The sequence below is a fragment of the Chelonia mydas genome, chromosome 27 (assembly GCF_015237465.2).
Source record: "Chelonia mydas isolate rCheMyd1 chromosome 27, rCheMyd1.pri.v2, whole genome shotgun sequence".
Classification (NCBI taxonomy): domain Eukaryota; kingdom Metazoa; phylum Chordata; order Testudines; family Cheloniidae; genus Chelonia; species Chelonia mydas.
The window spans coordinates 5,444,290-5,587,833 of NC_057860.1; the positions used below are offsets into that span (position 1 = coordinate 5,444,290).

The 143,544-nt window shown below is 49.9% G+C and overlaps 1 protein-coding gene and 1 long non-coding RNA gene across 2 annotated transcripts in view; one reads left to right on the forward strand and one right to left on the reverse strand.

Moving 5' to 3' along the window:
* Positions 1-1,931: 1,931 nt before the first annotated feature.
* LOC102947829 (corticotropin-releasing factor receptor 1) lies at positions 1,932-120,026 on the forward strand. The gene is made up of 13 exons (XM_037886932.2): positions 1,932-2,279; positions 28,134-28,218; positions 68,288-68,407; positions 77,465-77,550; positions 85,079-85,185; positions 87,595-87,715; positions 91,330-91,483; positions 93,066-93,126; positions 94,277-94,349; positions 102,112-102,197; positions 106,617-106,752; positions 107,382-107,423; positions 113,685-120,026. Exons 1-13 carry the CDS (start codon positions 2,244-2,246, stop codon positions 113,823-113,825), a joined length of 1,248 nt encoding a protein of 415 aa, XP_037742860.1. The 5' UTR covers positions 1,932-2,243; the 3' UTR covers positions 113,826-120,026.
* Positions 120,027-135,681: 15,655 nt separating this feature from the next.
* The window catches only part of LOC122463919, a 13,833-nt gene continuing 5,970 nt past the window's right edge, over positions 135,682-143,544 (reverse strand). Inside the window, exons 2-3 of the long non-coding RNA XR_006287675.1 lie at positions 136,774-136,908; positions 135,682-136,040 (exon numbers count right to left, since the gene is read on the reverse strand). This is a non-coding gene — a long non-coding RNA (uncharacterized LOC122463919). The remainder of the gene's footprint in view (positions 136,041-136,773; positions 136,909-143,544) is intronic.

The following is a 143,544-nucleotide window of genomic DNA, read 5'->3' on the forward strand; positions in this document are numbered from 1 at the left end:
AAGACAGCAATCCTTCTACAAACCTGCACCATACTCTATCGCCATTGCCCTGCCAAAGCCTGCAGGAGCAGTTCTGGAAGCAGTGGTGTGGAAGGTCCTTATTGCAGAATGCTGGGGTGCACTTTACACCAGGAAGGATAACCCCAGGTCCCATTAGCGGAGATTTACCCATAGGAAAAAGGCTACAGTGTAACAGCCCCGAACACTTCAGTAAGCTACAGGGTCTAGGACCATTAGGGAATATTACATCAGTCCAGGTAGCCCGAGTATTATGGCCCCCAGAATTGCAGCAATGTTATTTTATTGCAGTGCTTTGAACAACTGCTTTACCTTATTTTATAAAAGCAACCCCTTCCTCTGCCAGCTTCCCCTGGAAATGACTCCGTCCAGGCACACTAGGCAGCCAGGAGTAAAATCCTCTACAAGATCGACAATGAGGAATCTGGTGGCACCGTAAAGACTAACAGATTTATTTGGGCATAAGCTTTCGCGGGTAAAAAACCCACTTCAGGTGGATGGAGTGAAAATTACAGATACAGGCATAAATATATATTGGCAAATGAAGAGAAGGGAGTTACCTTACAAGATCTACCCAGATCTATTCCTCCTGTCCTGGAAACAAACTGAAAATTGTACCCTGGGTCCAGGAATGCCAGGAAACAAAACAAGAAGCAGCACCTATTTTGTCCTGACTCTATCCCCTAGTGATCCCAGGGAAAATGACAGTGGGGGCTGTCACCCCTGGGGGCTTTCCCTCCGTGCCAGGGTGAGACAGCACTTCCCAAGCTCCCCTGGAGTGGCAGTGAGAGCAGGGGAGGTTAAGAGCCAAGACTCCTGGATTCTAGTCCTGGTTTTGCCACCGACTTGCTGTGTCCCCTTGGGCAACGTCACGTCACCTGTCTGTGCCTCAGTTTCCCCTGCTGTAAAATGGGGATCAATTACACTGATTTCAATGCGGGTTCAAAGTTCTTGGAGTCTGAGTTCACAGGACTTGATCTGAAGCGCTCACGTTTCCGGAGTCAGACAGGGACTGGGGGGTGGGAGATGGGCCATGTCCCTGGAAAGACACCTGTGCATTCAATCTGGGGATGCCAGATTAGCTCAAAGCTGTCACAGAAGGAGACAGAAGAGCGGGGACGTGGGGAGAGATAATCGTCCTAGGAGTTGGGGGGGGGGGGGAAGAGTCCGACAGCGTAGGGCTGCTGGGACTGTCCTAAAATCCCCTGCCCAGCTTCACCTTCCTCAGCAGCGCCGGAGGAGGGGGGGGGGGGGGGGAAGGCGCCGGGCCGCAGTACCGTCCCAGAAACACCAGAGGCGGCTGCGGGCACAGGCGTGGATCCCACCCCCGCTGGCTGGTGGCAGGCGGCAGAGAGCCACCCCCACCCGGGGACAGCTCCACCCCCCCCCCCAGCCTTTGTCCCGCTCGCTGCAGCGCCCCCCCCCCCCCCCCCCCCCCCCCCAGCAGCCTGCTGCCCCCCTGCTCCGGCGTGCGCCCTGCGCCCCAGCCTGCCTGGTGCGCTCCAGCCGGGCTCCTCTCCCCGGCGCGCACGGTCCATGCCTTGGAGAGCGGCCCATTGCCATGTCCGGCCGCGCCGGGCGTCCCCCAGGCTCCGCGCCTGCAAAGCTGCAGGAGTGAGTTAAAAATACCCAGGATCCTGCCTCCTCCCCCGGCCTCAGGCTCCCCCCTGCAGCCGATGCGCCGGGCTCAAGCCTCTGCAGCGCCAGCCTCGCCGCTGGCATCCGCCGGCTGAACTGCTGCGGCAGGAGCCGGGACTGGAGAGGGATTAGGGAGCCGCTGTCTCGGGCGGGCTCCCAGGCAGCCGGCTGCAGAGAATCGGGTCCTCCCCTTGGCTGGGCAGGTTGGAAGTAACTGTTGCAAAGGGCGGGGGAGTGGAAAGGCGAGGGGGAGGGCTGTGGGGGAGGAGGAGGAGAGAAGCTGGTGGGAGGATGGCGAGGAGAGAGCTGTAACCCAGCCCCATCCGAACAGGGGAGCTGGAAGGTGGCAATCCAGGAGCCGGAGCGGAGCAAGATTATAAAAGGAGGACACAGGCTAGAGCAGAGGGACAGCGCCTGCTCCCAGAGACCTTGCTCCCCAGGCTGGGAAACCTTGGCTTCCTCCCAACTCCTTCTCCTTGACAAGAGCATCTGAAAACAGCCCAGCGCCTTGCTCCCAGCCAGCAGAAGGGCTCCCCCTCAAAGCATGCCTGGGGCAGCTGGGCCAGGTAGGAATTAAAAGCCCCAGGATGGTGCTGTGGACATGTCCTCATATCCTCCTTCAGGTAAGAGCCACTCCAGTTCTCCTGCTGGGTTTGTCAGCCCTGTCCCCTGCCCCAGAGATAAGGCCCCCTTGGGATGTCTTATCCCTTGATTGTGGAGTGAAGGGAAAAGTGAAAATCTGTGCTGGGAATCCTTCTGCGGGGTGACACTGTGGTTGGGGAGAGTGGCTATATTTCTGTTTATAAATAGAAGCACCATGAAAAGAGAAATCGGTGCACAAAGCAGATGAACTTCCAGCCTGGAAGCAGAGAGAAGTGGAGGAGCTACATGGAGGTAGTTTCTGCCTGGCTTTCCTTTCACGCAGATTAGAAAACCCAATCTCAGTAGTGCTAGCTGGGCACCCGCAAGGAAATGGGCTTAAAGGACACACTCTGGTGTCATAGAGAGTGAGCCGGCAATGAGAGAGTGTCAGCCCATCTTTCCTCCAAGCAAATCCTCTGGCATGATGCTCCACACCTCTCTTGCTTCATTTCCTAGTAAAACCATCTGCTCACCGGTTTCCTTAAACTGCAGGAGAGGAAAGTCCCCCTCTGCCTTGGCTGGGGTGAAGCAGGCATGGCAAATACATGTCATGCCCTCCCAACCTGAGTTTTGAAATAAACATTCTTTTCAAAGAAATATACTTTTTTCCAAAAAAAATTGCTCTGAATAAAGCGGTAGCCGCCTTTCGTTTTTCAGAGGCGAAGAAAATGCAAAATTCAGCTGCTCAGGAAATGACATTTCTTTTTCTCCCATGAAAATGTTCCGGGTTTCATTGAGAAACCAAAGACTTACAAACTGAACGTTCTTCCGTTGCCAAATGGGAAGGGGGGGAATTGTTTTTCGATGAGCATCTGAACGTTTTTCACAAAACCGGACATGTGGGTTGAAAAATGCCAGCTTTTTCTTGACAAAAAATGTATTGACAGAAATGTGTTTGACCAGCTCTATGCAAAACGCTGCATTAACGGCAGTAAAGTCCGCATCCTTCAAATGACAGTCAGCAAATGCAGAGGTTCAAGTTCGATCATCCCTTTTAGCACAGTGGTCGTTTGCCTGCTGTGGGTCTGCGTGTTAGGTTATACTGCACCTTGGACAACAGGAACAGTGAGAAGTCTTTAGATACTCATTTTAAGCCGAAAAACTAGGAGTCAAAAGTGCCAACAGTTGCTAATAATTGTTCATAAGTATTAATAAGCTGTTGGAAGCTTCTGTCTTGAATGACCTGAGTTTCTGTTGTTTTAACTGTGCAACCATACTACGGCATGAACAGAGCGTTCTGTAGTGAAATTCTGTGGTGGTCTTTCTTATGAAAATAACGGGAAATATTGCCTGTTTCGAGTTAGCATTTAAATGGTGCTCTGTACTTTCACTGTCTTTGATCACAAAAATAGCTGAACCTTTCCGCCATCATTCGTTCCAAGCACAACTCACCCTTGGGCAGAGATCAGTTCTGGAGAATTCCAGCCCAAATGATTTTAGAAATTATGATCAGTTCACGAAGCGGGGTAGAGGGATGAGAACGGAAGTAATTGAGCAGCCTTAGCGACTGCGGGTTCGAGCTTTCCTAGTGTATAATGCGTGTGTAAAATAATCAGTAATATACCAGACTCACCGTAATAAATGTACATGTCAACGCACCTCATAGGGTCATGGAACTGCAGGGTTGGAAGGGACCTCAAGAAGTCATCAGGTCCAGCCCCTGTGCTGAGGCAGGACCAAGAAAACCTCGCCCATCCCTAGACCATCAGACACTTTGCTTCCTTCCCCAGACCTGAAGAAGAGCTCTGCGTAGCTCGGAAGCAAGTCCCTTCCACCAACAGAAGTTGGTCCAACCTCTCCCACCTTTTCTCTGTCATATCCTGGGACCAACATGGCTACAACAACACTGCAAATTAGAGCATCCTTGCCAGGTGTTTGTCCAAGCAGTTCTTCAAAACCTCCCTTGGAAGCCAATTCCACAGCTTAACTATCCATATAGTTAGAAAGTTTTTCCTAATATCTGACCTAAATCTCCCGCACTAGGGCCCTGGTTTAGATGGTTATCTGAACTAACATACAGTGTGCTCACCTCTGATGGATCACACCATGCCCCATAGCTCCCTTCCCACACCAATACTTTCCTCTCCACACCGCCCATCAGTTCCTCCCAAGTGGGGCCTCTCTGGGGAAAGGCTGGTGGCTTCCTACCATCCTCTGTCTATGTAGAATAGATGAACTGTTCTCCAGTGTCTTCAGACCTCTTTGTTGCTCAAGTTCTGGGCAGTCTTTGCAGGGCTTGGGAGAACTCAGAGTCCCTCCTACGTGGCAACAGAGTGGAACAGAGATGCTCCGAGTGGCTCAGAAGTCAATCAGGGCCCCTAAGCCAACGAGCCAGTATGGCTTCTGCTAACTCTGGTGACCACCCAAGTGAGTTCAACCAATCAGGGAACCAGAACCAATGTCAAGTGATTTACGCGACCAATCACAACCATGCAACCCAGCCTGAAAGAAGTCAACCTAAAAAGAAATACAGTCAATTAAACTTTAAAAAAAAAAATAGAAAATTAAACCCCTCCTCCAAGCGGAGTTTTTGCTCCAAAAAGAGAGAACTGCCAGAGATGCCATGAAGTCCACTAGGGACTTCGCTATTGGTATCAATTTTGCGCAGATCCTATGGTGATAGATGGCAGTAAAAAATCCAGAGAGAGATGTGAAAATTTGCTGCAAAAAGTTCACCCTTATCCTACAAGTGATTAAAAAACCCAAAAATGTTCATGTGACATTTTGTCAGGAAATGTTGACATTTCATACAATTACTGCAATTTCCAAATTGTTTTACCAGCCACAAAATTGACATGTTTTGATGGGAAGGGAGGGGGGGAAAGAAACCTTTTGCTGCAAATCTTTTGCCCAGCTCTAATAATAGTAATAATGAAATACAAAACTCAGACACCTCTGCTCAAAAGCCCAAGGGAACTGTGCATGTGTGTGTTTGAACTAATCACCTGGATCATTTCATGTCTCCAGCGAACGAGATAATAGTGCAACGAGTGCTGAAAGTAATTTTTCCATTGTTATCAGATGGGTGTGCAGAAACACAATCTGAGAAGCCAATGGGAAAATCGGAAACCCTGCGTAGAATCCCTGCGTATGTTACGCAGATCCACTGGAAGGTTTGCGCCCTAAAAGCCTCCCCTGAGCAGCTCGTCTTGAGTGAAGAGATAGGGCAGTTATGCATCACCAGCATTTTTTTCAGCGAGTCTAGGGAAAGACTGAATCTAGCAGACAAAGGAATAATGAGATCCAGTGGTTGGAAGCTGACACTAGGCAAATCCAGACTCAAAGCAAGGCCCAAATTCCAAACAGTGAGCACAATTAACCGTTGAGACACCTTAACTAAGGACAAGGTGGATTCTCCATCACGTGAAGTCATTACATCAAAGCTGGATGTCCGCCTAAAACATACGCTCTAGTTCACCTGGAAGTTACGGACCGCATGTAGGAATCACTGTGAGTGGTTCTCTGGCCCCTGTGATGCAGAAGGTCAGGCTGGGTGATCACAGCTGTCCCTTCTGGCCTTAAAAACCTATGAATTCATGCCCTCCCAATCCCTGCGGGGTCAGCCTCAGGCACTTTGTACAGAGCACATCCGCTCTGAGCATCTATCCCACTTTGAGTCTCTCTCTTTGCCCTGGTCTACACTAGGACTTTAGGTCGAATTTAGCAGCGTTAAATCGATGTAAACCTGCACCTGTCCACACGATGAAGCCCTTTATTTCGACTTAAAGGGCTCTTAAAATCGATTTCCGTACTCCACCCCTGACAAGTGGATTAGCGCTTAAATCGGCCTTGCCGGGTCGAATTTGGGGTACTGTGGACACAATTCGACGGTATTGGCCTCCGGGAGCTATCCCAGAGTGCTCCATTGTGACCGCTCTGGACAGCACTCTCAACTCAGATGCACAATTGTTTGCCATTGCTCTGACGCAGGGAGGGGCGACTGAGGACACGGCTTACAGGGTTGGCTTCAGGGAGCTAAAATCAACAAAGGGGGTGGCTTTATATCAAGGAGAATTTCAGGCAGGACTTCACGGAGGGTTCCAATAAGAAATGGTGCACCTAAGTTATTGTTCTTATCGGAACAAGGAGGTTAGTCTGGCCTCTGATTGATACATGGCTAGATTTACCTTGCTGCACCTTCTCTGTGAGTGACTGCAGTGTGACCTAGAGGAATGAGTCCCCTAGACAGGGGAGGGGGGGAAGCAAATGAGTACAAAACAAATCTGGTCTATTTCTTGTTTTGATCCACTCCATCTATCTTTTACATCTTTGGCTGGCAGCAGACGGTGCAGAAGGACTGCATGCCATCCACATCTCATGGCTGCTTGGCAGAAGATGGTGCAATACGACTGCTAGCCATCCTCATCTCTTGCCTGCCCGGCAGAAGATGGTACAGTACGACTGCTAGCAATCCGTATCGCCTGCCTGCTCACCATAAGACGGTTCAATAGGACGGACTGCAGGACTAAAGGGAATGACCTGGTCAAGTCACTCCAAATTTAGTCCATGCTCCCATGTCTGCCCAGGCGCTCCTGGCCGACGTGGCCAGGAGCACCTCGGACATGACGATGACGGCTACCAGTCATATTGCACCGTCTGCTGCCAGAAGGCAATGGGTTGATGCTGCTGTGTAGCAATGCAGTACCCCGTCTGCCAGCACCTAGGAGACATACAGTGACGATTACCTGAGCGGGCTCCGTGCTTGCCGTGGTATGGCGTCTGCACAGGTAACTCAAGAAAAAAGGCACAGAACAATTGTCTGCCCTTGCTTTCACGGAGGGAGGGAGGGAACGGGGGCCTGACGATATGTACCCAGAACCACCCGCGACAGTGTTTTAGCCCCATCAGGCATTGGGATCTCAACCCAGAATTCCAATGGGCAGCGGAGGCTGCGGGAACTGTGGGATAGCTACCCACAGTGCAACGCTCCGGAAGTCGACTCTAGCCTCGGTACTGTGGAAGCACTCCGCCGAGTGAATGCACTTAATGCACTTAGAGCATTTTCTGTGGGGACACACACACTCGAATATATAAAACCGATTTCTAAAAAAACGACTTCTATAAATTCGACCTAATTTCGTAGTGCAGACATACCCTTTGAAACGCTGCAACACCAAAAAGACCTTCGGTAAACTGTGACTGAATCCCCCTTGGAAGCTTATTTCTGTGCAGTGAAAGGTTGCCCTGGATTTGGGGCTGGCTCCTTTCCCTTAGAATCAGAATTCTGCCTTCATTTATGTACTTATTGATTTTTGGACGAGGGAAAAGCCAGTGACAGTGAAAATAACAGAAATTAAGCTACAAACAGGCTGGGAAGGGGAGTTGCTGTGAGAACCAGAGCAGTTTTCAGTTAATCGACAGGTTCATTGGAGTGACGGCGACTGGAGAGGAGACTGAGTGATGAAGAAATTCACTCAGAAGGGCCATTTTTCTTATGCTGCAATATTAGACGCCTCCCTAGACAGTGATGTTCTGAGGAACTCACCTGAAAAGTAGCTGAAGCACATAAAGTTGCAGCACTATTCATTTTTGGCTTGTGTCTTTTTCCTAGTCACTCTCCCTAAATCTGGGCTCTCCATGATGTCCCCCTCTCTCTCTCATGAGCACAGACAGAGAACAGCTCCCTTGGTACAGTGCCTACTCCTAGGGGGCAGGTCTGTCTTTCTTTTTCACCGACAGTCCTTCCCCAGTCTGCTTGCGCTCCTAGCTAATGCTTTGGGTGAAATCTTGGCTTCATTGAAGTCAACGGTAAAACTCCCATTGACTTCAATGAGGCAAGAAGTTCATCGATTCTCTGGCAGAAAGGACCAATGTGATCATCTCATCTGCGCTCCTGCAAAACACCTGGCAGAGAAACTCACCCGGATATTCTGGCACAGCTTCTCCCTTTACAATGTAGAGCTCAAAGTGCTAAATTAAGGAGGAGTATCTTTATCCATTTCGATGGATGGGTAAACAGAGGTGCCCTCAACCACTGAGTGAGACGGTAGCAGAATTCAGGTCTTGTCCCAGGCAAGAACCACGGTGGTCCCAGTTGCAAACTCTCAGCTAACTAATCATATTTGCACATCCTGTGTCTGTTCGGTGACTAAAGCTGCAGGGTTGAGCTGAAAAGTTCACCTTGAGGGGCTTTGTTACGAACAGAGCTGTTCAGAAAATGGAATTCCCATCCCATGGGAGCCCTGGATTTCAACGTTCGTTTTTGTCCTGAAACGGGACCAAACAATGTTGACATTGTGTTGCCGTGCAAAAAGCCCGGAACAATTCCAGATCTGCAAAGTCTGAGCGTATAATTTTTGACATCATCATCCGAAGCGAAACATTTCACTTCCAAAGCATTGGTGGTTTGGCCATTTTCCAAACAGCGACATTTCAAAACGTCAATATGAAATGAAATGTTTCCATTTCGAATTTCCCCATGGGAGAAATTTGTTGAAATTGACATTTGCCCACGAAAAGGGTGGTTTGCCGCGCTATGTTGGGAGAACGCTTTGGTCAAAAAAACGTTGCCTGGCTCTAGCCAAGAAAGACATTCATAGCACAAGAAGCTTACAGAATACTGTCCCCAGGTCTGTATTATTATAATCAGCTGTGTTACTTTTTATTGGTCGTATCATAGAGCCTAGGAGTTCTAGTCAGGCTCCCATTGTGCTAGGTGCAGTACAAACAGAACAAAAGGACATCCAGTGCCCCCAAAGAATTTACAATCTAAAGAGACAAGACTGACCCCGGGTGGGGGAGGGAAGAGATAAAACACAAGCAGAGTGAACAATGTGTAACACTGTATAATCTGTAACAGGGCAGCCTGCCCCTTTAGGCACCAGGAGGCCTGGGACCAGTCAGCCCTGTTCATTTAGCCCGGCCCTGATACACATGTCCTGGGTGGTGCATTGCAGAGGAAAGTCCAGCAACTGAAGGCTGGCTGGGGAGGAGAATAAGGACTGGGGAGACTATTCTGATGTGAGACAAGAACCTGGACCCAGGCTTAGAACCGGCTGAGGCCTGCCAGGGGACACTGGGAGGAGGATGCCCCTGACCAGGATGGTTGGGATGACTGGAGCCCAGGGCTCCGGCTTCAGACGGTGAGATGGGCTATTGCTGTTGGGAACCCTCCTGTAAAGGAAGAGGGCTGAAGGCTGAGCCCTGTGGGGCTGAAGACTCTTTTATTTTGTTGTTGTTGGGGACTCGGAGTAAAGGATTCTGTTCTCCTGTAAGGGGTTGAATGCTTGCAATTGGCTTGGCCGGAAGGATAAGTCACCTCTATGGTGGGAAGAGGGTGAAGAACGGTGAGGGGAAACTGAGGCAGAAGGTGATGCAGCACTGGGTCTCACCACGAGGGGGTGCTATGGAACAGTTCTTAAACCCCACCACTCCTGCAGGAAGTTCCAGTGTTTTTACAGGAACTCGCTGTTATTCAGTGGAATTTGCCCGTCAGGTTGGCTGGGATATTAAGGATCCAGGAGCTTTTCTTGGCATCAGGCTGTTTAGACGTCACCTCCATGCTTCCCTGTTGAATTTGCTGCTTGTCCAGGGGGTGCCTCTCCCGAGCACCAGGGTTCCCCAGATTTCGTCACTCTCTGATATTCAGACATTACAGATCTACAGATGAGATGCTTTTTGCACTGCCAAACAGTACTTTTTTCCTTCCCTTCCAATCCTCTGAAGTGAGCTCCTAAGAGCCCAGAACAGAAGAGTTTGACCCCTTGGAAGTGTCTGGGGCAAGTTCAGCTCCCCCATACCTGAGATCAGGTGCAAATTGATCCAGAAGAGGGCAGAAGCATCAAAGTAGCAAAACTTGCACCAATTTGCTATTCGATGGGTCTGATCCTGATCATAGTTACTGGTACAAATGAGGCATAACTGTACAATCAGTGTATGGGACAGGAGAACCAGGGTCCAATGGGTGTGCAGAATGGGTGTAACTTACCCCCGATCCTGCGCCATTGAAGTCAAGGACCTTTGCCATTAACTTGGTGGGAACAGGAGCAGGACCATGCCCCCACAGAGTTAGGCTCTGTGGGCCAGATCCTCAGCAGGTGAAAATCAGCGCTGTTGCAATTGATGCTGCTTTGTCAATTGCATTCACTGAGGAGCTGGCCCCGGCTGTCTGGTTCTGATCTCATGTTGGTGTCAAACTCGAGTGACTCCACTGAAGTTACATTCATGTAAATCTAGAGCAAGTGAGAGCGGCATGCGGACCAGAGAGAGATGGGACTTGGTTCTCCCCTCTTGGGTCCCCTTTGGAACCTGTGGGTGGGACACACCCCTGCCGGCATGACCCAGGTGATCTGATGTTTTGCCCTCCCTTTGCATAGGTGTAAATGAAGAGAGTGGGGAGCCAGGGGGACGCAAATATCTGCACCCATGGGAGCAGGGGAGCTGAATGTGACCAGGCAACTCAACTGTGGGCATAGGAGTCACCTCTTTTACAAGGAGGAGCCCACAGAGGGAGATGCACCATGGCGTGCATAGGAAAAGGCGGGGCAGCTGAACCCCGGTGCCTTGGAGAGCTCAATGGGGCTTCACAGCAAGGACTGCAGACCTAGGTAGGGGCCAGGAGAGAGATCATAAACCAGTCACCACTATTCTAGTCTAGTCTAGTCTAATCTACCTACTGTCCTTCGTCTAGATAGCTCCATAGTATTCAGGGCCAGAGGTATCAGTGAAGTCAGATGGCAAGAAGCTTTCATCTAGAGTACACACCTGGGATGGGGGGGAGGGGCGGATACAACTAATAAGATTAATGATGTGCATAAAATGTTCACCAGGCTTCTTTCTGCCCCACCCACCAAGCGCCCCAGGGGCCAGGTCTAGCCTCATAGAGACCCACAGGCTTTCAGGCCCAGGTTCTCAAAGGTATCAGTGGAAGTTATGAGCTGTGCCCTGCCTTCCACCTCCCCCTACCAGCCTCGCTCGGTATGGGTTATTGCATAGTCTCAGGCTTTGTCTACACTACGAAATTAGGTCGAATTTATAGAAGTCGGTTTTGTAGAAAGCGTTTTTATACAGTCGATTGTGTGTGTCCCCACACAAATGCTCTAAGTGCATGTAGTCGGCGGAGTGTGTCCACAGCACCGAGGCAACCATCGATTTCCAGAGCGTTGCACTGTGGGTAGCTATCCCACAGTTCCCGCAGTCTCCGCCGCCCATTGGAATTCTGGATAGAAATCCCAGTGCCTGATGGGGCTAAAACATTGTCGCGGGTGGTTCTGGGTACATATCGTCAGGCCCCCCTTCCCTCCCTCCTTCCGTGAAAGCAACGGCAGACAATCGTTCTGCGCCTTTTTTCCCGAGTTACCTGTGCAGACGCCATACCACGGCAAGCATGGAGGCCGCTCAGCTCACCGTCACCGTACGTCTCCTGGGTGCTGGCAGACGCGGTACTGCATTGCTACACAGCAGCAGTTAATTGCCTTTTGGCAGCAGACAGTGCAGTGTGACTGGTAGCCGTCGTCGACGTAGTCCTGGGTGCTCTTTTAACCAACCTCGATGAGGTCAGGGGCGCCTAGGCAAACATGGGAGTGACTCAGCCAGGTCATTTCCCTTTTAAGTTTCGTCTCATGGCTATTGAGTCCTACCGGCAGTGCACTGTCTTTTAATCAGCAGCCAGCAGAAGATGATGGCCAGCCGTCATACGGCACCGTCTTCTGCCGAGCACCCAGGAGATGACGATGGCTAGCGGTCGTGCTGCACAGTCTGCTGCCAGCAAGACGTATAAAGATAGATGAAGTGGCTCAAAACAAGAAATAGACCAGATTCGTGTTGTATTCATTTTCTCCTCCCTCTGTGAAATCAACGGCCTGCTAAACCCGGTTTTGAGTTCTGTCCTTGAGGTTTTGAGTTCTATCCTTGAGGGGGCCATTCTGTTTCTCGCAAAGCCACCCCCTTTGTTGATTTTAATTCCCTTTAAGCCAACCCTGAAAGCCATGTTGTCAGTCGCCCCTCCCTCCACCAGAGCAACGGCAGACAATCGTTTCGCGCCCTATTCTTTGGATTGCCCTAGCAGGAGCAGATGCCGTAGCACAGCAAGCATGGAGCCCGTTCAGCTCACCCCAGCAGTTATGACCATTGTAAACACCTCGCGCATTATTGTGCAGTGTATGCAGAGCCAGCACCTGAAAAACCAGGCGAGGAGGTGACGGCAGTGCAGTGATGAGGACATGAACACATTTTTCTTTAAAACCGCGTTCCCCTGCAATTTGGAGATCATGGTGTTAATGGGGCAGGTTCATGCGGTGGAACGCTGATTCTGGGCCCGGGAAACAAGCACAGAATGATGGGACCACATAGTGTTGCAGGTCTGGGACGATTCCCAGTGGCTCCGAAACTTTCGCATGTGTAAGGGCACTTTCATGGAACTTTGTGACTTGCTTTCCCCTGCCCTGAAGCGCAAGAATACCAAAAGATGAGAGCAGCCCTCACAGTTCACAAGAGAGTGGCAATAGCCCTGTGGAAGCTTGCAACGCCAGACAGCTACCGGTCAGTCGGGAATCAATTTGGAGTGGGCAAATCTACTGTGGGGGCTGCTGTGATACAAGTAGCCAACGCAGTCATTGAGCTTCTGCTATCAAAGGTAGTGACTCTGGGAAATGTGCAGGTCATTGTGGATGGCTTTGCTGCAATGGGATTCCCTAACTGTGGTGGGGCTATAGACGGAACCCATATCCCTATCTTGGCACCGGAGCACCAAGCCGGCGAGTACATAAACCGCAAGGGGTACTTTTCAATAGTGCTGCAAGCTCTGGTGGATCACAAGGAACGTTTCACCAACATCAACGTGGGATGGCCAGGAAAGGTTCATGATGCTCGCGTCTTCAGGAGCTCTGGTAAACGTAAGGGGGAGACGTTTATGGCGGGGTGGGTGGTTGATGCAAATCGCCTGGCTGCTGAATACGCGCAGCCAGACACCAGGGCAGTTAGAAGAGCACAGCAGGAAGCACTGCGCATCAGAGAAGCTTTGAAAACCAGTTTCATGACTGGCCAGGGTACCGTGTGACACTTCTGTTTGTTTCTCCTTGATGAAGACCCGCCCCCTTGGTTGACTCTAATTCCCTGTAAGCCACCCGCCCTCCCGCCTTTGATCACAGCTTGCTTGCAAAGGAAATAAAGTCACAATCATTTAAAAAACATGTATTCTTTATTAATTGATTATAAAAATAGGGAGATAACTCACAAGGTAGCCCGGGTGGGGTGTGGGAGGAGGGTAGGAGGCAAGGAAAAGGCCACTTTAAAACTTGTTGAATGCCAGCCTTCTATTGCTTGGGCTGTCCACTGGGGTGGCGTGGTTGGGTGCCCGGAGCCTCCCACTGCGCGTTCTTGGGCGTCTGGGTGAGGAGGCGATGGAACCTGGGGAGGAGGGAGACAGTTAAACAGGGGCTGCAGCGGCAGTCTGTGATCCTGCTGCCGTTCATGAACCTCCACCAGACCCCGGAGCGTGTCCGTTTGATCCCGCAGTAGCTCCAGCGTTTCCTCATGCCTCCTCTGATCTTCCTGACTCCACCTCTTCTCATGTTCATCGCCCCCCATCCTGTACTCTGCTATTGTGTCCCTCCACACAGCTCTGTCAATGCCAGACGACTGCATGAGCTCAGAGACCATTTCATGGCGGGTGCGTTTTTTTCGCCGCCTTATCTGAGATAGCCTTGGGGACGGAGGAGGGAGGCTTGAAACATTTGCAGCTGCTGGAGGAAAAAAAGGGAGTGAAGTATTTTAAAAGATACATTTTACAGAACAATGGCTATACTCTTACATGGTGAACAACACTATTCACATTACATAGCACATGTGATTTTTGGTACAAGGTCGCATTTTGCATCTTATATTGAGTGCCTGCGGCTTTGGTGTTAGAGATCACACATGCAGGGCCGGGCAACAGAATTCGGCTTGCAGGCAGCCATGGTAAGCCATAGTCTTTCGGCTTCTGCAACCTTCATAACAGCAGCCCCCTCCTTTCCCGTACCAAGCAAAGCCCATTGAGTTGGCCATTTAGTGCTGCAGTTTTCCTGTTAACGTGCAGCAGCAGAAACCAAACTAACCCCCTCCCCCATCCAATTATCTGGGATGATCGCTTTACCCCTCCCCCCACCGCATGGCTGGTATCAGGGAAGATCCCTGTTAGCCAAATGCGAACAGCTCAGCGTCAATGGCCCCCCCTCCCACTGCGTAGCTAACTGCGGGGAGGATTTCTTTTCAGCCACAGGCAAACAGCCCAGTAGGAACGGGCACCTCTGAATGTCCCCTTAATCAAATTCCCCTATTTCAACCACGTTACCATGAACGATATCACTCTCCTGAGGATAACACAGAGAGATAAAGAACGGATGTTGCTTGAATGCCAGCAAACACCGGGACCATACGCTGCCAGGCTTTGTCATGCAATGATATCAGATTACTTGCTACTGGCCTGGCGTGGTAAAGTGTCCTACCATGGAGGACGGAATAAGGCTGCTCTCCCCAGAAACCTTCTGCAAAGGCTTTTAGAGTACCTCCAGGAGAGCTGCATGGAGATGTCCCTGGAGGATTTCCGCTCCATCCCCAGACACGTTAACAGACTTTTCCAGTAGCTGTACTGGCCATGAATGCATCCCAAGTCCTCAGGGCTACTTAATCATTAAAAAACGCTTGCTTTTATAACATGTATTATATTTAAAAAGGTACACTCACCAGAGGTCCCTTCTCTGATGTCGTTGGGTTGGGAGCGTATTTCAGTCAGGGTGATAAAAAGATCCTGGCTGTCGGGGAGAACGGTGTGCTGTGTGTGCTCTCCTCAAGCTCGTCCTCCTCCTCCTCGTCTTCCCTGTCCACAAAATCCTCAGCCATGGCAGAGAGTACCCCATCATCAGAGTCCATGGACAGGGGTGGGGTACTGGTGGCGGCCCCCCCTAGAATTGCATGCAGCTCAGCGTAGAAGCGGCATGTCTGGGGCTCTGTCCCAGAGCGTCCGTTTGATTCTTTGGTTTTCCGGTATGCTTGTCTGAGCCCCTTAAGTTTCACGCGGCACTGTGTAGCCTCTGTCCCTAGTGGCCTCAGAGATTTTTTGAAATGTTTTGGCATTTCGTCTTTCGGAACGTAGTTCTGATAGCACGGATTCCTCTCCCCATACAGCGATCAGATCCAGTATCTCCCGTGGGGTCCATGCTGGAGCTCTTTTGCGATTCTGGGACTGCATGGTCACCTGTGCTGATGAGCTCGCCAAACAGGAAATGAGATTCAAAAGTTCCCAGGGCTTTTCCTGTACACCTGGCCAGTGCATTCGAGTTCAGAGTGCTGTCCAGAGCGGTCACAATGGTGCACTGTGGGATAGCTCCTGGAGGCCAATACCTTTGAATTGTGTCCACACTAACCCTAATTCGAAACAGTGATGTCGATTTCAGCGCTAATCCCCTCGTTGGGGAGGAGTACAGAAATCGGTTTTAAGAGCCCTTTATGTCGAAAACATGGCTTCGTTGTGTGGACGGGTGCAGGGTTAATTCAGATTTAACGCTGCTAAATCCGACATAAACTCGTAGTGTAGACCAGGCCTCAGCACATGAAGGGCCATGCATTAAGCTACAGGTTTAACCAGAAACACAGGACTGGATCTATGCACTGATCTGGACCTCAGGACCCTATTAGCCAGGCCCCTGGCAGCCATTAACCCTACGTATGGTCTGGTTCGGAAAGGCACAGCTAACACCATGCCGTAACCACAGGACTGTGGCTAAGGCTGCTGGAGTTTGTGGGCCCAGCTTAGATACAGCTGATTTAAAAATGGGTAAAATATTGCTGAAATGGCAGTGCGTGAGATCAAACCGCGTGGGGTGACGTCAGGTTGGAGGGAGGGAGGGGGACGGGAAATCACGGAACAAGCTTGAGCCCTGGTGTGTGCAAAAATAAGTGACAAGGACCGGAAACGTTTACTGTCCTGTTTTATTTAGGGGCACTGTATCTTGGGAACCCCTTGGCCAAATGGCCTCAAATTTGTGTCACTAAAACTACCCTGGCCCCTGATGAAGCACGGGAACTTTTGGGACAAGCTGAGCATGCCTGTGGACTTTAGGGCACTTGGTGAGTAAACAGCAAGCTCCTGAGCAGGAGTGGAGCCACTGCCCCACTCTGCTCACTTAACCCTATATATATATCACTCCTGGGCATTCCTTCCTCCCTTGAAAATGCCGGGGAATGAGCGACTGAAATGTAATACAGCAGCAGCCCCGGCAGGCCTTTCGCTCTGCTTGTTCTCGGGGGCTCTCTCAGCCAGGGCCCCTGCTGACTTGCAAAGCCCAGGGCAGCTGTTGTGCATCTGGGGCCATGAAAGGAAGTCGCCCGGCCTTCAGCTTGGCAGCCCCGCCTAGGCAGCTGGGAGTCACCCTGGCATGCACCGCCGGTCAGGTCCGTCTGCCTTCGATTGGCTGGTGAAAATCCTTGCTGTGCAAAGGCAGCGCGGTGGATCCCTGGGATCTAGATGGAACTGAGAGCAAGTGAGATGGTGCTGTCGTGTCTGTGTCACTCCTCCCCCCCCGATTTTGGTCTGTTATCGTCTGAGGGGTTTGCAACAGGCTCCTTAAACGGCGCTGTACCTGCCAGGCTAAAGTCTGAGTCCTCTCCCGTAGCATTGCAGCTCACTGGGTCGAGAGGCAGGACATGGACTGTACGAGGCAAAGCCCTTGGGCCTCAGCCTCGCTTTATGGCGTCACTGACTTGGTTAACTTTTCACACGGCTGTTGCAAAGGGATAAGTGAAGACACCAGGCATGAGGGAGTGGGAATCCGCCCTGCTAGCAAGGACTGAGGGATGCCCTGCAATCAGGAATTGCAGAGCTGTGTGATCCTAGACAGTGCAAGGGGGAAGGGGAGTTAACCAAGGAGGTTCGATCGCAAGGTAGGAAATGACTTTGATTCTCCAGCCAGGAACAGTCTCTGGTTTAGGGCTGGGTTTTGATTGGTTTGATTCATTCCACAGGCTGCATTAGCCTGGCTGGGAGCTAGAAAGCACCCCTGAGTCTGTCCGTGTCCAGCCAGCCTCAATACAGGATCCCTTTGGTGGTTATTACTGCAAAGCCAGATGCTACACGCTGTTTGTGAACCATTCACTGCAAGTGTTTGCCCTTCACTCTAAGCTGTGTGGCCCATCCCTTGATAATAACTGCCAGCTGTTCTACGGCAGTTTTCATGAGTAGATTTCAAATGGGGAAACTGAGGCACAGGAATGGGTGGTGTCTCGCTCCAGGTCACCTACCAAACCAGTGTTAGGGCTGGGAATGGAACCCCAGCCTCCCAATGCCCGAGGCAGATGCATCATTTCTTTCTCTGTTTTGACGAACAATCCTTTATGGGTGACTTCTGCTTCCCCCTAAAAACAAATTGTGTTGACTCCTGAATGCTACATCGTGATTAAAAGTGCCTAGGCCATCGTAGGCTGGGCACCTGCACGCGAGAAGTGAGCCGATGTTGGGGAGGCATGGGTGTGGTCAGAGCCACGTCTGACAGCGAAGGGACCAAACTCTTTGCAGGAAACTTCCCGCTCGCCCTTCCAGCAGTGAAAAGACCTCACTTGGAGTATTGCGTCCAGTTTTGGTCCCCTCACTACAGAAAGATGTGGACAAATTAGAGAGAGTCCAGCGGAGGGAACAAAAATTATCAGGGGCTGGGGCACATGACTTATGAGGAGAGGCTGAGGGAACTGGAGTTATTTAGTCTGCAGAAGAGAAGAGAAGAGAAGGGGGATTTGATAGCAGCCTTCAACTACCTGAAGGGGGGTTCCAAAGAGGATGGAGCTCGGCTGTTCTCAGTGGTGGCAGATGACAGAACAAGGAGTAATGGTCTCAAGTTGCAGTGGGGGAGGTCTAGGTTGGATATTAGGAAACACTATTTCACTAGGAGGGTGGAGAAGCACTGGAATGGGTTACCTATGGAGGTGGTGGAATCTCCATTCTTAGAGATTTTTAAGGCCTGGCTTGACAAAGCCCTGGCTGGGATGATTTAGTTGGGGATTGGTCCTGCTTTGAGCAGGGGGTTGGACTAGATGACCTCCAGAGGTCTCTTCCAACCCTAATCTTCTATGATTCTATTAAACTGCCCTCTGTCTCCCAGTGCTTGTCACTGACACCCCACAAGGCGCTGCCGAGAACACAGACACTAACGCAGCTGCCCGGCATGTCTTTGTTCTGAAACGCATGGAATAGTTTGCTTAATAAAGCTTAGCGGCTCGCTCTCCAATTTCAGCCCCGTTGAGAGGGGGAAACCCGAGCTCCATCTCCCATTGCTAATTAGGCAGCTGCCCGTCCATCTTTCTGCTCCGAAGCTGTCGCAGGCCTTCCTGTCGTACCGCTCAGATCTTGTCGGAGCTGGAAAATGCCTGCACATTTGCAGCCCTGGGAGCTGGTGTTGGACGTGGACATTAATTAATTAGTTAATGGCTCTGGAGCACTTTGGAGATGGAGCAATGCTCAGTGTTAATCATGATGAATGAGGATTTCACAGTTAGGTCACTGGCGGGTCAGGGGTGGGCTGACACACCCCATGTCTCCACGCCCACCGCTCACACACCTCTTAGCAGCAGTCACCGCCAGGGCTCTCCTCCGAGCTGCTTCGTGCTAACAAGTGCTGACAGTTTATCTCTCAACCCGCCTTTCTCCAGCAGGGAGAGACCGGCCCACAAAGCATGTGGTCAAGGCCAGATTCTTCTCTGAGTCTTGGGAGGAACTGGAAAAATGACACAAAATCGGAGATGCACGCCAACCTTGACCAGGCTGGGATGTGTCCTACCCAGGAATGGTCTGCCCAGAGTGAAGAGGCTGGGTTTAGTGTGCATGGGTTCAGGGTGGGGCTGGTGGACCTGTGATATCCCGGGGATCAGACCAGATGATCTGTGCTCCCTTCCAGCCATAAACTCCATGAGGGGGACAGTGCCAGAGAGTGTGTTGCACAGAGGACTTTATAAAACCCAACGGCGGTCACCATGGAAGCCCTGACTTCTAGCTGGCAGAAGGGCCTGATCCTGATGTCTCATCGGAGGGCGTAAAAGAGGAGTAAGTAACTCCGCTGCAGCCAGTGGATTTACACTGCGGGGAGGTGGTGGCATGAGACCAGATAGCGCACCTCAGGTGGGGTTGTTTAGGGTTTTATTTAGTTCTGAAGTCCGTGTGGGTCTGTCTACAATGCAGTTAAACTCCTGCTGCTGGCCTGCGCCAGCTGACTTGGGCTCGGGTTAAGGGGATGTTTAATATGCCGTGTAGCCCAAGCTCTGGGACCCTCCCCCTTGCAGGTCCTAGAGCCCAGGCTCCAGCAGGAGCCCAGAAGTCTACACTGCAGTGAAACAGCTCCTTAGCCCAAGCCCTGCAAGCCCAAGTCACTGGGCACGGGCCAACCGCAGGTCTTCCATTGCAGTGTAGACAGACTCTGTGACTCATGCATCCGCAGTGCAGCTCTCTGTCCCCCTCTAGTGGCCACATGGAGCATTACGTTTCTACTGCCGCCTCTGCGCTAACCAGAGTGGGCCCTTTTAAGGGCTGTAGGACTGATCCAGGGTTCAGTCCTTGCTCTGGACGGTGGCCCAGGGGTGCCGCATTACATAAACATTCCCCTTCTCCAGCAAGGAAGAGCTGATGTCCAGTGAATGGAGAGGCTTTGAAATTCACAGGCCCCTCTTGTACAGCAGAGCCCAGAGTCCTGGCTGGAGGCTCTCGGTGTCAAGAAGAAAGCTCAAAGGCTGGCGTGTTATCCAGCTGGCCAGGCGGTGCAAATTCTAGAAATTGGGCGCCCACTTCAGATCCATTTTACACAGGAAGTTTGTATCGGATTAAAGATGAACGCAAATAGCCCAGGGGTGTGTAGCGGAATTGGGGCGTATACTTTTAAACGGTGCGTGACTCCTCTTGTGCTGCTGGAGGTGCTGTCAGTCCCCAGGTAAAAGTGAGGTCCTGGCCGGTTATATTCATTGAAGAGCCCCTGGCACTTTTTATAAGAGACAAGGTGTTAGCCCTGGTGTCTTGACTAAAATGCACTTCCCTAAAATCTCCCTTTATACTTTCAATTGGATTTGCCCCTCTTCTTCTTCACTTCCAGTCCTACTCTGTTCTGTAGTGCTGTTAAACAGCAGCCACATTCCACCCCAGAGATGGCTGCATTCCAGCTTGACTCAAGGAGACAGAAATGGCTGTAAATCCTTGACATTTAGATAACTTCCCTGTGGACCAGGGACTTTGGCTCCCTTGTGAGGAGGATGTTTTATCCCAGGGCTCTGCCTCTCTGTCTTAAGCTGGATCCCTCGAGGCGGGATAGATGAGATATTCATTTATAGGTGCCCCCGCTTTGAAACCATGACACATCTAGCTGGTGGATTGACCCAGCCTAGATATTACATTCCTCCCATTTGTAACCCTCCAGCTAGCTAGCTAGACAGGCCAGGGCTGTCCCTTTGAAAAATGGAGTGGGTTGTCTCCTACCTCCCACTTCCGAAGTGCCATCACTTATTTTTAGACAGGAGACAATGAGCTTTTCCGATTAAATCCGGGCAGCGGCAGCAGCCATCAGATAGCATCCAGGTGGATTCAGCCTACACAGTCAATATTAATATCAACCCTGTTCTCAGAGCCAATGATCAGGTTATTATGTCCGGCACTTTGGGGGCAGGGAGGTAGTGGTATGTCCTTCTTGAGTGTCAAGCAGCTGTGGCTTTAATGGGAGTCCCAGGCTCCACTCCCCCCAAACCCACTGGCTTGGAAAGGTATCCTGGAGACAAACGGAGAAAAATAAAAAGGAAATCAATTGCTAGGGCAAATCAGCTCAGCTCACACAGGGAAATCTCCCAGCCTCTGGCCAAAATGCCAGACCCACCTTTCCGGAAAGTCTGCTACCCCATTATTCGGAGGCACTTTCCCTTTTTGCTGGGGACCTGAACTTGCCACTCCAGGCCGTGCTGGAGGAAGCCACCGTGTTGCAAAAGAAGCTGCCGTGCAGAATTGGCAAACGCACTTCCGTAAGTGGTGACGTCTCCATGGTGGGCAGACCGATCCCTTTACGTGCTGCTTTTGGATAGGAAGACTGAGACTTTGGATAAAAGTGCCAGAAATGCTGAAGTGCCTGTAAAAACAATGATGAGTCCTTGTGGACTCTTAGAGACTAACAAATTTATTTTTATTATTTATTTCCCTCTGTTAATATTCATCCCTTCTTGTCATCTGTTGAGAATAGGCCACTTCCACCTTAATTGAATAGGCCTCATTAGCACTGACCCCACCCCCCCGCCCTTGGTAAGGCAGGAGGAACATCTGAGCCCCAGCTTGGGGAAACCAGGGCTGGACCCAGGGCTAGAGGGGGCCCTGCTGGCTGCTAGCTCCGGTAAGGGCTGCTGAGTAAACGCCATTCTAACCCTCTGCTCCCGACTCCCAGTCTGCAATTGCCCGTGGCTGGGCCTACATTTTCCAAAGTTACTAGTGAGTCTGGGGGTTTCTATTCTGTTCTGTCCAGATTCTTGTCCCACGCTCATCACCGCGGTATCTGAGCACCTCCCAGGAGACGGGCCTGACCTCTGTCATGCGTTTGTTCTTATCCTAAAAGTGCGTGCAGGGGAGGGTCTCATTGTGATAGGAGGTTTTTAATTATTTTTAGGGGGTGGAAAGTTTTCAGCGTACAGGGGCCCAACAGGAGACTCCTCGAAGGGGGCCAGACTTTAAGAGAGGGCAAAACATGTAGCACCCTGAAAATCAGACCCCTTTTAAAGGAGCCCCCAACCTGAAGCCCCCAGGATCACTAGCCACTTTGGATAGCATGGGCCTCAGTCTCTGCCCAGCAGTGAAGCGGATCTGCCGTCCTGGAGCATGAGAAGAGAAAGGACACTTGGCCCTCTGAGAAATATTCTTGCCATTTATTCGCCATCGCCAAAGCCAAAGCAGTGAAGGGCTGAATACTGCAATTGAAGGAAACAAGCCCTCAGGACGGAGCCTGGCACAGCCTTCCCCCGGAGGAAACTGGCTTTGATTTGACTGAGCGAGGAATGTTTGGCTCGGAATGGGATCCCAGAGGCTGAAGGTTATGGCAGGCCTGGTGTGCCACACAGGAGCTAAGTCTGATGCAAAGAGAGGCAGGGGTCCAGTGGGATGGACTGAAGATGGTGGCAGTAGTGGGATCATTGGGAGAGGACAGCGAGTGTTCTGAGCCGTGCTGGGAGAAGGAGGTTGCATGCACTGGGGCAGCGGGGACTTTTTCAGTTGTGCCAAAAGCTGTACGAATTTTAAAAAAATAGCTGGGTCAGGAGACAGGGACTGAGATGGCCAGAGCTACCCTTCTCTGCCAGCAACTCACAGACTGGTAGCATGGTTCCCTAGCTGACAAAATAACTCCCAGTGCTGGAGGTATGGTGTGAGTGACCAGGCTCGGGCCAAATACTGGCAGCATTCCCTAGCCCCTCTGTAGTGGGAGCGATTCAGAGACTCAGACATTCCAAGGCCAGAAGGGAGCACTGTGATCATCTAGTCTGACCTCCTGCGTAACACAGGCCAAAGACCTGCCCCGAAATAATTCTGAGAGCAGGACTGCTAGAGAAACAGCCCATCTTGCTTTAAAAAAGTGTCAGTCATGGAGAATCCCCCACAACCCTTGTTAATTGTTCCAATGGTTAATTACTCTCACCGTTAACAAATTACACCTTATTTCCAGTCTGAATTATACTCGCTTCAGCTTCCAGCATTGAATGGGGTGATACTTTTCTCTGCTAGATTGAATAGCCCATTATTAAATACTTGTTCCCCCATACAATACTTACGGGCTGTGATCACGTCACCCCTCCCTTGGCCTTCTCTTTGTTAATTGCGTTCTTTGAGTCTATCACTATAAAGCAGGTTTTCTAATGCTCTGAATCATTCTTGTGGCTCTTCTCTGAACCCTCACCAATTTATCCTTTTGAACTGGGGGCACCTAAACTGGACACAGGATTCCAGCATCAGCTGCACCAGGGCCAAATATACAAGATTGCCCCATTTATGGCTCCAAGGGTCCATTAGCTCCTTTGGCCACAGAGTCACACTGGGAGCTCACGTCCGGCTGATCATCCACCACAACCCCCAAATCTTTTTCAGTCAGTTCTTCCCAAAATAGAGTTCCCCCATCCTGAACATTCTTTGTTCCTAGCTACAAACATTTGTTTATTTGCCCCCAGTTTACCAGGCAATCCAGATCGCTCTGATTCTGTGTCCTGTCTTCTTCGATATTTACCGCTCTCCCAATTTTTGTGTCATCTGCAAACTTTATCAGTGATGATTTTATGGTTTCTTCCAGGTCATTGATAAAAATGTTAAATAACCTAGGCCCAGGAACTGATCCCTGTGAGACCCCCCTAGAAACAGATCCACTTGATGTTGATTCTCCATTGACGGTTTCATTCTGAGTCCTCTCAGTTAGCCAGTTTTTAATCCTTTTAACGTGTGCCAGGTTAATTTTATATTGTTCTAGTTTCTTAATCAAAGTATCGAGTGGTACCAAATCCAACACCTTACAGAAGTCTGTGTGTATTACGCCAACACTGTTACCTCTATCAATCAAACTGATAATCTCATCAAAAAAAGATATCAAGTTAGTTTGAGAGGATCTATTTTCCATAAACCCATGCTGATTTGCATTAATTGCATTATCCTCCTTTAATTCTTTATTAACCGAGTCCCCAATCAACTGCAGCATTATCTTGCCCTGGATTGATGTCAGGCTGACGGGCCTATAATTACCCAGGACAGACTTGATGGAAAGGAGAGTCAGCCAGAGCATCGGGATTGTAATAAAAGTTTGGAGCCTTTCCCATCGGTGGCCTGGTAGAACAGCCAGTAACAGTAGTCTTGTACATGCCGCGGGCACTTTTCATCCTGAAGGGACCCTGAGCATTTAGAGTGACACACAAACCAGAGCTGGGGAGTGCCTCATCTGCCTCTGGGGTGGAACATCTGGCAGCATCACAACCCGGAACCAGAATTTAGGGCAAGAAGCAAATAGACAGATCCTTGGTGCTTATCGTACACAGCGTTTCGTTAGAGCGCTTTATAGGCATTAATTACCTATCCTAATTAACAACCTTCTGAGGGAGACAAATAATTATCACCCTGGTTATACAGCTGGGTAAACTGAGGCACAGATAGTCAAATTCTGTCCTGGTTAGTGCAGCTGCACCTGGGATGAATTTGACCCAGTGACTTCCCTAAGGTCACACAGTGAGCCAATGACCTTACTAGGAATAAAACCCAGGAGTCCCTTCTCTATCCACTAAACTCCCGTGCCCGATCTATGAACAGAACCCAGGAGTTCTGACTCTGGTTCCCTGCTTTAACCACTAGTCCCTTCTCCCATCCCAGACCTAAGAACAGAACCTAGGAGTCCTGAGTCCCCTGCTCTAAGCACTAAACCCTTCCACTCCCTCATTTTAACACTAGGCAAACCCACGCTGCGGGCTCCCAAAGCAACATGACTTAAGAACACATGTCCTTGGACAACCCCCTTCATCGCAAGTGACTGAGGACTGAGCCCATTCTGGCTTGCAATTAGCAGAGCCCGCCGCTGAATGTCCTGCAGTGCGCGGCGAGGGAGGGATTGCTAAATGAGCTTCCCGGGCCATTTCTGCCCAATTATTTCTTTTCATCAGAGGGAGGCGGTTTTATTCCAGGGACCTGGAGCTCAAATCTCATCATAACAAACCACACGACAATAAATCAGGATGTAACACTGCACCTGAAGAAATCAGGGGCGCTGCCTCTCTCCACCAGTGGCTGCAGTCGAAGTAAAGCGCTTGCCTGGCATCTTGCTTTAACACATACCTGGTGACTAAGGCCAGAATTTTCCCAGGTGCCCATAAATAAGGCTAGGGAGGACAGATGAGTCAGTGGCAGAAGGGGCTAGCCTGTGTGTTAGGAGACCTGGGTTTCACTCCCGCTGTGCTACATACTCTCTGTCTGACTGTGGGCGGGTGATTTTTATTCCAGAATAATTACTCCATTTTGGAAGCACACTAATCATTTCAGAATAAAAGTGACTTTTACTCCAGATTAGAGCATCCACACAGGTAAACTGTGCCAGAATAGCTCATGCTACGAGAGCAATTCTGGTTGATTTCCCCATCAGACAAGTCCTTGGCCTGTGCTTTGTACATCCATCAACTTTAACCAGGTTTGGGACTGTCTATAGATCAAAGACCTACTTGATGGAAGCCATTAACATCTTCCAGCATAACAATGTAGTAAAAGTCTGTGAGTTTATTAGCAAGAGTATTTATTATTTGTCTTCCATAAGGTAACAGGGTTTGAACGTGAAGACAGGTTTGCACGCTTTCTCTCTCGGCTCCGCAGTACCTGCAACGGCTAAGGCTGAAAAGGAAGATGATAATTGTGGTGCCTTTGCTAAATAGGGTCAGAGTAGGTTGCAATGTGTTTCCTGGGGCTGTGGTGGGTCAGAGAAGGTTGCAATGTGTTTCCTGGGGCTGTGGTGGGTCAGAGAAGGTTGCAGTGTGTTTCCTGGGGCTGTGGTGGGTCAGAGAAGGTTGCAATGTGATTCCTGGGGCTGTGGTGGGTCAGAGAAGGTTGCAATGTGATTCCTGGGGCTGTGGTGGGTCAGAGAAGGTTGCAATGTGATTCCTGGGGCTGTGGTGGGTCAGAGAAGGTTGCAATGTGTTTCCTTGGGCTGTGGTGGGTCAGAGAAGGTTGCAATGTGATTACTGGGGCTGTGGTGGGTCAGAGAAAGTTGCAATGTGATTACTGGGGCTGTGGTGGGTCAGAGAAGGTTGCAATGTGTTTCCTGGGGCTGTGGTGGGTCAGAGAAGGTTGCGATGTGTTTCCTGGGGCTGTGGTGGGTCAGAGAAGATTGCAGTGTGATTCCTGGGGCTGTGGTGGGTCAGAGAAGGTTGCAGTGTGTTTCCTGGGGCTGTGGTGGGTCAGAGAAGGTTGCAGTGTGATTCCTGGGGCTGTGGTGGGTCAGAGAAGGTTGCAATGTGATTACTGGGGCTGTGGTGGGTCAGAGAAGGTTGCAATGTGATTACTGGGGCTGTGGTGGGTCAGAGAAGGTTGCAATGTGATTACTGGGGCTGTGGTGGGTCAGAGAAGGTTGCAATGTGTTTCCTGGGGCTGTGGTGGGTCAGAGAAGGTTGCAGTGTGTTTCCTGGGGCTGTGGTGGGTCAGAGAAGGTTGCAGTGTGTTTCCTGGGGCTGTGGTGGGTCAGAGAAGGTTGCAGTGTGTTTCCTGGGGCTGTGGTGGGTCAGAGAAGGTTGCGATGTGTTTCCTGGGGCTGTGGTGTCTTCACTGAGCGTGAGTTGGGAGTGATGGCGTTGGAGAGGGTGTTGTGCGTTGCTGTTATAGAAAGTCATGATGGCTGTGGGCTAACTCTTGCGCACTGCTCTTGTGTTGGGTTGGAATGGCCCCTTACTTTGGGTTTTCCTTGCTTTCAGGGTCTGTCTACACTTCACTCAGGGGGGGTGATTGCAGCTCGTGTAGATTTACCTGACCTAGCTGGGATCTCGCTAGCTTGGGTGCCAACAGCAGTGAAGTTGCAGCAGCGTGGGTTTCAGCACAGGCTGTACAAGCCCACCCGGGCTCCTGGCTGTTTTCTTGGACGGCTGGCTTGAACTGAAGGCCACGCAGCCACAGCTTCGCTGCTGTTGATACCTGGGCTCGCTAGACCAAAGCTAGCTTAGGTATGGCAATATCATAGAATCATAGAAGGTTAATGTTGGAAGGGACCTCAGGAGGTATCTAGTCCAACCCCTGCTCGAAGCAGGACCAATCCCCAGTTTTTGCCCCAGATCCCTAAATGGCCCCCTCAAGGATTGAACTCACAACCCGGGGTTTAGCAGGCCAATGCTCAAACCACTGAGCTATCCCTCCCCCAATATGGTGAAATCACAGCTCCAGCTGCAGTGTGGACAGACCCTTAGCGTCTGCATTTTGAGCAAATACCCCTGAGCAACCTTAGTTTTCATTCTGATGCCTAGGAAAGTTGTGCACAAAGTTTTTTTGCGGGAGGAGGGGCAGAATAAATATGATGCATTTAAAAAACCTCCAGCCTCATTTTCATTTACATTAAGGCCACTTTATATGGTTCTGGGTGTGGAGAGGGCTCTTAAAGTGAGCGTGAATGTAATGTATGTTCACTGAAGGCTCCTTCGGCAAATCTGTTTCCTGGCTCTGTGCCTCAGTTTCCCCACCTGTAAAATGGGGATAATCATACTGACCTCCTTTGTAAAGGGCTCTGAGAGCTACCGATGAAAAATGCTATAAAAATGCCAGCTATTAATTAATTATCAGTGTAGATGAGAATCAGCCCCTTAGTGGAGCAAAGGGAGTTTATTGTACGTTCTCACGCAGAATAATAAATAATAAATAACAATAATAATACTCATAGATAGCTCTGGGCCTGGGTCTCCGAGAGTCAGGCCTCTCTAACAACCGGAGCAGAATTTGTAGGAAGAAGAATTTGCATGAGCTTCACAACCCTCATTGTGACCTGAATGTGGGAATGGCTCTGTGTTGAAGCAGGCAGGGGGGTTAGGAATTAGATGTACTGGACCAAATTCATACCAGGAGCAATTCCTCTGGCTCCAGGGGCATTACACTGGGGATGGATTTGGCTCTGAGCAGCTCATTGGGCCAGGATCGGGTGCCTTTGTGCACAGTTCTCACCCAGGGAGAGCTAACACAAGGGAAGGTCCCTGAGGCCCCATCAGGAAGCTGGGACAATGTGACCAAAGCAAACCTGAGTTCTTCCTAGGGAATACCGTGGTCTCTTCCAAGCCTAATATTCTATAATTCTATGTACGTGAGATCAGAATCGCCCGCTGTGATGGCCACCCGCAGCCCTAACAGTGTTTGCTTCCTCCACTTCTGTCTGCAGGTATTTATCCTCTGGATTAGCCCCATCTCGGCTTCCATCCAGGATCAATACTGTGAGAATTTACCTCCGATCAGTAACACCACTGGTAAGCACGCTACCCACCTTCCCCTGCACCAACCTCCCCGTCCCACCTAGCTTGTTTCTGGAGTTGCTGAATGGACATTAGCGACCTGGTTCTCCACAGGGGTAAGGGCTAGTCAGGCTGAAGGGCTCTGGGGTTCCACTGGGGTTAAATCGCCCATACTGCAAACTTCAGGGAGTTTGTCTCCTGGGTATTAAAACCTGACTCCCAGCTCTGGCTCAGACCTCACCCCAATAGTTACAAGGACACCCCGAGACAGATTCTGTGCGGTGTCTCTAAGTGGTGGAGCACAGAACGCCCAGCCTGCAGTTCTGGGGGGGACGGGGGCTTGGAGACTTTAATTCACCTTTATGCCCTCCTAGCCCTGGGATGCTCTGTGGGCCGGAGAGTGTACCCTCAGCCAGCCCCATGGCTGCAGCACTACCTGGTCTCTACCCGCACGTGAGCCTCCTCACAACACAGCCTTATGTCTGCCCCCCGTAGTGCTGCTTGCACCAAAGGAAACCTTCCCCAGCCGCGTGGGGGGCTTTTAAGCTCCTTTCGGCTGCTCTGGTCCTTGTACGCCGGGGACCACCTGCCAGCTGAGAACTGGCAGAGTGCACACATGTTCCATCTCGCTTCCTCCTGGCCCCTGTGTCTGCTGAGAGCTCCCTACAATGTTAGAGACACATTATGTCACTCATATTTCGGGTGGTCGTCCTGCACTATTGCTCATCAGCCTCATTGTCAGTAGAAAACTCTAGGCACAATGAGGAGGTGATCAGCAGGTGAGAGCTGTTTGAGAGCAGGAGACACAGGGTGTGTCCACACTGCACACTAAGCCTGGGCTGTGACTTAGGTTCAAGGCCAAGCTCCCCCTTCCATCCACGCACCCGTCACTCTGACTGGCACTGAGAACCCGGCTCCTAGGATCCTGCTCAGGGCGTGGATCAGAGCCCAAGTCCCGCTGTGACTCAGGTCCAAGCCCTGTCATTTGGCAGTGTGGACGCAGGCAAAGCCACAGACACGAGTCAGAAGGTCCACGTAGTGCAGCGCGGATGCATGAGCACGGCTGTGAGACCCAGATCCTGCCATTGTAAACCCAGATTTACCATGCAGCAGGGACATCCAAGTGTGAGCTTGGAAACGCCGAGTCCCACAGACCCGGGCTTGGGGTGCAGTGTAGACGTACCCGCAGAAACCCAGAGAGTCAGCCCCGAGAGGATTCAGAGACAGAAGCAGCAAGCAGAGCTGGCAGGAGCTGAGTTTGAAGGGAGAGCAGTAATTGAGCCGGGAGCTTGGAAGAAAGCTGTTGGTGAGAACGGAGCAAAGCTGGGGACCCCCAGGGAGCAGAAATCTCTGGCAGTGGCCCCTCGGAAAGGGGAGGCTCCAGCTGGGTCAGCAGAAGCCAAGCCCAGAAGTCAGAGGGTTCTTGTGGGAGAGTGGATCCTGCTGAGCAGGGGTACAGGCATGAAGGAGCCAGACACTGCAGGAGCGGGGTCTGCCTGGGTGAAGGTACTGGACAATGGGGCCCTGAATCAGGTCAAAAGGAACTGGGAACAAAGTGCCGCTATTGACCTCGGGTGTGTGACTTGGACTTGACGTCCCCGTAGAGGGGAATGGAAAAAAACCCTGCAGTATCTTTCTTTATTGTGGGAATTGGAGAATGGTTTTTATTACAAGGTTGGGGCGGGGGGCGGGGAGTTACTGCACTGTATGTGAATAAATTATGCCCAGAGGCAGGTTTTGTTTTGGACACAGAGAGATTATGTTCCTTTCTTAGGCAAACAAAAGGGGAAACTAAGCCAGGCACACTTGTTGTGCTATGGCCTGATGCTGGAGAGTGCCTCAGGTGAGGGCTCGCTCTATTGCAAGTTGGAAATGTACTTCTATAAAAAATAAAAACCGAGATTATCACTTAATCCAATGACTCCAAGAGCTGGGGCTTTACAAAAAAACCACTAAACATCATGAGAGTTGTGATAACATTGGGAATGCTGGCGACATTGAGTTTGGGCCAGATCCTCAGCCAGCATAACTCAGCATAGCTTGGGTGAAGTCAATGGAGCGACACTGTTTTACACCAGAGAAGGGTCTCCTGTCTCTCTCTCCCGCTTCAGTCACTGAGAAATCCTCTCCAGGGGACACAGCTAACCTTTGGTTAGGTGAGAGTGCCAGCTAACTGGGCCTGCTGTATAGCCATATGATTCTCCTCTCTATAGCCTGCAATCAATTTTGAAAGCAGAGCTGTTGAAATCACAATTTTTCCATTCACTGGCCATTAAAAAAAACAATTATTTGGGGGTCAGTCTGAAAATGAAATGTTCCACAAGCGTTGGCAAATCAAAAAGTTAAAACACAGGTCAAATGAAACGTTCCATTTTGATTCTGACCATTCTAAACTTGTTTAAAAAAATACAATATAGAATCAGAGAAGATTAGGGTTGGAAGAGACCTCAGGAGGTCAACTAGTCCAACACCCTGCTCAAAGCAGGACCAATCCCCAACTAAATCATCCCAGCCAGGGCTTTGTAAAGCCGGGCCTTAAAAACCTCTAAGGATGGAGAGGCCACCACCTCCCAGGTAACCCATTCCAGTGCTTCACCACCCTCCTAGTGAAATAGTTTTTCCTAATATCCAACCTAGACCTCCCCCACTGCAACTTGAGACCATTGCTCCTTGTTCTGTCATCTGCCACCACTGAGAACAGCTGAGCTCCATCCTCTTTGGAATCCCCCTTCAGGTAATTGAAGGCTGCTATCAAATCCCCCCTCACGCTTCTCTTCTGCAGACTAAATAAGCCCAGTTCCCTCAGCCTCTCCTCGTAAATCATGTGCCCCAGCTCCCTGATCATTTTCATTGCCCTCCACTGGACTCTCTCCAATTTGTCCACATCCCTTCTGTAGTGAGGGGCCCAAAACTGGATGCAATACTCCAAGTGTGGCCTCACCATTGCCAAATAGAGGGGAATAATCATTTCCCTCGATCTGCTGGCAATGCTCCTACTAATGCAGCCTAATATGCTGTTAGCCTTCTTGGCAACAAGGGCACACTGTTGACTCATATCCAGCTTCTAGTCCAGTGTAATCCCCAGGTCCTTTTCTGCAGAACTGCCGCTTAGCCAGTCGGCCCCCAGCCTGTAGCAGTGCATGGGATTCTTCTGTCTAAGTGCAGGACTCTGCACTTGTCCTTGTTGAACCTCGTCAGATTTCTTTTGGCCCAATCCTCCAATTTGTCTAGGTCACTCTGGACCCTATCCCTACCCTCCTGTACATCTATCTCTCCCCCCAACTTAGTGTCATCCGTGAACTTGTTGAAGGTGCAATCCATTCCATCATCCAGATCTTAATGAAGGTGTTGAACAAAACCGGCCCCAGGACCGACCCTTGGGGCACTCCGCTTGATACTGGCTGCCAACTAGACATCAAGCCGTTGATCACTACCCATTGAGCCCAGCGATCTAACCAGCCTTCTATCCACCTTATAGTCCATTCATCCAATCCAAACTTCTTTAACTTGCTGGCAAGAATACTCTGGGGAGACCATATCAAAAGCTTTGCTAACGTCAAGTTATATCACGTCCACCGCTTTCCCCACATCCATGTTGACTGTTCCTAATCACCTTCCTCTCCTCCAAGTGCTTCAGAATGGATTCCTTGAGGATCAGCTCCATGATTTTTCCAGGGACTGAGGTGAGGCTGACCAGTCTGTAGTTCCCCGGATCCTCCTTCTTCCCTTTTTTAAAGATGGGCACTACATTAGCCTTTTTCCAGTCGTCCGGGACCTCCCCCAATCGCCATGAGTTTTCAAAGATAATGGCCAATGGCTCTGCAATCACATCAGCCAATTCCCTCAGCACCCTCGGATGCAGCGCATCCGGCCCCATGGGCTTGTGCACGTCCAGTTTTTCTAAATAGTCCTTAACCTGTTCTTTCACCATAGAGGGCTGGTCACCTCCTCCCCATGCTGTGCTGCCCAGTGCAGTAGTCTGGGAGCTGACCTTGTCTGTGAAGACGGAGTAAAAAGAAGCATTGAGTACTTCAGCTTTTTCCACATCCTCTGTCACTAGGTTGCCTCCCCCATTCAGTAAGGCTCCCACACTTTCCCTCACCTTCTTCTTGTTGCTAACATTCCTGTAGAAACTCTTCTTGTTACCCTTCACATCCCTTGCTAGCTGCAACTCCAGTTGTGCCTTGGCCTTCCAAATGAAAGGACATTTCTGGGCAGGGGATTGGACTAGATGGCCTCCACAGGTCCCTTCCAACTCTGTTATTCTATGATTCTATGATTCTAAACAAAGTAATTTCAGACTGAAAAATCACTTGAAAACAGATTAAATGAGCTGTTTTGCCTTTTTCTAGGGTGTTGTTTTTTGCGGGGGCGGGTTCCAACACAAACAAGTCAATGAAACTGACACAAATTGACGGAAGTTTGTCAAATCTGCATTGTTTGTGGGCGGGAGGGGGGGGAGTTTGGGCTAAAAAACTTTACCCTACTCTATTCAAAAGTCCCCAGATAGAAATCATTTAGGCTTCACCCTCTGTGTTTCCCACTCTAGCACTTCAGTGTAGACACTCACCGCAGTGACATTAGGGGTTCTCCCATCGCTGTTCATCCACCTTCCTGAGAGGCCTTAGCTCGGTTCTTCCATTGACCTAGTGCTGTCTACACTGGGGGTGAGGTCTGCTTAAAGATGTCTCTCGGCGTGTGGATTTTCCACACTCCTGAGCGACATCGCTATGTCAATGTAGCCTTTCATTGTAGACCAGCCTTTAGATGCTGGTCTCTGTTTCTCTGTGAGAGACCATGACACTCACTGCCAGCCAGTAGAGGGCAGTCACAGACACACAGTCATTCGCCCGCCCCAGGAGAGCGCAGTCTGCTTATTAGTATTATACCTCCAGGACAAAGCATACATAAGCTAAGCAAAGGCCATGAGGAACACTGTGTCTATTTGACAAATATTTCTGAGTGCTGCATTTAATAATCAGTATTTATTTCTGTGAATTAAATACTCACGAGTAGTCCAGGCATGGGCTTTACCGACAGAGTTTCTCCTGCACTACTTCCTCTTGCATTAGATTTGTGTAGGAATCAAAACACTGCCTGTAATTTGTGAGCTGAGTCATAGTCAGCTCCAGCACCTGGGTAGATCCTGAGCTCTGCCATTGGAACAAGGTGGCAAGTTTGCATCCGCTTCAAGCGCAGGAGAGTCATTGCCATTAGATGGACCTTTGGTCTCCCAGGTGAAATGAGTTTGGCAGGTCTCAATCCGGCCCCACCATCACAACTGGACACTAATTGACCTTCTTGTTGGATATCTGCACAGAGAAGCCAGAGGTGAAATAGGTCACGGAGAATGAAACCCCTTCCCAATGGGGTTAGGGGTCACAGTCTCCATGCTGTGCCTATTCAGTGCCCTGCAGGCCTGTCTGGCACCTCTTGCCACGCTGGGTTCCCATCCAAAATCAAGGTCTTTTTTTTTTATTTTCCCTACCAGCAATTAAAAATTGCCAATATTTCCCGTGAGAACAATAGCATCCCTGTGTCACGTAGCCAGCAGGACTCGGGGAGGATGCAAAGGAAAGCAAGATCCTCACTGGTCTCTTGCATGAAAATGCTGGAAAGGTTTATTTTCCAATTTGCATGAAAGAAACAGTGCCCTCTGAGAAATCGCCTGGCCTGACCCCGCCCCCTGTAATCGGCGACCTGTCAGGGTGAGTGATGGACTCAGAGGATCCATGCTGATGGATAATCCCTGCCACACAGCTCCAGTTAGCACACCTCGCAGACTTCTTTCTGAAATTAAATATTGGCACCGGCGCAGGGTGACTCCCTCCCTCTCCGGCAGGCGGCTGCTGGAGAGTAGCGAGCCTCCAGCCGGCAAAGCAAACGCTCTGCACGCCTCACACAGCGGGGGGGGGCGAGGGAACCCCGCAACAGTGCCAGGTTGGGGAGAGAGCTGGCCGCAGAGCGAGCCGTAAGGCTGCACCCTGGGATCGCGGCTTGCAGCCCAGCCGTTGGGGAAGGGTCAGTGGCACAGCAGCAAACACAGAGTGTGGATTTCACTAGGTGTACTGCTGTGTCAGCAGCTGGCCCCTTCCTTTGTGAGCCCGAGTTCAGGCTGTGCACGTCCGGAGTGGGATGGGAGCTGGGAGAAACACAGAGGGGACATCTACACTTGGAGCTCCAGGAGACATACCCACGCTAGCCCTGATCAGGAGAATGCACTAAAAATAGTATAGCCACAGCACTGCAAGCAGCGGGAGGGGCTAGGCACCCCGCGTGGGGACCTGTCCGAGACCCCAGGCATGTCTTCAGGGTGGCCAGCCCCTCCTGCCACTCGCTGTGCCACGGCTACCCGAGACAGCATGGGTGGCTCCTGGGAAGAAGGTGCCAGCGGTTTGCATTGCTCTGCAGGGCATGGAGTGGTGTCAACAGAATGAATATCCTGAGAAACCAAGAGGATCCACTGCCCCCTTCAGCTTCCCCTAGGGCACAGCACCCTCCCCTGAGGTTCTCCCCTCACATCTAAGGTTTTGTCCCACACCCCCCTCGAGGGACCCAGCTCCCATGAGCCCCTTCTCCTTCTGAGCCCCACACCAGGACTCAGCTCCCATGAGCCCCTGCACCATCTGAGCCCAATATCAGGACTCAGCTCCCATGGGCCCCTGCTCCCTCTGAGCCCCACACCAGGACTCAGCTCCCCTGGGCCCCTGCTCCCTCTGAGCCCCACTCCAGGACTCAGATCCCCTGGGCCCTTGCTCCCTCTGAGCCCCATGCCAGGACTCAGCTCCCCTGGGCCCCTGCTTCCTCTGAGCCCAATATCAGGACTCAGATCCCCTGGGCCCCTGCTCCCTCTGAGCCCCATGCCAGGACTCAGCTCCCCTGGGCCCCTGCTCCATCTGAGCCCAATACCAGGACTCAGATCCCCTGGGCCCCTGCTCCCTCTGAGCCCCACACCAGGACTCAGCTCCCCTGGGCCCCTGCTCCCTCTGAGCCCCACTCCAGGACTCAGATCCCCTGGGCCCTTGCTCCCTCTGAGCCCCATGCCAGGACTCAGCTCCCCTGGGCCCCTGCTCCCTCTGAGCCCAATATCAGGACTCAGATCCCATGGGCCCCTGCTCCCTCTGAGCCCCACGCCAGGACTCAGCTCCCCTGGGCCCCTGCTCCCTCTGAGCCCCACACCAGGACCAACTCCCATGAGGCCCGGGGCTCTGGCTGCAGTAGCAGCAGCTGGGAGCCCCAGGCCCTTTAAAGCACCACCAGAGCCCCGGGGCTCCCGGCCACCACCACCACTACCCCAGGGCTCCAGCAGCGGGGGTCTGGTGGCGATTTGAAGGGTCCGGGATTCCAGCCACTGCTGGGAGCCCCGGGCCCTTTAAATCGCGAGCCTCAGGAAGCTGCCCCCTGCCGGTACGGTCGGCTGTGTACCTGCTGTTGCCGGTACGCCACACCGGACTGGACCGGCTTATTTTCACCTCTGCTTATACCAACTACCACAAAATATTCAGGTTCCTTCCAGCCCCAAGAGACCAGTCACTTTCCTCAGGTCAGTTTGTACCTTAGATCTCACAGCAAAGACAGCACTTGTAGTGAATCCTGTACTAAACTAACCAAGGATTTATGAACTAGGAAAAAGAAATGAGAGAGTTATTTACCGTTAAAGCAAGCAACGTGTCTTACAAAGGAGTTATGGTTCCAAAATGTGACTGAGTTGTAGCAATCTGTCAGCACTGAATGTGCTTTAGGGCTAACCCAGGTTGACCTGGGGGATCTTTGCTTTTGTTTCTCAGCCTCGTGAGAGTCCAAACAGCAAAGAGATGAACAATTTTCATGTCAGCTATTTTTATTTTGCTCTTCTGAAATCCAAACAGATGAGACGAGCCCCTCTGCACGTAGCCTAGGTAGGGGCAATTAGCAAAGTTTTTCTAATGTGATGTGCCACAATGACGCATTTAGTTTGGATAATCCTCCCTAATGGTCAGGGCAGCCACTCCTCCTGCCTGAGTTCACAGGTTCAGAGTAGGCATTTGTACAGTTATAGAGTAAAATGTACCTATTACCTTAGAGCATGAGATACAGACATTACAAGTCAGATTAACCCTTGCAGCAATTTATAAGCGTTCTATAGAGTCTAACCACTAAACACATTGTTACAAGTCCAACACCTATCTTGAACAATATTCACATATTGGTTGGTCTGGTTTCCAGCAATGAGTTTGTCAGTGCTCAGCTGAGAGCTACAGCCTTGGGAGGAGCTGGCACCTGGTCTACCAGCATCACAGTCAGAGACAGGATACTGGTTAGAGGGCCCAGCGTTCTGACCCAGTCTGGCAAGTCTTATGTTCCTAATGAAAACAGACAGTCCTTGCCCCAGAGAGCTCCCAGTTCAGGATTATGACAAGGTGAAACAGACAAAAGAGGATGGAGAAATAGGACAAGGTCTGAGTAAAGTGAGGTGTAAATGAGGGCTCTTGATAGTCACAGGTTGAGTGGGGCCAAATTTTTCACACACAGCTTTTTTTGGCAAAAAGTGAAGGTTCAGGGACATCAAAAGGTGTATCGAATGAATACATGTCGATTTCACCTAATTTTTCATCTAGAAAAAAAAACCTAAAAAGTTCCCCCCAAAATCTATTGTTGATGTCTTCGAAACAAAACATTTTGATTTTTCTGTTTGAAACAACTTTTCATTTCAAGTTTCTTTAATTTTATTTTTATTTATATTCAAAAATGTTTAAAAATGGTCAAAATTGAAACAAAATAATTTGTTTGACCTGAAACCTTTTTTTTTTTTCAAATTTTCAATTCGCTGAAAAGTTTTCGCAGCCTAACCCAAACTGAATTTTTCCCCGACTTTTTCAAATGGCCCGTGAACCCCAGAAAGCTGTTTTTCGCCCAGCTCCAGTTGCAGGGGTCGCCAGCCTGGCTGAAAGCAGAGGGTAGTCCATTGTTAGCATCACCATCGGAAGTTCTCCATCATTATTGTTACGTTATTTGTATTGTGGGAGGGTCTAGCAGCCCCAGTCACAGACCAGGAACCTGTGATGCTCGGCATTGTACAAACTCAGAATAAAAGACTGTCTCTTCCCCAGAAAGCTTCCAATCTAAGGGCACGTCTACACTTAAAATGCTGCATCGGTGGTGCTGTAGCGTGTTAGTGAAGAGCTCTCCTGTCGGTGTAGTTAATCCACCTCCGCCAGAGTTAATCCACATCCGTCTACACCAGCTCTTTGGTCGGTAGAACTATGTTTTCACACCCCTGAGCCACGTACTTATATCAAAGTAATTCTGTAGTGTGGACCTGGCCTAGGCCTTTGGGATGGAGATTCCTTGTGAACCAGGTTCCCCCTCACACACACGCTCCAGCAAAGCGATGTGAAGTTATGAAGCCCAGGGTGAAAACAAGGTGTGTAATGGAAATGCTAGACGCAGGGCAAGCAGGAGTCAGGGTCATAATTCATTTGTTTTCCTCCCTAAAGGGTTTCATTACCTTGCTAGTGCAGGTGTCATTTGTCCTTGGGAGTGTTAGGCGGTGATAAATAGCATTTGTTTTTCTCTTATTCATCTTCCCTGATCTGCAGTGTGCCTGGCTTTGTGGGTTCTTGATCTATTTCATTCCCGATAGTCTACTGATAAGGGGCTATTTGTCTGCCTTCTGCTGCATAGCTGCCTAGATTGATAGACACACGTAAAGACAGACTGATGGATAGAGGCTGGGACAGAGGGCTGGCTGGCTGTCACAGGGAGAGGGGAAAACAGTAACCCTTTCAGCGCTAAGAGAAAAGTGCTGGAAATGGCCCACCTTGATTTTCATGCACATTGTAAGGAGAGTGGTCACTTTGGATAGGCTATTACCAGCAGGAGAGTGAGTTTGTGTGTGTGGTTTTTGGAGGGGGCTGAGGGGGTGAGAGAACCTGGATTTCTGCAGGAAATGGCCCACCTTGATTATCATACACATTGTGAAGAGAGTGGTCACTTTGGATGGGCTATTACCAGCAGGAGAGTGAGTTTGGGGGGGGGGGGGGGGGGCAGAGGGTGAGAAAACCTGGATTTGTGCTGGAAATGGCCCAACTTGATGATCACTTTAGATAAGCTATTACCAGCAGGAGAATGGGGTGGGAGGAGGTATTGTTTCATGGTGTCTGTGTATATAATAATGATATTCTGCAATTTCCACAGTATGCATCCGATGAAGTGAGCTGTAGCTCACGAAAGCTGATGCTCAAATAAATTGGTTAGTCTCTAAGGTGCCACAAGTCCTCCTTTTCTTTTTGTGAATACAAACTAACACGGCTGTTACTCTGAAACCTTTCAGCGCTGTGCACCACCCAATGAAATGCAATGTGCGGGCATCCCTGACCAATTCAGCAAGTCAGCCGGCACATTACTCTACCCTAATATACCTGCTGCATTCAGCACTACGGCCTGCCTGGTATATTCAGCAGCACAGCAGGGGCATTCTGCTCGGCTGTATCTGGAACCCTGGACATGCTCTTGCTTCCCCTTCCCATCTGAGCAGCCAGGCTATCAAAGGTGGAGCGAGAAACCGATTCCTTTTGCTCTCTAAAACCAGACTCTTTCGGGCAGCAGGAAGCCTCATTCACTTACTCTGTCATCTCACCAGAGAGCTGCTGCTAAAATCAGGTCAGATTTGAAGATGGGGCTGGTGGGGGGGAACACAGTTGTTGAGAAAAGTGTGACTCTAACATCCAGGAGCGTGGGGGCTCCCAGGAAATGTTGCCACCGTGAAGAAGTGGACACTCCTCCTCCAGGGTTTGGATTTTGGTCATGTAGAGTTTTACTGGGAGTGTCCTTAGTAAAGCCCTGATCCTGGAAAAGTGCCCATTTCATCTGGAGGAAGGCAGCCCATCTGAGCACAGGTCTGGGAGATGGGAGCTCCTGAATTCTAGACTTGCCTGTTCCTCCAGCTAGCTGCGTGACCTCCCTGCTTTGCAGCCCGTGTGCAAGCTGGAGTTGATACTTATCTACCCCTTTAGAGGGGGGTGGGAGGAAGGATCCATCCTTACTGTGCTTCCCAATCCTTGGAGGATGAGAGATGCTAGGGGAGAGTTACATTGTTGCTTTTGTCGTTAATCATTAATCGGAGCACACAGAGAGCCAGTTGCACTCCATCTCTTTGATTTGTTCTGATATTGTCTCAGGTTAATCCACTATTGCTCACCACCAGGCTTTCTGCACCATTTTTGGAAGCATCTGGTTCTGGCTTCAATCGTCAGAGACACAATCCTGGTCTAATCCAGTCCAGCAATTCCTATGCTCCAATGAGAGCAGGGAGGGGTCTTATAGTGGAATTACAGTTTGATGTCAGCATAAACCACCGCTTCATAGGGAAAGGTGTAAGCTTAGAATAGGAATTGTTTGATACTTTTCCACAAACAACAAATTTCCCCTTCTGCCTTCCCAGGGCAGTGGGAATTTCTCCCCTCAGCTGCGCCAGGAACGACTGCAAATGCCGTGTTCCTCTCTCATGCCTGCTGCGTGGAGGTGTGTCCCAAGTCGTTCTACTTGTGTTGCTTTCCTCTGACAATGTCCCCCCCAAATCCTTTGGCTGATGAGGAGCTGAGAGTTTGGGGAAACAAATACTGGAACGAACTGGCTGGGACGTATGAGAGTCAATGCCCTCCGCTGAGTGAAAGTGGGACTGTTCAACTGTGTGTCATGGGCCTCATACTGCTAACAGCTAACGGAGATTCTCCTTTAGCTCTAGTGGCAGGGGCCTAGGCTTGTGGAGCAGGAGGATTTGAGTTCTCTCTCTGTTGCCTCCCTGAAGTCCTGAGTGGCCGTGGGGGCAGCATAGTGACAGCAAAGTCCACGATGTGTTACAGGGTAATAAGAACAATCTATTGTCTTTTTCATCCAAGGCTTTTTAAGCCCCACTGGCTTTTTATAAATCAAATGTACGGTCCCTCGATGGGCGGCAGCTGTGATGTGTGCATTATAAACAGCGGGGGCTCTCTTCTGGCCTCAGTTCCACGGATGCAATTCCTGCTGGGGTCAACACTTGTCTGAGAGCTTGTCTACATGACGCTGCAGTCCGGACTACAGGGGTGTGAACGGCAGAGCACTCGAACGTGTTGCACTCTAACTGCCCCATCTAGACCCTGTGGGAATGAACTAATGTGTGCATTAACAGAGCCCTGTTTAAATGGGACAACATCAGCATGAACTCGATACCTTTTAGTTCACGCCAGCGGGGCCTACACAGGACAGTCAGAGCATAACACGGTAGAGCGCTCCACAGTTCACACCCCCCATAGGCCACTCTGTGTAGACAAGCCCTAAAACACAGCAGAATCACCTCCCCTGTAGTGCCATTCCCAACTCCCTTGATTTCAGGATTTCTACTGCTAGAACCAGGAGCGGAATCCAGCCTCTGGGTAGATTAGATCAGGATAACTGGATTAATCCACTCTCACCTCTAACTAGATAAGTAGATTTCAGCTGCAGCCCCTTTTCTCAGCGTGCAGGGGAATTTATGAAACCTTTGTTCGGGGTAATTTTAAATTAGAAGTTTTATAATGAAGCTAACGAGAGCCCCAGTAGGGCCGTGAAACGTAATTAGCTAATGTCTGTGCAACACTTGGGAACTGGCATGTGCTAATAACATGAGGATGATTAGCATCGAGAGCCACATGCCGTTGAGCACCGTGTCTGCTGAATACAGAGGAAGGCCTTCCTGGCATTTTGCAGTTAAATCACTTTTCTCATCAAAAAATATTTTGGAGATGGAATTTATTTCTCTTAGGTTCTTATCTGGCCCCCTTTCTGATAGTAGAATAACAGAATCATAGAAGATTAGGGTTGGAAGAGACCTCAGGATGTCATCTAGTCCAACCCCCTGCTCATCTAGTCCAACCCCCTTACTGAGAAAGAGGGGCGATCAGCGGGTTATCTCAAGTGCCTATATACAAATGCACAAAGCCTGGGAAACAAGCAGGGAGAACTGGAAGTCCTGGCACAGTCAAGGAATTATGATGTGATTGGAATGACAGAGACTTGGTGGGATAACTCACATGACTGGAGTACTGTCATGGATGGATATAAGCTGTTCAGGAAGGACAGGCAGGGCAGAAAAGGTGGGGGAGTTGCACTGTATGTAAGGGAGCAGTATGACTGCTCAGAGCTCTGGTATGAAACTGCAGAAAAACCTGAGTGTCTCTGGATTAAGTTTAGAAGTGTGAGCAACAAGGGTGATGTCGTGGTGGGAGTCTACTATAGATCACCGGACCAGGGGGATGAGGTGGACGAGGCTTTCTTCTGAAAACTCACAGAAGTTATTAGATCGCAGGCCCTGGTTCTCATGGGAGACTTCAATCACCCTGATATCTGCTGGGAGAGCAATACAGCGGTGCACAGGCAATCCAGGAAGTTTTTGGAAAATGTAGGGGACAATTTCCTGGTGCAAGGGCTGAAGGAACCAACTAGGGGCAGAGCTCTTCTTGACCTGCTGCTCACAAACCGGGAAGAATTAGTAGGGGAAGCAAAAGTGGGTGGGAACCTGGGAGGCAGTGACCATGAGATGGTCAAGTTCAGGATCCTGACACAAGGAAGAAAGAAAAGCAGCAGAATATGGACCCTGGACTTCAGAAAAGCAGACTTTGACTCCCTCAGGGAACTGATAGGCAAGATCCCCTGGGAGAATAACATGAGGGGGAAAGGAGCCCAGGAGAGCTGGCTGTATTTTAAAGAATCCTTATTGAGGTAACAGGGACAAACCATCCCGATGTGTAGAAAGAACAGTAAATATGGCAGGCGACCAGCTTGGCTTAACAGTGAAATCCTTGCTGATCTTAAATACAAAAAAGAAGCTTACAAGAAGTGGAATATTGGACAAATGACCAGCGATGAGTATAAAAATATTGCTCGGGCATGCAGGAGTGAAATCAGGAAGGCCAAATCACACCTGGAGTTGCAGCGAGCAAGAGATGTTAAGAGTAAGAAGAAGGGTTTCTTCAGGTATGTTAGCAACAAGAAGAAAGTCAAGAATAGTGTGGGCCCCTTCCTGAATGAGGGAGGCAACCTAGTGACAGAGGATGTGGAAAAAGCTAATGTACTTTTTTTTGCCTTTTTTTGCCTCTGTCTTCACGAACAAGGTCAGCTCCCAGACTGCTGCACTGGGCAGCACAGCATGGGGAGGAGGTGACTAGCCCTCTGTGCAGAAAGAAGTGGTTCGGGACTATTTAGAAAAGCTGGACATGCACAAGTCCATGGGTCCGGATGCGTTGCATTCGAGCGTGCTAAAGGAGTTGGCGGATGTGATTGCAGAGCCATTGGCCATTATCTTTGAAAACTCATGGCGATCGGGGGAAGTCCCGGACTACTGGAAAAAGGCTAATGTAGTGCCCATCTTTAAAAAAGGGAAGGAGGAGGATCCTGGGAACTACAGGCCAGTCAGCCTCACCTCAGTCCCTGGAAAAATCGTGGAGCAGGTCCTGAAGGAATCAATTCTGAAGCACTTAGAGGAGAGGAAAGTGATCAGGAACAGTCAGCATGGAGTCACCAAGGGCAAGTCATGCCTGACTAATCTAATTGCCTTCTATGATGAGATAACTGGCTCTGTGGATGAGGGGAAAGCAGTGGACATGTTGTTCCTTGACTTTAGCAAAGCTTTTGGCACGGTCTCCCTCAGTATTCTTGCCGGCAAGTTAAAGTATGGGCTGGATGAATGGACTATAAGGTGGATAGAAAGCTGGCTAGATTGTCGGGCTCAACGGGTAGTGATCAATGGCTCCATGTCTAGTCGGCAGCCGGTATCAAGCAGAGTGCCCCAAGGTCGGTCCTTGGGCCGGTTTTGTTCATTTTCTTCATAAATGATCTGGAGGATGGTGTGGATTGCACCCTCAGCAAATTTGCAGATGACACTAAACTGGGAGGAGAGGTAGATACACTGGAGGGTAGGGATAGGATACAGAGGGCCCTAGATAAATTAGAGGATTGGGCCAAAAGAAATCTGATGAGGTTCAACAAGGACAAGTGCAGAGTCCTGCACTTAGGACAGAAGAATCCAATGCACCGCTACAGACTAGGGACCGAATGGCTCGGCAGCAGTTCTGCAGAAAAGGACCTAGGGGTTACAGTGGACGAGAAACTGGATATGAGTCAACAGTGTGCCCTTGTAGCCAAGAAGGCCAATGGCATTTTGGGATGTATAAGTAGGGGCATTGTCAGCAGATCGAGGGACGTGATCGTTCCCCTCTATTCGACATTGGTGAGGCCTCATCTGGAGAACTGTGTCCAGTTTTGGGCCCCACACTACACTACAAAAGGATGTGGAAAAATTGGAAAGAGTCCAGCAGAGGGCAACAAAAATGATTAGGGGACTGGAACACATGACTTATGAGGAGAGGCTGAGGGAACTGGGGATGTTTAGTCTACGGAAGAGAAGAATGAGGGGGGATTTGATAGCTGCTTTCAACTATCTGAAAGGGGGTTCCAAAGAGGATGGCTCTAGACTGTTCTCAGTGGTAGTAGATGACAGAACAAGGAGTAATGGTCTCAAGTTGCAGTGGGGGAGATTTAGTTTGGATATTAGGAAAAACTTTTTCACTAGGAGGGTGGTGAAACACTGGAATGCGTTACCTAGGGAGGTGGTGGAATCTCCTTCCTTAGACGTTTTTAAGGTCAGGCTTGACAAAGCCCTGGCTGGGATGATTTAATTGGGGATCGGTCCTGCTTTGAGCAGGGGGTTGGACTAGATGACCTCCTGAGGTCCCTTCCAACTCTGATATTCTGTGATTCAAAGCAGGACCAACACCAACTAAAGCATCCCAGCCAGGGCTTTGTCAAGCCAGGCCTTAAAAACCTCTAAGGATGGAGATTCCACCACCTCCATAGGTAACCCATTCCAGGGCTTCACCACCCTCCTAGTGAAATAGTTTTTCCTAATATCCAACCTAGACCTCCCCCACTGCAACTTGAGACCATTACTCCTTGTTCTGTCATCTGCCACCACTGAGAACAGCTGAGCTCCATCCTCTTTGGAACCCCCCTTTAGGTAGTTGAAGGCTGCTATCAAATCCCTCCTCTCTCTTCTCTTCTGCGGACTAAATAACTCCAGTTCCCTCAGCTGCTCCTTGTAAGTCATGTGCCCCAGCCCCCTAATAATTTTCGTTGCCCTCCACTGGACTCTCTCCAATTTGTCCACATACCTTCTGTACTGTGGGGCCCAAAACTGGACACAATACTCCAGGTGTGGCCTCACCAGTGCCGAATAGAGGGGAATAATCACTTCCCTCAATCTGCTGGCGATGCTCCTCCTAATACAGCCCAATATGCCATTGGCCTTCTTGGCAACAAGGGTGCATTTGAGCCCCTCCCAATCTTCAATGCTTTATTCCCCTAATCCCACTGTGAGGCAGGGTAGGGCTATTCTCCATGTTTTTGAGTATGTCAACACTTGGAGCTGGGGTGTGATTCCCAGCTGGAGGAGACATACCCATGCTAGCTCTGATCAAGCGATCACTCTAAAAATAGAGCGTAGCCAAGCATGTGCCTGTCCAAGGCACTAAGTACGTACCTGCAGCAGTGGGGGTGGCTAGCTGTACCATGTATATAACTAATATCTCAGATGGGTACCTAGTTGGCTGGAGTAATGTGTTGGCATCCTTTCATCTGCGAGAGACAGTGGGAATTACAGCCTATGATGTAGATGGTTTGTAATGTCTCATGTGATTGAATACTCCAATCAGAGATTTGCATGATCTCTGGCAGTTATTGCAAATGCCTGTATCTTGGTTGGGAGCTGCTTGCTTCCTCGGGCTTTTTTCTCTTCAAGCCGCAGGAGCCAGCTCCTGTCTTGGACTTTGATACCCTGATGGAGGCAATGACGCCGCTTGTTATGATCACTTGCCAAGACTTCCCATTGGTTAGGATCAATTCCAAATTCCTTCATATCTCACTTGCACGTGTCTTTATAGTGAAGCTTGGGACGTCCTGTTTTTCTTGTTCTCTTTGATAGCTCGCCATATAGCATGTCCTTGGATATGCGTCCGTCTTCCAACCTACTCAGATGGTCCAGCCAGCGCAGGCATCTTCGCTTGAGCAGGGTTATCACACTTTGTAAACTTGCCCTTTGAAGAACCTCTGCATTAGTGACTTTATCCTGCCATTTGGTGTTGAGTATGTGGCGTAAACAACATTGGTGGAAACTGTTCAACCTTTTCTCCTGATGAGCATAAGTTGTCCACATTTCCCCACCATACATGAGAGTGCCGAGGACGCAGGCATGGTTCACTAGCATTTTGGTCTTGATAGTCAGCTTTGAGATGTTCCATGGTCTTTTAGCTAATCTGCTAAAGGTAGTGGCTGCCTTTCAAATGAGAACATTTAGTATATAACTAACATCTCACAGGGCTACCTACTTAGCTACACTATTTTTAGCACATTAGATTGACCAGACCTAGGATGGGTATGTCTTCTCCAGCTGGGATTACATCCCCAGCGCAAAGTGCAGCGGTATCATTAGAGGTGAGACACACAGAAGCTAAGTGACTTGCCCAAGGTCATGGAAGAAGTCTGTGGCAGAGCTGGGCCTTGACACCCCCCCACACCATTCCCAAGCCTACTCATGATATAACCTCATGCTCATGATATAACCATTGGATCATCCCACCTCTGAAAGTAACATTTCAGCAAAGCAATAGCAATGAGGAATTTTCTTCTGTAGACATAGTATTACCAACCCTAAGTGTTTAAAACTCAGGCCTCCAAAATCCCAAGATTGTCTTAAAATCATGAGATTTTTGCAAACCATAAATGTGGGGTTTGTTTTATTTGTTTTCTGGGTTTTTAGCCTTTTGGGATCATGTTTTCATGTTTTCCTCCACTAGGAATAGCTAGAGTTAATGAAAGCTGAGAGTTTCACCTAATCCTCTGACTTTCGGAGCTGGGGCTTTAAGTAAAACCCCAAATAGCACAAGATTTGCAACAAATCAGTGTGAGATGGCAACACTAAAGGTGGAGGAAAGCAGGCTGAGTATCTGGAGGGATCAATCAGTGTTAAGTCCCTGGGGGTGGTTTTGTAAAGGTGGCAAACCTTCCAGGAAGGGTTTGGGACATTTGTTCCTCCCCACACATTGTTAATGCCCCTAGATACATCTGCAGTGCCAGGCCCCCTGTGATTCCAGCTCCTCCCTTCGAGGGGATGAAAATGATTGTGTTTAAGGCAAACGCACAAACAAGCCGCCTCTGGTTATCCCCGGATCCCGCTCGGCACAGAGATAAGAGTCCCAATTCCAGAGCAGTTGAACTCTGAGCCCTCACTGATCCCCGGTGCTTCCCAGCATGCACTGCAATCATCTAAGCCTGTTGGGTGGCTCTGATAGGTCAGGCCCCTGGAACGTCTTATCAGGGGGATGCATTCCCAAGAGCTAAGCCATGAGGTGCTCCAGTTCTGTCTTGTATATGTGATAAGCACAAGAAAGCCAGGCGTTAAGATGTCAGCTTGGCTTCGGGTTATCAGGCAGCCCCGTCTCGCTCTTGCTGGGAGTGGTTCAAAGAGAATGACAGAACGATCTAGTGACACAGCTGTTGCTGTCCGTGAGAGATGGACCCAAACCAGAGCCCCGCACCCAGACAACCCGAAGCTTCGGGCAAGTCCTGAGGTTCGGGGGCATTTTAATGTTTGTTCTACAAGGGTGCTGGATGGGAAGGTACATTTCCTCCAGAGAAGCATACAAGGTGAAAGCAGGAAGCACTGCTGGTGATGCCGTAACTGGCACACTTCCCTTGGCGTTAGGGCCAACGGGGTCCGTGTTTGTGGTGGTGCCATCTTTCAGATGAGGCCTAAAACCTCCATTAAAGATCCCATAAGGGTTAAGGCTGGTGTCCTAGCCGAATTCCAACTGGGGCAATTCCACTGTGCTTCCCTAACTCCCCCGCCAGCTTTGGTTAGATTTGGGGTTCTTCTTCACTTTGCTCATTTATCCCGGAAGTAATCAGGAGTGGCTCAATTAGCATTAGTGCAGTTTCACCAGGATAAAACCAGCTACCTACGAGATTTGCCCTTCACTCATTGTGTAGCATTGCTGTGTGCCGTTAAACAGCTGCCACATTTCACTACAGCGAGTTTGTGAGAGCCACACCTGTAGATCTTCTCATCCAGGGGAAGTGGGTACGGTGACCCTACAGTTCCATTATCTACTCTACAGGAGTGCTGTAATTAATGCTAATTAATTAATTAGGAGTGCTTATTAATGTTTATAATGCCATGTGGAAATATATTGTGATGATGTAATTAAAGGCATACACACAAGGGGATGAATTAAGGTTGCACGGCCAATCTATATTATAATTAATTATATTATATTATTAGGGCTGTCGATTAATCGCAGTTAACTCATGCGATTAACTAAAAAAATTAATCACGATTTTAAAAATGAATCGCCATTAATAGCAGTTTTAATAGCACTGTTAAACAATCGAATACCAATTGAAATTTATTAAATATTTTGGATGTTTGTCTACATTTTCAAATATATTGATTTCAATTACAACACAAAATACAAAGTGTACAGAGCTCACTTTATATTATTATTTTTATTACAAATATTTGCACTACTAAAAAGAAACAAAAGAAATCATATTTTTCAATTCACCTCATACAAGTACTGGAGTGCAATCTCTTTATCATGAAAGTGCAATTTACAAATGTAGATTTTTTTTGTTACATAACTGCACTCAAAAACAAAACAATGTAAAACTTTAGAGCCTACAAGTCCACTCAGTCCTACTTCTTGTTCAGCCAATCACTAAGACAAGCAAGTTTGTTTACATTTACAGGAGATAATGCTGCTCGCTTCTTATTTACAATGTCACCTGAAAGTGAGAACAGGCGTTCGCAGGGCACTTTTGTAGCCGGCGTTGTGATATATTTACGTGCCAGATATGCTAAACATTCGTGTGCCCCCTTCATTCTTTGGCCACCATTCCAGAGAACATGCTTCCCTGCTGATGACGCTCCTTAAAAAGATAATCTGTTAATTAAATTTGTGACTCAACTCCTTGGGGGAGAATTATATGTCTCCTACTCTGTGTTTTTCCCACATTTCACCATGTATTTCGTGTTATAGCAGTCTCGGATGAGACCCAGCACATGTTGTTTGTTTTAAGAATGCTTTCATTGCAGATTTGACAAAACGCAAAGAAGGTACCAATGTGAGATTTCTAAAGATAGCTACAGCACTCGACCCAAGGTTTAAGAATCTGAAATGCCTTCCAAAATCTGAGAGGGATGAAGTGTGGAACATGCTTTCAGAAGTCTTAAAAGAGCAACACTCCAATGTGGAAACTACAGAACCCGAACCACCAAAAATGAAAATCAACCTTCTGCTGGTGGCATCTGACTCAGATGATGAAAATGAACATGTGTTGGTCCGCACTGCTTTGGATGGTTATCGAGCAGAGCCCGTCATCAACATGGACACATGTCCTCTGGAATGGTGGTTGAAGCATGAAGGGACATATGAATCTTTAGCGCAGCTGGCACATAAATATCTTGCAACACCGGCTACAAAAGTGCCATGAGAACGCCTGTTTTCACTTTCAGGTGACATTGGAAACAAGAAGTGAGCAGCATTATCTCCTCCAAATGTAAACAAGCTTGTTTATCTGAGCGATTAGCTGACCAAGAAGTAGGACTGAGTGAACTTGTAGGCTGTAAAGTTTTACATTGTTTTATTTTTGAATGCAGTTATTTTTTTGTACATAATTCTACATTTGTAAGTGCAACTTTCATGGTAAAGAGATTGCACTACAGTACTTATATTAGGTGAATTGAAAAATACTATTATTTCTTTTGTTTTTCACAGTGCAAATATTTGTAATAAAAAATAAATACAAAGTGAGCACTGTACACTTTGTGTTCTGTGTTGTAATTGAAATGAATATCTTTGAAAATGTAGAGAGCATCCAAAAATATTTAAATCAATGGTATTCTATTATTGTTTAACAGCACGATTAATCACAATATTTTAATCACTTGACAGCCCTAAATATATTATATTATAAAGTCAAAATGTTGGGGTTTATGATATGTCTCCCAATTTCCACCTCTGTAGTTGCTGGTTCTGCATTCAGAGAGAATCTGCCACAATTTTGAAAATGGCACTGTGCTAAGGTGTTGATTTTCATCCCTTCTTCCATGGTGCTTCTTACACACTCAGCTCCATATCTCTGGGTCCGACAGCCACCTCACCATCCTCATTTGATTCCCCCCTTTATATCACACTCCTGCCACCAGACCCTTTCAGTAACGCTGCTCAGAAAATGGGCAAGATGGGTTCCCCATGCAAAATTTCTACTTTTCATAGAAAACCTGAAAACAAACCAAAAATGGGCCTGCAACCCCAAACACACCCTTTACCCACCAGTTATCTGACAAAAATCAAACATCTGTGGTCAAAAACTGGCCAAAAAAATCAGTTTTTGTCAACATATTTCAGTTTCCAGTGAAAAATCAAACATCTTGAACGAAAGCAGACATTTTCTGGTAGCTAGGTTTTTCATTTCACGGAAAACCCCATTTTTGGATGGAAAATTTTTGACCAGCCTTACATTTCAGTGACGATCTCTCTGGGATATTTGTCTAGTCTGGGAACATAAGTTGTGCCCGAAAAGCCATTAATGAATGTGCTTTAAATAACGTGGTCTTAAAGACAACTTTGTACCTGATCTAGGCAGGGCAAGTCACATTTAATAACATGTTACGTGAGCATGGCCAGTCTAGGAGGAAGCCTAGGGTTGACTCTGCCTAGCTAATGTGTCTTATTTTGTATTTAAACATGTCTTATATCCCCATGGTGTGTGAGATCTGCCCTACTGGGTGTATATAATCCTCTGTGTTATCCATACCTGAACTGCTTTGTGTATCTTAGATTGTAAGCGCCACAGGGCTGGGTCCATATCTCCTTCTATGTGAGTTCAGGCACGAGGAACACTGTAGGTGCTCAATAAATAATAATAAAATAATCCCAGTTTTCTGGCCTCACCAGCTGTAAAAGAGACAAGAATCCTCTGCAAAGAGCTCTGCAGACCAGGCACTCAGACTGGGATTTTGAGTGTCAGTGGGAAGTAAGTGCCTAACTCCCCTAGGCTCATTTGAGAATTCAAACCTCGTGTGCCAAGTTTCCACTTTAAGTAGCATGTTCTGAGTCCCGTGGAAAATCACAGAGCCCAGAGGGTTGTGAGATAAGTAGTTATCCATGCCCATCTTTCACCCCTGGGCAGAGGGCCAGCACAAAGCTTATGCTCCTTGATCTTAAGTGCGATTTTTCTTGTGCTGGCTCTGAACAGGGGTGAATTGGACCCTAAACGCTGAATATTACCCCAAAAGGATATTTTTAAAAATGTTAGCTGTCCCTTTGTCAGCGTGTGCAGTTTTGTCACGGCCCATCACCACGACCTCTGGGCATCTGATGTAAAGAGTGCAATAATTTCGGGTAAAATACCTTTTGGAATGTTATAATTATCCAAATATCGAGCATTAGAAACCTGGGAAATTGCTAGTTAAGGTTAAATTTAAAAGAAATCCAACAGGGATCAGGGCCCCATTGTGTACGGCGCTGTACAAACACAGAGGAGAGATGATCTCTGCCCCAGTGGCTTTACAGTGGAAACCAGTGTTTCTCCACTCGTGGGTTACAACCCCAGGAGGTCTGGGGGGGTTGTGACAACAGGCATTAGACATTGTATTACAATCGGAAGCAAAGAAAAACACCCTTTCCCATTGCCTGTGCACCCTTCCCCTGCAAGGTTAACTGTTCTGTGCCGGCCTCTTGAATCGCACACCCGGCTTAGCGTCCTTAGCATAAACAAAAGATCAAATACAATGTCAGAGGTTTGCAAAAATGTCTGACTTAGAATGAAGGGTTGCCAACCTGGAAAGCTTGAGTAATGCTGGTCTAAAGAAAGTACAGTGGGAGTGGGGCTTTATGCCTTATTATTAGGATTTATTCTCCCCCCGGGGAAGCACCAGGCAGCTGGTTTTTTACAGTTGCTCTTACGGGAGAGCTATTTGCAATGAGACGGGTCAGGCATTTTGCTCAAAACAGAGCCTTCGTTCTAATGCCTGGTGCAAACCACAGATCTGAATGTTGCCAGTGGGACCTCTTCAGCCCTGACCCTTTATTAGGGAAAAATCACTGCCGTTTTAAAAGCCGCTTTCCAATTAAGGGGGCAATGCTTTTCCAAGCTGCTCAGCAGCAGCCACTCAAGTGGAATTGTGTGTAGAGCTCTCCATGGCTTATTGTGGCAATTGCACCAAGGGTGTTAATTTGAATTGACCCTCTTTGCATGCAGGAAGCCACTTAAGCCTTGATCCTGAGCACTGCAGAGATTCTAAAGGCAGGTCTGCCCTCTGAGAAGCCACAGAGCACAGGTGTCATTTGCTTATGGGCCTAGGGGTGCAGCTGCGGGCCCCAAACCTTTGTTCCCCCACCCAGACTTTGCAGGATATAATATAATTGCCTATCATAATTGTTCTCTATGCTGATCCAACTGTGCACCTGTCCCGGTTTTTCTGAAATGATGCCCCTGCCACGGAGTCACCTTTAACACATCGGCAACTGGTCAGCATGGGGCAAAGAGGGTTGGCAGAACAAATAAGGCACCAAAGAGGGTGCTAACCCATGCTACGGGAGGGTGGGAAGGCGAAAATGGGAGACAAGGGAGAACAGAGACTGGACTTCCAGGCTTAGGATCAAAACATAGGCAGGTGGGAGAATATCTATGGTCCTTACCTGGCCCCAGTCATGGTAGTATGTGAGTGCCTCACAATCTTCAGTGTCTGTGTCCTTGCCAAAAAATATCATTTGTATAGTTTACTGCAGAAAATATCATTTTTGGCAGGAAACTTTCTCCGTGCAAAATCTGGGACTCGCTCTAACAAAATGGTGTTGAGCTCTCCTTAAAGTGGAAGCTCTTTGGGGAGGGGCCGCCTCTTTGTTCTATGTTTGAACAGCACCCAGCGCAACACGGTCCTGGCCCGTGACTGGGGCTCTGAGGTGCTACGTCTGTAGAACGGAAAGGGTTTGAAAAGGCGGGTCAGCAATATTTTCTGTCAGGGGATGGACATGGAGACCTTACAAGGCTTTTCCTACCAAGGGCTGCTCTGCCCAGACAAATTAGATTGACCCACCTGCATTTTTCGGGGGTGTGAAAATTCCATACCCTGGAGCGACATAGTTAGGCCGACCTAAGGGCCTGTGTAGGCTGCTGCAGCGTTGTAATGCGCCAGGAGGGGTCTCCCATCGGCAAAGGTAACCCGCCTCCCCAAGAGGCTGTAGCTAGGATGATGGAAGAATTGCCACCAGCTAATTAAACATGTGCACAAACCTCTTAAGACACAAAAACCTAATTCTGTTCTTAAAAAAGGTAAATTTTATTTTAAAAAAAAGGAAAGAAAATACATCCAGGAACTCAGCTATTGCTAGAGTTTAAAAGAGCAATTACAAGGATTAAGCACCAAGAATAGCTTTCTTGAGGTCCAGCTTAAAGGTTGCAAGCAAAGCAAAAGCCCCAGGGATTAGCACAGAGGAATCCACAAGCCATAAAGAAATAAAAGGGATAAACTCTTCCTAGACATTTCCTAATCTACTTACATATCTGAGGTTTCAAATGAGTAGTTTCCAGGTATGATACTGATAATTTTTTCATACCTGGCCCAAGCTTTTCACAACATAGCTCTGCCCTGTCCACCTCTCCCCAGGAGAACAACCACAGACAGACAAAAGGGGAGTCATTTTTCAATTTTAAAAAGTTCTAACCTTCCCATTGGCTCTTTTGGCCAGGTGCCCACTCACTTCCTTTTACCTATGCATAGCAATGAGACTTTTTTAACCCTTTACAGGTAGAGCAATTAGAGAACAGTTACTGGCTGGCTGGGTGTCCATAAAAGGGAGCTACTCCCTCCCCGCTTCATTTATCACAGCCCGAGTAAGAAGTTGAGATGACTGTGAGGACAGACCCTAAGACTCACTTATTACCCAGATCCATGACATAAATAGAGTAGACCTTAACATTATGGTGATCCAGGCATTATTAGGGTGGGTGTCATGGGAGGAGAAGGGGCTGTGTTTGCCTTGTCCTCTGGCAAATACTGGAGTTTGTCAGGGGATCTGGGAGTTGCCTGCTAATTGATTCCTCCTCTGGTTCTACCAGCTGAAGCAGTTGGTGGAATATAAGCAGTTAGTGGCCTCCCCAGCTAGTCCTGCTGGCCAAAGGTTCGGGGAGATCAGACCCTCAATTGTTCTGGTCCTGCTGCTGCTGGGCCAGCTACACATGTGCTGCCTGAGTCTGCAGACAGCCTGAAACAGTGGGTCAGAGAGGTGTGAACCACCCTGATCATCAGGTTGTTAACACTGAAGCTGAATGGCTACAATGTAAATTTCAGCAACTTTGGTAGCTATTCCATTGCTGATCCAAACACAAAAGGAGGTAGAGGGACGATCGTTTCATGGAGATCGGCACCGTGCACTGCGAGCGAGCTGCCTCCTTTTGGCATCTTGTGTTAGTTTCTCGATTGGGCAGACTGGGGGGAGCTCAGGGGAGCAGCACCACAAGGACTGATCCAAAAACTTTGCATAAATTGGATTTTTGACCTTGTGACGTTATTGACTTGAACTGGGACCATATAGATCATTGTTGCAACCAAGGTCCTGTTGTCCAACTAAGGCACCAAATCTTATATAAAGGGCGTCAAATGAGGTGTCTAAGACAAGGTTATGGTTTGCTGGTTATGATTATGCTATCTGTATGTGTGTATCATTTTTATAGTTGAAGTTACGAATATTGGCTCTATATTGTCTGTATTTCAAACTTATGTTATGCTTCTGGGTGACTCCCCAGACAAGTTGCTGTCAGCTCTGCCTAGCCTGCTTGATGGCCCATTAAGGACCATCAGCCATGCAACTGACCCATTGGGAGAAGGCAGACACACCTAGGGACTCAGCAAGGCATGCAGAAACATGCCTATGGACAGAACTCTGAGGTTTTTCCAGGCCAGGTGATGGACAGCTTGTCTTTGGAACAAAGAAAGAAAGACCACATGGCAAGAGACTATAAAGAACAGCTGCAGCTCCTCCATCTGGTCTTCAATCCTGCTTCATACCTCTGGAGGGACTGGGCTACACTGAAGCTTTGAACCAAGGACTGAAAGACCCATCCCAGCTGGGGATGTTCTCCAGAGACTTGATTTGAACCTGCAGTTTATTCTATCTCTGCTGCAAGCCTGAATCAAGAACTTGGCCATCACTGTATGTCATTGATTCCATTTAACCAATTCTAACACTCATCTATATTTCTTTCGTTTTATGAATAAACCTTTAGATTTTAGATTCTAAAGGATGGGCAAGAGCGTGATTTGTGGGTAAGATCTGATTTGTATATTTACCTGTGTCTGGGGCTTGGTCCTTTGGGATCGAGAGAACCTTTTTTCTTTTACTGGGGTATTGGTTTTCATAACCATTTGTCCCCATAACGAGTGGCCCTGGTGGTCATACTGGGAAACTGGAGTGTCTAAGGGAATTGCTTGTGTGACTTGTGGTTAGCCAGTGGGGTAAAACCAAAGTCTTCTCTGTCTGGCTGGTTTGGTTTCCTTGGTGTGCACAGAAACCCCAGCCTTGGGCTGTAACTGCCCTGCTTGAAGCAATTTGTCCTGAATTGGCACTCTCAGTTGGGTCCCGCCAGAACCAGCCTCGTTACAGACCTATCAAAATTTTTCACAGACTGTGTCCTTTTTCCTTGAAATCTTCCGGTGTTTTGTCAGAAAATCAAACCTCTGCAACCTAAAATTTTTTACAGTTTTCAGATGAACATTTTGTGGTTTCTGGTATTTTTCCCACACACATCCACAAAATTTTAAGGTTATTTTTCATTTTCATGGAAAGTTCCAGTGGAAACCCCACTAATTTTCTGATTGGCGATATGCACAATTCATTCGTAGTTTGCTCTCTGGGGCTGGGAGAAGCAATTGAAGGAGAACACAGTGTTTAAAGCTCTTTGGGCCCTTGGCCTCTAGGGACCACATTTTCAGAATTGCTCAATGTGAGATTTCCAAGGTCCCAGCGCCATGACGGGGGCTAGATTTCCCAAAGATTTCCCCACTTTCATGCCAGGGAGTGCCAGATTTTCAGAGAAACTCAGCAAATGGATTTTTTCTAAACAAAAGCCTGTTTTGATTTGAATCCAATAGAAATCAAAACAAACGTGTGATTTTTTTTATCTAGGTTTTGAGCTTGTTTTTAAAATGTGTCATCAAAAAAAACCAAAAACCAACAAAATGTTGGTTTTAAATCCAAACAAAATTTGTGTTTTGTCAAACAATTGGCACTGTTGAGATAAGATGGATATTTTTACAAATACTTTGATATTATTTGAAATGCATTTCATTAAAAAAAAACACATTTTGGTCAAAAATGTTGGCCCAGCCCGAGCTTAGATCCCTGAGAATGTTACCTTGAGGCAATCTCTTTCGGTGCACTTGCTTTCTCAGTCATACACGATTCCCTTGGGGTGCTGCTGGAATTTCAATCCATAAAGGTCAAATTAACAACATCAGCATTTCTTTCCCCTTCAGTCTCGCACATCTTTCACACAGATATAGACATACCAAGCCGAGGAACTAAATTGGGATTTCAGAGACGTGTGATGTAAAATGATCAGAAGTCTGGAAAAAAATTCGATCCAAACATAGAGTGAGCATATTGGAACCATTTAGTGTAGAGAGCAGATGAATAAGAACTTGTCCAGACACAAAAATTTGACCTCTTTAACTAGACTGGTATATTTAATGCAGCACAACCTCCTAAGGTGGACCCAGTTATACTGGAGTAAAGAGCTTGTTCTGGTATCGCTTTTTCCCTATAAGGGAACAACATGCTATGCCAGTACAAGGCACCTTTATACCAGTGTAAATGCGTCCACATTAGGGGCTGCACTTCTCTAACTATACATCACACTTGTGGCTTACAGAGGTATATAAAAGCTGGGTGTACACCAGACCTAAGAAAGGACATCCTGGAGATACGCAGAATAATGACTGGGCTAGAGAAGGTCAATCAGACGCCTTCCATTCGCCCTGTCCCAATAAGAGCATCACCAACAAGCTCTTCTATAGCACTTTTCAGCAGTAGACCTCAAGGCACTCCAGCATTTTTAATGTAATTAGCCTTACAAGCCCCCTGGGAGTCAGAGCAGCATTGTTCTCCCCATTGTATAGATGGGGAACTGAGGCCCAGAGAGGCTAAGTGTCATGCCCAGGGTTACACAGAAGTTAGGTGGAGCAGGGATTAGAACCCAGGTCTCCTAAATCTTAGGATAGTCCCTGAATTATGATACTCTATAAACTGCTTTTCCAGACCCAAACAGAGGGGCACTGAGGGAAGTAATGGAGAGGGACTAGGATGTGAAACAGGTGAAAAGGGGTGAATTAGCATCTCTAAGGAGCAGGATGTGCAGCTTTCCGGACAGCTGTTGTGTGTTCCTATCATCCAAGGACTGCTTTGGGTGTGAGCTGGGACATGGGGTGGTCGAAAAGAAAACAGAACAATTGAGTGGCCACCTTTGGGTCTGCATATGGTGATAAGCTAAGCGTATCCAAAGACCTGGGGCTTGAGAAGCAGGTGCCAGGAGACTGGGAGCAAGATAAAGGTAAACTGAGTGGCCTTCTCTTTCTTCCCCCCTGTCCCATAACATGATACCAAGGGTGACTCTGTGAAAAAGCAAACAATTTTAGGGAAAATGGAAGAAAATACTTCCTCACGCAGAATGTAACCAGCCTGTGGGACTCCATGTCTCAGCAGGTCACTGAGTCAAACACTGCAACTGAAACTGGGTAGTTTCATGACCGATAATAACATATGGGGTTTGGCATCTTCAGTGTCACAATTTGGTGCATGTGCTGATTACTGCAGAGGAGTGGGAGGAATCATAAAAGATTAGGGTTGCAAGAGACCTCAGGAGGTCATCTAGTCCAACCCCCTGCTCAAAGCAGGACCAACCCAACTAAATCATCCCAGCCAGGGCTTTGTCAAGCCAGGCCTTAAAAACCGCTAAGGATGGAGATTCTACCACTTCCCTAGGTAACCCATTCCAGTGCTTCACCACCTTCCTAGTGAAATAGTGTTTCCTAATATCCAACCTAGACCTCCCCCACTGCAACTTGAGACCATTACTCCTTGTTCTGTCATCTCCCACCACTTAGAACAGCCGAGCTCCGTCCCCTTTGGAACCCCACTTCAGGTAGTTGAAGGCTGCTATCAAATCCCCTCCTCATTCTTCTCTTCTGCGGACTAAATTAGCCCAGTTCCCTCAGCCTCTCCTCGTAAGTCATGTACCTCAGACCCTAATTATTTTTGTTGCCCTCCGCTGGACTCTCTCCAATTTGTCCACATCCTTTATGTAGTGCAGGGACCAAAACTGGACGCAATACTCCAGGTGTGGCCTCACCAGTGCCGAACAGAGGGGAATAATCACTTCCCTCGATCTGCTGGCAATGCTCCTACTAATGCAGCCCAATATGCCATTAGCCTTCTTGGCAACAAGGGCACACTGTTGACTCATATCCAGTTTCTCGTCCACTGTAAACCCTAGGTCCCTTTCTGCAGAACTGCTGCTTAGCCAGTCGGTCCCCAGCCTGTAGCGATGCATGGGATTCTTCCATCCTAAGTGCAGGACTCTGCACTTGTCCTTGTTGAACCTCATCAGATTTCTTTTAGCTCAGTCCTACAATTTGTCTATAACAATTCACTTTAGGGAGAGTTTAGCTGGGTAAGAACTGAGGAACAGTTCAGAGTTTGGGCTCACAAGACATCATCAGTGTTTAGCTGGCTGAGAGTGAGAGGCTGTGAAATGCCAGAACGGTGTGTATCATATTTACGTCGTACAGACACCATGTAGTCACGTCAAAGTCACATTTCTGCCCCGGGGTTGCAAAAAGGAAGAAGAAAGAGACGTATATGGTGTTGCCACCTTAGGTAAAGGTGTGTTGCTAGCCACGTGCATATGATTTCTCACCGATGTGCTCCTCGCACAGCCCTTCATCAGAATGTAATACCAGATCTGTGAGCAACTCGAGATACAGAAGGGAGCAGCAAACATGGATCCGAGAGCTGGAACCAATTTTAAACCGACCTACCGGCATGTGGAGAAATAACCCCTAAACTGCTATATATTCTTGGGGGTCTTTCTCCAGTCCAGTTTGAAATAACTCAAGTGCTGGTGTTTCCACTGCCGCCATAGGGAGTTGATCAGGAATCTTATTTCTTGATGGCAAGCCCACATTTCCCTGTGTTCCTTGCCAGCCCGCCACTCGGGTTGGGGGAGAATTGTATCTGGTTTTGGACCTTTCATCCATCCCAGAGACAGGACCATGCTCTCCAGCTCAGGGCCGGGACTTGCACCAGCTTAAGCAAAGGGGTGACTGTAAACTGCGTTGCCAAAGGCAGCGTGGACGCTCCTACTTTGGTTTAAATCCAACTTATTTTTGGTTTATCTTAAGTCAGTTAGGAACAGGTTTAAATTAATTAATAGGGCTTGTCAACATGGGGAGATTTACCAGCGTATCTATAACAGTCTCATTATCCTGCTGTGGTTATGCCTGTGTAACTCCTTGTGTGGGTTCCCTTATTCGGTGATAACAGTGCTTTTTTCCAATCAAGTTTGTGCTGCTTTCAAAGCGACATACGCTAAATGCAGAGAAAGGCATTCTACACCCGAACACAGGGGGGTGCACCAGTGTAACTCACCAGTGTGCGCACATGTGTGCAGAGACCCCCTCGGACTCTTCTTGTTGTCACGCTGCTAAGAACATAAACAATGTCCCTGTTATAAACAATTCTGCCGAGGCCAGAGCAGATGTTTGCAGAAAGCAGCTTGCAAAATAATTCCCTCTAAAATATGGATGGACTGGAAAAGAAAACATGAATGCATTTAGAATCTGATCAATGTAATTTCCATGCTAAGCAGTGGTCTAAACTCTGGTAGCCGGGTACAGCCAATGAGCAGCTACAATGGTGGCTAGTAATGAGGGACAAATGGGACGGAACCTCTGCTCTATTTAAGGTTTAGATTGTAAAATCTGCACAGTTAATCTGATTTCCTTGAAATCTGGTGTGCCTCATGGGGACACTCGCTTGGGTTAGAGATCCAAATTTGGGGTAATTTCACTCACGGGTTTCTGGGATACAGCCATCCCTCCAAAAAGATTCCTTAAATGCGTGGCAGGTGATTTTCTTTCCTCTGTTCAGCACAATGCCGAGGGGAGAACTGGTAAATTCTAGCCCCATCAGTGCAACACTGTAAAGCACTGTAAAGCCCTTGGCACATGCCTCGAGAAAGTTGTATCACTCTACACACTGTAAGCGTGAACAGAAACAGTCCACAACAGAAGTCAAGTATGTATCCAGGCAAAACCACTGGGGGAATTTATGCAATCTCTCCTGAACGTTGGGTATCAACCCTACTAGTAAAAAGAGCCATGAGACTATTATTCAGCCAAGATGCACCCTATCCCTTTCATCCCTGCTCTGTTTGTAACCCATTCCCCAGACCCAGCTCCATCGTCACACGCCTGCCTCGGGTGCAGGATCACAGCAGTCAGGACTAGAACTGGCCAGGATGTGGAATTTCAGTGCCATGAAAAAATGTAGTTTCCAGAAAACTTTTCCTCCCAAATCAAGACGAACCCTCCACCCCAAACTCAAATTTGGTCCCGGTATTGAATTTCCACAATAGTTCATTCGAGAAACGCGGAAACGTTCCCACAGAGAGAGCCTTTCAGTTTTCCGAAAGAAAATATGCAAGAGACCCAACCCTGGACTGCCAGGGAGCCGTAGAACTCAACAGCTTCTGAGGAGATTGAAGCTGGCCAGCCGGAGAACCAGCCACCCAGGGTGCTGGCCAACCTGGGATCCCTGGACTCTGGGCTGTCTGTCTGGGAGCCTGACACCCCAGCCAGCCTGCTTCCCTGCCTGGTTTCCATCGGAAGTTTCGACAGAATCGAGACTTCCCGCTGCGTCACAGCTTTCCCCGGAGAACGCTGCTCCATTAGAAAATTTTCAGCCAGCTCTAATCAGGGCGTTTGTTTCCATGTCTCCCTAACGAAGGAGGCTTGCCCATAGCTGGGGCGCTGGCAGAGCCATGATTTGGAAGGAAGGAAGGACGGACACCTCCTGCTGTTGCAGCCCAACAACTTCCTGCAGCATGCTGGGCTGCCATGGAAGTCTCCTGTTCCCATGACTGGGATGCAGACACTCCCAGAGGATTTTCACACTTGGGGAACTTGCCTCTCTCACACGTTGGCATCCAGGGCTGGGTTTTCCCAGCTTATCCTTTTCCCTATGTCTTACGCGTCTCTTGCAGCTGCTGCCCAGTGCTGGAAGTAGAGCTGGGGCATTTTTTTGTTCTTCAGCCCAGGACTCACCCCAGCCTTCCAAGCCCCATTTCTTTGGCCATAGAGGGTAGCCTGGGACACCCCCCCTCAAGCTCCATCAGTGACCCGCCCACGTTGGTTATTAGGGTTACACAGAAAGACGTGCAGCATTTGTCCCAGACATGCATGCCGCAGAAAGCTCCGGCACCTCACCCCCATGCATGGCTGACCCCTGGCTCTTCAGAATCCCAGCCCCATTAACGCTGGAGCAGAAAGAGACCGAAAGCCCACAGCCCCAGAGGTGTTTAGGAACCTAACAGCAGCCACGAGAGGGTGAGATGCACAAAGCCAAACCCATCACTCCCTGTCTCCCAGCCCCATTCCCACCCCACAGCAAGAGACCAGGGGCTGGGGATCAGAGGGAATCACTAACCATTGCTGCCCTGGCGCTCCCTGGGTGATAAATGCCCTCCAGGTGGCTCTAGGTTAGATTCATATTCCATTCTGCTCCGGCTAACCGGGAGTGGGTCTGGGCCCCCCAGTCCCTGATGTCAGCCCCCTCCCCACATGCCCTGCTCCAGGGTCCTGTTCACATTCAGCGGGAGTTGCCTGGTGACCAGTTTCAGCCTTCGGCCACCTCCTGACAAGGGGGGTAAGGCCCAGCTCCTCACAGCTATTGAGGCCCCAAACTCCCAGGATCTGGGCCTAGGTGTTGTCAGACAGGATCCAGCCTCCCAGTCACACCCATTACACTTACAGGAGCCAAGGACAGGGAGGGCCCAGCCCACGTTTAGGGCCTGGACAGATTCTTTCTTCCCACGCCACCTGCTGCCTCCTCCCCCACCCCCCGATTGCTGAGCGGGCTCATTTTGTGCGTCACACACACACAAAGCTGAATTTAGCGCACGTGAAGGGTGCCAGACGGATGTCCCTGTGGGTGACGCCATCTTGGCAGAGAATGGGCACTGCCTGGGCAGGTCAAGCATCCCAGGCGAACCCTGCCCCAGGGATATCCGGCCGTTCCAGCCAGGGCGCCAGCCTATCACTGAAGCAGGGTCGAGGGGCCACAATCCCTACTTTGGGCAGATCCCCTTCAGCCCTTTGGGCAACACGGAGGGGGCAGACATCACCTGCGAGTCCCCTGCTGGAGGAGGGCCCTGTGGGCATTCAGCCGGCATAACCAGTTCGCCCCCCTCCCTGCAGCCCCTGGCAGAGTCTGGGCTTGGGAGGGGGAGTAGCAGCCGCGCCCTGAACTCCAGCTATCCAGAGATGGTGCATGGTCCCTGTGGGACCGCTGCCAGCAGGTGGAAGTTAGAACAACCCCTAGAGCTAGGGCAGCGAATCAGGGGCCACAACCGGCTGTCGGGGTCCATATTTTCCATATTTTCCTCCTTTCCCGGCTCCTGGGCTGCCCAGGGGGGCTGTTTGAAGGAGAGGGGCCGTCCTGCGTTAGCCCCCCGGGTTCAGTGCTCCTTCCCTGCTTTCACTGGACTCCTGCAGTCCAGCTGGGAAGTAGCCAATGGAGCAGCCACAGTGGCCCTCCTCCCTTTCTTGCAATGCGGCAGGTGGCCACTGGCTGAGCTGCTGAGGAGCTGCTGCAGAGCCGGGAGCTCTAGGCTGGGAGATGGGATGGTCCCAGCTCGCTTTAGAGCTCCCCCAGAGCTGCTCAGGATGGGGGCCTAGAGGCAAAAGGCTTCATAGTTCCTTCCAAATCCCCCCTGAGCCGTCTGTCCCCACCACTGTCTGAGCTTGGACATTAACTGATCGGCCACTGGCCACAGCACTGGCTTAGCTGCTCCACCTCAGGCCAGCTGCTGGGACGTCCCATCCCCACCTGGCCGTTGCCAGCCGCCCGGACGTGCAGTTTATAGAGAAGCAGTCCCAGAAAGGCAGCTGCTCTCAGCTCTCTGTACACCAGCCGCGGTGATGGGGCCAGAAGGGCAGCTCCGGCAGCGGGATTGATTTATGGGGTTTGTTTATTGCCTGACACCATAAATCTTTAATCTGCGGAGACACGGGACCCGGATGACCACTCTGTTTCAGGGTCAAGATTGGGGAGCTGACTGCTTGGCAGAACGGGGAGCTGAACCACTGGACAAATGCCCATTGCACGCTGGGCCCGGGGCAGGGCTGGAGACGAAGCAGGGGCCTATTTCATCCTGAATCGCTGTGGTTGCATTAGAGGACCCTGAGAGGAAGGATGGGCCAATAGGTAGATCACTCGCCTTGGGCTTAGCAGCCTCTGGGTCAAGTTGCTGCTGTGCCACAGATTCCCTGTGTGACCTTGGGTAAGTCCCTTTGTCTCTCTGCCTTGATTCCCCATCTGTACAGTGCCCTCCCTCCCAGAGGCGTTGGGATGCTTAAATACAATGAAGAGTCGAAGGTGTTCAGGTACTACCCAGGGGACATATAAATATGGGGAGATATTAAATGGTAGAAAAGTGAGGGGAAGTTTACACAGTCCCCTCTTCCAGTAGAAACCGCAGGCTCCAGAGTGCGTGTATCGGTCTGGCAGAGCACCCTGGATCTCCTGCTAGTTGATAATTCTCTATTGAGATCTGTCAGTTGTTAACTCATTTCTTTTGGGCCCACATTCATTTTGTGTAGTGCTAATTCTTTCATCAGAAAGTCGTGAGGTACGATGTCAAATGCCTTCTGGAAATGTAAGTATATTATATCAAGACAGCTGCCTTTATCAACCACACTTGGAACCGACTCACGTCTGTCTGACAAGATCTAAATTCCATGAAAACTATGTTGGCTGGTATTAATTATATTTCCGTCCTCCTTTCACTTTTTATTGATAGCACACCATATCAGCCATTCCATTATTATGCCTGGGGTCAATGTCAAGCTACGTAAACCTTTAGTTATTCAGGTCATTCTGTTTACCCTTTATAAATATTCTGCTTCATTCAGTAGCCAATGACTTCTCATTTTTCAGTGCTGCATCACTTTGCAAACTTCATACCTCCTGGCTCACCTGTGATGTCGGTGGGTGATAAGCCCCATTTTACAAATGGGAAAACTGAGGCACGTGTAGTTAAATGGGATCTGCCCAAGATCACACAGCAAGTCAGAATTACCACCATGATTATTTCCCAAGGAATGGGCAATTTAAGGTTGCTACAGCAACATAAACATTAGCAAAAATAGAGTTACAATTAAAAACACCTTGCCACAAAAAATATGGAATTGTTCCCAAAACTCTGAAGACTTTCACAATTCATATGTAGAACTATTGGGAAATGATTTTTTTCCTGCAATAAATTTTTTGAGGAAAACAACATTTTTTCAGCACATTGTTTTTAAAGGACTCATCAAACGGTCCTCTGTGAAAACAGAATCTTTTCCCACCAATATTTGCATTTTATCAAAACTCCAATTTTTGGCCAATTTTTTTTGGCCAGCTTTATTCATACGCAATGAAGGAGAAATGTAGACATATAAACAGATTTCAGAGTAACAGCCGTGTTAGTCTGTATTTGCAAAAAGAAAAGGAGTACTTGTGGCACCTTAGAGACTAACCAATTTATTTGAGCATAAGCTTTCGTGAGCTACAGCTCACTTCATCGGATGCATACTGTGGAAAGTACAGAAGACGTTTTTATACACACAAACCATGAAAAAATGGGTGATTATCACTACAAAAGGTTTTCTCTCCCCCCACCCCACTCTCCTGTTGGAAATAGCTTATCTAAAGTGATGACTCTCCTTACAATGTGTATGATAATCAAGGTGGGCCATTTCCAGCACAAATCCAGGGTTTAACAAGAACATCTGAGGAAGGGGGTGAGTATTCGCTTCAGGTTGGGGGGCTGTCTGTAGGCAAGGACTGGCCTGTCTCCCAAGATTTGTGAGAGTGTTGGGTCATCCTTCAGGATAGGTTATAGATCCTTGATAATGCGTTGGAGGGTTTTAGTTGGGGGCTGAAGGTGATGACTAGTGGCGTTCAGTTATTTTCTTTGTTAGGCCTGTCCTGTAGTAGGTGACTTCTGGGAACTCTTCTGGCTCTATCAATCTGTTTCTTCACTTCTGCAGGTGGGTATTGTAGTTGTAAGAATGCTTGATAGAGATCTTGTAGGTGTTTGTCTCTGTCTGAGGGGTTGGAGCAAATGTAGGGCAGTCCTTGCCTACAGACAGCCTCCCAACCTGAAGCGAATACTCACCAGCAACCACATACCACACAACAGAACCACTAACTCAGGAACCTATCCTTGCAACAAAGCCTGTTGCCAACTGTGCCCACATATCTATTCAGGGGACACCATCACAGGGCCTAATAACATCAGCCACACTATCAGAGGCTCGTTCACCTGCACATCCACCAATGTGATATATGCCATCATGTGCCAGCAATGCCCCTCTGCCATGTACATTGGTCAAACTGGACAGTCTCTACGTAAAAGAATAAATGGACACAAATCAGATGTCAAGAATTATAACATTCATAAACCAGTCAGAGAACACTTCAATCTCTCTGGTCACGCGATTACAGACATGAAAGTTGCGATATTACAACAGAAAAACTTCAAATCCAGACTCCAGCAAGAGACTGCTGAATTGGAATTCATTTGCAAATTGGATACAATTAACTTAGGCTTGAATAGAGACTGGGAGTGGCGAAGTCATTATGCAAGGTAACCTATTTCCCCTTGTTTTTTCCTACCCCCCCCCCGCAAGACGTTCTTGTTAAACCCTGGATTTGTGCTGGAAATGGCCCACCTTGATTATCATACACATTTTAAGGAGAGTGGTCACTTTAGATAAGCTATTACCAGCAGGAGAGTGGGGTGGGGGAAGAGAAAACCTTTTGTAGTGATAATCACCCATTTTTTCATGGTTTGTGTGTATAAAAAAGTCTTCTGTACTTTCCTCAGTATGCATCCGATGAAGTGAGCTGTAGCTCACGAAAGCTTATGCTCAAATAAATTGGTTAGACATATAAACATGAACATTAAAATGTCCAGTTGCAACCATAGCTCCCCCACAATGCACTGCAGCTACCAAGATAAACTTGGATCTATTCTGCTCTCACATCAGCAAAAGTATGGAGTAACTCCATTCAAATCCTATGTAGAATTGATGTAACTGAGCTCAGATTCAGGCCCACGGTATTTGAGATGCGGAGTTCCTGAAAGCCAGTTAGAAAAGAATGAAACCACTCATTTCAGCCCAGAAAGTGCTGCTGTATCTTCAATAACTATAAGTGCTTTGCACTAAACCACACAAACACCTTTCAAGGTCTGTTGCACACCCCTCTTCAAACTGCAGAATGTTAATTATTGAATTATGTTGACATGACACAGAGAAATCGGTTTTGTATCTAATCCTCAGCTGTAGCAAAGACATATTTTGCTACAGAACATCCTGTACTATGTTAAAAATATATATAAATAACTCTGCAATCTGGCCTCAATAAAGCCTAAATTAACACACTGTGCTTTCATTAGCCGTATTAGCCATGGCCCGGATAGAGCTGATTTCCTGTACAGTATCACAGTTTACTAAGCGCTAAACCCACACCAAGAAAAGGAGGTCAGAGTTAAAGCCACCATTAAAATTTTATGTTGAATTATTCCGCCTGCAATGCACTGAAAATCTTTTCACGCAAAAGGTCTTACACACATAGCACTATAGGTGCAGAGTTATTTTCAGCCCCGAAAGCGACATGCTTAATCCCGGGTACCATGAATAGACTCCAGCCAATGAACATGTGCCCAAAACATTGGGAGCCAAATCCTGCCTCGTTTGCTGCCCCAAAGGCAGCATGAAGCACAAACTCCCTCCAGGTTCTTCTAGAGGACCCAGTGCTTGAAAACTGAATAGGGACCAACCGCAGGACCCCTGGAGGGATGGGGAGGTTGCAAAGGAGTAATGGGGAAGGGAGGCAGGTCCCACAGAAAGAAGAGCTGTTGATTTTTCTCACTAAAAGCTCTGAGCTGGGTTGTGAAACAACTACTGGAATCAAAAGAGTTAATATAACTATGTGTTATACCCTGCTAACCATGAAGCTGCCAATTTCCCCTACTTTAACTTAAACTCTGTGCCACAGGAAACCCCCCAATACCTTGTTATTCTCTCAGGGTATAAATGATTTTTTTGCTGGTTCTATAGACGTGGCGGCTGAAGGCCACAGTGAGTGCATGTCCTTCCACCAGGGCTCAGCCTCAAAAGACCCACTTCAAGCTCCTTGGCCCATTCAGTCCTTTCTTGACCAGCAGATGGGCCATGTTTTCTGAGTGGGTTTTATAACAGGTGCTGCAACTAGGGCTGGTTGAAAAATTTTCATCAAAACTGTTTTTTAATAGCAAATTGGCTTTTCAGCTAAACAAAATTTGTCATGAAAAGTGTCTGCCTTCTTTGAAAATTTTGTGGGTTTTTTTTTTTTGTCAAAAACCCAACATATCTGTATTTAGATAAGTAGTTGTGGTGCCTCATGGGGGCTGTAGTTCAGCTGCCTCGTGTCCTCATTCTCCTTCATGAGCCAGATTCCATGGTCAGACTACATCTCCCATGATGCACCATATCCAGGGACTCCCAAGATACAACTGCCTCTTTCACTCTGGGGGGGATACCATGTTGCATCATGGGAAATGTAGTCTGACCAAGGAACCTGCCTTATAGAGGGGGATGGGAATATGAGGCAAGTGAACTACAACTCCCATGAGGCAATTGCAGCAAATTTCCTAATTGAAATATTTTAGTATTCACGCACACACACATAGACACACCCCATTTTCCAACCAGCTCTAAACATAACTAAACAATTCATTATACATAAGTTGGCAGGAAGCTCTCATTTATTGTCACAACTTTTGGTTCCTTCTCACCCGGGAGAGCTGAACCACCCAACTGAGACTGAAAGTCTCTGCTGCTTCTCTCCGATTGCAAGTCCACCCAGGCCCGCTTATTATAATCCACTTTGCATCGGAGTGTGAAACACAGGTATCCCCAGAAAGACTCAGACCCAGGATAGGGCAAGCATTTTCCCGGTCACACCTATGGTCAAGATAGTCCAGTTCCTGGGCTTGCCTTCACTAGGGAAAGAAGTGTGTTTCTACAATGAGATAAGCACTCGCACGTTAGCTGTCTTGCTGTAAAACCCGAGTGGAAACAAAGCAACCTTGATAGAGGGATAGTTGCATCTCAGTGTAGCTGACTGAGATGGAGAAGGAGGGTTTAAGGCAGGAGTTCCCACACTGTAGTACATGAGCTTAATGTTCCATCCATTTGCTTCACAACAAGTTTTTAAGAAGGTTGTACAGGAACTGGTGCAGTTTCAGAGCCAGTGGTGTGGGGTTTAACCACAACCAGCTACAGCAAGGTAACACTTCCCTCTGCCTCGTCTCCACTAAGAACTTGCAACGCTGTGGCTATTTCAAGTTAGCTATCTCGTAAGAGAGACCCCTTTTTTTCCTAGTGAAGAAACAGGCTCTGAGAGTGGCCAACAATCATGCTTCAGAGGAAGAAAGCTCTCAGTGTGTTAGGGGATAATGGGATGCAGCAAGCAGCTGGGGACGGGAATGGGATACAGTGAGAAGCTCCTGTATCCCACCAGCAACAAATCCCCTGGCCCACCATACCCCCGGCTCTGCAGGGTTCAGTCCCTTTGCTCTGTTGACCAAGGGGTGCTGTGGGTGGGAGCTCCATGCCATTCATTTTGGGATTTCTGTTAACCCTCTCCCCTGTCTCTCCCAGGTCTCCAGTGCAACGCCTCAATAGACCTGATTGGTACATGCTGGCCCCGGAGTGCTGTGGGGCAGCTGGTGGCCCGTCCTTGCCCCGAATACTTCTACGGAGTCCGATACAACACCACAAGTAAGGCACGTGGGTCTGAGGGGGCGGGGGAGGGAATAGGAAGGGGGCAGCAGCACCAGGGTCACTGACCCCCAGGGCTGAGTTTGGCATCAGTTGCACACACACCGAGCTATGACAGGGCAATGGGGCAAAAAGAAAACCCCGTTCCTGGCTACCAAAGAGCTTCTGCTTCATTTGCAGTTGGCATTGGCACCTGCCCAGCACATGAAAGGTGGGGCCACACCCTGTTCTCACTGTGCCGAGCCCAGCGACAGCAGTTCAGTCCGATGTTTCTGGCCATCTGTTGGGTGCTGTAGGTGTGAGGAGGGAACCCGGTCACCCAATATGTGGTACCACATGGGAACATTGCCACTCTGGCTTAGACCCAAGGCCTGCCTCGTCCAGGAACCTGTCTTTGGCAGATGCTTCAGGGGAAGAGGCAAGAAAGACTGCAGTGGGTAGATGTGCCCCCCACATTAGGTTTCATCCTGGTATCTAATAGTCACTGATTGTCTTAAACCTCAGAACATGAGGTTTAACATCTCTTCCCAATCATTGTTAGCATTAAATATGGTAATTCTGGGAAGCTTTGTTACCATGTAAACGCCCAATCCTTTTTGGATTGTGCTAAGATCTTGGCCTCAGAAGCATCATGTAGCAGTGAGTTCCACAGGCTAATCCCCTTACGTGAAAACATATTTCCTTTGACCTGTTTTGAATTTGCCACCTTTCAATCACATTGACTGTTCCCTTGTCCTTGGGTGAGGAGACCGGGAGAACAGAGGCCCCCAGTTCTACGTTTGCTAGCCCATTCATCCCGTTTGTGTAAACAATGGGCCTCCACATTCTGACACTTGGCCAGTGCTAGCCACTGCTGGACACCAGGCAAGAGGCTACGAGTCAGAGAGTTTACAGCCAGAAGGTACCACCAGATCATCTAGTCTGACCTCCTGCATAGCACAGACCACCAGCACCACCCAGCACTGGCACACTAAACCCAACAACCAAAATGAGACCAAAATATTACAGCCCACCAGAATGGTGTGTGGGGGGCAGGAGGGCATGGCAGTGCCAATGCTTCTGATAGTCCTAGCCAACATGGCAACTCCTGTTGCATGGGATGAACATCATCTTCCTTCGCTGCTATACAGCCCTTTTCATCCATTGATCTCAAAGCACTTGACAAAGGAGTTCAGCAGCATTATCCCCATTTTACAGATGGGGAAACTGAGTCCTTCTTCCTAACCCATCCCTTCTGGGGTGCAGTTCACTCTCAGGTGCTTCTGCAGGAATGGCTCCCCAGAAAGGGGATGGGTTAGGAGGAAAGACTTCGTTTCCCCACCTGTAACATGGGGTTAATGCCGCTACACTCCTTTGGGAGGCTGACACTCTGATGCACTACCTTTGGGAGGCTGACACTCTCTGCACTTAGAGAGAGGAAGGATGGTCCTGGAGTTAGAACATGGAGTCCCTGCTCTACTACAGACTTCTCTTGTGGCCTTGGGCAAGTCACTTAGTCTTTCTGTGCCTCAGGTCCCCTTGTGTAAACGAGGGATAGGAGCACTGTCCTACTTCACCGCGGGGTCATGAGGAGTTAAAGACTGTGTGGTGTTCAGATATCATGGTGGTGGGAAATAAGCACTGCAGGTCCATATCAATGTGCTTGAGAGAAAGAGTAGTACGTTATTATCTAAAGTGCCCGGATCAGCCTCAGGAGTAAATATATGGGTAGAAAGCTGGTCTGTCCCCCTGTTTTTATGATTGGTCACGTCCTTCCAAAGAGAAAAGGAAAGTGTAAATGCTCCAAGCTCCCCCGGACATAAGGGTACTGAAGGGAATTGTTTTCTGCTTATTCTTGTTCATGACATTTTAACGAAAATTGCTTGAAAATGGCTGATGACGTTTTGCTGAGTGCCACAGATTGGGAGGTGGGGGGTGGGGGGAACCTCAAGTCTGGTTAATAGCTAAGGCATGGAGAAGGGTATCTTTTTTCCCCATAAAAGTGTTGATAATTGTCAACCAAAAAAAAAACTCCATCAGAAAGATGAATTATCCCCAGCTCTCCCAGGGAACAGGATAGTGGGTTTATATTTTGTTAATGTTCTTAAGCTGCTGATTATCATGATTGTACACACGGCGTTATTTTTAATGATTTAATGATGAGGCCACCTTTGTGGTGTCAGCTAGTTGTCATGGGGACTTTCTGGCAATGCTTCTTTGCAAGGCCACATAGATTTGTTTGTTTGATCTCTGGGGTGACTTCATTGTTGGGAAGGTAGGTTTGCTCAGTGAAATTGAGCAGGTTTGGTTTCCTCCCGCCTGGCTCTGCTTTGATGTCTTCATTGTTTGGTAAAGCATATTACAGTGCTTCGCTGGTGGCTTTGCAACCTGGGCCCTGCTAGCCATCCTCTTCAGTTTATTAGGAGGGGAGATGAGCTCACAGACAAAGGACTGTGCAAAAAGATGTAAGGGATGCTGGTCACATTTTCCTATCACTTTCATGTCCTTTGGGTTCCCATTTCCTTACAATTTCATGAGCTACATTTATAATAAGTGTGGCTTAGCAATAGGGTGAGCCTCGGTCATTTCAGAGCTATCTATTTATCTGAGGTCCCCATTATCTTAGTATCAGAGCCTCTCACAATCTTCATCCTCACAACATCCCTGTGAGGTCGGGCAGTGCTCTTATCCCCATTTTACAGATGGAAAAGAGAGGCCTCAAACGTATTGAGATTCTTCATTAACACTGCTTAAAATGGAAGGCTAAAGTTGGGAACCTGGGTCCACCCAAGTCTGGGGCTGGAGCCTTGACCAGTGCACCAGCCTTCCACATACCCGTCATTTGAAAATTTCTGAGCATCTTGGGTCCACGGAGCAGGGCTGGAAATCTTTCACGAGGTCTGCAACCTCTGCTCAGGTGAGGAGGCCACGGGATCTCCCAGCGCAGCTGCCTCTTCTGTGATGCCTTTGAAAAAGAAGCCAGCCAAGTGAGACATGTGTATTCAAAAAGTGACCTCCTGACTGTTGTGAGTCTGACTAGCATGTTGTGTGTCAGCCTGAGTTAGACCCCGATCCAGCAAACACGAGTCGCCCCTACTTAATCATATGATCCCATGGACATAGATTCTAAGGCAGAAAGGGACCAGTCCGATCAACCAGTCTGACCTCCTGTATAACACAAGCCAGGGAACTGCCCCAAAATAATTCCTAGAGCAGATCTGACATCACTGGCACTTCTTGCCTTGTGCCAGGGCTGCCGGGTCGGGCCCACAAAATGGGACTAGGACTGGTGGGAAATCTTGTAGCTAAACTATTTTTCGATGGCAAGTTGGGTGTTTGGCTAAATGATGCTCTTTCACCACAAGGAAGTGCTTTCCACAGAAAATTTCCAAATCTCATCGCAAACACTTTTGGGCTGAAAATTGTAGTTTTTCAGCACGTGGAACGTTTTCTTATCTTTGATTTTTGGAGGAAAAGTCCACATTTCCCATGGGAGGCAGCGGGAAGAGGCCATTTCTTCACCAGCTCTACATGTGAGTGGTTAGAGAGCGCCTAAATCCCATTTTGAAAATTAAACTTAGGCTCCTAAATCAGTTAGGTCTTGCAATGCTAAGCACAGCAACAGCTAACTACCTTTAAAAATCTGGGGCCCATCTGCACAGTCCACAGCAGCGAGCCTCCCAGCCCAGGCAGACAGACTCGGGCTCGCACTGAAAATAGCTGTGTAGACATTGAGGCTTGGGCTCTGAAGCCTAGGGAGGGGGTGGGCTTCAGAACCTGAATTCAGCATCTATACAGCCATTTTTACAACACTGGCACAACCCCCACCAGGCCCAGTCTGCCAGCCCAGACTGGGAGGCTCGCTGCCGTGAGCTGTGTAGATTTATCCTATGTGACTTGCCCAAGGTGACACAAGAAGTCTGTGGCCCAGGAGGGGACAGAGCCCAACACTCCCAAGTCATAAGCTAGCCGCTTAACCACTGGTCCATCCTTCCTTAAGAGGGAATCACTGTGGTTTTATTCGAACAGAAGCTTCCCCCCAATTCCTTTCTCGCTGCAGCAATCCTGCCCTAGCCTCGGCACTGTGTGCTGGTTGTTTATTATTATCTATTATAGCAGTAGCGGCTAGCAGCTCTCATCATGGACCATGACCCCATTGTGCTAGGTGCTGTACGAACATAGAACAAAAAGACAGTCCCTGCCCCAAAGAGCTTCCAGCGTGAGCGGCCCTTAGTCTTGCCTTGTTGAAGCCGATAGCAGGATCCATGGCCCAGGCATTTTGTAGCTCCTCAATGGGTGCAATCAGCATGAAGAGGAATCCTTTGCAGAGCTGAGGGTGCCAGTTCTGACAGCTGGTGCTTACACCCACGTACTCGCTTCCGCTCTCTCCCACTCAGCAGCCTTCCCACACAATAGCTCCTCCGCCACTTTGTCCTTCACCACATCCCGGCACCTGGCACTCTCGGAATTAATGTGCCCATCTCCCAGTGCTTTGCAATCACAGCTATTGACCTGGTTCGGTTAGTGGGCGTCAGGAGACCTGAGCTCCACGCCCAGCTGTGTGACTTTGGGCAAGTCACTTTGCCTTGAATCCTTTTATGGGCCTGTGAACTGGTTTTGTGTGTGTGTGCTTGTGCATGTGTGTGTGTGTGTGTGTGCATCACTGCAATCTACAGGGTAGAATCAGAGCTACTCAGCTGTGTGTCTTAGGCCCAACGCTGCTACTAGCAAATGAAGATTCTCCTACAGCTCAGTGTCAGGGGACCTGGGCATTGAAAGTGGGACAGGCTGAGTCCCTAGCCCACTCTTACCACTAAGCTCTGAGTAGCCATCTTGTGCAGCGTAGTGACAACCAGGAAGCTCAAGGTGGCTCCAAATTTGCAGTGCTGTTTGAGACCCCCTTTTGAGGCCCCACTTTTTTGTTTGTTTATCTGTTTTGTGGGACTTTTAGAATTCACGATAGTGAAAGTGGTACAGACACCATCCAAGCGTCCCACAAACCTTTACCTCTCCTAGTCTGACCTGCATAGCACAGGTCTGTACATTCCACCCAGTTACCCCTGTATTGAGCGCAATGACTTTGGCTAGACTGAAGCATTTAAGTCCTCATGAGACTAAACGGCTGCGTGCCACAGACAGAGACCATGCCCGAGGCCCCTGCATTGGCATGGAATTGATTAGGTGCCAATCTGTGCCCAGTGGGAAATTCTTTACCAGCCCCGCTCTGGTGATCAGTGTGACCCTGAGCATGTGAACAAGACACACCAGCCAGGCACGTAAGAAAGAGTCCTCTGTACCTCGCGCCAATCTACTTCAGTGTTGGCCATGTCCTGAGTCCAATCCAGTTTCATGGGTTTCTCCAGATTTTGCATCCAGTTTGGATTCCTCACGGAGCCCAGGGCATTAGGAGCTGAGAGGCTGTTTTAGGTGTAGACTAGTCCCAGTCTTGCAAAAGGTAGCATTAATTGTTAACCCAGTGGGCTGCGAAACACACAGTAACATTGCACTGGCTTCTGACAGTTGTATCCGTACAGCACCTCTCATGCACACAGAGAGAGAGAGAGAGAGAGAGAGAGAGAGAGAGATGGCACACACACACACACTGCTGACAAAGTGCCTCACCCCTAGCTTGCAGCATTCCCTGCTATTCCAGTCCTGGGCTCCCCAGGCAATTCTGCCAATACAAATCTGATCCACCGTACCTGGTTATTACAGTCCTAGACCTCTCCTGGACTGTCTTCAACTCCTGTGTTGAATTATGCTGTGAACAAACCCGCTACACCATCGTTCATTAGTGGAGAAATGTTGCCGTTAGGGCTGTCAATTAATTGCAGTTAAATGCATGCGATTAAAGCAAAACAAATTAACTAGATTTTTTAAAAAAACAGTCATGATTAATCACAGTTTTAATGGCACTGCTAAACAATAATAGGATGCCAATTTAAATTTATTATAAATACTTTTGGATGCTTTTCGACATTTTCAAAGATATTGATTTCAATTACAACACAGAATACAAAGTGTACAGTGTTCACTTTATATTATTATTTTAGATTACAAATATTTGCACTGTAAAAAAATAAACAAAAGAAATAGTATTTTTCAAAAGAAAAGGAGGACTTGTGGCACCTTAGAGACTAGCAAATTTATTTGAGCATAAGCTTTTGTGAACTACAGTTCACTTCATCGGCTGCATTCCTTTTTCCACTCCACATGGCTAAATTCAGTGCCTTGCATAATGACAGGTTTCAGGGTAGCAGCCATGTTAGGCTGTATTCACAAAAGAAAAGGAGTACTTGTGGCACCTTAGAGACGAATACATTTATTTGAGCGTAAGCTTTTGTGAGCTACAGCTGACTTCATCGGATGCATTGCACTGGCTTCTGACAGTTGTATCAGTATCCGATGAAGTGAGCTGTAGCTCACGAAAGCTTATGCTCAAATAAATTTGTTAGTCTGTAAGGTGCCATAAGTATTTTTCAGTTCACCGCATACAAGTACCGTAGTGCAGTCTCTTTATCATGAAAGTGTAACTTACAAATGTAGATTTTTTTTGGTTGCATAACTGCACTCAAAAACAAAACAATATAAAACTTGAGAGCCTACACTTGTCCTACTTCTTGTTCAGCCAACCGCTAAGACAAACAAGTTTGTTTACATTTACGAGAGACAATGCTGCCCGCTTCTTATTTACAATGTCACCTGAAAGTGAGAACAGGCATTCGCATGGCACTCTTGTAGCCGGTGTTGCACGGTATTTCCGTGCTAGATGTGCTAAACATTCGTATGCCCCTTCACGCTTCGACATTTGTAAGCTGCACTTCCACTTTCGATATATTTGAAAATGTACAGAAACATCCACAAATACTTATAATAAATGTAAATGAGTATTCTATTAGTGCTAAACAGTGCAATAAAACTGTGATTACGCATGACTCTTTTTGTTTCATCTTGCAATTAACAGCGATTATATTTTTGAATCGTTTGACAGCCCTAGTTGCCATATATTGACCGGAGGGGCAACACGAGTGATGAATGCAATAAATTAACCTCAGGTTTCAGTTTGGGATCAGCACTGCCTGTCGCAGCTCTATGGCATTTAAGGGCATAAATTGATCCGAGGGGAGGTGATGTGCAGGAAGATGCTGTGAAATCATTACACCATTAATAACCCTGGGGGGGAGGGGGGTTGTTTGTTTTATTTAACAAACAATCTAAGGGCTGTCTGTGTCCCCTGTGAATTCTCCATGGCTGGCACTGTAATGTGTGGTCTCTAATTCACATTCACAGATCTCTAATCACTAATCTAGCCCTCCCATTTGATGCTGTGTGTGAAGTGTGCATGAGAAACAAATGGCGCGTGATCACATCTAGCAGCCAGAGGCCTCCAGAGGGGGGTGAAAGGCCAATTTCCCCTGTCTAAGCCATTTAGCTATGGGCACATTGATACCACGCTCATCACTGGGCTATCTGAGTGCCTTACTGCTGAGGCAGGGAGGGTGCCACAGGGTACCAAGGTGTTCTGTGCGCATTCACACCAAATGGCAAAGGGTTTGTGTCTTCATCCCACCGCAAAGCCGGCACTGTGGAAGTGGAGGGTGGCTGGCAGGAGGAAGCTAACCATATCCCGGCGTGGGAAAGGTATCGGCTTCGTGTTTCATTCAAGAGAGGGTGCCCCCACCTGGGGCCAGCCCTGAGGCTGAGGGGAGATCACCCCCTGTTACTCTACCCGCTCCACTGCCCGCAGCACAGCACCCCCTGGCTCCGCAAAACGTGTGGTTTTGTCTGGTATCCCACATGGAGGACGCCATTGCAAGCGTGCGCCACTCCGCCTCCACCTGCGTGACCTTGTGCACACGCGTGTGAGGAGGGTCACGCTGGGCAGCGCGGCGCACTCTTTGAAACAGCGTCCTCCAGGCAGCATGGCCTCACCTGCACCAGGCTCGCAAGGTCATGCCAGCGGGGGCAGGGTCACGCAGGTGGGGGCAAGCCACGCCATTCCTGGACGTACTGGCCCATCCAGTATTCTGGGCTCTGAAACCCAGGCTCCAGCCCAAGCCTGAACGTCTGTCTACACTGCTATTTTTAGCCCTGTAGCCCAAGCCCTGCCAGCCTGAGTCAGTTAACCCAAGCTCTGAGACTGTCGACGAATCCGACTCCATGCGGGGAAGAGCAGGACAAGAGATTGGGCTCCAGTGTGGTTGGGGATGAAGCAGCTGAGTCTGGGGGACAAGGAGAGCTGCTGGCAATGTACTGATGAGAGGAAGCAAGGAGAAGAAGGCATCTCCGGATGGTGAGGAGGAAACTGAAGCCTGGGACTATTTCCTTAGGCTAGTTTGTTGGTTATCGGTGACTAACGTCTGCCGTGAACAAGGGGTTATTGAAGGTAAAGTCTGACTCAGATTGGTTTATATAGCCAAAGGGGAAACTGAGGCACAGCTCAGGGCCTGGGCCTGTGACAGGGCCCTTCTGGCCTTGTAATCTCTGAATCCAATTTCTCTGATAGGGCACAAAGGCCTGTTTGCTAATAATAGACCTGCAATGTCCCCATCGCTCTATCACTCCTCTGGCGCTAATGCTAATAGGATGCTGCTTTGGGCTTGCCACGGGAGCTGTCTTCTCAGCTCGTGGTGCCTAGAGTCATCCCCGTGACAATGAAATTTGCCAATATGCTAAGGAAGTTGTTATTGCAGGAAATAAGGCGCCAACTTCACATTATCACTGAGATAGCGTTAAAACAGACAGTGAATGATCATACGGGCGAACAGCCAGTATGAAGGGAACATTACCACCAGCCCTTTGCTCTAGATTTGCTTTTCTTTCTTTCCTTCTTGGCTCCCGCTTTCATCCTTGTTTGCAAAGAAAGTTTTTGAAAGAACAAACATGGCATTTACTAAGTGGCAACTGGATTTCCATGTTGAAATAATAATAATCAAGTAAATGAGTCAGTATTACAGGAAAAAAATCCAGTTGGCCCAGTGCCATGGCAACCTGAAAATCTCGCCATAGCAACTTCCAAATCTCTTTTTTAATCCTGTGCCATTAACTGTTCGATGTGTTTGTGTCTCTTTCCTCCAGACAACGGGTACAGAGAATGCCTCATGAATGGGAGCTGGGCAGCCCGCGTCAATTATTCCCAGTGCCAGGAGATTCTCGACGAGGAGGTACGTGCCCACAGACCATTTGAACCAGGTCGTGTTTGTTCCATGGGGTTGGAAGGAAGTGGCTGGAAGGGTGGTTAAGCACTGGAATAAATTGCCTAGGGAGGTTGTGGAATCTCCATCACTGGAGATTTTTAAGAGCAGATTGGACAAACACCTGTCAGGGATGGTCTAGATAATTAATCCTGCCATGAGTACAGGGGACTGGATTAGATGACCTCTTGAGGCCCCTTCCAGTCCTATGATTCTGTGTTGCTATCTCTTGCCGGGAAGGGCTTTCTCACCATGTTAATTGATGATTCTCAGGTTGGATGAGTGCCTGACAGTAGGGGAAAGAATGAGTTTAATTAGCATGCATGTCTTCTCCTGAGCCCATACTGCTCTGGCCAAAACCCACCACCACCCTCAAGGGTGGGACGGAAAAGGAGTCACTTGAGATATTGGATGTATCAGATTTCCAGGCACCTTTGCTCAATTCTAATTACACCAGAGACCTCTGGGATTTTCACAGAGGCCTCTCCACCAAGTGGGGCTGCTGGAGGCACGATGTGGTTGTGTCAGCCATTATGTGCCTCTGCCTTCTTGGGCCCAGCACCAGCCCAGCCATGCATGGTGCCTTGCAGGCCGCAGTCCGGCCTGCCGACTCTGTAGAGGGCTCAGCACATCTGTTAGCTAAACACCTTCACAAAAAGGCTGAGAGCCATCAGCATCAATGGCATCAGAAGGGGTCTATTACAATAGGGGACAGGTTAAATTATTAGTTACTGGGATAATTTCACTACAGGCAAAATTTCCAGTGGCAGAACAAACTTTTTGGGTATACGTTTGATTATTTACTAGTGAGGCTACTGAGTGGTCAAGATCTAGAAAAATATTACTTTTCCATTCCCACCCTAAGTTTGTTAAGAAGGAGAGGCTGAGGAATATTAAAAGTTTTATCTTCAGGTAGTTTTGGCTATCTTCCGCAAGCTATTCTTCAAGATTTTGTAGTCTTAATTTACTTAGCTGTCCGGCAATGAGGCAGCAAGGGAGAGGTTACTAGCACAATCACCTTGCTTGGTTGGAGGCTTTATTATGTCCTTAGGTGGAGAGGTTGTTTTCTTCAGGTGGAGAGGTTGTGCCTTTAAAGGCACAGTGGGTCTCTCAGCAGACAAAGGAGAGGTTACTGCCTTTTTACCTTGTCCTTCACTCCTGCTGTTCAGAAGGAACAACAACTCTAGAAGGAAAGATAGATTGATCATCAGTCGGAGAGCCATTACAGTGAGAAACATGGGCAGGTAGTCAATTCTCGGCACTTCACAGTGGTGTTGATAATTAACAGGACTTGATAAGGGTCTTTCAGCATGGCGGCAGGGTGGTTCCCCGCTGATGGACCTCTATGTAGCTCCAGTCTCCTGGTTTCAGCGAGTGACAGGGCTGCTGTATATAAAAAGACCTAACACATTTCGTTAGTGCCTGACAATAATTAAGCACTGTGTTATTTATTAAATGACTGCCCATCTGAGCCAGGATCAGTGGGGCGCAGCCAGTAGTCACATTGGGCGCCCTGTTAGAATTCATGAGGGCTGAGTCCAGTCTTTTGATTGGGAGTGGCTCTCATATTCATTAATGCTAATGGGAGGGCATTTGGCCACTTTAAATTTGTTTTAGCACAGGCCAGTTTTATTTTTCAAAATTCCATTTTGACGTTTTACTGTCCTGGCAGACTGCGGGTGGTGGGGGCAGTGGAGATTGTGTTGGATCTGTAAAGCTGCACATAACTTGTTACAATTTGTCCAACAATATTAGGTCCACTAAAAAGAAAAGGAGTACTTGTGGCACCTTAGAGACTAACCAATTTATCTGAGCATAAGCTTTCGTGAGCTACAGCTCACTTCATTGGATGCATCTAACCTTGACAGCTTTACCAACGCTATGTTGCTGGCAGATTACACATTGTTGGCAGTATTGGTTAAAATATTCCTTTCTTTACAAATACCCTTGCTGATTGCAGGCAAAACTGAGGAATTACTCCCCATATTTTCCTGTATTTGTTTTATAGGCAGGTTAGGTTTTAAGTTTTAGGTTTTTATTATTTAGGTGATTTGCATTAACACAGACATTCTTGGCTTGCTTTTGGATTCAAAGTTATCAGCCACTTAGAGACTTTGTCTCAAAAGGACACAATTAACTTTTAACTTTTAACTTTTGCTTTTAAACACACATTGATTTGAAAAGGAAAACACGACCCGTTTTGGCTCCCCTTTGGCAAAGTGCCTGTTGATTACACGGAGCCACCTTAAGACTTAGTGTGGGGCACCGACTACAGCTTTTATCTGCCATTTGTTACCAAAACAGATTTAAAATCCTTTTCCATTTTCCTGGCTTTGACTGCCCTGCTGCAGCCACAGCTTTGGTCTTTATTTAAAAACATTTTAAATCTTGTAAAGCATTAAGTCACCTTAAGGATTAAATGCTAAATACCAAAATTAAACAACACTCGTTTCTTTTGTTTGGCAAAAGTATTTTTTTGGTTTTACAATTTTAAAACAACACCTATTTATTTTAAACTTATAAAGCAAAGACTGTACTCACCAGGAGTGGTTTTTAGCTAATTTGCCTAACTTGTTTATAGTTAAATGATTTTACTTAAATAACCGTTTGCCTGGATTCTTCCAGAGAAATGCGCCCTTTCTTCAAAGGAATGGCTGCAAAGAAACCAAGAATCTTCTTTTCATAACACCTTCTTTAACATTTGTACAAAGTTTCACTGCTTAATTTCCACCAGTAACTCCAGAGTTAACCTCTCACTTTCTTTTCTTTTAACTTTCTTAAACTGCGGTTGCCTGCGTGTCTGGGCCCTTTTTTGTTGTTGTTGTTGCATTATTTCTTTTCATGGGCACAGGCATTGTTTTACTACCAATTGAGCAAGGAGAGTGGGCTTTTTGACTAACCCCCCTTTTATTTATTTATACACACCTATTTACATACACACACATTTATTTTTTTACATCTAGATACATCTTATTTAACAATAACCTTAATTCTTTTACGTTTGGACTTAATATAACCTTTTCCTTATTTGAGGTGGTAACAACCCCTCAGCACCGGTGCTTTGCAGGAAAGGATAGTAGCAGGACGAGGGACAACGGGAAAGGTAGGGAGTACAGCAGCATTAACAGCATGGTAAAAAGGGGGGAGTTACACTCACTGACCATAGGAATAATGACTCCTTGCTGAATGCAGAAGGTAAGAACAGGTTGGATTTTCCCTTGGCCTGTTTTGATAGAGGGTACTGCTGCACCTCGGGAAGGGGTCTTGCTGGGTTTTCGCAAATCTTAATGGGTTGGGCCGACCCAATGCACCCAACCTGATTGGCATGATAGGCTCACAAGGCTTACAAGGAGGGAGAGACCTTAGCCAGCAGTTCCTGTTGCAATGAGGAAGGGCTGAGGTCGGACTTCTCCTGTAAACTGCCAGGACCTCATTGTGAGCGGGATCAGACACGTCCAGATACACACCATCTGAGGTACAGCAGATTATACAATTTAAATTACACAGCAAGTCTTTTCCCAAAAGGTTAGCAGGTGAACAAGGGCTTAGGAGGAAAGCATGATGGTCAAACAAAGGACCGATAGAAATGGACAGAGGTGAAGAGATGGAGTGGGGAATAAGAGTATTGCCCACCCCTACCACTTTTGGATCAACCAGGGTGGTAGGGACATTTACTGAATCCAATGGCCCATTTACTTGCAATAGTAACACACACCATCACTGGGTCCCTAGGGGAGGTGGACGGTGGGAACCTTGGCTTGGCCTTCCCCTTCTCCCCCCGCAATGGGCAGCTATTACGGGGTCCCTCTATGTTCTGGAGCTGGAAGGTCATTAACATAGTTTTAATGTGGCTGTGAGAGTATTGGGTTTTACTTAAATTTTTATTTTTACTTTGTTTACAGGTGCTAATTTTTGCTCCAGTCAGCTTTCTTTGGGCAGGCTGTGAGAATTTTATTTAACCGCTTTTTTCTGATTTTATTTAACCTTTTTTGGTTATGGCCTGGATTTTGCTTGGGCCACTGAGCTTTTTTACAAAGGCAACTCAGTGTTTCCCTAGGCATGACCCCTCGTAGAAGGTGGTTTAAATCTGCCCATGTAGGGTTATAACAGTTTATAACAGTTTTCAATTTCTTTTTTAATTTAACAGGGTCCTCTTTTATTTTTGGAAAAATTTAAAGTAAATTATACAGTTTTGTAGGAGACCAAGGTGCATGTGCAGACACCGAGGTCTTATGACCCGAAGCACCAATGCCTGGGAATTGGTGCAAGGGGAACATTTTCTCAGTACGGGGAGACACTGTCTGAAGGGTGAACGTAAGGGGCTTCTGTTGCTTAATATTTTTTGCCGGCTTAGTTGGATTTAAATTCTTTGCCAATTTTTTTTAATCTCTTTTAATTGTGTTGTAAGTTTCTCCTGGGAGTCCTTGAAACTCCTCATTTGAGATTCACGGCCCCGTTTTTTGTTTTGTTTTGTTTTTTCCTTCTGTTTTTTTGTGCCAGTAGAAATATGCCTCACACTGACACTGGCCAGAAGCACACTTTTGAGATGCACAATCTTGTCAAGGTCGAAGCTTTCCCTCTAAGGGAAACCATAACTTTAAATTATCCCAATCCCTGGTATACCAATTCCAATTTTTCCAGAAACTTGCAAGTGAACTAGTGTGTGCCTTTTGGCGGGACAGTGATCCTTTTTGACTCACCGGCCCCCATTTTAGCTGGCAAGTGCAGGAATCCCTTTTGGACCCCCGGCTCCCAGAATCCCTACGGATCTTTTACTCGTCCCACTCACACAAAGAAGGTTTGTGTAGGGCCTCCACGACTGTCTTACAGCCACCCTTCAGCAAAGAGCATCAGCTGGCACCGCATACTCTGTCGCTTCGGGCGAGGTGATCAGACCAGTCAGTGGCTTTTCAAACCGCCTTCAGGCGGAAACCAGAGACAGGGGAGGAAAGAGGGTACAGAAACAGACTGTCCGAGGATGGAAGGGATGGGATCACACACTCCTAGACCCAGACAGGCCCCTCACCGGTCATGAGCCCACGGCTTTGCAGGATGCTCGGGGTGTCTTCCTGTGACTCACGCTCACACCGGTCGATCGACCTTCACTTTCACACTGGCACACAGAACCAGGTCTATCCACAACCTGCCCAGCCACCTTCAGTGGCTCTTCCCAGGGAAACCAAACCTGGATGGGACTCTGACCCACCCCAAGGGCATCAGGCAGGTCTGGCAGCAAAAGTCCAGATAGAGTGTACAACTTACCCAAGCCCAGAGCCTACGGGCAGTCCTCCACCAGAAACCCAAAACAGAGATTTCAAAAGGTCTCTTACCTTTCAGATGGGCCCTCGGTCTGGCGGAGAACTGCTCGCGGTCCTCCAGTTCTGGGGGTCGGCTGTCTATTCGAGTCACGGCACCAAGATTTGTGGTGGAAAAATTAACCACGCGTTGTGTTTGGATCAGAACCAAGCCTGAGGCTCCTTTATTGATTACAAGTGCAGGGAGGTAACAGCTCTAAGTAGCTGCCCCGCCGTATACAGAAAATACAGGAGCTTATATTGCTGAAAACCACAATTTGTTAAACCCACTTCTTTTAACAGCATTTTCCTTATTTGGCATATCGTGCAAGTTTCAACAGTAGCTTTGCCTTAGTTGGAGTTTAGCAAAAACAAGCTTTTCCTGCTATTGACAGGTGTTTTCTTTGCGGTTAATGGTTTTTTTCTAACTTCTAACAGTTATGGTTACATTTCTTAAGCTGTGCTGTTTGCAATCACCCCTTAATGGAATTTTTCACACTCTTTTCTTATGCTTTATATACACAGTTAGCCTGACCAAAATTTTAGGCCTACTTGGGAAGTTTAGGCCTACTTGGGTCCACTGAATTTTTCCTCCACACCAGGCATCAGGCCTCGCTGGGCTCCTTGACTCACCTCAAGGGACTTTGTCAGTGGGGCTCAGGATCCCAAGTTCCTAAGTCTCTTTCAAAAACAGTATTCATGTTCCTAAGACACTTCAGTCCAGATCCATGGCAGTTAGGCACCTAAATATTTTTGAGAATCTGGGCCTTTGGTGCCTTTGAAAATGTGACAACCTGCACCACCCTTAATTATAGGAGCTCTTGGTTCAAAAAAGAGCTAGATATGTTCATGGAGGATAGGTCCATCAGCGGCTATTAGCAAAGATGGTCAGGGTGCAACTCCATGCTCGGGGCGCCCCTAAACCTCTGACTGCCAGAAGCCAAGAGAGGAAGATGGGGTGGATCATGCCAAATTGCCCTGTTCTATGCACTCTCCCTGAAGCTCTGATACTGGCCACTGTCAGAGACAGGATACTGGGCAAGATGGACCACGATCTGAGGTGCGTGGCAGCTCTTACGGTCTTCTGACCAGACTTCCACTGTAGATTGAGATTCTAGCCCAGATTTTCAAAAGTGGCCTGAGATACGGGGGGTGCCCCAGACTTCATGTTCTCAACCTGACACGCCAGCTACAGGCTGGATGTTCAGAACGTACTGAGCCACCCATGCTCCGGAAATCAGGTCCCAGGCAACTGTCTCCTTCAAAGCATCCCACGTTCAAGGACCCCAAATCACTAGACACCTCTGAAACACTTGACTAGCCTTTCTATTTAATGCTTGAGGGTGTTAGATGTGAAACCGGGAAGGAGCTTTTAAAAAATGTCAGGCCTGATTTTCATTGATATCAAGGACAGTTTGCACTGCGTAAAGGGGCCTGCAAGTGAGAGTGAATTCTGTCTACCCTTGCTTGGATGTCTTCCATACTGTCAGAGACTTAACGTCGATGCAAATCAAGGCCCATGAATTTTTGTCTTGAGATACCCTGGTGATTGGCTCTGTGAGGTCTGTGCTGAGATCTTGCATTTTCCTTTTTTTTTGCTGCTTTCTTAAAGATTTAATAAAAAGAAATTAAAAAATGAGACTCCTGAAGCAGGGCTGAGATGTTATCGAGCGCAGGCTCATATGCACATTCGGTATCAGCTGCCTCATCTCCTTGCAGGGCTTTTGTGGCCAACAGCTCCCCCCTGCAGATTCATTGTGCTCCTCTGCCCTGGGCTCCTCCAGGTTAGGAAGGAGACAGCTGCAGGTACCTCTGAGCCCTGTACTATAAAAAAGATGTCAAGCAGCTGACTGGAATCTAAAGAAGGGCAGCCATATGGATGAAAAGAGGCTTGGGAAACCCAACCCCCCACAGCCAGATGGAGAGAGGCAGTAGGATAGTGTGGTTAGAAACGCTACCGAAAAACCCAGCGAGAATCTAGCATGGTGTTTGCAAACCGTCACTCTCCTCATGTGTTACTATATTTCTTCCTCCTGCCCTATGCCTGTCTTATTTACAGAGTCTGTAAGCTCCTCAGGGCAGCGACTACAATAACAATACTGAGCTCTTTCGTCAGTAGATCCCAAAGTACTTTACAAAGCAGTGACCCTCAGCGGCCACGAACTTCCAGCTGATCCACCTTCATTGTGTCTTTTCTCCCACAGAGGAAGAGCAAGCTGCATTACCACATTGCCGTCATCATAAACTACCTAGGACACTGTGTCTCGCTAGGGGCCCTGCTCCTTGCCTTTGTCCTCTTCATGCGATTGAGGTAAGAGACCCAAGAAGCCCAGGGCTGGTGTCCGAGTGGCATCCAGGCTTTGTTCTCCTCCTTTCTCCTGCCAGTGACCAGCCAGAGATAGGTTATCTTGTGCGGCTCGCTGGGATTGAGACGGAAGAACTAGACTTGGTCAGAAAATAGGGAAGAAACATTTTTGTTTCCATCTACATTTTCCATGGAAAATTTCAGTATTTCAGCAGAAATTTGAATACCAACAAATTTCGACCAAAAACCTCAATATTTTGATTTGGAAATGCTTCACGGGCATTGTAGTTCTGGCCTTCATGCCTCCATTCTCTTCTGTAGGCCAGGCTGTCTGGTTGGACTACATCTCCCAAGATGAACCACAGCCTTGGGGACGAAGGGTGGTGCATTATGGGAGTCCATCCCAAGGTGCATCGTAGGAGATGTAGAGCAACTGGGGAGCCTGGCCCATGGAGGACAAGGGGGACATTAGGCACCTGAACTACGGCTCCCATGAGGCATTGCTGCAGCAAATCCAAACTGAAATGTTTCAGGTTTTGGCTGAAATATTTTGATTTGGGTACATTTCATTTTTCAACAACAAAATTTCCAAGGAAAGCAGGCATTTTTCATACAAAAAATTGTTTAGTTAAAATCCAATTTTCTGACACAAAAACAGTTTAGACAGGAAATTTCCAAGCAGTTCTAGGAACCCTGTTTTGAGCCCCTGCCCGCCCTTCCCATCTTGTCCATATTCCCCAACAGTCATTCCACACAACCTATAACTCAGAGAGCTTGGGGAATGGATCGCGACCTCTGTGCCTGAAGAGCGAACTGCTTGTGTCTTTTTTCGCTCAGTCGAGTTGGTGGACAATTTTTCAACAAAACAATTTTTGTTGGAAAATTCCGATTCTTTGAAACCCAAACTGTTAGCGGGGAAGAGTCTGATTTGACAAAGTTCCCATTTCAAAACTTTTCTAAAAAAAAAAAATTCACATTTGTCAAAACGTCCCATTACAACATTTTCTAAATGAAAAGTTCCAGGTTGAAAATGACTTTTCATTTCAAAATTTAAGCTCATTTATTGTAAAAATAAATAAATAAACAAGGTTGAAATGTTCTAAAATGATTAAAATGAAATATTTTGATTGATACACACATACCCCAACTGAAATTTTCTTTTAGAGTTTCAGTTGGTGGAAAAATTGGAATTTTTGACTTTTTGTCCCAAATTGGGAAAGTTTTTCAAAATTGCAAAATGTTCATGGGACAGGAGAGCCATTTCCTGCCCAGTTCCACCCCTGAGGTGGGTAAGCGGGTTCTGACAGGCACTGGGCCGGACTTCAATGCAGGTGCTCAGCTTGGGAGACATTCTGTGCGGCACAGGGCAGGACAGCTCAGGGACCTGAGTACAGGAGCTTTTACTCTTCAGAGCCAGGCCAGCAAACACAGCCTGATTCAAGCCAATGGGCGTTACTTGTACCTGCAGTGAGAGACTAAGGCCCTGGGCTGGTATCAGCTGAAAGTGATGGTGGCTCGGTGGCCTGCGTGAAATGAGTTGGGTGCGGAGAGGGAAGGAGGCAGGCCCCCATACCACAGAAACAACCGCCGGCATGAACCAAAACCCAGGAGGGTTTACTAAGGGGACTTGGCTGGCACGTTGTCCTGGCTCACACACACACACTCGGAGGCACACGAACAGGGGTCTTGCAGACACAGAGCTAGAGGATTTGCTAAGGAGATTTGGCCAGCATGTCCTGGCTCTCACACACACACACAAACACACACACACACACAGGGCACTGTGGAGAGGCACCGCTAAATCCCCTCTCTACAGGGACTTAGGGACTACACAACAATTAAACACTCACAGATGGCCCGGGTCAGCTGATTCGGGCTTGCAGGGCTCAGGCTGTGGGGCTGTAGAATTGTGGTGTAGACATTCAGGCTCGAGCTGGAGCCTGGGCTCTGGGACCCCCTTAAGTCCCTTGTAGGTCACCAGTTTGACTCCAGCCCAGCTCAGTGGGGATAAAGAGCTGCTCCCACCTAGTAGAAGGTTGAGATGAGTGTCACAGTGTTTGGGGTGATATCCAGATGGGGGAGGGGTTGTGTTACCCTTTTAGATACAGAGTATAACCCCTAGTGTGTTGGGGTTCACTGAATTGGTCAGGCCACCTGAAACTCATCATCTGCCACCAGTGAGCCCCTTGTCCTCTGGCAGTGGGGTGCTCTTAGGGTCACAATGAGTTAGGTGGGTCTCCGCTCCAGCTCCCCCATCACAGACTCACCCCCGTGCTTTGCACTGATTGGCCAGCTCCGCAGGTGGACATCAGGGAGGTGGGGAAAAGATTGGATAGGGCAGAGGATGGTACTGCTTTGACTCCAAACAGCAAAGGTGTCCTAACAGCCCCTTCCCTTCCCCTCTTGTGTGCACAGGAGCATCAGGTGCCTGCGGAACATCATCCACTGGAACCTGATCACAGCCTTCATCTTACGAAATGCCACCTGGTTTGTGGTGCAGCTCACCATGAACCCGACCGTGCATGAAAGCAACGTGGTGAGTCCAGCAGCAGCCAGTGCGGGTGGCTACGCACCCAGCGTGCCGGGCATTTCCCAGCTCAAGCCACAATCGCAGTGACGCTGCAGCAGCACGAGATAGTCAAGTGGCCCCAGGGGAGGGTGGGCAGCCTCCACTGAAGCTCCCGGCCCCACATCTTTGCTGCTATTTTTAGACATGTTCTCTCGATTAAAGCTAGTGCTGGTATGGTCACCCGGGCTGCAGTCACACACCCGAGGTGCAGTGGAAACATACCCTGAGGGCGCTGGGCACTGCCTTGGGTGCCATGTTGCACACCCAGCATACTGGGCACTGCCCAGGGTGCAATGTTGCATGCCTGGCGTCTCGGGCACTGCTGCCTTGGGTGCCACATTGCACTCCTGGTGTGTCGGGCATGGCTTTGGGTGCCATGTTGCACACCCAGTGTGATGGGCACTGCCCAGAGTGTCTTGCTGCACACCCGGCATACCGGACACTGCCCAGGGTGCCATGTTGCACACCCAGCATGCCAGGCCCTGCCCAGGGTGGTATGTGATACCCAGTGTATTAAGTTGTAGCCCTACGGGGTGGTGCTGCCCAGGTGGCGTAGCACGGCCCATGAGCGAGGTGCTGCCCAGCCCGCTTGGGCTGCGGGCCCTGGAGCCGAGAGCTGTCAGCGTGACAAGTAGGTACCGCTGCAGTTAGAGCTGCACGGACCAAAGAGGCAGGTGGTGCCAGCCCTGGCCTGTGTCTGCTGTGTGGTTGCACGTGTGAGTTAATCCCCTGGAGCAGCCTGGCTCCGGGATGTGATTAACCTGGCGCTTGGCCTCCAGGAGACGTCCCGGCCCCGAGGCCGCACGGGGTCATCAGAACCTCAGCAAGTTAGTGCGGAGGGGAGGAGACATGCGCCCCTGACCTTTGCCCGGGGAGGCTGGCAGGGGCACCAGAGTCAGTCTATAGCCTAGACCAAGTGCTACTCACCCCCAGCCCATAGATCGGCTGCTCACAGCTGCTTCTGAGCCCCCAGGGCCCCTCCACCTGCCCCCCACCCCCACGGACCTGGCTAGTTTTCTGCAGGCGGATTTGCAGCTCCTTGGGTTCAAACCCTTCAGGCTGCCCTGGCTGGCCCAGCTGGACTCCCAGCAGGGTCCCCCAGGACTGTAGGCCAAGGTGTACCTATCACCAGCTCTCACCAGCACCCACGGTGAGAAGCCACCTTGCAAACGGATACAGAGTGGGTCCCTTAGCACCCCAGTGCTTTGCTTCTTGCGGCAGCGCTGGATCCTTCACAGCCGGCAAAGAGCTGAGAATGCGGGTAGGTGCTGGGCAATCTCCCCTGCCCTCCACTCTGCTGATACACCTCATGCCTGACCCACAGCCCCCTGCTATTCCAGCCCTGGGCTGCCCCCCAGCTGTGCCAATGCACCTCTCTCCTGACCCGCAGCCCCCTGCTATTCCAGCCCTGGGCTGCTCCCCGCCTGTGCCAATGCACCTCTCTCCTGACCCGCAGCCCCCTGCTATTCCAGCCCTGGGCTCCTGACACAGCGTTCTGCCAATGCACCTCATGCCTGACTCACAGCCCCCCCCGTCCCCAGCACCCCGACGCTGTGCCCATGCCAAGATTGAGGTGCATTGGCAAAGCCCTCCAGGGCGAGGATACACAGGCCCTTCCCACACTGTTAGGCCTGGCTCTGCCCAGTGCTTTTAGCCCCTTCCATTCCCGGAGCAGGAAATTCACCCCCATGATATGGTTCACAAAAGGCGGGGGGGTCCGTGTCCATGACCCTTAGCACCCAGCTCCTTTTCTCCCCCATCCTCCGGCATCACCGCGCAGCGTTCCCCAGCACAGGCCTTGCTGCACAATAGTCCAGGTCTGACGCCGCGGGAGGGGGAGGTGAAGGGGCGGGAGGCGAGCGGGTACAGGAGATGTAGAGTCGGATGGGAAGGCTGGGGGGTAGTTCGGGACAGTCTGAAAGCTGAGGCTGGAGTTTCCGTACTGCAGAGGCGGAAGAAGCAAATTTGGCCCAAACATAATTGGCCAGGGGTCAAACGCTGCCCTACACAAACCCCACTGACTCTGCTCAGGGAGTAAGTCCACCCAGAATTCGTCCCGAGGGGGACGTTTACACTGTGAGTGGCAGCCCGTGGCTGCGAGTCTCAGCTCCCAGGCCGACAGAGTCACGATTGCGGGGCTGGATCTCAGGCTCCAAAACACCTCCTTCCTCCGAGCTGGGCTGGCTCCACCGCTGTTCTTAGCCCCAGAGGGCAAGCCCCACTGCGGGGGGCGGTGTAGACGGCGCTGGGGAAAGGGCGCTGCTGGCGTTACCCAGCACTGCAGGGCCATGCACACGGCACTGGGCAAAGGCAGTCAGTGAAGGGAAGCTGGTGGCCAGCAGGCCGCCTGGCAAGAGAAGCGGGGACAAGATAGGCCGGTGGCAGGGAGGCAGGTGTACTGGGCCAACGCCTCCTGCTAATCCCCCTCCCCTGTGCGCAGCACGCTCCGTCCCACAATCCCAGAGCCGGCTCCTGCTCCAGCCCTGCTGACTTGACCGTCGACCCAGGGTCTGCTCCGTAGCATTCCAGAGGGCTTGCTAGTTTTTATAGCCAATGTCACTTGGGGGCTTTGGGGGCTAAGAGGAAATAGATGGGAGTGGAGGCCTGCTGAATGGGGGGCCAGAGAGGAAGAAGCGTCCCAGACGGGAGTCTGACAAGATGAGGGCTCAGATCCCCGAAGGTATTTAGGCACCCAACTTCCATTGATTTAGGCACTTAAATGCCTTTGAGGATCTGAGCCCAGGGCTGGTGTGTGTCCAGCAGGACCGGCCCCTCTAACCCTCTCCCAGCAACCCTCACTTCCAGGTCAGCCCGGCTCCAGCCTGGCGTTGGGGGCGGTGATTTGAGGGGGTTACATGGTCTCTGTGAGGGGAGGGGAAAGCGGGGCATGGAAGCATAGCAGAGGAGACGAAGCCATGTCCATGCCCAGGCCACCCCTGGAATATGCCTGTGCCGGGGGCCTCTCAGCAGGGAATCGCCTGTGTGAGATGCACTATGCGCAGTCAGCCCTGGGGGTGGGTATCACAGTGCAAGCAAGTCGCACCTTGCTTTAATTTACTGTAGGCGGACGGCCATAGAACTACCCCGAGAGGCGCAGGGGACTAGCCTGGGACTTACGTGACCTTTGTTCAAATCTGTGTTTCCCACTGAGCACTTGGGTTAGTTTGTGCCTCAGTTTCCAATGTGCCCCAGAGGGATAATAGCAGCTTCACAGGGGATGTTGTGAGGATAAACATATGAATGATTGTGAGAAGCTTTGATGCTACAATAATGGGGACTAGATAAGAACTAACGTAGATTCAAGTGATATGGGGTCTCTGCCACTGACCCAGTGGGTCTCCCTGGGCAAGTCCCTTTCTCTGTGTGCCTCTGTTTCCCCTCGGTAATATGGAGCTGCTGGGGCTTCCTACCTTTGAGCTCCTGTAGGAAGAGTGCTGTCTCTGTTCAGCACCAGATGAATCAAGCAGCCCAGTGGGGAGAAGAAACTCTGAAATGGCTGAGCTGTTTGTTTTATTGCTTCATGGTCTGTTCCTAAAGCATACCCTCTCCTGCTTCCTTTGTATCCCTCCCCGCCGTGGCAGGCCTGGTGCCGCCTGGTCACAGCCGCCTACAATTACTTCCATGTCACCAACTTCTTCTGGATGTTCGGCGAGGGCTGCTACCTCCACACGGCCATTGTGCTCACCTACTCCACCGACAAGCTCCGCAAGTGGATGTTCATCTGCATCGGCTGGTGTAAGTCCCACGGAGCACGGGCAAGACTGGGGCATTCACTGCGGTTCTGACTTTCTGTGCAAGCCCTTTGCTGGTTGGGGCCGGCTGGTGAGCAGTGGCCCTGGGTGCGAGTTGCTCCACCACTATCGTTCTCCAAGTGCAACATTGCGTCCTGCAGGGCAGAGACAGATGGGAGAGAAATCAAAGCAGAAAATTCAGACCTCACAATGTGTGCCCCAGGGTGGGCGCCTGCGCTGCACACGGGGGATCCGTGCGGACGCCGGGGGTGGGCGCCAGCGCTGCACGCGGGGATCCGTGCGGACGCCGGGGGTGGGCGCCAGCGCTGCACGCGGGGATCCGTGCGGACGCCGGGGGTGGGCGCCAGGGCTGCACGCGGGGATCCGTGCGGACGCCGGGGGTGGGCGCCGGCGCTGCACGCGGGGGATCCGTGCGGACGCCGGGGGTGGGCGCCGGCGCTGCACGCGGGGGATCCGTTCGGACGCCGGGGTGGGCGCCGGCGCTGCACGCGGGGGATCCGTGCGGACACCGGGGTGGGCGCCGGCGCTGCACGCGGGGGATCCGTGCGGACGCCGGGGGTGGGCGCCGGCGCTGCACGCGGGGGATCCGTGCGGACACCGGGGTGGGCGCCGGCGCTGCACGCAGGGGATCCGTGCGGACACCGGGGTGGGCACCGGCGCTGCACGCGGGGATCTGTGCAGAGCAGACAAGCTGCCAGCTTTCCCCCGAAGGGGAATGTAACAGCCCCTCCCATGGTACCTCTGCCCGGTCTTGCCACGATGAGGCTGGATAGATTCTCTCGTGGTCGTGAGGCCCCAGCTCTGGTAGGCCCGGCTGCCGTGCCCTACAGCTGAACCACATCTTCTCGTGGCTCCTAGGGCAGCAGGAACTTGGAGCATTTGGAGGCAGCACCCACTGGTGGATCAACTCCACACTGGACCCAGAGTCCCTCAGGGCTTGGCACAAATGATCTTCAATCCTCTGGGGGCAGCCCGCAGTGTGTGCTCAGCCACAGAACATCCTGTGGGCAGCAGAGGGGAGGGCCCCGGACGAGGAGGTATTTCTTCCTGCCTAGCCCCTGAGCTTGTAGTGTGGGGCAGAGCTTTCCCTGAATCCGAGCTCCGGGTCTCGCTGGGGATATTCAGGGCAATCAGCATCTGTCTGCATTGCACAGGCAGGCAGCGTCCTGCACAAGCATGTACCAAGCTCAGTGCAAAATCCAGGACCGGAGCTGGCCGTAGCAAAGGAGAAACCTTTCCTCAATCGCGTTGTCTTTGTTTCAAAACTTTCACCTCATTTTTTTCCTCATTCACACTTCCAAAGCGCCTTGGCCAGCCCGATATTGGGTTGAAAAACAAGGAGGCGGAAGGGGACAGGTCCTGAAAACATCGCCAGCATTTTTCCCCAATTCCCAGATTTTGAATTTGTAAATTTCATTAGAAACCATCTTCCAACCAGAGCCGACACTTTGGGGGCAGCGTCTCGCGAGTGCCCCCCGAGTCCTGGCCACAAATCTGGAGTAGATCTTCCCAGGACCTTCATCTGTACTTCTGCCACTCAGACAGATATGTTTCTTTCCTCGCAGGTATCCCTTTTCCCATCATTATTGCCTGGGCCCTGGGAAAGCTGTATTATGACAATGAGAAGTAAGCCTGATTTCTACCACATCTATTAGCATTGGGAAAATATTGATATGGATGCGCTGCTCAGGACGGCTGCTGAACAAACAAAGAGGTGGATATGTTCCCACCCTAAAGAGTTCACAGAAGGCCGGCTACATGCAAAGGGTGGGGAAAGACAGACAAGATCCTTCCTTGGTTTGGTGCACGAGCCCTAGTCCCGCTCAGTGACTGGCTGCTGCTGGGCTTTCCCCGTGAAGTGATAAGTGAGGACTGAAGGGGAGACGTTAGCCCGAGCCTGGGATCCTACAAAGTGTTTGCTAAACGGAGCTGGGATTTAATCTGCCAGCAGAGTTATACACTGACTCCGCCTGTGCCACTTTCCCAGAGACCTGCTAATGGAGGATTTAGCTGGAACAGGATGTGTTCTCTGTGTGAACGGTGGCATTAAAATTAGCCCATTTCGGTGCCTGATAACTTGCCTTGTTTTCCAGCCGCGGTTTTGCCTCGTGACTCTAAGACCTTTCCCACTCCCGTGCGATTTGCACCGGTTGAGATGTGTGGCAAAAGCCGAGGAGACACTCTCAGGACTTGTCCACGTGGGATGTTAGACTTGTATACTTGTACTGCTTTGGTTATACCCTTATAACTGCCCGTGTGGATGCTGTAATTCTTGAATACCAGGGTCTCTTCAGTTTAGATTAGACAACTTCCAAAGCAACACAAACTAACCCAGCAAAAGGCCCTCTTAAAGCTTGCCTACACTCTCAGTTTAATTCAGATTAGGGTAAAGTGTCAATTTAAAGTGCATTGCTCTTCCTGACTAACTCCATGTGTAAGCCCCCTTCTTCCAGAATAAGCGTGCTTGATTCCTCTTTAGTTAAATTAAACTAAACCAGAGCAAGGTCCTTTAATTCCAAAAGAAGCACATCCACACATATTGCTGATCAGTAATAGCTATTCCAGAATAAATCCAGGTGTAGACAAGCCTCTATTCCAGATTAAGAGTCTCCACACGGGCAGTTATACCCAACTAGTTATTGTGCTTTAAATTCACACCCTACCGTACACCGATATAACTTCCCATGCAGACAAGGCCTTAGGAGGGGCTCTTCCAAGGAAGTTGTGCCTAGATTCATGGCCCTGAGGCTGACCGCCCCGTTCGCTTGACTTGCAGATGCTGGTTCGGGAAGCGAGCAGGAGTCTATACCGATTACATCTACCAAGGCCCCATGATCCTGGTGCTCCTGGTAAGAACAGATGTTCTTGCTCACTTGATGAGCTTCAATCTTGTTCTGATTGTGGTGGCCACATTCTCCTAAGCTGCTCCAGCCTCTTCAGCCAGGGAGAGCTGCTCTGCTCTGCCCATGGGATCGGTGAAGGGGGAACATTTCTTCGGAGATCATCTGCCTCAGCAGACTGAGGTCTTGGAAATAACCACAACCCCCGAAATGCCCATCAGTGTTTCACCCCGATGTGCCGAAGCCAGCCAGTCAGGGTGTCTGACACTCAGCTGCTTCTGTGGGGTGCCTTGGGGAAAGCCTGCAGGTCCCATGGCAGCCGTTGTACTGTGATTGCTGGCAGCCCCCTGACAGGGTGACGTGAGGGGAGAGAGCAAACGATAAAGAAAAAGCAGAGCAGGAATGGAGCTAGCCAGCCAGCATTGCTTTGAGCAAGGAAGGACGGGTTAGAACGTAATGTAACTGCCTGGGGCAGCACTGGACGTCCCATCCAGTGCAGTCGAGCGGCTAACTAGACAAGGCTCTCATCAAACCGTTTGATCCCAACCCAGCTGCTAAGCCCCCAGCCTCCAAAATCTGACTCCCTTGGCTCTCAGCTAATAAACTCTTTAAGCATCTTGGGCTGTCTTCTGTTTGTACAGCTCCTTGCACCCTGATCCTCAGGTGCTCCCACCATATAAACAATAACAGGTAATCACACTGAAAATCGCTCCCCTTTCTGCACCTCCTTCGGCACCCCCAAGCTATCCTTCACCCCAACTTCCAACTCCCACCTTTTCACCCTGCTGGTAGGAGACCCTCCCTGCTTGATTCCTCTCCCAGCCGGAAACCACCCTCCCACTTGTAACCCCGGGTCTGTCCCTCCCATTCCTGCCCCTGAAATTCCAAAACTCCCCCCCACCTTGCAGGTTTATCACTGTTCCCCTCTTCTCCCAGCTGCCAAACTCCTTCTTGTGTCTGACTCAGGTCAGCTGTACAGTGTAGACAGATCACTGTCCACAATGGACATCTACCAACCATCCCAGATGGGCACCATCCTGAATTCCATGGCAAAGTGGCTTGACCACATTAGTAACATTATCTATTTGTTGTATTCTTGTAGCATTTCCAGGCCCAAGGCATGGATCAGGGCCCCATTGGGCTAGGCACAGTACAGACCCAAATGACAGTGTCTGCCCCAAAGAGGATCCCCCAAGGACAACGTTGCAAGACAACAGGTGTCAGCGACAGACAGGGGAATACAAGACAACCCTGGTCGGCAGAACAGACAGCGGGTGGTATCAGCACACCCGCTGCCTAACTGGCACCTAGTTTTTTTCAGGCTCACGGCAAAGGGGAGTTGTGAGGAGGACAAGAAGGTGGTTTTGTTGATGTTTATGGGGAGCGCGAGGGGCCGCACTGGAGAAGGCACGAAGGTGCTTGTTAGAAAGTGGCACAAACAGGCACCGGAGGCTGGCGTCTCTGGCCGAGCAGAGTGGGGCGTCAGCGTCTGGGTAGCGAACGAGAGCTGAGGCGGGGATAGGCCGTGAAAGCAAAGATGAGCGGTTTGTGTTTCATGCAGTGGAGAAGGGCGGGCCAGTGGAGGGGCCCCAGGGCAGAGTGCTGGGAATCAGCAACTGAGACAGCACTCTGGTCACTGGCGAGCCCACTCGGGCCTGAATGAGGAGGTCAGATCAGATTGGGCGGGGGGAAGCGAATGAGCCCATTAACGAGGAGGCTGGGTAGAAGATCATAGGGAGGCCGTGTCGGGGGAAGGAGCAGAAGAGAGAGAAAGGCTAGTAGGGCTGAAAAGAAGGAGGAGACACCTCTGCTCTGCCCACCTTCGGAGAAGGGGCAGTAAAACTGGGGGGTACTGTAAATCCAGCCCCTGCACTAGTATGTCGAAGGTGGTGGAGTGAAACACTGCCCAGTGGTATAGGTCTGTGCCAAGCAGAGGGTGCGCCGTCCCACCCCGTCCCAGAGGGGTTGTGGTGACATGCCAGGGAGATGCTGTTTGAATGGACTGATTCTGTAGGGATGCCAAAATATTCCCCGTGCCTGGGAAGTTCCTTTTTCACCTTTAAAATGGTCACAAAAGGAGCATCCGTTCCACCTCATCTTTGCTAAAGCAGCTCAAACAGCACGCATCAGACCAGCCCTGGCTTCTCAAGGCCTGTTAGTATCTGAGTGCGCTTGGTGAGGAAATGAACCGGGACTCACCAAACGGGATTCATAGAATCATAGAATTTCAGGGTTGGAAGGGACCTCAGGAGGTCATCTAGTCCAACCCCCTGCTCAAAGCAGGACCAATCCCCAACTAAACCATCCCAGCCAGGGCTTTGTCAAGCCTGACCTTAAAAACCTCTAAGGAAGGAGATTCCACCACCTCCCTAGGTAACCCATTCCACCCTCCTAGTGAAAAAGTTTTTCCTAATAGGCAACCTAAACCTCTCCCACTGCAACTTGAGACCATTACTCCTCGTTCTGTCATCTGCTACCACTGAGAACAGCCAAGCTCCATCCTCTCTGGAACCCCCTTTCAGGTAGTTGAAAGCAGCTATCAAATCCCCCCTCATCCTTCTCTTCCGCAGACTAAACAATCCCAGTTCCCTCAGCCTCTCCTCATAAGTCATGTGTTCCAGTCCCCTAATCATTTTTGTTGCCCTCCACTGGACATTTTCCAATTTTTCCACATCGTTCTTGTAGTGTGCGGCCCAAAACTGGACACAGTACTCCAGATGAGGCCTCACCAGTGTCGAATAGAGGGGAATGATCACGTCCCTCGATCTGCTGGCAATGCCCCTACTTATACAGCCCAAAATACCATGTCTTTGCAAGGTGTTTGTGATGCCAACCTGGTCATTGCCCAGCTGACCGACCCTTGTAAACAGAAGATGTGAAGGAGTGTGACACACTGGGACTTGGTTTTGCGGTGGGACTTGGGATGTGTTGGCAGGAGGGGAAAAGCCACGTGAAAGGCCCCCGTGGCTACTCCTCCCTTCCCGCCGATCAGTAATAATACCCAGGGCTTTTAATCACCGGTTATCAACTGGCCTCCCCTCGATTCCTCTGTATAATTGGGCCTGGCTTCTCATTTCCCAGCCCTTTAGGTAGCCAGACTGTTTTTAATCTGTGTCAGTTTTGCTTGGCCCTGTCTACAGCTCCCCCCATGACCTCATTAATGGAGCAGCAATCAGGGAAGCTGCCAGGCAATGGATTGATTGCCTCCAGGACTCACAGAAGCTTATTCACCTTTCTCTTTCTTTTCCTTCTTTTTCTTTCTTCCTCCCCTTTCTCCACCCCTCTGTCTTTTAACCCTTCCCCTCCAGCTCTCCATCTCCATCTCCCACCACTTCTCTTCTCCCCTGGAACAAAGTCCAGATCTGACACTGAAGTTGACCCCCGAATGTCTTGCTAATAAAGTGCTTTGAAGATGCTAAATGAAACTGCCCCCTTCCCCGAGTGCCGTCCAGCCTGTGTGTTGAACGAGGCGGGGGCCTGTGGAAATCATGGAAGTCATTAAAGACTCCATCAGAATTAGAGCAGGGTTGACATTTTTTTCATCAAAGCTTTTTTTCCAGCAAAAAATGTGTTTTTTTAAATAAAAATTACATTGTTATTTTTGAGGTTTTTAGATGAACCACCCCCCCCCCCAGTTTTACAATATTGAAATGGCTCCATGAATTTCCCAAAACATGGAGGGAGAAAGGGTTTATAAGTGTGTGTAATAAAGCCCATGTGAGACTGCAGGACTGGAGCAACTCAGTGATGCCACATCACATGGGCCCCATTTAAGATCAGAAAGATCGTTTTCCTGCAAACACCCACTGGGATCTAAGAGTCGACCTGGGTCTTTTCCTTCTCCTTCAGCATCCCCAGGAATAAATGAGGCCCTCGGTTGTATGTCAACTGAATTGTTGGCTAAGTTCTAGTCTCATACACTTGGCCAGCCCTAGGGGCTTGAGTGAGTTTCATAGGATCATAGAAGATTAGGGTTGGAAGAGACCTCAGGAGGTCACCTCGTCCAACCCCCTGCTCAAAGCAGGACCAATCCCCAACTAAATCATCCCAGCCAGGGCTTTGTCAAGCCGGGCCTTAAAAACCTCGAAGGATGGAGATTCCACCAGCACAGGAGAGGCTGACTGGAACCTAGTCCTGTCGCTGAGGCACGGGAAGGAATCGATTGTAGCTCACTTGCCCAGAGGTCTGCTGGCCCTACCAGGTTCCCAGCAGCGACAAGCTGATGGTCCCCCCCAGTGCAAGGGAGATCACTATGGAGGTAGTGTAGCCAGCCCTATACCATCACCCCAAGGCAGGGTGCATGGCTCAGGGGACATGCTGTGCTCCAGCCATCCCCAGAAACCCAACAGCCCCTTGGGGGTCATTAGCAGCCAGCAGACAACAGAGCCGCTCTGAGGATGCTCATAACTTGCACCAGAGGCTAAACCAGCTCCCAGCAGCCCTGGGGATCTGAGGAGTGGGAGCAGAGCATGCACCAGCTTTTCCACCTTCCCCATGGCATGCGGCTTGGTTCCTGGGGCACGTTATGCTTGCTTATGCCAGACTTGAGCCTGGCCCTTTGAGATCAGCCCTGCTGTCTTGAGATGAATTCTGGGCACCCAGCTGGCATAGGGCAGGTGGCCTGGCTCTCAGAGGGTCTGCTCCCCTCTAGGGCCTGGTTCCCCCTGCCATGCAGCAGCATCTACTCCTGTGTGCAGTGAGTGAGTCTGAGGCCCGCCTTATGCCAGGGCAATCACTGACACACAGCTCAAGGCAGAGGGGGATCTGGATGGCTGGGCAGCAGAGCCTGTCTGCTCAGAACTGGCCCCCGGGGAGAGAGCACTCGTCTCCCCCCAGCATATGGGTAATGAGGCCTTTTCATCCCCTGCCCGCCACAGAGGCAGAGCGGCACGGCCGGGCAAGGCTGGCTCGGATCGACGCCTCCCTGGCACCACAGCTTTCTCTGCAAGTTTCTGCCCTTGGGGGATGGTTTTCCCCCCGGATGTGATGGCACTGAGCAGCCATCAGGGTAACTGCATTCTCCAGCCAGGTCCTGTCGCTACCCCGGGAGCAGGAACAGAGAAGTGGGGGGAAGGGGGGCTGTGCTTTTTCCCACCATCAGAAGAGAAACAGCATTAAGGTTTGAGCTTCGTCTGGTGACCAAACCCCAAGAGACGGGAGCTTGGCTGCATCTCTAACTGGAGGGGCTCTGTCACATAAGATTTATAGAGGGGCTATTTGATTCCCTGTTCTAGTCTGACCTCCTGTATATCACAAGCCCTTAAACTTCACCCAGTGATGCCTGGATTGAGCCCAGCAACTGGTGTTGGACTAAAGTATTAGCCATCCACCTCTCCTGGCAGCCAGCCCTGGCTCTCTGGACACATGCCTGGGCCTGACCTGCGACCAGATCCAAGCAACTTTCTTTCTCCACGGTCAGGGAGGCAGCCAAGCTGCGCAGCCCCACGCAGGAAAAACCGCTCGGCCAGGGATGCCTCACAGACTGACCAAGAGGCCCCAGAAACACTCAGGAAGCCTGAGGGGCAAAGCATTTGAGTGACAGACGTAGCCATGGCTGGAGGGGAAAGGTGCGGAGAGGAACCAGCCAGGGACTCCAGCTGTTCAGAGTAGAAGCAGCCAAAGCAGGAACTTTGGGACATTCAGAGAACTTTCCATTGCCCCTGCCCTGTCCCCCTCATCCGCTTCCCTTCCCTTTTCTTTCTGTTCAGCTGATCCCCTCCGAACTAACCCCCCACAAAAATAATGGCACTAACATGCCACTTGCTGCCATCCCACGGCTAGTGTGTTTCTACCCCCGCCCCGGGTCTAGCTGCTCTGTTTCAATTGTGAGCAATTTGGGGCAGGGACCAGCAACTATCCCATGTCTGTACCGCACCTAGCACAGTGGGGCCCCATTCTTAGGCATGACCATAGAAACACAATAAATAATATATGCTATTCAGACTAGCCACTGGAGGAGGATTTGATGCGCGCTTGGCCACTGGGTTGCAAATTACTGCTAGCCTATAGGAGAACAGTGGCGAGCAGGAGTCCAGACTCTGGGTGGGGAGTATGGCCTAATGGTTGGTGCCGAGTTTAGTGACAGACTAACCAAAGCCTGTTGGCTTTGAAAGCCTCGGGACTGAGGGGATTAGCTGCAGGTCTGGGTGCTATCCACAGCTCTCAGTTGGGGTGTGAGGCCTGGGTCAGTAGAAGGGTTGGGAGCAGCACAGAAACAGAACCAGCAGCCAGGCGAGGTGAGAATTAAGCGCCTTGGCTTCTGGCTCTGAGCTCTGCTGTCCCCTGGGCTACGAGGTGTTTGGGGAGGAGCTTGTGCCTGACAGCCAAACGCAGGGCACATCCTGCAAAATCCAGTAGGCTTAGGAGATGTGACACCCCATCCCCTGCTGTTACAGCCCTGAGCTCCGAACCTGCAGCTCTGTCCATAAACCCCAATCTGCCTGCTAGTCCACTCCCGATCCGGTCAGGAGGGACCAATTGTGCCAGTTCGAAGGGAATGTAATGCTATGTGTTAGGGGGCTTATTCCTTCACCCGCTTCCTTCCCTGGTCCTTCTCGCATGAACAGAGAGCAACAATACCCGAAGTCCAAAGGTGCAAACAATTCGATGTTTATCGGGGTGAACTTCCAGCAAGCATGATTCCAGTTTCCTTCCTTAGTGTCCTCCTTCCCAGCTCTGACACGACAGAGCCTTACACCTGTTTCCTTGTTCCCATTCCTGCCCTTAGCCAAACATGATTCCAATTTCCTTACCCCCATTCCCTGTTCCCATCTCCCCCTTTAGCAAAACATGATTCCAATTTCCTTACCCACATTCCCTGTTCCCATCTCCCCCACCCACACACCCACCCCCCCTTCCTGATTGACTGCAGACTATATAGTAAAACTTGAGTTCTGCTTAGCTATACCTTAACCAATCATTTTCCTGAAATTTAACTAACCAATCCTAACATATTGTAACATGATTATGTAACCAATTATATCCCACCACCTTAATTAGTTTACACCCAGCAAAATTAATTATACCGCAGACAGGAACAATCACAGAACCAGACAGAGATTATACAGACAAACAATAGCAAAGTGGGAACTATAATGACAAAACAATACAGAAGTGAGGATTTCACAGCCCAGCTATTGATAAGTGAGTTCTTGCCAGACAGGATGCTATCAAACTAAGTTTCCTTTTACATTTTCTAGGCACTTCCCTTTCTCTGGAGGGGATCGGCACTATCAGGACAGGATTGTATCCTAACAGCCCAATAGCACCTTATTTCAATGTGACTAGTTTGGAATGTGAGGAGGTGACCGGTCCCTTCCCAGCTTATGGCTGCCTCTGTCGCTTAGCCAAAGGCCTTAATCTAAGAACCAAGCCTCAGACTGTCACAGTAAGAGAAGGACCTTACACTGGCAGACAGTGATTTTGATTCTTTCTTTTATACCCCTAACTAGCCAAGTGATAAGAATACACCTAAATTCTTCGAGTACAGGCCTTTACCGACAGGCCTGAATATCTATGTCCTAACACTATGGACAGATGCCTGCTAGGAAATGGAATGAAACACCAACCTCATTTCCCGTGGGCGTGAAATCAGGACCCAGCGCAGAAGGCGAGTGCTATGGGCAAAGGCTCTGCAAGGCTTTCGGCAGCGGTTCGCTGGGCACTAGATTTTATTTTTTCTGGAGTCCTTTCAGGATTGTTCCGTGGCGCACGGGGTGAGGCGTGGGAGAGGTGTGAACACTGGCGACTTTCCACCGTTTGTCTCTTGCAGATCAACTTCATCTTCTTATTCAACATCGTCCGAATCCTCATGACCAAGCTCCGAGCCTCGACCACCTCGGAGACCATGCAGTACAGGTAGCAGCATGCCCGCCAGAATGCCACTGGCCGGAAGCAGACAGATTGGCTGAGGGGGGCCCCAATTCACTTCTTTCCTGGCGTATAAATAAAGTAACATGGAGAGCTGCCCTGACTAGCCACTGGCTGCCCAAGGCCTCTCTGGGCCTCTCAAAAGCTGGGCAGGAGTCATGGCATGGGAATGCCCTGGCCTTGCCTCCCTGGTCTACCTTTGCCACGGGCTGCTCCTTGTACTGGGGCCCTGGACACTGGCTCCCTGCGTTCATTAATCTAATAACTCCGGCTCCAATGTTTGCACCCCTTAGTACCTCCTGCCCCACAACCCCCAGCCCCAGCCCTGATCCCCCTCCCACCCTCCTAACCCCTTGGTCCCAGCCCGGAGCACCCTCCTACACCCCAGATCATAGAATATCAGGGTTGGAAGGGACCTCAGGAGGTCATCTAGTCCAACCCCTGCTCAAAGCAGGACCAATCCCCAATTTTTGCCCCAGATCCCTAAATGGCCCCCTCAAGGATTGAATTTACAACCCTGGGTTTAGCAGGCCAATGCTCAAACCACTGAGCTATTCCTCCCCCCTCGCTATCCATCCCTCCCCCCCATCTCCAAATCCCTTCATCCCCAGCCCCACCCCAAGAGTCTGCACCCCCAGCCAGAGCCCTCCCACACCCCAACCCTCTGCCCCAGCACGGAGCCCCCTTCCGCCCTCTGAACCCCTTGTCGCAGCCCGGAGCACCCTCCTACACCCCAAATCCCTCATCCCCAGCCCCACCCCAGAGCCTGCACCCCGAGCCAGAGCCCTCCAACACCCCTGCCCCAGCCCAGATCCCCGTCCCACACCCTGAACCCCTCATTTCTGGCCCCATCACAGAACCCGCACTCCCAGCCCAGAGCCCATACCCTCTTCCACTCCCCAACCCTCTGCCTCAGCCCAGAGCCCTCTCCCATACTCTGAACACCTCGACTCCACCCCCCATCCCGGAGTCCCCTCCTTCACCCCAAACCCTTCATTCCTGGCCCCACCCCAGAGCCCACACCCCAAGCCAGAGCCCTCTCCCGCCCTGTGCCCCAACCCCATGAACCAGCCTGGTGAAAATGAGCAAGTGAGTGAAGGTGGGGAGAGCGAGCAACGTTGGAAACCCTATTTAAAGATCCTTGCTCCTGGCTATAAGAGCGCTCTGGTTTTGCCTGCTGTTCCTGGCCAAACGTTCCCCATTCCTCCCACGTACTCTGCCACTCCCCACCCCAGAGGTGGTTGCATTTCGGCAGCACTGTCTCTGAAGCTGCCTGGAACTCTCATTAATGAATGATCTCCTTTGCTTCCTGTAGGTGCATTGTGGCCCCAAGGGGGGCTGGCAACTTTCACACTGAAGGGGACTCAGGCAAAAAGGACAGTGCAACGGGTCATAGGGTGTGAAGCTTTCAGAGGCTGGGGTCTACCTTCGAAAAGCACCAACATGACTTCAGAGCACAGCCCCCATTAACCCTAACCGCCCTAATCACTCAAGGCTTTTGAAAAGGCAGCCAGAGAGCCCAGGCCAGAGACCTCGAGCTGCTTGGTCCTCCACTAAAGGGAGCAATTAGCCAGCTGACTAACGGCCTTTGCAAAAGCCTCCCACCATGGGAGCAAACCTTCTGCTCCCCAAAGCTGGCCCTCCCAATCCCAGCACGGAGGTGAGAATTAAATTGCCACTTGGGAGCAAAGCAAAGGACTAATGAGGAGGAATTAATCGATGCAGCTCAAACACCTGCCCGCCAGAGCTTTTGCCGGCACATGGCACAGAAAATTTAACCCTCCCTCTGCTGAGCAGCACTTTCCAAAAAGAGACAATCACCAAGTCCTAAAATTCTAGGGGTCTTGCAGGGATGCTGGTCCAGATTTTTAAAAATATTTAGTGGGCTCATTCCCATGGGACTGCCTCTATTACAGGAGCTCGATGTTATTGGGGGATGCTTCCCCTGCAGGAGAGGAGCCAGATTGTACCTAGCACATGGTTGAGATGAGGATGGATTTGTACTTACCTAGACAGCTTATGAAGCTTAGGGACAGCCGGAGCACAAGGTTGTGTCCCTGCCCATCCTGGCTAATAGCCATTGATGGACCTATCCTCCATGAACTGAGCTAGTTCTTTTTTGAACCGTTATACTTTTGGCCTTCACAACGTTCCCTGGCAATGAGTTCCACAGGTTGACAGTGTGTTGTGTGAAGAAATACTTCCTTATGTTTATTTAAACCTGTTGCCTATTAATTTCATTGGAGTGACCCACGGTTCTTGTGTGAAGGGGTAACTAACACTTCCTTATTCACTTTCGACACACCAGTCATGATTTTATAGACCTCTATCATATCCCCCCTTAGGCTTCTCTTTTCCAAGCTGAACAGTCCCAGTCTTTTTAATCTCTCCCCATATAGAAATTGTTCCACCCCCTCATCATTTTAGTTCCAGGTCCAGGTACACTGTATCGATTGGATCACCCTTGACCATGTGTTTGCTGAGCCCCCTTAAAGAATTCTAATAGATTAGTGAGCCATGATTTCCCTTTACAAAAGCTGTGTTGACTCTTCCCCTGAGTATAGTGTTTATCTATGTGTCTGATAATTCTGTTCTTTACTATAGTTTTAACCAACTTGCCTGGTACTGAAGTCAGGCTTAACGGCCTGTAATTGCCAGGATCACTTCTGGAGCCTTTTTAAAAAAATCGGTGTTACATTAGCTGTCCTCCCATCACCTGGTACAGAGGCTGATTGAAGTGATAGGCTACATACCAGAATTAGTAGTTCTTCAGTTTCACATTTGAGTTCCTTCAGAACTCTTGGGTGAATCCCATCTGGTCCTGGTAACTTATGACGGTTTAATTTATCAATTTGTTCCAAAACCTCCTCCTATTGATACCTCAATCTGGGACCGTTCCTCAGATTTGTCATCTGAAAATAATGGCTCAGGTGTGGGAATCTTCCTTGCATCCTCTGCAGCGAAGACCAATGCAAAGAATTCATTTAGCTTCTCACAATAACCTTGTCTTCCTTGAATGCTCCTTTAGCACCTCGATCATCCAGTGACCCCACAGATTGTTTAGCAGGCTTCCTACTTCTGATGTACTTAATTTTATTTTTGCTGTTAGTTTTTGTGTCTTTTGCTACTTGCTCTTCAAATTATTTTTTGTCTAATTATACTTGACCTGCCTAATTATACTTTCCTTCTTAACATACCAGAGTTTATGGACCTTTCTATTTGCCTCTGTAGGATTTGACTTCCAGTTTTTAAAGGATGCCTTTTTGCCTCTAACTGCCTCTTTTACTCTGTTTTTTAATGATGGTGGCATTTTTTGGTCCTCTTTTTTTTTTAATTTGGGCTATACGTTTAATTTGAGCCTCTGTTATGATGTTTTTTTAAGAGTTTCCATGCAGTTTGCAGGCATGTCACTCTTGTGACTGTTTCTTTTAATTGCTGTTTAACTGGCTTCCTCATTTTTATGTAGTTCCCCTTTTGAAGTTAAATGCTACTGTGGTGAGCTTCTTTGGTATTTTCTTCCCAACGAGGATGCTGAATTAATTGCAGGATGGCGCTATTACCAGCAGTTCAACTATATTCACCTCCTGGACCTGACCCTGTGCACCGCTTAGGACTGAATCAAGAACAGCCTCTCCCCTTGTGGGCTCCAGGACTAGCTGCTCCAAGAAGCAGTCTAGAAAGTTTGGTGTCTAGAAAATGTATCTCTGCATCCCATCCTGAGGTGACGCATACCCAGTCACTATGGGACTAGCTGAAATCCCCCATTATTATTGGCAAAAAGAAAAGAAGAACTTGTGGCACCTTAGAGACTAACCAATTTATTTGAGCAGTGAGCTGTAGCTCACGAAAGCTTATGCTCAAATAAATTGGTTAGTCTCTAAGGTGCCACAAGTCCTCCTTTTCTTTTTGCGAATACAGACTAACACAGCTGCTACTCTGAAACCTGTCATTATTATTGGGTTTTCTGTTTGTTTATCCTCCCTATTCTTCCTGTCACCAGACTGGTCAGGTGGTCGGTAGTGTATTCCTGCTGCTATACTCTTATTACTCAAGCATGAAACTTCTATCCAGAGAGATTCTGTGGCACAGTTTGATTCATTTAAGATTTTTCCAATATTTGATTCTACGCTTTCTTTCACATACAGTGCCACTCCCCCACCAGCACAACCTACTCTGTCATGCCTAGACATTTTGTACCCCAGTATTACCGCATCTCATCGATTATCATTGTTCCAGCAAGTTTCTGTGGCTTCCCCACTCCCCTGCTCACAATAATCTGATTGCCGTACCTTTGTCCAGTAAGAGAAATTGATCCCAACCTCCCTGCTCAGATCTGCCCCGGGGTAGTGGCAGGGGGAGGAATCAGCTGCTGTACTGATGTGGTTGAACCCTGTGTTCATTCCTCAGGAAAGCAGTGAAGGCCACGCTGGTCCTGCTGCCGTTGCTGGGCATCACCTACATGCTGTTCTTTGTGAATCCAGGGGAAGACGAGATCTCCCGGGTCGTTTTCATCTACTTCAACTCCTTCCTGGAATCTTTCCAGGTATGCGCCCCGGGGTATGCGCCCAGCATCATCCCCTCCTGGCCAGAACCCTGCATGCACCGGCAGGCCCTGCTTTACCAGCCCACGCCCCTGGCCAGAACCATAGCCAGGAAATATGTCACCCAGCTGGAAAATGTGCCTGAAGCTGCATCAGACGCGCATCCTGGGGATGCTGAGCTCGCCTGGCCGTACCGAGACCGGTGGCCACCCTCACTGACGTCACTGCTGGGTTCTACACCAAACCCTGTGAAATGGCAAGATTTTACCCCTGCTGGCCCCACAACCCAACAAACCGGAGATTGGCTTAAAAATCACGAGATCAAAGATATGAATTGAGGGGGAGTCTATTTCTTTGCCTTCTGATTTCTGGGCCTGTCAGTCACACCCCGGTCACATTTCCAGCTTTTCTCTGCAACCACAAGGGCTAGAAACTTCCTGTTTTGTTTAATGACAGCCAAGATTCTTACTCCATCACTTGACTCCAGGAGCTCGGGCTTTAAGTAAAGCACCTGTGACAAGAATGGACATGTCTGATCAATGCAACGCAGGCGGCTGTCAGCCCCAGAGTAGCCCGTGGGCCCTGGTCCCTGCTTCATACAGTTCATAATTACTGTGTTTCTTTCTTCCAGGGCTTCTTTGTCTCCGTCTTCTACTGCTTCCTGAACAGCGAGGTGAGCATTTCCTTGTGAGGTGAGGGGATGGAGGGGGATCTCTCAGCTGTACAGCTTCCACATGGGAGTTCCCGCTGTGCCTGACAAATGAAACAGCCCTGCCTGTCCAATCTAATGACTGTATTAATGGATGGGGAGATGGGCCCAGGGCTGGTCACCCTGGGAGACCTGGGCTTTCCTGACACTTGGAGCCATAATGAAACAAGTGTGGTGGATTTAACCTGGTCCCCAGTATTTCTGTGTCCAAATCGGCTGGCAGGGGTAGTAAAGACCAGGGACTAAGGTGCATCGGCAGAGCTGGGTGTGGTTCCAAGACTGGAAGGGCAGGAGTCAACTCATCAGTGGGAGTCACCTTCTCCCAGCAATGCCAGATCTGTTCCCGCAGAGCTTGTAATCGGCACTATTCACAAATACGCCAGCTCCCTGCCCTGCATTTCAGCAACAAACTGAGCACTGCATCGTCTGGAAGGCCAAGAGACGGTCACAGCTGTGTGCAGTTGCTACATTCCCTGCCTGTGCTGAACAGATTCTGGGTTTGTTGCCCTCCTTGGGATTAATTTCCAAGGTATGAAACTGTGTCACCAGGAGACACACACATACACACACCCTCCTAATATCACTTCTGGGGAAAGTGGGTCAAAAAATGGCAAGTATTCATCATGGGAAAATCTCAGGCTTGAATCATTTTCATCAGAATTTCCCATTAAAATTTCTTGGGTTCGGGGGTTTTTTCAACAAAAAAGAAAAACTGGAAACAAACATTTTCAGTGTCTTGAAAACATATATGGGGGTGGGGAAGTTGGGGGGGGGGGGGTTGGTTAAAAGGGTCAGATTTTGCAAATCAGAAACCAAACATTTTCCTGAAAACTGAACATTTTCCCCAAAGGCTTTTACTGTAAAATGATTCGGTCTTGGGAAATTATAGCCGGAACAAAACTTTCCATATGAATGTTCAGTTTGGCCGCATTTTTCGTTCAACATCCTTTTCGATGAGGACATTTCAGCCGGCTCTGCTCCTGTGACCAGAGAAAGGGTGCTGCTGGGCTGGCCGAAGGAGCGTGAGGTTATTTTGATGCAGTGCATGGCAAAACTTCCGCAACAAGACCCCAGTCCAATTTGTCCATTAGTTGGTGTCCCTGTAAACCCTTTCCTAAGATGAGCAGAGTTTGCCGGGGCAGCACACCAGTGTCGGGTGCACCATCTGTTTGAATACAGGGATCATTTCACCAAACCTACTGCATTGTGACCCAAGAGAAATGGAACATGTATAGCCAAACAAAAGCCCCTCTCTGGGCTAATCGGTTGTGTTTCCGTGTTTCACACAGAATCAGAGGACTGGAAGGGACCTCAAGAGGTCATCTAGTCCAGTCCCCTGCATTCCTGGCAGGGCTAAGTATTATGCCTCCCTGTAATTGCTTTCACACCTTTGCTAGCTGTAAGAATGGATGGCTGGGTACAGGACAGAAACAGCAGATCCCGGGGGACGGGGAACATAAAAAGCCTTTTCCGACGCTGAAGGAAAACACAGCATCTCTTTTCTGTATCCGTCCATAGCCTTCCCTTGGGGAGAGACAGCTCCCAAGCCAGCAGTTCTGTGAGCTAACAGTCTGGTGTTTGCTAAAGAACTCACCCATCAGGGCTGCTTTCTGTCTTGGGATCTTTGTGGATGGATTTTTTTTATTATTATTATTTTTAAAAACTTTCTTTTTTAAACTGTTTCCCACCTTCTGCAAAGCAGCAAAATGATTTAGTTAATAACTCAAGGATGAGATTGGCTTTGCCCTCCCCGTCACCAAGGCGTGAGGTTTTGTTCAGTCACTGAGGCTGAGTGATGTTCTGAGCCCCTTCGTGGCTTATGCTTTGATAACAGGCAGTTTGCTGTGGTCAGTCAGGCTAAAACTGACCAAGGAGCAACCAGGGGAGCAAATCACTGTTCATTCCCTCTGAAACACCTGGCATTGGCCACTGTGGGAAGACAGGAGACTGGGCTAGATGGACCTTTGGTCTGATTCAGTATGGCCGTTCTTATGTTCTGAATAGGCCCAGATCCTCAAAGGTGTTTAGGCTCCTAACTTCCAGAGGAAGTACTTGAGGATTTGGGCCATAATGCTGGGCACTCAGAGAGAGCTCAGCTATTTACCAATTCATCCTCACAACACACTCGTGGAGAATTAGCGTGGCCCCTGTTCACAGAGAGGGCACTCGGCCCAGGCAGAGAAGTGACATGGCCAAGGGTCGTGCAGTGAGTCAGTGGCAGAGCTTGCAGTGTAACTGGAGTCCTGATGCCCACTTTCCTGCTGTAACCACTAGCCAGCACTTTCTTCCAGAGCCAGCGAGTCCCACTGCAAGTCCCTTCCTCTAATCACCTGACAGCATTCCTGCCCCAACAGCCACTCCCAACAGGGAAGGAACATTAGCTAGAAAGGGGCTGAAAAGATAAACGTGCTGGACTGGCTCCCGGGGAGCTTGAAACCCCGAGGGAAGATGTGGGATGGGATGAACTAGGAATCCAGGGGGCTTTGCAATGCATGCTAAGATCAGCATGGAGGGGAAGAGACAGACATCTTGGTGACAGGATGCATTGTTGCAAATTAGCCAGGGCAGCGGAGGAACTGAAAGTGGGACTTCCAAGAGGGCCTGTTGGGAAGCATCTCAGAATCCTTCCTGAGCCCACCAGGGGGCAGCCAAGATGGAGACAAAGGAAAGCCGGGGCTCTTTTTTTCAGATTACCCATGGAGGGTTTTAATGCAGCATGTTGGAGACCAGGGAGCCGATGTGTGATTCTGTTATTAGCTTCCCTGCAGACTGACTTGTAAACCCCTTGGGGCAGAGCCATGACTCCTCTGTGTGCCCTGAGCCCTGTTGGCTTTCAGTATGTGGTAAATAATACCAGCACCCTTCTGCGGAGAGGTTGCAGATGTCAGGACCATGCAAGTCCGCTTCCTGTTAGAGGAGAAATCAGTAATGTGGAGGCTGGGGATATTGGTGTAATTTGTTTATTTACTGTATATTCACCAGTCCTGGAACAGAGGTGGGCACAGATAGCACACAGGCAATCTCCTCTTTCAGTGCACTCAGCCCAAATCCCAATGCCAGCTCCCAGCTCTATCCCTGGAACAGACTCTACTTACAGAGGTTAAGGCAGAGAGCAAACTCTCCTGGTACTTGCAACAGCTCCCCCCAAGGAAACCGCATCTGAAAACCAACAACGCGGCATTTCTTCCAAGACTAAAAACTTCCTCACACACTAAGAAAAAGAATGTGTAGGTCTATATGTAGCACGGCCATCTGATAACAATGGCAGGGCTACATATAACAATAATATTATTTGAGATAACACTGGTATTATTTGAGATGTGTGTTCCAAAGCATATGTTTCCTGTCTAAGTCATAAAGAAACACGAAGCCCGGAACAAGGGGAAGATGCTGCCAGCTACTGAATTTGTAGCAGGTGGAGAGAGGCTATTTCTTTCCACAAGGATCAGATAAAAAGCTCCTTTCTCTGACCTCCTGTTGCTGTGATCTTTGACCCTGAACTCCCCTTCCCCTATGTTGCAAATCTGCCTGGCATTTCCTTCTGCAGCCTCCCCCATATGTTACAACTTCCCATCTGCCTCTTTCCTCCTTGGTTCCTACAAGTCTATTCCTCTGCAGCAGCTGCTGTCCAGCCACATCCGCAGCCCCCCCAGTCACAGCTCTCCAGAGTCTAGCAAGTGCAGAATGCTGCCTCCCTCTTCAAAGAAGCATGGCCCCGTGCATCCCACTCACCAGCACGGTTTAGACCCAGTTCAAAATCCACCCCCCACTCTGCCTTTGACCTTCTCTCTCTGTGCTGCCCTCCCCACTCCCTTCCTTTAGCATTGGTGTCCTCTCTGCCCAACCCTATAGACACTGTGGGTGCAAGAGCCTTCTCTTCTGCAGCTCACACCATCAGCAGCAGCTTCCTTGTGTCTCTAAGTGCAGAGTCCTGCACTTAGGACGGAAGAATCCCATGCACCACTACGGGCTGGGGACCGACTGGCTAAGTGGCAGTTCTGCAGAAAAGGACCTGGGGATTACAGTGGCTGAGAAACTGGATATGAGTCAGCAGTGTGCCCTTGTTGCCAAGAAGGCCAACGGCATATTGGGCTGTATTAGTAGGAGCATTGCCAGCAGATCGAGGGAAGTGATTATTCCCTTCTATTCGGCACCGGTGAGGCCACATCTGGAGTATTACGTCCAGTTTTGGGGCCCTCGCTACAGAAAGGATGTGGACAAATTGGAGTCAGTCCAGCAGAGGGCAGCAAAAATGATCATGGGGCTGGGGCACATGACTTACGAGGAGAGGCTGAGGGAACTGGGGTTATATAGTCTGCAGAAGAGAAGAGTGAGGGGGGATTTGACAGCAGCCTTCAACTACCTGAAGTGGGGTTCCAAAGAGGATGGAGCTCGGCTGTTCTCAGTGGTGGCAGGTGACAGAACAAGGAGCGATGGTCTCAAGTTGCAGTGGGGGAGGTTTAGGTTGGATATTAGGAAACACTATTTCACGAGGAGGGTGGTGAAGCTCTGGAATGCGTTACCTAGGGAGGTGGTGGAATCTCCTTCCTTAGAGGTTTTTAAGGCCCAGCTTGACAAAGCCCTGGCTGGGCTGATTTAGTTGGTGTTGGTCCTGCTTTGAGCAGGGGGTTGGACTAGATGACCTCCTGAGGTCTCTTCCAACCCTAATCTTCTATGATTCTATGATTCTCCATCTCATCACCATGCTGTCGGGGCCTCCCATAGGATTGCAGCAGGGCAAGCTCGGCTAGCAGCTGGCGCTTGCCCCAGTGAGCAAATAACAGGCAAGTTAGGACTGGACATCGCTGGAGACAACCTGGGAATTTCAGAGCCCTCCAGAATTTCCGTGCTCGCCCAGGGTCATGAAGCGCTGAGATGCAGACACGCCCAGTAGCCATTACATAGACCAGGCTCCTCGATCCCATTCCTAGCTCCACTGTCAGACAGGACACGCTGCTGGACTGCACAGAGTGTGTGGCCTGGTTCTGCTGCAGAGCCCGCAGCGCAGGCAAACAATGCGTTGAGACTGGATTGATTGCTGGGGGGGCTCCATGGGAAACAATCGTCCCCTGCACTAACTCGGGACACAGCTCAGAGCCAGGGGAATGGAAAGGGGGCAGTGCCAGCTACTCAGCAGCCCCAGCTGTCTGGGTGTTAAATATTTGGAAGGCTAATGACGGGCACTAAGAAATCTGTTCCCACGCAGCTGTTTCGTCCACCCTAGCACCCGTTGGTGGAATTCGCACCTTGCGGTCAATAAAACGCCCTTCAGCAGTAACTCCAGGAAGTATTCTTTGCATCATATGGGAGGTCAGACTAGATTAGCACAATGGGCCCTGCTGGCCTTGGAATCTGTGAATCTCTGATATTTACCAGCCACCCAAGGCATCTGCACTGCTGTAAGTTTGAACTGACACAGATGCGGACCAGACAAGTAATAAAGAAACTCTGTGAGCCCATCGCTCGCTTACCCTCCGTCACACACTAGGCAGCCTCAGGTTTATAAGCCGCTAGCTCTTTTTTTATAGCTGAAGTCCAGATTTATCTCCTCCTGCTCGCTCTTTCACGTTCCTGGACCCGGGTTAATTTCTCTCCTTTCCTGTCAGACCTTTAAAGACAGGATTTATTGCGGTCAGTGTCCAACAATGGAGAGTGACTAGCCGGGAGTGGGAGTCGGGACTAGTGGGACCTATTCCTGGCTCTGGGAAGGAGGCTGCCTTGTCAGTTAGAGCAAAGGTTTTGGAATTAGAACTGCTGGGCTCGAATCTCCCACTGCAATGACCCAGTGGGGTGACCTTTTGCAAATGCCCTGTCCCTGCATCTGCCTCAACTCTCTCCCTGTCACACTGGGATAAGAATTTTTCACAGATTCATAGGCTCTGGGGGGATCAGAAGGCTCCGCTCTGATCACCTAGTTTGACCTCCAGCATAAGGCAAGGCCCAGAACTCCAGGGTGACCTTGGGCAAGTCATGCCCCTGCTCTGTGCCTCAGTTTCCCCATCTACAAATACAGGATAATGCCAGGAACTGTTCCTTCCTGGGGAATTTGAGGGCTTAGTTCATTGATGTCTGTAACCTGCTTTCAGCCCCTTAGCTCTAAAGTGTATTGCAGTACTGTGCAATGGGAGAGGGAAATCTTGCCCCAGTTCTGCGTCAGGTCTCAGGAAAGCCCTCGCCAGCAGCATGGGTTGTAAATGCCCTGTGTCCTCTGCACTGTGTTGGCAGGTCCGTTCTGCTGTCCGGAAGCGATGGCACCGGTGGCAGGACAAGCACTCCATCCGCGCCCGCGTGGCCAGAGCCATGTCCATCCCCACGTCGCCGACGCGCGTCAGCTTCCACAGCATCAAGCAGTCGACGGCTGTCTGAGGGGAGGACGCCGTCGCACGGGACGGGAGCCAAGGTCTGCAGCAGAGCCTCTGCTGCTTGTACTGCACCCGGCGTGTGGGCCATGTACTTCCAGGATGGAACCCCAGCCCCACGAGCCCAGCAGAGCCCGGGCGGGGACTGTCCGACACCAAAGAAACCCCTTGCCAGTGTCCACCCTGGGAGACCAGCTCTCAGAGCACCTCTTTCTTATTCTCCCAAGCCCTCGTGAGGCCAGAACCTCCCTTGCCCAGGACTGTGGGTCTGGGCAGTATCTGGTGGCCCTGGCAAGGCCTACAGCAACTGAGGACAACGGTCCAGTGAGGACTTCACATTATCCCAGGGTCGGCTGAGGGCAGAGCAATTGGCCGAGCGATGCCGGGTGTGCTGGAGATATGGCAGAGTCCAGCACCCGCCCCAATCCTGACCTAGCAGCAGGTGTAGGGGAAACCTTTGTTTGTCCGGTGAGAGCCCTGGTCCTGCTAGCACTGGTCACATGGATGGGATGTGGCCAGTCTGCATTTTTGCCTCTCTCCCCATTCCCATGCATGTCACTGCCCCTCTGGGGTATAAATTCCTCGCTCCGGTTCAGGGGCTGCACGGCAGGTCACTTTGGAGTGACTGCCTTCAAGGGTGTCGTGAAAGCTCCGTTTGCGGCACATGGCGATGGCATCTCTGGAACAACCCTGTCAGAAGCCAGTGCCACCGCACGGCCTTGCTAACCCGTTCTGGGGGGGCAAGCCTGCGAAATCCACTTCCAGGCTCCTGCTGCCAGTGCAGATGCCCTGAAGAACCTCTGCAAGCTGCGGTGATGGGGAGGGATGCCCTGATGTGCGTTAACCCAGAGGACAGACCAGCTGCTTGGGCCGTGAATGTAGTTTGCCTGGTGCCATTTCTGTGCTTTGCCTTATGCCTCCGTTTTATTACGACCCTGAGATTATTCATCCCCCCACATCCACCCTGCCACCCTGCTCCAAGCAGGATACCTGGCGAGGTCACGCGGCAGCCCCTGCCATGCAGCCTGCTGCAGAGCTGGGGTCGCCCCGCTGCCCCCCGGCAACCCCAGCATGTGGTGCCTGGCGAGGCCCCGCGGCAGCCAGGCCTGCACGTCGCTGAGTGAATTCAGCATTTGTGAGAGTAGCCTGAGCCTGAGTCTTCACTGCAGCATTCGCCCCAGTGACCGGCCCTTGCACTCACTCCTCTGGCGTTAGCCCAGCTCGAGAGTGGGCGTGCTAGCTGCGGACACGTTGTGGTAAGGCTAGCAGGACCCCGCCAGGCCAGCCCACGCCAGCGGAAAGCCCCTCTGCACCCGCGCCCAGGTGGCACGAGCCAGAGCCTGTAGGGAACAGGGAGATCAGACACCAGGGGAGGGAGTGGGTCACTGGCACTCAGTAAATGAACACTAGGTGAGCAATGCAAGTGGAGGGGTGAGATGGTTCCTCCCAGAGCAGAGACCTGGCATGATAGGGCCACGGGGTGGGTGTGAAGAAGAGGAAGGCAGCTCCCATTGAAACCCCAGGGAAACACTGAATGGGGCGGGTTGGCTTCTGCCCATGGCAAGACGAGGATTTGGAGGACACCTGGGTTCACACCCGGATCCTTGGGAAGAGGGTGTCAAAAGCCACACAAAAAATCTTTTAACTTCTCCCAAATACACATGCACACATACACCCTCACCCACATATGCACTCTCATATGCACACATACACACTCACATACATGCAACTCACACACACACACACACATAAAGCACCTTGGTTTTATGCCTCATCAGACAACACAGCTTTGATGTATTTATTTCTAAGATAAGCAAAATTTGGTCCAACTCTGCTGCATTGTCTACAGGCCGCAATTCCCGCAGGATCACTGTCGGGGTGCAGAAGGGGACATGGGGCTGAGCTGCCCCCTGGTCTCAAGCTGCTCCTCCAGGCTTTCTTTGCAAAGGGTGTACAGCTGAGATGGAGAACTACAGAAAGCACTGAGGAGAGACCAGTAGGTCATGGGTGGCGTGTTCTGAAACCTGCAGTTTTACAATCCAGCTACTTCTGCATATTTATGCATATTCATCCAGTATGCAAATGAGGATATTGAATCATTTGCATAAACCCTCCAGATTTCTGGATCTTCGGCCTTGTATGGCTATACCCTCTGGTGGGTAGAACTGTGTGGCAAACATTCCCAGCTGCTCTGAACTGCTTTAGCTGAGAGCCAGGGAACAACTCGTTTGTGGGCAGGGTTTGCTTGTGCCTTCTCTACAGAAAGATTGCAGATGACTAACAAAGAAATGCAAATCCTGTTTTTCTCAGCCCGTAAACTCATGGCAGTGACAGTGGAATTTTTCGATGAACCGTTTTTTAATTCCAAAAATGTCCATTTTTCTAACCTGCAAGTTTTCTCAGGAACGGCTGGGTTATGACTAATTCCTCAGTTGTTGAAAAGCAAGTTTCAAAGTTCCAAAAAGGTCCCATTTTGACGTTTTCTAAATAGTTTTCCAAGTCAAAAGGACTTTTTGTTCAGAAATTAAAGATAATTAGAGTGACAACATTTTTAAAAAAATATGATTGAAATTGAAATAAATGTTTCAATCGGCCCAAAGTGAAATTTAGGAGAGGGAGGTTTGGTGGGGGAGGGGTCATGAAAATGTTCTAGATTTCCACTTTTCATCCCAACTTGGGACGGGAAAAATGTTCTAAATCTGAAAAATCCATTTCCCATCCAGCCCTACGTGACAGATCTGCACCCATCTCCTCGTACTGACCTTCCTCCGATGGTCCTTGCTCAGCGCTTTTAAGTTCTACCAGGAGTGCCAGCATCTCCTCTGAAGTACCCCTCTCATTCCATGGCCCTACCTTCAGCTATGGCCTTGGAGAGACTATATCCAGAGCCAGTGTCCACACTTCAGAAAGGATGTTCAACAACTGGCGAGGGTTTAGAAAAAACCTATAAGGTTTATTCAAGGTCCACAAAACCTGCCTTCCAGTGACAGTCTAATGGAGCTCCAGCGGCTTAGTTTATCTAAGACGGTTAAGAGGCAATTTATTTGAGTAGGGTTCTATTTTTCAGGGTTTATTAATTTCATTGGGGAGGGGTATTTTTAGCCATTTTTGAGCTCTGTGTAGATGTCCAAAAACTGGGTTATTTCCAGGGCTTTCCCTTTGGATATACACCTCATACTGTTTCGAACTGCACCATGTTGAAGTGCAGTAGGGAAACTAGTGCACACCAGCAAGGTCTACATGGACCAATTAATGTGCAACACACTAGTGCGCTTTAGAAGTCACACTCCTGTAGTCTGCATTGGTGCTCCATGGAGACAAGCCAGTGAGTAGAGACATCACCTCTGTAAACACACAGGGCTGGGAAAGGGGTGAAATCCACATGAATTGAGAAAACATTTCTGGTGTTTACTGGATAAACACTGGTTTGTTCTGGGGTTCTGTATCTGGGATGTTTTATCAGTGTTTATCGGTTAAAACCTAAAATCAGAAGCCCTATCCATCCATACCTATGCCAAGAGAATATATCAGTCCTAGAGAGCTCTTTTAGGTAGCTGGCAGAGGGAGAACAAAACTCACCAGCTGGAAGCTGCAGCCAGGAAAGTTCAAAAGGGAAACCAGCTGCACCGAGGGGAATTAATTCTTGGAACAGATCAGCAAGGGGCCTGGCAAATTCATCATCACCGGGAGGCATTAAATGGAGATCAGCCGTCCTACTGTCAGAATCACAGGGTGATGTTTTCAGGACTGTGTTATACAGGAGGTCAGACGAGCTGATCATCAGAGTCCTTCTGGCCTTAAAATCTATGACATTACAAGGCCATGCCATTCAGAGAAGGACAACCAGAGGTTGGTAACCCAATGCTAACCAGGCAGCATGTCTCATTCCAGGAAGTAACACTGGGCAGGGGACAGAGTGACCCTGTACCGGGCTTGGTTCTCTCTGAGGTCCTGGCCAATTCCCCTGATGACCATTTTTGTGCTTGTTTGAACTGTCCCATGCTCCATACACATGCATGTCACATTTGTGTCTGACGGTTCCACATGGCTGATGAGCCAGCAGTTCTCACAGCAGAATATTTTCCGGATGGATGGGTGAAATTCTGACCCCCACTGAAGTCAATGGGTGTTTTGCTATTGACTGCACTGGAGCCAAGATTTCATCAGTGTTGCCACTATAGATGAACAAACAGTTCTAATAGGGGCAAGGATGGTGCAATGGTTAAAGGGCAGGATGGTGTGATGGTTAAAGAACTGACCAGAATAGCTTCCTTCTGCTTTAGGAGATGCAGCATTCCTGAGGACCCCAGGGTTTTAATCCCCACTCTGCCACTGACTTACTGTAGGACCTTGGTCAAGTCACTTCACCTTTATGTTTTATAGTTTTTTCCACTATAAATTGGAGCTAATGATACTTCCTCAAAAGGGAGTTTTGAGGCTTCACATTAATATGCATAAAACACTTTGTTATCCTGGAATGAAAGGTGCTAGAGGGGAGAAGGAGAAAACACACAACAAAAACCTCCATCCAACCTTCAGGATGTTCCCTGAACTGAACTCTACCCATGACCAGCTGTCACATGCCCAGAGATTGCTCCGTGACCCACAGAGCAATCTAAATCAATGCGGAGGGTCATAGTTACCACGTCCTAACTTGAAGACGTTGCTCTCTCATTGGGGTGATTCACTAACACATGGTGATGCAGCAACGTCATGGCATCCAAGTCATATCACTAACTGAAGACACAGAAGTTCATAGATACCAAGGCCAGAAGGGACCATTCTGATCATCTAGTCTGACCTCCTGTACAACACAGGCCTTAGAACTTCCCCAAAATAATTCCTAGGTGCTGCAGCATTGTGGAGAAATGAGTAGAGCTAGGCAGGACCTGGATTTTCCAGTTCAAAAGGAATTCCCCAATTTCTAAATTTGTTCCCTTCCAAACTTGGAACAAACAAAAAAATTGAATTTTCCTGCGAAAGGGAAATTCTGGGAGGAAAAATCACTTTGTGTCCACGGAAATGTTTCATGTTGGTAAAATTAAAACATTTCATTTCAATTTCAACCTTTGGAAACCCTTTCACTTTTTTAAAAAATACATTTCATGTCAAAAATCATTTCAAACTGAAAAATCACAGCAGTCCACGCCAAAATGTTGAGCTAGGATAATATCGAATCGCTTCGTTGCGGGAGGTTTTGCGAAACGCGCTGTTGTCAGATTGACACTTTTTCTCAGCATTTTGATATTGGCAAAAAATATTTCAATAAAAACTTGGCGCCCAGCTCCAGGAACGAGGCAGTGGCTCGGTACTTTGCCGATGGCATGTCAGAGCCAGGAATGGGACCCAGGAACTCCTTGTTTCCAGCCGGGTGGGATTCACTGCACCAGGGCTGCCGTGTTGAACACCTGATTCAAACGAACCCCTTTACAATAGACAGAGTCAAACAATGCTCACCTGCTCCAGGGTGTGAAGGGATCTGATATGGAAAGTGAACTCCAAAAAGAATGAAACAAACGCAAGCAGAACCAGGAATGGCATTCATCAGATTTCAGTGAAACTGAAGCCAACGTGCGATGCCCAACTTGGTGTCAACCCTACGTCCTGCCAGCTCTCTGCCAGCGCAGTGTGGAATGGTGCCCCTTGATTTCACAGCACCTTCGTCATATTTTTGCCCTGTAGCCTAACACCTTGTCAAATAAACTAAACAATCATTGCCATCCCACAAGCTATAAAAACTGCTGCGTAAACAAACCATCACCTCCAGTGATTCCCACCCATCGGGATACACTTCAACACGGAAATCCATCAGCCCCGAGGGACCAGTGCGCTCCCTTCTTGGGTTCCCCTCGTGCAAGCCAATGCCCTTGGGTGCCCAGGAGAATGGATGCAGGATGATGCTAGTTTGGAAGACCTCAAGCTGGCTGACTGATCCCTTTCTCCCTCGCCCTGTATCTAGCTCCCAGGAGAGCCAGCGCTCTGCGCATGCCAGTGGCCAATGTGGAGGGGTCAAACGACAACAAAATGTCCAATGTGGCCAATGTGGAGGGGCAAAACGACAACAAAAGCAGCACTGTGTGGGTGTCACTATTTACTTCATGCTCCTGTCTTACGATTTTTCAGATGTACACAATTTGCTTTAAAAAATCTGTGTGTTGCCATGTGTACTCTCAACTCTGTTTGATTAAAATGGCTTTTAATTATTTCATGGGGACTTTGCGTTTGTCTCCCAGAGAAAGAAGGGTTGGTTCAGTCATGGATCTTCGCACCTCTTGGATGGAGTACTGCCTTTTCTCCCCACGTCTAAGATATCTCAAGAGGGACTGCTCCCAAAAGACCAGAGCCAGGAAGGGGCTGAATACCCTCAGATCCAAGGGCGTGGTCTCCAGGTTCCAGCCCCAGATGGTCATCAGAAAGCATCAGGGGTGGAAGCCAGGGCACAAAATACAACGCAGAACCTGCTCCTGCTATTTATTTTTGGGTGCCAAATGAGCTAAAATTGGGTGGTGATCTGTAGAATTAACCTGGCTACTTGGAGGCAGTGTGGCCCAGTGGACCTGGGTTCTCTTCCCAGCTCTGCCCCGGGGCAAGTCACTTACCCGCTCTGTGCTGCCATTTCCCCAGCTGCAGAGTGGGGATAAGGAGACTCACCTCCGTTGACATCTACTGCTAACAAGTACTCTGTGGGTAGTACTGTTCTTGTCACTTTAATGTGAGAGGGGCCAAGCCCCCACAGCCAGCCCCCTTTGCACCTCTGTTCCCCATCTGTTACGGGGGTCATGATATGCGAGGGGAGTTGGGTGGGATCAGCGGGGTGATTTGCAGTCAGGAAGTGCCAGTTATTACTATTCTATGTTTGAAAAATTATTACACATCTCAGGCTGTCAATTTCTACATGTAGGGGAGAGCGCCCCCTACCACTTCCCCCCCTCACAGAGCCACCTAGCACTGCACTGGGCTCAGCACTCAGATGGCAGAGTGCCCCCTATTGAGACACCAACACCACTCGCTGCAGCACAGCATCCCCCCCATCACCACTTTGGGGCATTTTAATGAGGGAGGAGAGCGCCCCCTACTGAATCCCCCACAGAACTCCCTGCAGAACAGTGCCCCCTAGTGAGTGTAATCTGTTCCTCACTAGCTGGGCCAAGCTACAATAACGTTGCAATGCAGTTCCTCGGGGCGAGGCCAGTTAAAACTGAATGTCATGCCACAGATCTCTGTTTACTGCTGAAATTCAGACCCAAACATCTCTTTCTGGTCAGGTTAGTCTTAGGCGGAATTAATTCATGTGTTGCACCGAGCTTGAGGAGCAGAAGCACTAGGCACATAAATATAAATTATATATAAATATATTACATGATGATTATTTTTAAGAGAGACAAGGTGGGTGAGGTAACATCTTGTATTGGAACAACGTCTGTTGGTGAGAGAGAAGCTTTCGAGCTATACAGAGCTCTTCTTCAGGTCTTCAGCTCTGTCTAAGCTCGAAAGCTTGTCTCTCTCACCAACAGAAGTTGGACCAATACAAGATATTACCTCACCCACCTTGTCTGTCTAATATCCTGGGACCAACACAGCTACCACAACTCTCCAAACAATTATAACTAAAGTTATCGATTCCCAGATTAATGAGCTGTTGCTTGCAGTCCTCAGATCTCCTGACAAGCTTCTAGCAGGGCGAGATGATCCTATGGTAACCCTCTAATCATGTCCCGGTATGTCTCAGGAACAAGAGATGCACTGTTAGAACACAGGGCGTAGGACTGGAAGGGACTTCCTGGGTAACTGAAGCAACCCCATCATATCATCCCATTCATAAATTTGTCAAGCTCCATCGTCACAGATTCTAAAGCCAGATGGGACCACGATGACCATCCAGTCCGGCCTCCTGGGGTCTCCTGGCCCCACTGCTCTTACTGGCAGGCTGTTCCAGAACCTCCTTCTGCTGCTGCTTAGAAACCCTCTTCTCATGTCAAGCCTACCTTTATTCATGGCCACTTGATCCCCATTTGTTCTTGTGCCAGTCTTGTCCTTTAGCTCCAGTACCTCTCCTCCCTCACGGGGGTTTTCCCCAAGCCCTCCGCATCAAAGCAAGCAAGGCTTAGAAGTCAGTGTCTCTATGACAGGGCTCTGTAGTGGTCACTAGATGGGTCTTTGACTTGGTTTAGTTAAACCTGCGGCCCAAGGGGTCACATTCATTCAGAGACGTTGTATGGGCCACCCTTTGGCTTTTTTAATCGTTTTATGCCAAAGGAAGGCAAAAAAAAAAAAAACCACACAGGAAGAGAAAACCTCCACAGCCACTCTGAGGAGCATAGGCAGGTGGATGACTAGCAAAATCCTCCCCCGGCGGTGAGGGACTCTCCCCAAACCTAGGCTGAGCTAACAGGTACCCGTTCAGTTCCATGTGGACTCATGCCTTTGTCACATGCACACACCCCTGCTGTCTCCCCATATCTCCCCTTCCTCCCACAGGCTTCAGCCCAGCCACAAACGATACATGGCACTAGCACATGGGCCTGACGTGTGAGCACGGCACGCTCTGGCAGAAGGCTCCCGTAGCTGAAAACACTAGCAGCACCAGGCAGAAGGAGGCACTGTGCTCAGTGGCAAGTGGAGGCACAAGGGACAAGCGCTGTCCTTTTCCCCTTGGGTAAGGGACCCCCCCACAACAGAGATGCCTGCAGGAGTCGCTGTGAAACGCTCCTCGGGTGGAAGTCACAGAGGGTGCAGTCCTGGCCGGCTTCCTTTATATAGAAAAGGGGGTGTTTTGACGGGGAGCCCTGGAGACCAGAGGTAACCTTTCCAAAGTGCCCAAATCCCATTGAAAGTCAATGGGATGTAGGTACCTAAATCACTTAGGTGCTTTTGAATGTTCCCCCTGGGCAGGTATTGTCCCCACCCATCAATGTGCCTCAGCCGGAGGGGTCAGCCGGTAGGTGAGTTTCTATGGCCCACTTCATCCTTAACCTCTAACCGATGCTGCCAACCAAGGCCAGTTTTCACGTGCCCAGCTCCCCAGCAGCTCCCCGTTGACCTCAAACACTTGGGAAAATCTGGCCACCCCATTTCACTGCCTAAACAGGAGTGGCGCGCTCTGGAGAACTGGGCCGAGGGGCCCAGTGCACTAGGGAAGAGCTGGGCTGAGGTCCCCAGTCGTGTTACATGAGCCAAGCAGCTGGCAGGCAGGTGGTGATGAGTTGCAGTTGCTACCCAGCCAGGGTGGCTTTAAAGCAGACACCTAAAGGTTAAAAGCTCTGTAGGGTCTTGCTAGTGCCCTGGGCTACCCAGTTCCCCAGACCCTTGCCAGCCATTAACCCCTCCTGTTATTGTAAGTGCTGTCTTGGGCGTCTGGATGCCCAGGTCTTGAATTCATCCTCTGACTGCATCGGAGCATGGAGCATTTTACAGAGTGGCAGAGTTTAATGATTTCCCGCAGCGCCATACGAGGCCAGAGAATGATGTGGGAGGAGGTTCAGAAGGACAGGGGTATCCTGGGGTCCCTCTTTGGCTGGGAGCTGAGGCAGATTAAAACCAGGAACCCCCATGAATTCCTTCAATGGGACGACAGCACAAAGCCCAGAATGCAACGTGGGGACACAGATGGCAGGTGGCATTTCATTTCGCTCCCTTGATTAACAAACAAAGCCCTCTCCAGGGGCTGCCTCCCGCCCCACAAATTGCGCCAGCTCAGCCTTCACCATATGGGATAGTGTCAGGGTGACATTTATCACACTGCTCTCTGTCTCCTGGGGACTGAGATCTTGCAAAGACAGCCCTTCATTTACGGTAGTTACAAGAACCAAAAGAAAGGAAAGGAAAGAACTCCAGAACTCTTTGTCCATCGCTGGAATTTACCCCTTTGCTGACAGCACCCCTCTACTATTAACAGGCCACATCTGCAGATAACAGATGCAATTCCAGATCCTGTATAAACCTTGGGGAGCCAAACTAGAACCCAGGGCTTTGGCTCCAAACACACAAGTCCCTGAGCTAAAGGAGTACTCTCCTAGCTGATATGAGCAATAAATCTCTTATTCTCTCTGTTTGCCCAGCTACTTGATAGGGACAAAATACACACAACCTACTTAGCTATCTTAAGTACGTCTATAGCCCCGTTACTGAGCATCTCCCACTCACTGCATTATTCTCGTAACCGCCTTTTGAGTAGGACAGTGTTATTATTCCCATTTTCCAGATGGGGAACAGAGGCCAGATGACTACACACACAGACAGTGACTCGAATCTGGGGCTCATAAGTGCTAGACTAGTACCCTAACCACTGTACCAGCCTTCCTAGCAGCATGAGACTTCCATAATCCAAGGAGCACGCAGCAGGACCCACAGATCACTCAGGGTTGCCCAGCGGGTCTAGGAGTGGCTGGCCCTGCTCGGAGAAAGGAAGACCCTTCTCTCCACTGGAGCCTTTGCTCATTGCCAGATCTGAATGTCAATCAAACCCGTGGAAAGGCTTTGAAGTGTCCACATGACTTTGTTTCCCTCCCATTTATTTTTCACCTTTGAAAAAAGATCTCTCCGGGACCCAGCCAGAGGTTCCAACTCCCCCGTGCTCCAAGAAGTCTGTTTCCATGCCGGAACCCCATCATCCAACTAATCCCTTCTCCATCAAGGTGTGCCAGGGTCAACCTCCCCATTTTACAGATGGAGAAATGGAGGTACAGAGAAGTCAAGCGTTTTGCCCACGGTCAGGAAGTCAGTCCGTGACAGAGGTTGGAATCGAACTCAAGTCTCCCGACACACCCAATCTGATTCACCAGGCTGCAAAAAAGTGCCTGGTGCTATGAATTAAGCCACACCTCCTGAATGCAGGGTCATTCAGGACGTGTCTCCACGCCGAGCCAAGGCTTAAGCTTGGCCACAGTCTCTTTCATGGTGCTTGCTCTGTGGTAGCAACATCAGAACCAGGCTCTACATGGAGTTCACCATTCAATCAGCCCCCACACACTGCTGGGACGGGTGTAGGCTATTCCACCCAAGTGAAGAGTGCAGGGGAGCCTGGTTCAATATGGCACCACTGGAGAGTTCGTTGCCAGGATATAGCAGGTTTTTTGGGGTGTTCTTCAGAGGCCAGCCACCACGACAGGCACTGCACATGTTCACTGTCCCTATTTTAGAGCCTGGGTTTGATCACAATGTCACCTAGGCAGGGTGTTGGCCCCCAGTCGCACAGTCTCTTGGGGCAGATTCATAGAGGGCATACAGTCCAGCTCTGCTTCTGCAACGGCTTTGCTACAAAGGGAATGTCTACACTGCAGCCTGCACCCATGTCTGGGCCAACCCAGCTTCCCAGCATCCCCAATGCAGGCTGCACAAGGCTTAGACGTCGACCTAGAGAAGTGACAGCCCTAGGGCAGGATCCTGGGCAGGGGTGCACAGAAAAGTGGTGATGGAAGGAGGAGAAACATCAAATTAATGTCTCAGCTTGGTGTGGGACAGAGAGCGTTCCCCGTCCCAATGCTTAGCAATTCCCCAGCACAGCACAAGGTGAGTCATTATCTCCCCAGGACAGAGAAAGGAGAAGGGGCTTGAAGGTCACATGGTGAGTTAGTCAGGAATGGAAACCCCCCACAATTCCCCCCGCCCATTCTGGGGCCCTGTGCCTGGTCCCACCCAGCCAGCGGTTCCATCATTTACTCAGAGCTGGCGCTTGGATTGCACACTCCACCAAAGGGCTCAGCTCTCTCTCAAAGCTCTCATCAGTACAACTCGCCTGGGAAGCAATACCCAGAGTAATACAGGAAATGCGAGAGGTGTTCAGGCCTTTTAGGTATCCTACTAAGCTCCAGGCCACAGTGGTGTCCAGTAGCAGTGAGTTCCACAGGCTACATATGAAAACATATTTCCTTTTAACAGTGTAGCTTCCTGGGTGGGGAGGAGGGGAGAAATACCATATAGAGGTGTGGCCCACTGAGGTGACTGGTCCCAGAATGTGACTTTGCCAGAGGGCTTTTTAAAATCCCAGTCAAATGATGCCAGCCAGTTCTGCTGACACCCTCTAGGCGATCAGAGGGGTGTGGAAGGCATGTGAGACGAGTTCTATCATAGTCTATTCAGCTTTTTACAGAGGTTCTCAAACTTCATTGCCTCTATAGAGTCCCCTGCTTAGTAAAAAAAAACCAAGATGTAAATGGCATTGGTACGCAGCGGCCACAATCATGGCAAGCAGGGGTTAAGTTCATCTCTACAGGCTGCAGGGGAAGGGGAAAATCTCATTTCCTGTTACAGCTGAAAATGTCTAATTTAAGCATTTTTATTGCCGTTTGCCCAGAGACATCTCCCCCTCCCCCCTGTATTATTATTCTGACCCCGTGAAACTCTCAAATTAATATTTAATCCTTTAATTCCCACGCGCTTGTCTTCCCTGCTCCCCAGATGGAGCCCGCTCACATCTGTCAGAGCGGTCACAGGGAAATGGCAGCACTTTACTGCTCTCATGAAATTTTCAAAGGGCCGGATTGTGCCCGTTTGGAGGAAACGTGAAGGCAGGAGACACAGTCCGGACACGGCCCTGGGCGATCAGTATGTCTGAAGAGACTTTTTAAAGGGCTGGTAAAACACGCCAGATGGAGAGCGCTGGAGGCTGACGTCCTCCATGCCACAAAGCATGGACCCTATTTCCAAACCACTTCCCCCCACCCAACACCTTGCTCCACTCCTGTCACTGAGTCATCAGCAACCCCCTCCTGCCCCTGTCTCTGGGCTACAATGACAAAGGAGAGCCTCTGACTTGGTGTCACTGCGGTCTGCTCCCAACTAGGCAGGAGGCTCAGAGAAGCAGCTCCCCTGCATCTGAGACCACCCCAGCACTCTACGGGGACTAGCTGAAAGGAAACCTATTTCTAAAAGCATCAAGTCTCCTGTGCATGGCAGGGAGGGGGGAACAGACACTGGCTGTGGTCACAGTTATGTTCTTTCCCTGCCTTCTACAGGTGGCTGGAGCCCCTCTGATCCTTAAGCCTGCCAGCATGATGGATAGGCCTGAGCCATCAACCACTGCCCTCTCAGAGCTACCCAAGCAGCTTCAGATATGTTAGCCTTTCCTGCTCTCCACGCCAGGGGCTAGAAAAAAAATCCTAGCCCTCATCACTCTACAATGGAGAGGTGGGATCATTATCACCATTTTATAGATGTGGAAACTGAGGCACAGTGACTTGCCTGAGGTCGTGCAGCCAGGCAGTGGCAGAGGTGAGAAGAGAACCCAGTTCTCCTGACTCTCAGGCTTGGGCTTTCACCACTATGCCCTCAGGGCTAGCAAGGCCTGCTACACAGCACCTTTCATCAGAAAGTACTTGGGCCCTCAGCAAACTTTAGAAGCTGGAAGGGAGACGAGGTCAAAGCCTGAGCCATGAGTGGCTTGGAATCCTTCCAGATGGCACCGTATAGAGGTGTGACCCACTGAGGTGACCGGTCCCAGAATGTGACCCCCAATTTGACCCAAATTGAGGCACTTGGACAATACCTCATTCAGTGCACTAAATGCCCCAGTAACAATTACATGGGGGAAACCAGACAATCCCTACCCTCTTGCCTGAACTCACACAGGAAAACGATAAAAGGTGCAAACACCCTGTCACCTGTGGGTGAACATGTTTCACAAGGCGCTCACTCTAGATCTGACCTATCAAAGGGAACCTGTGTGATGCTTTCAAAAGAAGAGCCTGGGAGCTTAAATTTCATAACTTTGCTAGACACTAAAAATCATGGACTCAGTGAAGACACTGGATTTATGGCTCATTACAACAACCTGTAACCCACTGACCCTCCTTTGGCCTACGCATGCAGAGACGATACCTGCTCACTTCACCTGGAATGGTCTCTTGCAACGTGTTAACTTCTTATGCTTAACAATCCATCTCACCTTGTATTTAGCTGTGACACTCGAATTGCTTTTCCCAGGCTGAAGAAGAGCTCTAAGTTTGAAAGCTTGTCTCTTCCACCAACAGATGTTGGTCCAACTGTCTACCTCAGAGAGCGATGTAGAGATTCAATTAATTGAAGTACATAAAGCACTTGGACAACTTCAGGTGGAAGGTTCTGTAAGGAAGCTAAATATTTTATCTGGCTCCACCAAGAACAGGGATTACTGGAAAACTCCCCCTTGCAAGACATCTCACTCAGTTCTTCAGATCTTTCTAAGGTTTGAAGGAGCATGTAAAATGTAGGGTGATTATCCACACTGAACCTTGAACTCTTTGGGTGTTCACTACCCTCCCTATTTTCCAGCTCTTCACAACACAGACTGACTTTTACTATGGAATTTTCCTCTCCGACAACTGGTTCACTAGAGCTCCTGAATTCCTCTAGCAACAGTAGATGATAAGTAGCTGGCTAGATGACAGCACAATACCAAATTTATTAGACTATTGTTCAAGGATTGCATAAAAGGGGTAATTATCATGACAGCTCTGAGTTAAAGTTTGGACCTAGCGTATAAAAGAGAAAAAAGGTTTACTAATATAATAATTTCTCACATTTTCATAGTGCATTTTGTCAAAGATCTCAAAGTGTTTTACAAAATACAGGGCATATATAGGAACCAGCAGCCGCGCAAACCCCAAAGAGAAGTAGCTTGCTTGCAGACTGAGTGCCTCCTGGATCCATTTTTACTTAGGTCCTTAAGACATTCTGGCTAAATGCTCAATCTATGTCCATCACTGGCGATCTTATCGCACCACCATGGCTTTTGGCAACCATTGGATTGCCAGCCATGTAACAGCATCCCTTGGTAAACACATGTCATAATCCATTGGTCTTTGATTCTAATGATAAATATAGGAATAGCGTGCAGTAAATAAGGCATGGGGCTACACACTGAACAATGAGGAGAAGACAAAATATTGAATAGCTAGCTGTTCATTCAGTGACCATTGTCCATCCTGTGCACTGAACGAGACCACGGTCCTCCAGAAAAAAAAACCCCAGTGTGTGATCACCTAATTAAAGACCGGGGTTTAATGCTTATGCACAAAGGGGGCAAAATAACATTGCACAGGCCACCTTAATTCTGGCATTTCCTAGCTTTGGGGTGCTTGCCTTTTCCTGCTGAAGAAAGCTCTTTAAGGTAGTTTTCTTGTGGGCAATTTCCTAGGCTTTTAACAAAACAGAAATTCCATCATATCAATAAGGGTCATCTGCAGGGTTGGAAGCTTTAGATTCGTCACCCAGACCTCTGCCACGTGAGCTAACAGAGTGACCGGTAGCAGCAGTAGGTTGCCATCCCCTAGGTGGCCCAGCACTAGAGGGAGAGGGTGGGTTTCACAGATATTTGGTGACAACAGAGGAATGGTGAGATTCGGGCTCCTCTGGAGGGAAGCATGCTGTACCGGGCACAGACTCTTCTGTCGATTGCTCCCACGCTCCCACCCACCAGCAGGTCCCTGGCACAGTCCATTCTCCGCACCTAGCCAGTTCCAGTCTCCTTCCTTCAGCTTCTCTTCCCAGTCTCCTTGCCCAGCAAGTCCTCATCTCACCCCTCTGGACTTCCCCCAGTCTGTCCCCCCACACCCAGTCAATCCCCTTGGTCAGCCAGTCCCAGTTCCACTCTCTTCCTCTGATCTTGCCTCCAGTCACCCCCCTCCCCCACCCATGCTTCCCATTCCCACTGGCTCCCAGTCCCAATCTCCCTACCCTGGCTCCAGAGTTGTTGGGATCTTTGAGGAATTTAGCTGTGAATGTAGAAGTCTCTACTGAACATATGCAAAATGCAATTTTTCATAGGCTTATAAGTTGGCCAAAGGTGGACAGATTTTCACGGACTTAGCAAAAGGCACATCCCTGACCTAAAGGCCACCTCCGGGCCGAATTTTAAATCTGTGCTCCAAAGCACAGGGGTGCTAGATCATCTCAAAAAATGTTCACCAGAATGTTTTTTACATGGGCAAACCAATGTATTTTCCCACTCACCTTGTTCTCAGAAACAGCTGAACCAACCATTCTGACTGAAATTTTCCAGAAATATTCAGCCAGTGGGAGACACCTGGCATGGAAAATTTCAACCAAACAGATAAAATTCAGCAAAGTTCTAAGTAACTGAAAACAGGGTCTTGTAATGGGAAGTATCAAGCAACCTTAACACTACCAGCCCCGCCTAGATTATAACTACCATTGTCCTGACCCCATTTTTGAAGATGGCACCTCCCACAACATATCGCTCCCTAGTGCCATGATGGCACATTGGCATCAGCATCAGATGGGATAATGAACTAGAAACAGGGTTCTCCTTGGAGGTTTCATGTCCAAGGTCTGAGCAGGCCTATCCCAGTTAAACAGGAGAAATCACAGCCCCAGGGAACACATACATAAAGATCAGTAAAAATGAGAAGACAGGGCAGATTCATCCACCTCAGGCCTTCAGTGTCTTGCGTCTGCAGGAGTCTCACCAGCGACATTAGACAAAAGCAAAGCACGGGCGGTAGAAAAAGCTCATGTATGACAGCAGGTAGCAAACGTGTGAAGGCCCATTAGGCCATCAAGGTTTCTTGGCAACTACCTGAAGAAAATTGCCAAGGGAGAAGGACAGTGCAACACATCACCAGTGCTATTATCCTAAATTGCAGTTATAAATATTAGTCCTAGAATGCAATCAGAACCATTTATTTACTTGGCCGGGGAACAGAACAATAAGTTGATCATCGTATCAAGCACTCAGCACTGGCAACCTACTACTCCCCGCAAGCAGAGACAGCAGAGAAAACAACTGCAGTCTAAATGCAAGCCCAGAGAGCAGGGGAAACCGCTGGGCCTCTCCTCTGATCTTTGTGCTTTTGAAATTCCTTGTCTAATCAAAGCTAGGGAGCAATTTCTTTTTTTTTAAATTGCTTCCATGCAAGTAACAGGTGCTGGATTAGCAGTTCTGAAAACGAATCCCTCTGATAGCCACGGAATGGGGACAGAGATTCAGCAGTGCTGCAGTCTGCCCAAACACCTAACTTAGCACTCAACTAAGAGACTTTAAGGCCAGAAAGGGACCATCATGATCTAGTCTGACCTCCCACATGCCCCAGGCCACGGAATCTCATCCACCCACTCCTGCAAACAGGCCCAGAACCTCTGGCTGAGTTACTGACTTCCTCAAAACCTGATTTAAAGACTTCATGTTACAGAGAATCCAGCATTTATTCTAGTTCAAACCTGCAACTGAGCCGTACCCCGGGGGGTAATAGGTGCCTATTTAAGAAAAAACCCCTAAAATGGGGACTGTCCCTATAAAATCGAGACATCTGGTCACCCTAGCTGCAGGGGAAGGCGACAAATGCCCAGGGCATAGGCTGCAGATATCAATGGCCAGGATAGGCTAAGCCTCCCCTGACCCAGGCATGGCCCCACCCATGTTCTGCCCCGAGGCCCCACGCTCCCGCCCCATCTACCCTTAAGCTGGCAGGCTCCAGCCCATGGCCTGGAGCTCGGGCCCACCAGAGGCCTGGGGTGGCACTCTGGGCGGCCGGGGGGAGGGGAAGTCAGGCCAGCCTGGTGAGGTGGGGGAGAAGCTTGGGCCAGTGGCCCAGGGTGACGTTGGGACCAGCCTAGCGCTGAGGGGGCCAGCAGCTTGGCTTGGTGTTGGGGCAGGTGGCCCAGCACTGGGGGGGGCTGGCACTGGTGGGGGCTCACCCGCCACCTATGCCCCAAGGTCTCTGCCAATCTTACCCTGCGGGAAATTCCTTTTCCACCCCAAATATGGTGATCAGTTAGACCCTGAGCATGTGGGGCAGACCCACCAGCCAGACACCTGGGAAAGAATTCTCCATAGTAACTCAGAGCCCTCCCCATCAAGTGTCCCATCTCCAGCTGTTGGAGATACAGAGAGTGGGATGTCTATGGGGCCGAGGAAGAGAGACTGCATTCAGGCCACATTGCCCATTCAGTACTTGACCTCTTGACATTGCCTAGAAGACGCAGTCCGGTTCAGGAGCCTGGCCCATCGGGAAGTACCCAAACTACAGCTCCCACCAGGAACTGCGGCAGCTCAGGCGAGCACAGATTAGCATTGAGCTGACCCAAAATGAGCTGTTTTGATTGCGGGTGACCCAAATATTTCATTTCTGATTTTTCCCAATGGAAACCTGAAAAGTTTCAGCAAAGCAAACCATGGAAAATATATATTTTTGCAGAAACCACATCTTCTGTCAAAAATAAATGTTTGGATGGAGGATTCCCAGCCAGATCTATCTTGCATCAGCATCTAATTCAGACCAGATTTTGCAAAAACGCAATAAACTCATTTCTGTTCTTTGTTGCCAGTTTGTAATAAACTGTTCCCCGAGAATCCGATTTTACAAGTGCATTTCTGCCCTGGGACTACTTAATCACAAGGAAATATTTGAGGGCAGTGAAATGGCTCCAGACATGATCCAAGCCAGAGTAGCATTCATGTCAGCAGCAGGTCCCGTGCTTGGATGGCAGAGGCAAGGAGACAGTAGCAACACTGGGCAACCTATGCAAAAAGAGCTAGCAATTAAATCAGAATTAACTGGATTGCAGGAGGGGAAAATTGCTTCTTTCGCCTTTCCTGATTCTAAAGCTGCCATGGCCCAGCGCTTCCACTGCGTTTCCCTGCACCCAACAGCTGAAGAGTCTGTTAATCAGGATTGTCAGATGCCTTCCCAAAGCTGAACATCCTTGTACAGACCATGGTTCAGTGGTCCCATTCTCGCTCTCTGCCTCCGCCTCATCTGTTCTGATATTAGCCACAGAAATGTGGGCTGGAGAGGGGGGACATCTTTTTCTATTTACACAGGGGAGGAATGAATAGTTCTTGCTCGGGATTGGAAGTTAATTTCCCTGGCTAGATATAATGAAGACAGATATTATAGAAGAATCTATCCCTGGCTCTGCTCATCTACGTCCACCACAGTCTGCAGAGCACCTCCATTCTAGCTTGTAGCTCCTCTGTTACTGTACCGGTGAGAAACACCCTTGCGTATGGTCCTCCAGGCATATGCCTGGGTCTCCAGAGGCAAACAACATTCTGCAAAGTAACTCAGCTTTGGAGCCTAAGTCTGTGCCGAAGGATCAGTATCTGCAGCTCAGCCTGTGACCCACAGACACAGCTGATCTGGACATATTATGGATGTGAATGAGATTCCAGCACGGGGGTCTGAGACAGGGAGTCAGAGCTTCCGTTGTGTTTAGCTTATCCCTGGAACCAAGGGACCTTTAAGGCACGGGTCAAATGCTAGACTTGGTGTAAATAGGCACAATTCTGTTTAAGCCAGCTGAGCAGCACGCACACCACCAGGCTGAATCCGCTCAGTGCCTGGCCCAGGAAGAAGGTCAATGCGAGGGCAGCATACGGGGTTTATAGCCTTCCAGGTCTCCCCTCCTCCAACTACTTCCCCTCCATCATTTCTGCATCCCGACCCCAGCAAGCCTACAAGCCTTATCCACTGCCTCCTCCTAGCTGGGAATGGGCAACGGGATGGATCACTTGATGATTTCCTGTTCTGTTCATTCCCTCTGGGGCACCTGGCATTGGCCATTGTCAGAAGACAGGACACTGGGCCAGATGGACCTTTGGTCTGACCCAGTCTGGACGTTCTTACATTCTCCTGCCTGTGGTGCGTCTTAGCGCAGCCCTTTGGGGCAGGGCATCTGTTGCTCCCAGCCCCAGCCGTGCACAGCAACGGGAGAAGGAGCAAGGCTATGAACGGTAGCCGCAGAGCAGGGCTGCAAAGGGTGGAAGGGAAATACACATGTGCTCCTGCTGATCGGGCACTTAATTTGGCAGGAGCTAAAGCCAAAACAGCTGGATCAAGCCAAGGGGCTGCAGCAGGGGGCGGGGAGAAGGACATACTGGTCCAAGGCTGGCTGCTGTGGGCCGACGAAGGCTCATGTATTGTGTAAACATCTGTTACCAGCCACAGGCAAACAGCTCCTCCAGGAGCCCTGGTCACAGACCCCACCCTCTGGCCGGTGCTGAGTACGCTGTCCTGCCCCCATGCACCCACAGATATGCCTTGCGCTGCCGCTCACAGGGCACAGAGAGGGCCGCTGCAAAGCCAAGGTGCCAAGGGGAAAGGGCAGCGCACCCCGAGCGAGCAGCCTGCAAACCCGGCAGGGTTCTGCCATCGTTAAGGGGGCGGGGCAGCGTCAGAGGCAGCGCCCACGCTTGTAAATCGGTACTCACCCTCCCAGCAAGGTGATGTAAGCCCACGGTGAGCAGCAGCAAGCCAGCACTATGGAGATGGCCCTGGGAGAGGATCCTAAACCTCAGCCTCCAGCACAGCAAAAATACAGGCGAAGGCTCCTGAGCAGAACAGAAAGCTGCTCCTGGCTCAGGGCCAGGGCGCTGGAACAATGTGTACGGGGGGGGGTGCTGAGAGCCATTGAACCAAACCATAAACCCTGCATATGATGGAAACCGCTTCAAGCCAGGGGGTGCTGCAGCCCCCCTAGTTCCGGCACCTATGCTCCGGGCCAATCTGCTCAGCAAAAGCCAGCAGTGGCGCTGCCCAGTGCACAAGCCGGGACTTGATCCCCTTCCACACACACAGGCAAGAGCCCCCCAAGAGCACAACCCCCCCTCGCGACTAGCAACTACGTGAGGCCTTGGCCCTAAACCCTCCTCTCCAATGGCCAGCAAAGCAGGTGGCCAGCTGCCCAAAGGGCATGCGGGGCACCCGAAGGAATTGCACAGCAGGCAGGCAACGTGGGCCAGGCTTTTAAAGGCAGGCAGGCACCTAACTCCAGCGATGAGCTGCCAAAATCTTAACAATGGGTTCCCTCCTCACCCCACGAGGGGGTCGTGGCCCACCCCCGCCCCCCGGGACTCCTGCCCCATCCAATCCCCCCGCGTTCCTTGACGCCCCTCCCCAGGACCCCTGCCCCATCCACCCCCCTCCCCTGTCCCCTGATTGCCCCCAGAACTGGGCAGGAGGGTCTCATGGGCCACCGTAGTGGGTGCCCACCCCACCCCTAAGAGCCAGAGGGACCTGCCGGGGGGCGAGGTGGGGAGTCCCGGCGGTGCTTACCTGGAGCAGCTCCCAGGAAGCATCCGGCAGGTCCCTCTAGCTCCTAGGGGCAGGGGAGCATAGCTGGGGGGGGGGAGCAGGGGGAGCGGCCGCTCCCCCCACTGATCACATCAAAAGTGGCGCCTTAGGCACCGACTCCCTGGGTGCTCCGGGGCTGGAGCACCTATCGGGAAAATTGGTGGGTGCAGAGCCCCCACCGGCAGCTCCCCGCCCTGCCCCGCGCCCGGCCCCAGCTCACCTCCGCTCCGCCTCCGCCTCCTCCCCTGAACACGCCGCCCCGCCCTGCTTCTCTGCCTCCCCCCTCCCCGGCTTCCCGCAGCTGTTTGGCAGGAAGCCGGAGAGGACTGAGAAGCAGGCGGCGGCTTCCCGCTCAGGCCGAGGGTGGCGGAGGTGAGCTGGGGTGGGGAGCGGTTCCCCTGCGCCCCCGGGTTACCTGCTGCGGCACGGGTGGCCCTCCTCACGCCCCCCCGCCCGAGCTCACCTCCGCTCTGCCTCCCTGGGCCTGAGCCCAAAGCCGCCGCCTGCTTCTCAGCCCGCCCTGGCTTCCCGCGTGAACAGCTGATTCTCGGGAAGCCGGGGGGGGTGGAGAAGCAGGGTGGGGCAGCGCATTCAGGGGAGAAGGCGGAGGTGGACTGGAGGTGAGCTGGAGTCGGGGGTGGGGCGGGGAGCTGCCGGTGGGTGCTCTGCACCCACCAAATTTTCCCCTTGGGTGCGCCAGGGCTGGAGCACTCGTGGAGTCGGCGCCTAAGGCGCCACTTTGGGCCGGTTAAATTTCGAAGCCCTTTTAGAACCGGTTCTCCCTCGCGGAACAACCGGTTCTAAAAGGGCTTCTAAATTTAACAACCGGTTCTAGCGAACCGGTGCAAACCGGCCCCAGCTCACCACTGCCTAACTCCCATTGGTTCCCATTGGAGTTAGGTGCCTACATGCCTTTAAAACCTGGCCCTTCCTTCCCGCTTGGGAGCGCTAGGAGATATTGCACCCCCAGCACTCCTGCTGGAGCAGGGCAGCGTGGTATCACCCCAGTGCGGGGCAGGATCGAGAGCCAGGATCTGATGAGAGACAGAAAGCATAAAGCCAGGATCCTGCTGCAAAGTTCCCCCAATATTTGCGGGTGTTTGGTCCGGGGTCCAAAAGAGCCTCTGGAATAGCTTGGGGTGGGTGTCACTCACTACAGTGGAGTGACTGCACTTCTCCCGGCAACCAGAATGTGGTCCACTGCACTCATCTCCCTAAAGGAGAGAGAGAGAGAGACAGTCACGCCTCTGCTAAAAGAGAAAGGGGTGAATCTAATAATTCCCCTGCCTTCTCCTCCCCACTCAGTACCCGCCTTGCTTGGGAGAGCCCCCTGCTCTTTCAGCCCAGCACCTGAGCTGCACCTGTCTGCCAGGAGCTGCGGCTTCCTTGTCTGCCAATTAAATACTTAAACTAATGCTACGGCATTAATTGCATTAATAAGAAACTAATCTCCTACCTGGGCCATGTAATCAGGAGCTAATTACCCAACCCGACACTCAGATCTACAGCTCCTCTCGCAGAGCTATTAGCCTTTGCTAAGTGCTTTTGCACCAATTAGTGTCCTTGCGGCAAGCCTGGGGTTGTCTCATTACATCCCACGGCCAACGCTGCTCCAGCACCGGGAGTTTTTCAAGGTTGCCCGGCTCATTGTGCATGCAGTTGTATCTCTCTAAATGGCAACCACAGGAAACTGTAAAGTGCAACATCTACAGGCATAATTCTGCTCTGCATTGCAGATGCTATAGTGGCCACCTGGCTGGTTTTTAAGCAGCCTGGCTGGTTTTTGTACTGCCTTGCTGGTTGCTGGTCAAAAGATGTAATATGCTGGGGCGTTTGTTTGCTGTGCACAGGCACAGCTGTGCATGCAGCGATCTTGTAACTTGCAGCCATGCAAGTCACATGGCTGGGCGCACAGCCAGCACCTGGGTCTGCGTGCTGGCCCCTCACCTGCACAGCCATGGCAGCTCCTCTCAGTGTCAGAGCCCAGGAAGCAGGATGGGCCTGAAGCTTGCCAGCAGGAAGGGATAAGCAGTGCAGCGGAGAAAGCTGGGAGGGGACAGTAGTGGGGTTCCCTCAAGGGCTCTGAAAGCAGGACAGACCTGAGATTCAGCAACTGGGTCAACTCTAGAACCCTTTTAGTTGGTAGAATCACAGAATATCAGGGTTGGAAGGGACCTCAGGAGGTCATCTAGTCCAACCCCCTGCTCAAAGCAGGGCCAATCTCCAATTTTTGCCCCAGATCCCTAAATGGCCCCCTCAAGGATTGAGCTCACAACCCTGGGTTTAGCAGGCCAATGCTCAAACCGCTGAGCTCTCCCCCTTAAAATTTCTTTTTTTTCTTCATTCCCAATGGCCAAGGCCACATCATCTTAATAGTAGGGGAAGGCCAGTTTTTCTGCATCTCAGGGGTAGCAACCCTGTGTCTCTATTAACCCCTCCTGCTTTGGGGCATAAGGCAGCCACTGAGGGCCAGATCCTCAAAGGTGTTTAGACACCTAAGTCAGACACCTAAATACCTTTGAGGATCAGGGCCTAATTGCTTCAGGTTAGGAAGGAACTTCCCCTAAGAGCAAGTTATTCCATCAGTGTCCATTAGGACGTTTCTTGCTCTGTAGCATCAGGGGTCGGCCACTGTTGGAATCAGATGCTGGACCACACGGACCTGATCCAGTCCTGGCGTCCGAACAGCCCAAGTTGGGATCTGGCCAGGATGCTGGTTCACTCACTAGGTGTGAATGGCCTCAGTGTCTCAAGGGTCACTCTACAGACAGTGCCTCCAGGCGGTGGCTGGGCATCTCACACCTGAGATTAGTGAGCTTGAGAAGCAAACCCACAAAAGGCAGTGTGCTTTACAAACATAGCCCAAAGCCTAGGCTATGGAGCATTTTGCTTCTAGGTCACCAGTTCAAATCCATCCCAGAGCAAGAAGCAAGCAGGAGACATGGCTGTCTGATGGCAGTTAGGAGGCTCAAGTGGAATGACCTCATGGGTACAACCCAATTCCGAGTGGAGATCTGTCCACGTCACAAAAAAATCACCATCTCTGTGATGCTGATTGGCTTCCTCGATAACCTAGAGGCCGAGGACTGAACAGGAATGGAGAACAGTCCCCCACCTCTTCCCCCAGCCTGCTGGGGTCCTGCCCCTCCTCCTCCTCCTCTCCCCGCTCCCCCGCCTCTCCCCCCAGCCTGCTGGGGTCCTGCCGCAGATCAGCTGATGGCCCTTGCAAGGGAGGGGGAGAAGCGGAGCCGCAGCGCGCTCGCTGCTCCGGGGAGGAGGCGGAGAAGAAGTGGGGACAGGGCCTTGGAGAAGAGGGGTGGAATCAGGGCATATCCCCTCCAGCCCCCTGCAGTGAGCCACTCTGGACAGAGGGCTGGGACCACCCCCACAACCCTAGCCCACACCCCCCGCCCTGACCCTTACACCCCCCCACACACACACACCCCTCAGCCCCCTGCCCTGACCCCTGCACACCCCCACATACACTCCCAGCCCCCTGCCCTGACCCCTGCACCCTCACCCCTCTACCCTGACCCCTGCACTCCCCCCACACCCCATGCCCTGACTCTTGCACCCCCCACATTCTCACCCCCACCCTGAGCACCAAATGGGAGCTGCCCAGGTAAGCACTCCACACCCAAACCTCCTGCCCCAACCCTGAGCCCCCTCCCTCATTCTAGCTCCTGGCCAGACCCTGCACCCCAATCCCTAGCCTGCTCCTTCACCCCCAGCCCTGTGCGCAGCGCACTCCCACCCTCAGCTCAGTGCGGAGAGAGGAAGAGAATGGGCTAGAACCAGGGAGAAGGTAGGTACCCACTGTATGTGGGCAGAGCTGGGATCCCAGACCGGCAGCGGGCTGAGTGGGGCCCTGGCTGGCAGGAGCCGGCGGCTGGAACCCCAGACCAGCAGCGGGCTGAGCCGCTGAGCCCACTGCCGGTCTGGGGTCCCAGCCGCCAGCCCCGTTCAGCCCGCTGCCGGTCTGGCTGCCAGCCCCTTGCCAGCCGGGGTCCCAGCCGCAGGCCCCGCTCAGCCCCCTGCCAGTCCGGGGTCCCTGCCGCCAGCCCCTTGCCAGCCGGGGTCCCAGCCGCAGGCCCCGCTCAGCCCCCTGCCAGTCCGGGGTCCCTGCCGCCAGCCCGGGGTCCCTGCCACCAGCCCCTTGCCAGTCCGGGGTCCCAGCCGCAGGCCCCGCTCAGCCCGCTGCCAGTCCGGGGTCCCTGCCGCCAGCCCCTTGCCAGCCGGGGTCCCAGCCGCAGGCCCCATTCAGGCTGGCAGGAGCCGGCGGCTGGAACCCCACACCAGCAGCGAGCTGAGCTGCTCAGCCCACTGCCGGTCTGGGGTCCCAGCCGCCAGCCCCGTTCAGCCCGCTGCCGGTCTGGCTGCCAGCCCCTTGCCAGCCGGGGTCCCAGCCGCAGGCCCCGCTCAGCCCCCTGCCAGTCTGGGGTCCCTGCCGCCAGCCCCTTGCCAGCCAGGGTCCCAGCCGCAGGCCCCGCTCAGCCCGCTGCCAGTCTGGGGTCCCTGCCGCCAGCCCCATTCAGCCTGCTGCCAGTCTGGGGTTCTGGCTGCCGGCCCCTTGCCAGCCAGGGTCCCAGCCGCAGGCCCTGCTCAGCCTGCTGCCGGCCTAGGTGAACAGAACCCCAGGCCGGCAACAGGCTGAGCAGGCCAATAGCGTAAGATCAGCATTTTAATTTAATTTTAAATGAAGCTTCTTAAACATTTTGAAAACCTTGTTTACTTTACATACGACAATAGTTTAGTTATATAATATATAGACTTGGAGAGAGAGAGAGAGAGAGAGAGCGCGCGCTTCTAAAAAATGTTAAAATGTATGACTGGCACGCGAAACCTTAAAGTGAATAAATGAAGACTCGGTACACCACTTCCGAAGGTTGCCGACCCCTGGACTATAACAACCTACTGCATACAGCTGCCGGGGCTGGCTCTTTAACTGAAGTGAGGCCAGTCATTGGGGGAGGGCTGTAGGTGGGATCCCCACTACACCATGGTGTCTCTCTGAATGCAGCTGTGGTTCACTGCACCTCTCCTGTTTGAGAGAGGTTCACACCCCACACCCAAGAGATACCAGTCACACCCCCTGGGAGTAGTTCCTAGCCAGTTTCAAGAGATGGGACTGTCAGCTCAGTAATTTTCCTGAGTACCAAAGCCTTGGAGTGGACAGACAGATTGCATGGGGGCGAGCTATGGAAAGGCAAAGGGCCTTCCAGGATGATTTTGCTGAGGGAGCAGAAGAGAGATGGTGGGAGAGAGAGAAGGCAAATCTCATCCTTGCAGAAGATGGAGAGCACAGGCTCAGGTAGGCACACAGGGAGCTCTGACAAATCCCTTTGATTGAAGCCAGTGAGTCAAAAGCACTGAGATCAAACAAAGAATTAGGAGTTATAGGTCTGCTTTGCAATAAATAATATCTAGGAAACAACTGGCTAGTGGATGAGTCAGGTCAACAGATTTGGGTACAGGGGGGTTGTTTACTTCTGCTCCAATGTGAATTCAGTGCTTTATTTGTGCTTCTCTTCCCCACACACAACTCCTGATCTCAAGTCCTAGGTTTCCTCCTTTCACAGGACGCCATTTGAGCTCAGCAGCAACGATTCCTTTCCTGACCACAGGGATCCCTGTCGAGCTAGTCTGGGAATCAAGGGTGATATATGGTGGATATAGTGTACTTGGACTTTCGGAAAGCCTTGGACAAGGTCCCTCACCAAAGGCTCTTAAGCAAACTAAGCAGCCATGGGATAAGAGGGAAGGTCCTCTCATGGACAGGAAACAAAGGTAGGAATAAATGGTCAGTTTTCAGAATGGAGAGAGCTAAATAGCAGTGTCCCCCAGGGATCTGTACTGGGACCAGTGCTGTTCCACATATTCATAAGCGATCTGGAAAAATTAAATAGTGAGGTGGCAAAATTGCAGAGGATACTAAATTGCTCAAAATAATTAAGTCCAACGCTGACTGTGAAGTGTTACAAAGGGATCTCACAAAACTGGGTGATGGGGCAACAAAATGGTAGATGACATTCATAGAAGATTAGGGTTGGAAGAGACCTCAGGAGGTCATCTAGTCCAACCCCCTGCTCAAAGCAGGACCAACCCCAGCTAAATCATCCCAGTCAGGGCTTTGTCAAGCTGGGCCTTAAAAACCTCTGAGGATGGAGATTCCACCACCTCCCTAGATAACCCATTCCAGTGCTTCACCACCCTCCTAGTGAAATAGTGTTTCCTAATATCCAACCTAAACCTCCCCCACTGCAACTTGAGACCATCGCTCCTTGTTCTGTCATCTGCCACCACTGAGAACAGCCGAGCTCCATCCTCTTTAGAGCCCCCCTTCAGGTAGTAGAAGACTGCTATCAAATTCCCCCCTCACTCCTCTCTTCTGCAGCCTAAATAAGTCCAGTTCCCTCAGCCTCTCCTCATAAGTCATGTGCCCCAGTCCCCTAATCACTTTGGTTGTGCTCCGCTGGACTCTCTCTAATTTGTCCACATCCCTTCTGTAGTGGGGGGACCAAAACTGGACACAATACTCCAGGTGTGGCCTCACCAGTGCTGAATAGAGGGGAATAATCACTTCCAACAATCTGCTGCCAATGCTCCTACTAATGCAGCCCATATGCCGTTGGCCTTCTTGGCAACACGGGCACACTGTTGACTCATATCCAGCGTCTTGGTCACTGTAATCCCCAGGTTCTTTTCAGCAGAATGTCAACATTCAATGTTGACAATGCAAAGCGATGCACATTGAAAACATAATCCCCAACTATCCATATAAAATGATGGGGTCTAAATTATCTGTTACCACTCAAGGAGGAGATCTTGGAGCCACTGTGGATAATTCTCTGAAAAACATCTTGTCAATGTGCAGCAGCAGACAAAAAAAAAGTGACCAGAACATTAGGAAAGGGAAGGAAAGTTCCGCTCACCCGTTCCCGCAAGTTCATATACGCGGATGACATTTGCTAAGGTGTCCAACCACAGTCATTCCCAGAACTTAGACACCATCAGTGCAGACTTGATTAAGACTGTCGAATACTGGAGCCGGTGGCGATTAAAACCAAGCATGACCAAGACAGTTCTGAGTGTCTCCCATCGTTACAACACCAGAGCAGATCAAGAACTGAAATTTTTCTCTCAGTGGTCATCACTTGAAACTGGAATCCCACCCAGTCTACTTCAGAGTAACCCTAGAGAGTTCTCTCACATGTCTTAACCAGCTGAGGGCTAAGCTGAGGATGTGTAACAATCTTCTAAGCAAACTGGGAGGACTTCCTGGGGAGCAAATGCTCAAACACTCTGGTCATCTGGCTTAGCACTCTGTTACCCTGCAGAGAATACTGTGGACCCGTCTGGCTCCATTCGGCTCACATCAAGCAATCTGATGCACAGCTATACTCAGCCATGCTCACTGTAAGTGGGACGATTTGACCTGGCGCCCCGCCTTAAGCAACATCCTTCCTCCACAAGTCCATCATGAGGATGCTACAACCAGAATGGTTGAGAAGATCAGGGCAAACCTGAGCCCACTGCAGTACACAGATCTCTTCTACAACCCAAAAGCAAGCTTGCGGTCCAGGCACCCGTTGTGGGCCCACTTGCCCTGCCCAGATTTCGCTGGCACGTCGAGGTGCTGTGAAGAATAGTCTGACATCAGAAACCAGAGTCTTACAAGTGACCCAACCATGAGTATACCCACTCATGGGCCCTTCTGAAGTGCTTTGGAACAGGCCAGGGTCTACATGCAGCCAGCCGCTGCACCTTGGGGCCAATGAGAGGATCCCGCTTGTGTCTGTGGCCAAAAAGACAGGGTCATACCAGACTTCATGGCCATGCCAGGGCTCTACACCTCACTGAGGAGGCAGCCATGGATTGGATTGGCAGGCTCCGCCTCCGCTAAGAAGATTGCAGGTTGTTGACAGCCCATTGTGCAGCGTCTTCCAGCAGGTCCTGAACAGCAACCACAGCCTGGATCACACCAGAGATAGGCAGGTGTTCCTTGCTTACCTGCCTTTCGCAGGGACTCGCTAATACCAGCCCCTCTCACCCCTGAGCTCCTCCATTGTCTGATCACCTCCAGCACATGAAAGCTGAGCTGGCTGTTCCGGCTCACCGAACAGGCCTTTTCTTCCCAAGAGGGTGTCACAGCCTGGTGCTAAACATGCCACGTGGGTGGGAATGTCAAGCCGAGCTGCCTGTCACTGAGCAGGCAATTAGAGACGCTTTGTCAGCACCACTTAGCAGCTGGAGCTTTATTGGTGACAGAATCTGGCAGAAGCAGCTTGGTCCCAGCTGGCTGTCTGCTGCACAGCCTGCTGGGTGGAAACTCCTGGGGTCTACTCCAACTCTCCCGTTAACCCTGGGCAAGACACTCAGCCTCCCTGTGCCTCAGTTTACCCATTATAATGTTAGTATAATAAAAATAATAATAAACCAACCCACCTCCCCTGGCTTATTTCATGAATAGTTGTAACATGCTGTGAGATCTGTGGTTCGTTATTGATGCACCAAGAGGTGGTGGCTGGATAATTGCTAGAGAACCGGGAAGAAGAGGGTGTTCGGCTGCTCCCATCCCTCACTGGTTTGTCTGAATGCAGAGGTAAGATGCCCGGTTAAATGATCCCCACTTTGTCTGCTTCATTCATTCCCATCCCTACCCCAAGCACATCAGCAGGGCCACCCCAGGTGTGATGCCCACAGCCCATCAAGTCTCAG

Excerpts from the sequence above, each read along its gene's own strand:
- LOC102947829 (XM_037886932.2), top strand. The coding sequence starts at position 2,244 with ATGGTGCTGTGGACATGTCCTCATATCCTCCTTCAG. Across the intron at positions 85,186-87,594 it reads GTCCTCTTCATGCGATTGAG|GAGCATCAGGTGCCTGCGGA; the intron begins GTAAGAGACCCA and ends TTGTGTGCACAG. Across the intron at positions 106,753-107,381 it reads CCTTCCTGGAATCTTTCCAG|GGCTTCTTTGTCTCCGTCTT; the intron begins GTATGCGCCCCG and ends TCTTTCTTCCAG.